This window comes from Gobius niger (assembly GCF_951799975.1).
Source record: "Gobius niger genome assembly, chromosome: 15".
Lineage (NCBI taxonomy): Eukaryota > Metazoa > Chordata > Actinopteri > Gobiiformes > Gobiidae > Gobius > Gobius niger.
Window position 1 is genome coordinate 6,793,988 of NC_136866.1, and position 107,202 is coordinate 6,901,189.

The 107,202-nt window shown below is 41.2% G+C and overlaps 3 protein-coding genes and 1 long non-coding RNA gene across 4 annotated transcripts; 3 read left to right on the plus strand and 1 right to left on the minus strand.

The window, feature by feature from the left end:
• Nucleotides 1-16,316: 16,316 nt before the first annotated feature.
• Nucleotides 16,317-23,605, plus strand: tmem63a (transmembrane protein 63A). Its single transcript, XM_079572239.1, has 22 exons — nt 16,317-16,464; nt 16,546-16,625; nt 16,709-16,787; nt 16,883-16,920; nt 17,001-17,143; nt 17,276-17,327; nt 18,508-18,616; nt 18,704-18,774; nt 18,862-18,942; nt 19,390-19,507; nt 19,636-19,769; nt 19,844-19,984; nt 20,162-20,315; nt 20,537-20,643; nt 20,718-20,804; nt 21,015-21,080; nt 21,158-21,320; nt 21,674-21,779; nt 21,939-22,109; nt 22,200-22,315; nt 22,396-22,446; nt 23,222-23,605. Exons 1-22 carry the CDS (start codon nt 16,324-16,326, stop codon nt 23,369-23,371), a joined length of 2,358 nt encoding a protein of 785 aa, XP_079428365.1. The 5' UTR covers nt 16,317-16,323; the 3' UTR covers nt 23,372-23,605.
• A 6,294-nt stretch (nt 23,606-29,899) lies between these two features.
• On the plus strand, nt 29,900-32,778 carry rsph9 (radial spoke head component 9). The gene is made up of 5 exons (XM_079571737.1): nt 29,900-30,372; nt 30,497-30,665; nt 30,732-30,861; nt 31,076-31,222; nt 32,565-32,778. The coding sequence occupies exons 1-5, from the start codon at nt 30,146-30,148 to the stop codon at nt 32,723-32,725; spliced, it is 834 nt and encodes a 277-aa protein (XP_079427863.1). The 5' UTR covers nt 29,900-30,145; the 3' UTR covers nt 32,726-32,778.
• Nucleotides 32,779-32,786: 8 nt separating this feature from the next.
• On the minus strand, nt 32,787-35,484 carry mrps18a (mitochondrial ribosomal protein S18A). The gene is made up of 6 exons (XM_079571738.1): nt 35,305-35,484; nt 35,178-35,209; nt 34,561-34,665; nt 34,274-34,397; nt 34,126-34,195; nt 32,787-33,324 (listed from the first exon to the last, which is right to left on the minus strand). The coding sequence occupies exons 1-6, from the start codon at nt 35,462-35,464 to the stop codon at nt 33,180-33,182; spliced, it is 636 nt and encodes a 211-aa protein (XP_079427864.1). The 5' UTR covers nt 35,465-35,484; the 3' UTR covers nt 32,787-33,179.
• An 11,849-nt stretch (nt 35,485-47,333) lies between these two features.
• Nucleotides 47,334-78,297, plus strand: LOC306974849. Its single transcript, XR_013793667.1, has 3 exons — nt 47,334-47,381; nt 55,608-55,746; nt 78,219-78,297. It is a non-coding gene; the product is annotated as an uncharacterized lncRNA (long non-coding RNA).
• Nucleotides 78,298-107,202: the final 28,905 nt, after the last annotated feature.

Here is a 107,202-nt window from a genome sequence, read left to right on the forward strand (position 1 = left end):
CACACACACACACGCACACGCACACGCACACGCATACACACACACACACACACACACACACACACACACACACACACACACATGTTCTCTGTCTTAAGTCTTAAGTATACTGCCGCAACTGTCCACAGAAAATAGAGCACATGTAATCCTAGAAGCGCCCTCACTGTTTGACCATGTCTTTGTCGCTCCTGTGGCCATTCTGGAAAAGTATTGCAATATTTCTGATGAGTATTGACGATGCGATTGGATTAGCGCTTTAAAATTAAGATTAAGTTCACAGTGCAAATCCAGGAAGTTAACATTTCAGAAAACATGCTTTTCAGAACATGTTGAAGAGGTTGCATGGGTTGCTATATTACCAGGATGAATCAATGTCTAAATCAACAGTAATCTATGGGAAAATGCAGTACTCCTGACAAATATAACAGATTCACCAAAATGTTTCATGAATCTGAATTATCCGAGGGTGATAATGGGTGCCCCTCCTGGAACCGCCACCTTAATGTGGTGGAGGGGTTTGAGCACCCGAATGATCCTGGGAGCTCTGTTGTCGGGGGGCGTTGTGCCCGGGTCTCCCAGGGCAAACAGGTCCTAGGTGACGGGTCAGACAAAGAGCGGTTCAGAAGCCCCTTATGAGAGACCAACAGGCCCGGTTTGAATCGTGAGGCCGTCCTCCTGTGGACCCACCACCTGCTGGAGGAGCCATAAGGAATGTGTGCAATGTGATTTGGGCAACTCCAACAGCTGCCCCCACGACCCGGAAACAGACAAGTGGAAGAAAATGGATGGATAATAATGGGTGTCAGTCTAAAGCAAGTTTAATACCTCATGGAAAGGGCAAGTTTTGTAGATGGCAGAGGTTCTTATATGCGCAAAATAACTCCAACCTTTGATGATTGCGACCATAAATACTCGATTCTTCTAACACACGCTGATGGACTCTCATTCCCCCCCCTCCCCTGGTAACAAGTGTTTCAAATGGCCACATAAATCCAAAGCTCATTTTTCCTCTGTCTGTCTTCTCTCTTTCTTTCTTTTTTTAAGAGAGAGGATCATATTCAACGGGGCCAAAGGGAGATGTATTATGTAAATAAAACAACACACCATCAGTAATACGCGGCTTGTAGCTGCCACCAGATCATAATGACTCAGTGGGAGACTTTTAGTGGAATATGTCAACAGTTCGATTAGCGTTTGTGTTTGTGTGCGTAAGTGGAAGGCCCCATGCCGACCGCACAGAAGATAATTTGATATTTCCACAAGGCACCATCGCAGTGTGGGGCTGAGCCTGACGTGGTCCAGTGAGCGGTAAGCAGAGTTACACCAAATACACAAAGAAAGGATAAGTGAGGAGAAGCACAGCTCAGTTTTGCTCTCAACTCCCCCTAGTGGCAAACGTGTAAAAGGAATCCTGTGCGAACAACTGGGCCTAAACTCTTCCCTGTATGACGAGAAATTACTCTGTCAGACGAGTTGACGAACAGTTACATATCACAGTCTGGTAATGATTTTAGAACGATCTATCAATATTTCACAATGGCCTCACCCCGGTAAAAGGTGAAGGATGGAATAGGCGCCAACGCTTGCATACAAATACTGCCCACACCGACACACACACCATCTGCTAACTCCTCTGGACTCACACCCGCGCTCGCTCGCTCAAACACACATGCCCTGGCGCGTCGCCCCGCTCCGACCCGTGATGGATTGGCTGCACTCCTGCTGTGACAGTCGAGCGATGGATGGAGAGCGGAGAAGATGAAGGAATATTGTGCGCGTGTTTTGTTGTTTGTGTGTGTGTGTGTGTGTGTGTGTGTGTGTGTGTGTGTGCGAGGGCGTATTGAGGGAGATGTGAAAAGAGCTGAGCGCAGTGGTCTCAATGCCAGGGAGGATCTTACAAAAGGGCCAAGCAGATCATTTCCTCCTCGAAAGCACGTGTCGCTTGCTCTAAACAAACAGCCCTTCTGTGGACAGCGCCGTGGCCCGGGACCTGCCCTGTCAATCTCGCCTCATCTCTCCTCGTCCTCTGTCCTTATCCGCTCAATATTATTGCGGGGTATTGAAGGAGGTGTGCGTTTTACAACCGCTGTGTGCAATAAAGTGAGAAGTGAGTCTTTACTGTAGTGTTACAGAAGAAGGCAAAGCAATAACTTGGAGATTGGACTTCTACGTTTAGTGAAGGACAAAGCAAATTTCATTTCACTACAAGATGAAAAAATCAGGTACAGGGCCTTTAAAGGAATAGGCCACCGTTTTTACATACTAAGATATGTTCTTACCTAACCTTAGTCGAGTTAATATGTACCCGTCTGGTCTTTGTCCGTGCGCTCTGTCACACAAACGGAGCACATACGCAGCCTCTCCCACATGTCATATAGCTCCAAAAAAGCTCACGATAGAAGCTACCAAGCTCTTCCAGGTGTTCCCTATTTAAATAAAGTTACGTGAAGTGTTTTCATGCGAAGTATATTTACACAGAAATGTAACATGTCGATTTTATAGGCAGATAAAAAGGGGTACTATATTGTGAGGCATAATGATACAGGAGCACAACGTCCGCGCAGTAACTCCTAAAGACTTCCCCCGCTCACTTCCGTCAATAGAAGCTGCGTGAAATGAACTTCTTCTTTACTGTAGCTAAGTTGGTTTTAACATGATTCCATATTGCAGCGTTCTATGAGCAACTTGGAAATACAGCGATAATAACAAGCCACAGCTGCCCTATAGATGGATGCGGCGAGACTGATAATCTGTGCCTTTACTGAGCACCAATCTGGACCTGCAGGATTCGGTTCTAATCTCATCTCCTAAGCCATTATCGCCTCATCGTGTTTACTTTAAGGCTTTAGTTGATACCGTTTTTTGTTTTTTTACTGGAATCAATGATGTTCCAATTTTTAACTCACCCCGTCTTCTTTAGGGAGGCAAGACAGAGACTGGTGGCATAAAAGGAGAGAAAATGTATGTATAAAAACATGTGGATCATCATTCTCTCTGTGCACCATCTGTTTTCTTCCCACCTGCCAAAGACATGCATCACTACGTATTGGTGAGTACATACTGTATCTAGTGACCCAGAGGTCCACCTGCCCACCTGTGTGAGGATATGAATGTCATTTGAACAGAGGTCTTTTTATACGATGGGGGACTGTGGGAAAGAAGGAATGCTCCTTCCCTACTATAATATTTTATAATCTTTAAATTTAAAGCCACATCCTGTAGCATTTTACCCAATGAATAAAACTGAAATACAAGCATTTATTTTAAGACAGATATTTTCATCAATGAAAATTACCTCATAAATATACAAAAAAACATGTGATTTTGCTGTGAGCGACTCAGCTCTCCTAAAACATGGCTGTAGCTTTACCAGGAGTGGGTACGTCTCCAGCTCGTCTCCATGAGAATTTGAGATTTAAGTAGGTTAGGTCCTTATCCAGATCCATTCTTTGATTACCCACTGCAGAAATATCATTTTCTATGTCGAGCTGCTCATTAGGAGCATGTTTTGTACTGATGGCAACAGTATAGTCCAAAATGTTACGCAGTGTTCCTTTAAATTGTGGCCATACCGCCTTTGCTCTGCCCGATCCCGCCAGACCTTGGAAGCTAGCAGGGAAGGGCCTGGTCGGTACTTGGATGGGAGACGGTTTGGGAACACCAGGAAGCCAAGGGGAATGTAGTGTGTGAGTGAGTGGTTGGTGGTGGTCGGAGGGGCCGATGGCGCAGACTGGTTGCCTCGCTTCCGTCAGTCTACCCCAGGGCAGCTGTGGCTACAATAGTAGATTACCACCACCGAGTATGAAGTGAAAGAATAGTGCAATGTAAAGCGTCTTTGAGTGTCCAGAAAAGCACTATATAAAACCAACGCAGTTATTATTAACTCACAACTCACATCCAGACCCTATCACAACAATGTTTCATCATAACACTACATTCAACTGGCTTCTTATACTCTTTTGCAGTCAATACACAGGAACATTTTGTTGTTTTTACTTAAAAGAAAAATGTTATGATGACAAATGAGGAGCCTGTCAGTAATCTGAGATGGAGCACAAGGGCTAGTATAACTAATGAATGATTCCCTGCTTTTGAAAGAGATATTCAAACAGAAAAGCCATTGAACTTTTGAACAGTTTTTGTTTCAGGTGGATAGGCCCAGTCATTACAGAGATATTAGCCATACTCAGAACAAAGTGCTTTGCCAGGAAACAAGCCTATTTTCCACCTTAAAATAAAACTACAGGCTCTCTACAATGCTGTGATGTGAACCAAACCTATCGCCTGCCTCAGTGCCTGGCCTACCCCATCGTGACTGCTCTGCGTATTGTGCGTAACATCCATCACAAATGTCACAGATGTGCTGCTGAGGTGAGAGCAGGGGGGGGGGAGGAAACCAATAGACTCTCCGAAAAGCAACGCCGTCCTCTCACTCGCGTTGACGTTGTGAATGTGACTGCACCTGTCCCGCCTGCGCTGTAGTAGCATGTCGGCCATAGTGTCAGACATGATTTGTGCCACCACCAGGAGTGTGCTGTGTGCAAACGACCAATTACATTTGCCGCTAATTACACACTTAAAGAAGTAATTAGGCCTGTCTGTTCAGTGCTACAGCGGGGCGCACGGAGTAGAGTTCATACTCCTGCATACTAATTAGCATATTAATAATGAGCACTTAACATATATGGAAAACAGCTAGGAACAAATAAAATGTTACAGTCTTTATGGAGCAGCTTAAACATCGGCAACATTAGTTTCTTTACACACAAATACTTATCAACGCAGCGCATAACGTGCAAGCTTAATTAAACAATTTGCCGAATATACAATACAATGGGACTGATTTGAAAGCGCACATGTAAATAAAACCTTGTGCAGCAAATAATGAAAATGCTACGACTGCTCTGAGTAACTTTTTGTGCAAATCTTTCACTTAAAATCCCTGGTAGTCGATTCAAATTCGGAAAGATAAGTGAGTCCGGTTGCTCATTGCTTTCAGAATATCGTTCACGTGGTTGCTCTGCTGTTTAAAGCTAAACATGCGTAAATTGAGCGGTAAAAAAAAGATCTGGCTCTTTTCACAGTCAAGATAGCGAGCCGTTCAAAAGGGACGGGCGTGAACGTCAGCTGAACTTGCCATTGAGCTGACAAAAACGCATGAATCTAACTCATTTGAAAGCCAAGAACCTCTGGGATTTAGTGTTTCTGCTTTCAGATTGGATAAATGAACCTCAGCAAAAAGATGTAAACATTCACCTAATGTAAAATGTTTTGGAATTGGTGAATGAATCAACAATTAAGTTAGAATCGGAGAAACCATTATTTGATTTCAACATGTTTACCTCATTTACGGGGACACAAATCATCCCCTTAGAATTATACGGTTCGGAGTAGTTTTGAGATATTCCGGTTTAAGAAAGAAAAAGAAAAAAACGACATACCCTACTTTTAAGAGGGAAAATGGGGACTAAATTGCCACAGCTGAAGGAAGGGTAAAATGTGTAAAATAACTGGTGCACTGCGCTCCAACAGTCTTCATGTGAACTGGAGACATGAGCTGTGTGCTTTGGAGCCGCTGCTTAAGAATCCAGTCACATCTGGAGCTGGCAGGCAGGCAGTAAGGCGCTTTCATGCTCACAGGTTTGCTTTGGTTCACTCTAATACCCCTTTCGCTCTCACACACACACACACACACTGAGGCGTGCATCCAGGGAGAGAAGCAGGAAGTAGCCTATGTGGATGTATAGCTTATGGCACTTCTTGTTTCTAAATTGCGCGTGGGGCAGTTGTGTGTGCGGTTTGATGTGTGCGTCGGCTCTCGGCGGCGATGATAAACCCACTCAGACTCTCCCCCCGATCTGCTCTGCCCCCTGCTTTGCCTGACACACTTTCACACTTGCGCTCAGCTAACTATCCATGCGAGGACAGATGCCGATGCATAAATGTGGCTTTGTGTTGTTTAGGTGGAAGACAAGTGTTGTGTGGATTGCTCATATAGGGCTGCGAGACTAATTGAAATTGCAGTCTGAATGTTACAATAATTGAACTAAATCTACTTTCGTCTACATTGGGTCTTGTTATTATGTAAAACATGCTCGATTAGAGAAACTTGTTCGGAAATACATGTGATTTCTCTCTTATAGTGACATCATGTTTTTATACCCTTTTTTCCCAAATAACATGTAATATAAGGTGCTAATGGTGCTAATACTCCGTGTTTTTGTAGATGCAAGACAAAAAAGAAGCACTGGATTATTAAACAGTACCTACAACAGTTACATATGCAGTTGCTTAAGTTTTTTATTGTTCATATGCTTATATAGCAAGCTAGCACCCCCATTGTCTCATTACTATACTGACAATAGACTGAACCCATATATTAGACATTAACATACTACGACAGGCTTTACACTGTTGTAGCTTTGTTGTTTTAGTATTAGAAAAGACAGCACAGGGTTAAAATGGGTGAAGAGTGGGCCACACATTCGGCAAATTGTCAAACACGACATTGTAGAGCGTCAGGGGACTATACGTCAATGGGAGAGACAAATCTACAAATGTTGAGCCGGATCATTAATTGGAAGTGACTTGATTCACAAACTTGTCACTTCATCTCTGGATGAAAGTCCTTTCATCTGAACAACATTAATTTGGAACATTATCTCTACTTTTAGACCCCTTTATGAGATAGTAATTAGACCGTATGTGCTGAGAGAAGACACTGAACTTGTGAAAATGTTTGAAATGAAATTCAGAGCCCCATCTTCATTCACTTCTTGTGAAAATGTTTGAAATGAAATTCAGAGCCCCATCTTCATTCACTTCTTGTGAAAATGTTTGAAATGAAATTCAGAGCCTCATCTTCATTCACTTCTTGTGAAAATATTTGTTTTATATGGATATGTCCAGCCATTACAGAGATATTAACCATAAGCCAAGTGGAAAATTCAGCATTTTGACACTTACTAGATAAAGCTGCCCACCAAAATGTTGTAATATCGACGCAACCTATTGGGCTGTCACATGCATGCTGTAGCTTTATATAGTATTGCTTTTAGGAGTTGACTAAATTATTTATTTTCCCGACTTTACTGATCGTTGAATTCACCGATCACTCACGATGACACGTGTCTCTGTTTGAGCACCGAGCTGCATTAAACAGAAATACACTTGAATCGCGATTCCGTTTTCCACTGCCTTATTGCCCCACCCCTTCAATCCAAACATGACCAAAACGTCCTCTAAAACTTACTGTCCACAAACTGTTACAAATCCATGCGATGTGCACACAGCCGGAGCCTTGTGCTTAGCTGCTAGGTGATCTGTGACGGCCTGCCACTCAAACACATGGCACAAAAGACTAGAGGATGCTGGGAAAGAAGCAGCAGAAGAAAAAAAAAAAGGGGGGGGGGGGGGGGGGAATTGTGGGGGTTGAGGGTATCAGTGTCTTTTCTTGCGGTGCCTGCGAGCTCTCACTCTCTCTAGCTGTCTCCTTATCGTCCCACTCCTCTCTCCCCTCCATCTGACTGGATTTGGCACCTGCTCCTCACCCCTCTTTCCTCTCTTCTCCTCTCCTCTCCTCCCCCCACCCCCAATCTCAATTTCACCCACTCTTTATTTTCCCTACCTGACCGTATGTCACTTCATCTAGTTCTCATTTACTTACTCAGACAGGAAGAGAGAGAGATGAAAAGGGAGACGCTACGCAAAGGTATTTTACTGCAGCGCCGCACAATAGCAGAGAAAAAAAAAAAAAAACGGAAACGCCGAAGTAGAAGGAAAAAAAAGAAAAGAAAAAAAAGGCTGGCTATTGTGCTGGATTTGTTTGTCAGAGCAGCTGGAATGAAACTAAAGCTTTAACCACTGGAACGTGCAACAGAATACAACAGAAACACGTTGTATATGGTCTAAAACGCAACCGTCACGAATGCAGCCATCACATAGCAGTACAACAGAACTGAACCGATTTCCATCAATAAAAAATGCCTCATGTCAAGCCCGTGCAGGAAACGAAAGGTTAATTTATGTAAAATAAAACAACAACAACTGTCCAACAAATACTGTGTAAATAAACCTATATATAAACATACTAATTACAGTATAAAGGCAGGAAGGTAACATTAGGCCAAATGTGCCAAATACGGCCCTTAGGCAAATATCCTGTGGTCCCTGAGACGATTTCTAGAAATAGGCGTACAGTATCTAAATACCTGTAAAAACACCTTATTACACCTGATTTGCAGTGGAATACAAATTGTTGCTCTAAAGTACAATATATGTAATGAAAAGGGCACAAATTGGAAGCTCTGGATGACTGTACGTTGGACTTGGTGGAGTGAAGTGAAAGTGTTGGAGTACTTTGTTGTTGAAGAGAGAATTGAGCATCGTCAGCATTATGGATCCATGGCCGTGGGTTAAAGAAGACACAGAAGTCCTCATCAGCACCTCCAGAGCTGCAGATATGGCTGACTCATCACCACCTCACGCACCACTCTTACCACTGCTACCGCCGCCGGTGTTAAAACCTGCTCCCCGTCACCCGGCATCACCGCGCTTGTTAACCCACTCAACATACATCGCCCCAGAGTGCTCCTGCTAGAGGTGCAATAGAACAAGTGTTAAGCAGATGGCGGCAAAACAAGCAGTGTAGTATCACCGCTTACATGTGTTGCCAATGGACGGGAAGTGAAAAGCTGAATGGTTTTCTTTTGACCGTATAGTCTCTTCACCACACAAAACATATTGGACATAAGGAATACACAGAACTCTAATACATGGGTGACTGCTGTGTGAAAGACAATTTTCAGTTTTTAAACAGACCAGTAAATCCTGGGAATGCTTTCTTTTCCTATTTTTTTACATAATGACTAACAAAGCCATATTTAGCCTGTGTTCTTTCTGAATTTAAACTCTAAGACTATGCTTAATCTGCCTTTGGTGTATCATTAGAGCAGCTAAACAAGGTGACAATGAAACATTACATCAAGCCAAAGGACCCTACAGGTTTGTTTAGAATCTTTAATTTACTAATCGTCCATGCTCAATGAATAATACAAATAAATAAATACAAAAAACTTTCCTTGTAGTGTTGGGCTCCCTATAAGAAATAAAGTTTGAGCCTCTTTCAAAAATGAATTCAACTGTTGGTGCAGCTCATCCCTTTAACTATTCTTTCTAAATCCTAGTGGGAGCAGCCTCCAGCTATTGGGCAGCTTTCCCAGTGCCAGCCTCACACCTGCCGCTGGCAAAAACAGAATAACTATGCAAAAGTCTCTTCGCTGGCTCCCTCTCTCCTTCCTCCTGTTTCCTTTTTCGCTTCTTTTGGCTTTTTAATTAAACACAAGCAAAGACCTGCCACTAATTACACAGCCACTGACTCTCTCTCTCTCCCTCGTATGTTTGCATTGACTCCTCTCTCGATCGTCCATTCTCCGCTCCGAGCTGGATGACAGCCAACAGCCTGTGGAATCACTTACCGGCTAACACAACAGGGGACTGCAGCTACACTTGTCTGGGAGAAAATCACTGAGACGCGCGCCTGTTTTGCAGGTACAAATGTGCAAAATGCCCAAACGATATATCTGGGCGTCCTCCTGCGTATTGCGTTAGCGTATGTGATCAGTGTCGGAGGGAGAGAGCCCCGACAACATTTCACAAAGACATAAACACAATGTGTCATGGGCAGACCTCTGTCCTCCCCCAGGACGTCCGTGGTGATATCTTTTAACGCAATCTATTCTGTAAATACTGCAGTCAAAATGCAGTTTTTAAAGGTCCATCTTCAAACTATCAGATTTAGTCAGTACTCAAGTCTTTTCACCTAGTATTAAGGTCACTACTTTTGTCTCAATGAATTTAAAGTAGCATTACTCTAACTTGAGTAAATATTTTGACTATAATCTACTCAATTTAGTGGACAATATGGTTCAATCATGAAACAGTACTACAAAATGTGTCACTTGCCATATTACTCCTGTTAAGTGACGAAGCCTGTGGTAAGTGTATGTATAGCCACCACGTTAGTAATATAAAAGTGCAGTTGACTAAGCCCATGTTTGTCCGGTATTAATTTCAAAAGCCTCTATTTTGTGCTCTTTCCTTCCAGCCTTGAGGATGCTTAGGCACAGCTCCATGTCACACATGAAATATCACGCACACAGTTGGCTTTCCGTCATCATGTCTATTTCTCCTTAATACAGCACATTCTTATATAAGCCCGCTCTTCAAGACACACACGGTAATTTGACAGCAGCTCGTCCAATCCATCACTCAGACAATAGACATCACTGACTCTGCAATGTGGGATCTGTGGCTGTAAATTATTGCAAACAGCAACATGAAAGAGAAGAAGAAGGTCTGGGAGAAAGATCAGAGCTACACATTATGTAGCTAAATGTATTCTTAAGGCAGTATCTGATGCAACAACCATGTTTCAAGAAAATGTGTGTTTGAAACAGTTTGGTTTCAGTCTGAAACTTTCAAATGTTTTTCCCTCAAAGCAAGAAGGTCCGTGGTTTGATTCCTGGACCATGTGGGCCTTTCTGTGTAGTTTGCATGTTTTTCTCTCTGTGTCTGGATGGGCTTCCTCCAGGTACTCCGGTTTCCCCATAAACCAAAAACATGTACAATAGGCTCCAGCCTGGCTCGACATCTAGAGATATAGCTCCTGACGTGTTGCCCCAGCGGCGTCAAAGAATGGGTCAAATGCAGAGGACAAAATTTCCCTGCGGGGACAATAAAGTACACCTTGCCTAACCTCCTCCCTGCTGGAGCGCATAGATACATTTAAAAACAACCCAGTACAGATGACAATTTATGAAGCACCTTTGGCTTCACGGAAAATTCTTGTACAACTAATTTCACCTCACCTTGATTTAGTCTTTACATTTATGTTTGGGTTTGGATAAATACGCAAATTGCTTTAGATTTTTGTTGGAATGTACTGAATCAAAATGTCCAAGCAACACAATATTCACAATATTCAATACTGCATTATTCAAGACTGTCATGGACCTTTTTTTTTCCATATCGTGCAGCCCTACTGTAAATCATTGCAAAACCACAACATAAAAGAGAAGCAGGTCTGGAGTTGAGACAGAAATTATGAGGAGGTAGATAGAGGAGCCCTGGACAGCCGGAGTGGGCGGGACACGCCAACAACCCCCTTTGCTGCAATCAAGCCCCTGTCACCATCTGGACGCCATTTTAAAACCATCAGCTCCGGCTCCCCATGTAAACAAGGCCGCGACCCCAAACATGCTCCCCTTTTACTAAATGGACTCGTGCTGGCAGCTGCAAAACCCAAAATGGCTGGCACTGGGAGAGGGGTATAGGGGACAGGAGCTGGAGTGGACAACATGAGTGTACATGAAAACTCGAGGTTTTATTGCTATTTTGAAAACACTGCAGAGGCCGGTTTTGAAAGTAGAGGTGGCAGCTTGTTGTGTTGCTGAGTGGACGCCATCCATGCGTCGCAAAAAATCTGGAGAATTGCCATATAATTCAAAATTCACAACAGAATATGGACAAAAGTTTTCTAAAATGACATCAATGAGAGAAAAAGCAATGTTAGTGAAGCCCATGAATGGCAAACATAGGCTAAAGTCTCTCTCTTCCGTAGAAATGTCATTTATTTGCCATAATCATGATGTCTTGTGTGTATATGTCTTTGATTACCCCTGTTTTGAAGATGATTCAGTGAGTTTTTCATTCGAGCAAAGGGTTTTGAAAAGAGTCATCATTTGGACTGAGTTGTTTAATTGGATGGGAGTGTCTTAAATGCACAACAAACCAGTCCAGACAACAACTTTTTAAAAAACCTTCTGCCAGGGAGTGGAGACTGAGCTTCCCAATGAATGTGTGAATGGCAGATCTCGATGGGACAGAATCACTGGTTTGAGAAACGGTAGAGGGCGCATGTACAGAGCCATGTGCGTCCTAAGGGAGTGTGTGTTTATGTGGAGCAGCACATGTGTAAAAAGAAAAAAAAAAAAAAAAAAAGTGACAGTGGAAGATCTGAAGTTTAGCCGCACTCACAAAAAGGCGCCGAGCACAGCGGTGAGATAATGACATGGAAATGATATGGTAATGATATGCTAATCTGGCAACATTATTCTGCCCACCCGAGACCCGGAGTGAGGGGAACCGCCACAAAAAACACGCGTGCACACACAAACAGTGCACAGAGAAGAGGTGAGGTCTGTGGGCCAACACTGCTTAAAAGAGTTACCACAAAATAATGTTGTTGGCTTCAGTTGATGTTCTGGCCTTTAATGATATCAAGAGATTTCCAATAACTTTCACTATTTACAATTATCTGTACATCGAATTACTTCTTGCCTTGGGTAAGACAGTAAACAATGCCCTGAGAAACAATACAACAGGAAAAAGTTCAGGAAAGCTTAGCTCAATTAGACCCTTTCACACACAACAAAACAGGGCAGTGAATGCAGTAGCGCCACCCTTTGGACAAGCACCTCCACTACAACATATTAGAGCACAATAGGTACAGACACAGGTTTAGGGGGAGACTGTATAGGCTATGTCAGGCAAGTATCCATAAAGGGGAAAACCAGAGCAAAAATGATAAAAATCTGTACTATACAGCACCTCTCAAGATACTAAAAGGGCTTAAGATCGTATTTATTCACTTCTCACACTTGGTGGTTCTAAGCTACTGTTGTAGTCACAGTTGCCCGTGACGGGGGACCAATCTGCACCCCTCCAGTCCACCCACCACACCATCTACTCACTGACAGACCACTTTCATACAAAGGCAGAGTGGGTGAACACTCTTGCCCAAGAACACAACGAGAGTCGAACAGCTGATGTTTGGATCCATAAACGAATGCACAAGCCACTGAGCCACTGAGCTACTGAGCCCCAATAATTGTTTCAATGCTTCCCTTTGGGTACCATAAATATATGATCAGTAACTAATCCAAAGCAGAGGTGTCCAAAGCACATTTGTCTGTGGACAGTCACTATTATCTTGATTTTTCTTTCCTTCCTCTCTCATGCCCTCACTTCTTGTCAGTGTTTCTCCTGCTTCTTCCCTTTAAGTGGCTGTGATTGACAGGTGGGCTATATCCATGCAATATCACCCAGCGCACGTTCCTATTCCCTCCTGGAGCCTTCATCCGCCGGTCAAATTAACCTTCGGTGCTGACGGGAGGGGGCCTGTGTGGGCCAATCAGCAGGTGATTAGGCCGGGGGTGGGAGGGGTGAGGGGTCACCGCGATGGGGCCATCGCAAGCCTGATTGGTTTCAATCAGTGGCCAGCCACCAGGACAGCTGGGAACTGAGCCGCAGCGACCACTAATCAACGCATCCCACAGTGAGGCATGAACAGTGGGCACACACAACACACTGTGTACACAACAGAGGAGGACACACGACAGGAAGCAAAATGAGCAGTCTAACCACAACAGATAAACACAAATCCATCACAGAACAGCAGAGGTAACAGTGACAGTGGCTCAAAGAGATGCACACACCGATGGCACAGAAAATGACTAATTGCTCTGGACTTGTTAATTTGACTGCTGGCGCATCTGATCTGATGTCCCCTAACATTGTAAGTCTACACACCACAACAACACAGCCGTGTCACATAGATGTGAAATATAGCTACAAATTATCCTTACCGTCAGATTTTATGCTGATCTAGAACTCTATTGACAGGAGTGGAATTAGTCTCTGATCACATGATGTAAAAGAAGTCCCACAGAGGATACAAAACTATTGCTTTTCCTTGACAGGTCGACTGTAGATTAGGTAATTTATGTGGAATGTTTAATTTTGCTAGTTTTCTGAAATTATGAATTCATCATGATTCATGATCATGATGGATTATAAAGATTTAATGTACATTCATTACAGTAGTTACTTATTTGTAACTACGCGACAGTGGCGCAGGTGGTAGAGCCTCTCATGATCGGAAGGTCAGGTGTTCGAATCCTGGCTCCCACAGGTGCCCAATGTTGTTGTGTCCTTGGGCAAGACACTTCACCCACCTTGCCTCCAGTGTCTGCTTACACTGGTGTATGAATGAGAGTGTGAATGGGTGACTGGTTCCTTGCTGTAAAACGCTTTGAGTGCCTCATGTGAGTGGAACAGCGATATATAAGTTGAGACCATGTACTATTAGGCGGCACAGTAGTACAGCGGTTAGGGGCCTTTATGTGTGGGTTTTGTATGTTCTGCCCGTGTCCATGTAGGTTTCCTCTGGGCACTCCGGTTTCCCCTACCACAAAAACATGTACAATAGGTGAATCCTCCAGCCTGGCTTCACATCATGGAGATGGGTCCCCGAGCGCTGGCCCACGCTGGCAGCTCACTGCTCCTACAGGTTGCCCCAGCAACATTGAGGATGGGTCAAATGCAGAGAATGAATTTCCCTACGGGGATTAATAAAGTAAACCTTACCCTTATTTAGTAGCCTACTTGTTAAATAAATCTATGAAGTCATCTGTGACAGAACATGAAGTCATGATAAATCCTAAGAAAATTAGTCATTAAGTCATAATGCATGAATACATCATGAAAGCATGCATTTATTCATGCACAAATGGTATATGAAATGCATGCATGATTTCATGTACCATTACTAAAACTGTTATCAAATATTCTGTTTACAGCAAAAATCGGGCATTAGAGATTGTTTAGGAAAAGCTGCTGGGCACAAAGCATGATCAGGGATCCTCGATCCTGTCACAATGATGCAAGGTTTGCAGAGACTTGGTGTAACTTATTGACAGTTGTGGCAGACTCAAAGGACAAAACGGTCTTTGAGTTCTGAACTACAATAGAGGTGAGAAGAAGTCAAGAGTTGAGAAGACATGGCAGATAGCTGTAGGCTTCTCATACCTGATCTGAAGGATGTAGGTCAGGAAGAGTTGCTCCTGGTCATCACAGACATCAACAGACATCTTCAAATGGTAACTGCAACTGAGAGCCGCACAGGTATGAAGGCTTTTCACTTTTTATCAACTGCAGAAAGGAAAGAACGTATTTAGATGTTCTGCACACACGCGCACACATACACAGAACATTATTTGTCTATAATTAGTATAATCAACAGCCAGAACCAAATTAATAAAAGACAATACAACTCATCCACAAATACTCAACCATCCTGTTTGTTCTTGTTCCAAAGGTCATTATCCTTGATCATTCATTTCACAACAGGAGGATGCCTAACTTCTGCCCATGATTCAGCAGTGAGCGGGGCGTGGAAACTGCGCATGCGCGGAACATGGAGCAGCGCGCAGCACAGTTCCGTCATCAGTTCCGTAAACAACAAGTACATTTCTACCGTAAAGAAGTCGCTATTTCACCAACCAGGCGCAAGTAAACAACCAGGTAGGATACATTTTCGCATATTTTACAGTATCGCGCTTTTTTGCTCTAAGCTGAACGACTGCTTTCCATTTAACGCGTGAACAGGAGCTGTGGTCAAAGTCATGAAGCATAAGCAACAGGAACCTTGCGGTTTAATAAGCGGCTTTTCTTTCTTTCTTTCTATAGTATACTGCGTTTTATAAAGCAATGGCAGATGGGGCTGGTGTTAAAGTTATACGAGGAACAGAACGGCTGTCATTCATATTTTCAAAACTCATACAAGCAACAACCACAGGCGTAACACAGCTTCTCCCTCACTCTTTTGTTTACTAAAGGGTCTTATTCTTTTTCCTTTCATAATCCACAAACGCCTTGCAATGAAGTGATTAAAAAACAGCGGTAACGGATGAGTTATCGGGTCTCGTGACTGTGGGGAAAGGTGTGGCCCCGAACTATGATCATAAGCGGATCACACTGCAATAAATGGTCGTATTATGAATGAGGGCTTGACTTTGAGAAGGTTTGGACTATAAAAAGAATCATCTCATGCTTTATATGTGTGGTGGTGTTATGCTTTTGCCAGTTTGTTCCATCTAAGAAAAGTACACCCTACTCAGAATCTATATATTCTTTATTATAAGCAATTTTGAGTCACTTATCTCTTTCAAGATGGTGGTCATGATTTGAAGTTCTGCAAAGTTCCCCCACAGCAGTCACGGTTGCAGGCTGTGGCTTGCATGCCATTTATCAGATTTCCACAGTTCTTCTTGCGAGTGGTTTCACAAAGGAGAAGTTTGTACTGAACTGTTCATTCCGCAGAAAGTGCAAGAGAGTGCAGTTGTACGTACTGTGCCGTGGGGTGTTTGGCGACATTTAACAGACTGGGCAAATTGATCAAATAACAAATCAGTAACAAGCATCGATATTAACTTGTGTTTGATTTTTCACAGAGGAGCTGCCGGCCCCCCCCCCCTTCCTGCCATGTCGTCTGAGTGGTGGCTGGTTTCCACAGGCAGCTCGAATTCAACCTTCTCGCAATGCTTCAACCAGAGCACTGTCCTGGACGGGAACAACTTCGGAGGGATACCAGTTGTGCTTCTTCTGGACTTCTGTGTCTTCATAGTAGGCCGAGTTCTCACGTAGCACTTTTTTTCGTTTCCCCCTTCTCCCCCCTAGAGTCATTTCATATTTCCCTTTCAACAGTTCCTTCTGATTGTCTTCTCTGTTATACGTAAAAAGTTCTGGGATTTTGGACGGTTGGCGCTGGTTGCCGAAAATGAGGGGTACGTCGACTCTTTTTTGCTGCTGCTTCTTCACATTGGTATTTGTTCGAAGCCAAGATCTTACCATTATATTTGGATGTTAGGTTTAACGATTTTGGACACCGTAAATATGGCCGCATGTCATCCCTTATTTCCAGCACGGATGAACATGACCACGAACTGGTATGTGTTGAAATGGTTTGCCTTTTTTTTCTGTTATTGTGCAGCCCTTGTCATTATCCATTTTTATTACTTACTATATTTACATTGATGTTTAGGGCTTTTGCTCATGGGTGCCTTACATCATCAGAATGGAGTGAGTGTCTCTGCTCTAACTCTTTATCTTAAATTTGCCTTATTAGTGGTGATATTCATTCGGTGTTCTTTGTTTTTCAGCGATGAGAAAATTAAAACTCGATGTGGCATAGACGCTACACATTATTTGTCCTTCCAACGCAATCTGATAATTTTACTCATCATCATTTCTATCACCTCCCTTGGAATTGTTTTGCCTGTGAACTTCACTGGGGACCTTTTAGGTGAGACTTACCCGAATAACATAAACATTCCCATTCATTCAATACTGTATGTGCAGTACAGTGTAAGGTTTTTACATTGCCGGTTGTATATGTGAAAAATTACTTAACATGTCTGTTTTTGCTCATACATAGATAACAACCCCTACAATTTTGGAAGGACAACAATAGCAAATCTTTCTCAAGGGTAAGATTCACCTACAGTGGCAAAAGTATCCGCTCTCCTTTCACTTTTGATATTTTGCCATAGTATGGACCATAAACATAAATGGAAATTTTATGTGAAAACTGAAATTTAGGATATGCTTAAGTATCAACCCTCTTTCCTTTTAGTGCAGCCAATTGCCCTCAGAAGTTGCCAGAAGATTTGTGACTGATCACATGTTGACCTAATGACTAAATAAAGTCTACCTGTGTGTAATCTAATCTCACTTAAAATACAGCTGATCTGTGATGGTGTCAGAGGTCTGTGAAGAGACTATTGGGGAGCAGACAGCATCATGGGATAAAGTTATTGAGAAGTATAAAGCTGGGTTAGGTAATAAAAAGATTTCCAAAGCTTTAAAATATCTCTAAGTGCAGTTAAATACACCATCCAGGAATGGAAAGAGTATGGCATCACTGCAAACCTGCCAAAACCCGGCCGTCCTCCTAAACTTCCTGACCGAACAAGGACAGCACTGGCCACGGCTGTTACCACGAAGCCTATGATGACCCTGGATGAACTGCAGAGAGCTACAGCTCAGGTGGGGGAAACTGGCCACAGAACAACTACTAATCATACACTGCACAAATCTGGCTTCATGGCAGGGTGGCATTTTTAGAAGAAAACCATAAGAAGTCCGTTTGCTGTTTGCCAGAAGCCACCATGTGCCTCAGTGGCTCCTGGCAAACTTCTGCTCTCCTTGTTTGGTCAGTAAGTTTAGTAAGTCTTGGTAGGTTTGCAGTGAGGCCAGACTCTTTCCATTCCTGGATGGTGTATTTAACTGTACCTTGAGAGATGTTCAAAGCTTTGGAAATCTGTTTATAACCTAAGCCAGCTTTATACTTCTCAATAACTTTATCCCGGACCTGTCTGCTCCACAATAGTCTCTGAACAGACCTCTGAGACCAGCGCAGATCAGCTGTATTTGAATGGCATTAGATTACACACAGGTAGACTCTATTTAGTCATTAGGTCAACATGTGATCATTCAGTAATCATCAGGAAGCTTCTCAAGGCACTTGGTTGCATGAAGAGGAAAGTTAAAGGAGGGCAGATACTTTTGCTGTAATTATTACAAACCTTTTGGGTTGTGACATTGTTTCATATAAATCCCTTTAATCTCTTTATAATGGACATTTAATTTAGCAACTCTTTTTGTTAGGAACCAGTTGCTATGGCTGCATACAGTGTTTGCAGTTGTGTACTTGATACTGACAGTTGTCTTTCTGCGACGCCACACTTCACAAATGAAAGACATGCAGAAAGAAATTGTAAGCCACGTTTTCTTGCTCCTTGTGACTTCAATGTGCAAGAGAAAGACTGTTAATAACACAGAACTCTCACATTTCCGTTTTCAGGCCAGAAATGCCTTGTTTTTGTCTTCGGTGCCCAAAACAGCCACGGAAGATGCAATCAGCGCTCATTTTGCGTACGTATCTTTGGATCCACCTTGTGGCACAGGTCTGAGTGAGTGTGACCTTGGAGTCCAATGTCCTTGTTGTTTGATCATTTTCAGAGAGGCGTACCCAAGCTGTCGCGTGTGCGATGTAACACTGGGCTTTGATGTGGCTAAACTCATGCACCTTGATAAAGAAAGGTAAGATAGAGTGTTTGGTAAATATATTGCTAGATAAGTTACCATTTTCCCAGTGTAGTGCTTTTTACAGTTATGTTGTGCTGTGCTTGCGCCACACTTGTTTTACACCTACGAATAAAAAAATAAAACATGCTTTTGCAAGGCAGTCAAATTCAAGCTGAACGAACTGTGACTGCCAGTATATATGGCTTATCTAATCACCACGAATCTTATAACCTCATCAACACCCGTACTCAGCATTTTAATGATGTTTCTTTCATGTATGATGTAACCTAAGCGATATCTGAATGTCAGCCATGACAGTAGGGTGAATTATTTCTGTCACTCCCCTAAAGTACACAGTTTTAAGTATTTAGATTGAAGGCGGCTGTTTGTTTTGATACTAAACCTGTCACTTGACTATGTTTGACTCTGTATGACTATGCTTGTTGTCCTTTTAATTGCAAGAATGCGTGCCGGGAAAAACCTGCGCTACTATGAGAAAATGTTGGACAACACCGGCAGCCGTCAAATGATCAGCCCCAAAGTCTGTGGTCAACTCTGCTGCTGTGCCTCATGTGCAAAAGTGAGTTGAAAGTGTAAACATAATGCTTTATTCCGTTATCTTTTCACTTTACTGTAGACAAATTATACAAAAGGGGCTTCACTTTATACCTTTTAAAAGTTAGAAAATTGCTTATGGTGCTTCCTTAGGTTGACGCCATAGAGTTTTACAGCAACAAAGAAAAGCTCTTGCTCGAAGATTTTAGAAAGCAGGCGGAGGAGGTGCCTAACCATCCTTTGGGAATTGCATTTGTGACACTGCAAACTGAGGGGATGGCCAAGTAGTAAGTCACACAATTATCAAAACAAAAGAGATTCTTGTATTATGTTTTTTGTTAACTTTTTTGCCTAATTTCAGCATATTAAAAGATTTCAACGCTGTGGATTGTAGCCAGAGCTGCTGCTGTGGAAAAGGGCCTCAGCCCTCACAATACAGCAACGTTCTGAAAGTGAAGAAGTGGACAGTAGGCTATGCACCACATCCCAAAAACGTGTTCTGGTAAGAGATCATTCGTCATGCATTTCAACACATTTAGTCATAAGGTCAAACTGTCGGTCAGCATCTTTGTTTCACTGTGCAAACACTTATAGTTGTAGAAGTTCTCCTTGTCATGAAAAGGAATGTCGAGATGATTGAGATTTTCCACCCATTTGTCATGTCGCTGTGTCCTGACAGGGAGAACCTCTCAGTGCGGGGCGTGCTGTGGTACTTGCGCTACATCCTACTCAACTTGGCTCTCTTCGTTCTGCTGACTTTTCTCACAACTCCCTCCATTATCATCACCGTCATTGACAAGTTCAATGTGACAAAACCCATTAAAGACCTCAATGTAAGTGTGTTGGTTGAGCTGATCAAATTGCAGTGAATCAAAGTATGACACAAAACTTAGCACTTGGCTAAGAATGGTGATTGAAACGAATGGTAAAAAAAAAAGTAGAAACCCAATGTCGCTCTCGGATCAAAAAGTTTTCCCGTACATGCCATGCCATATTGTGTATTTGTCTTAATTATATAATTACCATATTTTCTTTTTGTGTCCGGTTATTCCAGAGTCCTATAATCAGTCAGTTCTTCCCCACCCTCTTGCTCTGGTCCTTCTCCGCTCTACTTCCCACTTTAGTCTACTATTCCACACTTGGAGAGGCCCACTGGAGCAGGTTAGAAACATATAAAAGGCATTTGTTCGTTTGTTTTTTGTAGTTGATTTTGATTTTGTATTGTTCTCCCACAGGTCCAGTGAGCAGTTGAGTATGATGAGAAAGCTTTATTTTTTCCTGCTATTTATGGTGCTTCTACTGCCATCCCTTGGACTTACAAGGTAATTCGGATCAATATTTCATCCTGATGGTTAAGTAAATTTATACATTTACAATAAATGATTATCTTATAAACATGACTGCATTAAGGAAGCATTTCAAAATTGGTTAATTAATATATAACAAGCCATGATAATTCTACATTAAAATGACTGTCCCTGTCTGTCAAGTCGCTGATGAGTACTAAATTAGATTTTTTTTTTTTTGTCTAGCCTTGCTCTTTTCTTTAGATGGCTATTTGACAAAAGCTTTCTTATTGATGGAAAAGTGAAGTTTGAGTAAGTAATCTTGTCGTTCTTATATAAAAAGTTCCTTACTTTTTATGTTTGACAAACTCTATTTCCGCCTTTACCAGGTGTGTGTTTCTCCCAGACCAAGGAGCTTTCTTTGTGAACTACGTAATCGCAGCTGGCCTGATCGGCTCTGGGATGGAGCTGTTACGGTTGCCAGGGTTACTACTGTACACCATTCGTTTGGCCTTTGCCCGTTCTGCTGCTGAGAGAAAATATGTCAAACAGGTTTGTTTGGGTGTTACTAATTGGTCTCCCTATGTCTTAACATAGGGAGACTTGTCCTGCACAATGGATAAGCAAATAATTTTGATCACAATCTTGGGCTGTTAATATCCTAATCGTATCACTGAGGTTTTCCATCCAAAAGAGATTTACATATTTTTTGCTCACCGCCTCAAACAAAATCACATGGTAACTTCATAATGTGCAAAAGTAGTTTTACTACTACTTTTCAAATCATGAAAAGTAGTTTTGACCCTGAATAAAAATGTGATAGAACGTAATGTGTTGAAGTAGATCTTTTGTCTCATATTAATTCATGCTAAATAAAGAACAAATATTTAATTTTGTGTTTGCAGAATCAGGCCTATGAGTTTGAGTATGGGGCTATGTACGGCTGGAGCCTCTGTGTGTTCACTGTGATAATGGCCTACAGCATCGTATGTCCTATAATTGTACCTTTTGGTAAGAAAACACTGAATCTCAGCCAATCTTTTATATGTTGAAGTTACAACACTGTTTTATTTTTATTATTTACCATTTCGCAAAACATTAACTGGACATGCTTCTTTACTTATCACGATTTGCTATAATGTGTCCCTCTAACGATGTACCTTTTTTCAGGTCTGCTGTACATGTTACTTAAACACCTCGTGGACAAACACAATCTGTACTTTGCCTACCTGCCTGCTGCAAGCCTGGACAAGAGGGTGCATATGGGGGCTGTCAATCATGCAATGGCTGCCCCCATCATCTGCCTCATATGGCTGTACTTCTTCTCTGTTCTCAGGACCGGTCAGCAGGAACCTTTTACTTTTAAAATTACTCTTTGAACCAGTGTCTGCATTTACAATCTTACATTTTTTGTTTTTTTTGCGTGTTTAGGTTTTATGGCAGCTACGTCCCTTTTCACACTCGTGGTGTTATGTATCGCTATATTTATCTCCCTGAGCTACACCTGCTTTGGGGTTTTCAAGTATCTCAGCCCGCACAATTACAAGGTGAGCATTGGCCTACATGGACAGACAGGACATACTGTAATCTAATGGGTAAAATAAATGTTTATTATGCTCAATTGCAGATCACAGACGAGGATGAAGATGCAATCGATGGAGTGGAAGAAAATACTATGGTAATCCATTACAAATAATACCTGAACCATCTCTTTAGGCTCCAAGCACATCAGGAGAGTTTTACGGATGTACGAAGAGAGCAGATGTGGGTCTTTTTTTTCATTTGACAATTGAAATGTGTGAGGATTGCACTTCTTTGGTCCTCATGGCGAGCTGCTGACATTGCTGCAATACCACCTCCTAGTGGCTAGTGGCTAGGGACGAACTCTATAATAGGGAATCATATGCAGACTTTGTCTCCCAAATTATAGTATTTTGTCATGTTTATAACCATCGAGGTTTTTGTTATCTGGATTTTTAACCTCTTAAACCCCACCTGAACCGAGCACATATTCTCCAGTTTAGCTTTACCCAAATCTAAAAGCTTCTTGAAAAATGCGTCAAAATAGAGTTGAAAGTGAGGAGGAAAACGCAACAACAAAGTGACAAGAGAGCGACAAAAAAGTGGCAAAAACACAACTAAAAAGAGTGACACGATGAACATGAGAGAGTGAATGGGTGAGTGGTTCCTTACTGTAAAGCGCTTTGGGCCTGATAAAGGTAAAAAAGCACTATATAAGTTGAGTCCATTATCATATCCATATTCATCTTCTTTGAACTGTACCCTGGTGTGTACTTATACTTTCTAATAGAAAATAATGTTGAGTTGTGTTTGTTTATTTCAGTTTCAGTTTATATCAGTTTGCCTTGATGTGCTGGCCTTTTGAAATCATTGCGGTTGTAACTTTAGTATTGCAGGTTACCAGAGACATAACTGTATCTTCTGTTTCATAGGTTTATCTTCCCAGAGTGCTCAACACCAAATCTCCTGCCCAGCCACAGTCAGAAAAGGAGGAGTCTCCAAAAGTACATCTTTACGGTTCAACAGAGGGCAGTCCAGGCTTCGACACCAGTGCCGTGGAGGACAATGCTTCAGAGGCATGAGTCTCTTATTTTAATAGGAAATACGCATAGCCATGAAGGTGTTAAGATTCAGCTTAATATTGTTTACGGTAACATAATCTCCAAGCCATAAAAGCTCATGCCAAACTGGTGAGGGAGGGAAGTTTGTTTTCTATACTATTTAATGCCAGTGGACACCTGCCAAGGGAATTTCCTTTCTGCACTTTTATAGCAAGAGTCTAATTGTGACACATTTGTTCACTTGCTGTATTTGTATGTGATTTAATCTCCACACACACGTAAAATTATGGAAACGTATGAAAAAGTTACAATTAACAGTTAATATGCGTACCCCTTTCATTGCTATTAATCATCAATTGTGCGGTTTTTGAACCTTCCTAAAAGTTGGTTCCCTTGAAACAGAAAGGTAATATCTCTATGTAAACCAGAGTGCAGTTTTTTACAGTATCCAACCTACACATGATAATATAGGATTAAGCAGAGGAGTATGAATACTTGTTGAACCGACTGCTATTAATTATTACCGCAGTTGCCTCGTGTGCCACTGGAGGGCACTGTTATCTAACACATATGCCACTTGTAGTATGTCAAGCATGAATGTTTTACTTTGTAATATTACCAGTAGCTCCGCCCCCTCACCTGATGCTTTAATCTGACCGCCTTTTGTACAACTGTCCTTCCCTCTTGGTCACACCACTTTGCATCAGCTAAAAAAACGACTGCACAGTGGATACAGTTGTTAAATATGTGTAATGGAGTGCTACGCTTACTCCCATTGTTAACATTGTATACACAACTCCTGAGCTGGACAGACTGAACTCTTCAGTATTGACAAAATAAATGACAAAGTCCCTGTCTAAAAATGTAACTATTTTATATTTATTGATTTATGAATGTAAACCTTGAACTATAGGTTGAGATTAGTTACTTGTTTATATGTGTTAAGTTGCTTATTTGGCAAAGTTATCAGTATTATGGCTGATGTCTCAACCATGTGAAATAATAAAATAGGTCACAAGCGATACAAAAATAGTCCAGACCCACATTGAGATTAAATAAACTTGTGCAACAGAATATCATGAGAAAGCCATTGCTGGTGAGGATACAAAACCACTAATACGTTGCAGATACTGTAGTCTCATGTGGCCCAGGGTTGAGCTGGGAAGCAATGTTTTGCCTGTGATATCAAAACACCTAACAATGGCTTTGCATGTATTGTGTAATGGTCCTTCTCGCTCAGTAAAGCAGGCGTCTCGTGAATAGCATTAACTCCATTGTGGCCAAAGATGCACCCTTTACTGACCCAACATTTAGCCACAGGTCTGCGCTTGAAGTTTCCCCCTCATGTTCGCATTTCTGATTGTTTTATACAACATTGAAATCCATGCTTGCAGGCTGTAAATGTTTTTTCAGTAGGTGATTATGTTGGTGCTGTGTTTTATATTATATTTCTTAATAAAAACGGGGCAATGTTCTAAAATAAATATATTTTAGAAGCTCTTTCAGTGGTAGCTATTTTTTCTAATTCAACTGTATAGATACTGCTAATTCTGCTAATACTACTATTACTATGCATAACATCAGGGGCGGACTGGGACTGAAAAACAGCCCTGGACTCTGACCAGCCTGGCCCAAATTAGCGTAATTGTGACACTTCCACAAATACATATTTTAACCTCTAACCACCCGAGTGCATTTTCCCCAGGTCGACTTTTTATTTTTATTTATTTTTTTATTGGTATCATCAGCAAAAAGAACAGGAAAGGTGGTCATAGAAACAGAAGCAGAATCATTAATATAAATAATAAATAATAATGGTCCCAAAATTGAACCTTGTGGTACACCATACTCCACGGAATTCCTTTTAGATTCATATTTTTTTATACTGGGCTTTACCCAAATCTAAAAGCTTCTCGACTGGAGAGCAAAGGAAAGCTAAGACCTACAAAAGTGATGGTAACTTTTTGTCACGTCATTTTTGTCATATTTTTGTTGTGTTTTTCATTATTTTTTCTATTATTTGTTTGTGTTTTTCTCACGTTTTTTTTTTTTTGTCCGTGTTTTTCTCACGTTTTTGTTGCCTTTCATCACATTTTTTGTCACTTTTTGTTGCTTTTCCAGCACATTTTTGTTTTGTTTTCATCCTCTTTTTCTCGCTATTTTGATGCTTTTCTTTTTAGCTTTTAGATTTGGGTAAAGCTCGGTTGAGGCGGGACTGGTCGCTTCTGTGCTCTTCCAGAATGGACACATGGCCAGTCCGCCCCTGCATAACATCAAGGTCAGAAATCATGCAATTTGTGAAAGTTAAAACTATGAATGTGCTTTTCCCTATGTGTGGAATGACTGTGCGCCCCGGTGAACCTGCTGCCCCCCAGCCGCAGCACTGTTGCGTCTGTGCCTTTTGTAAAACACAGACACCATTATGCAGTCACTTCACTTCCTCTTCTCTCTCAGCATTCACTTAGTTGTACACTCCCAGGCCTGCGAGACCCAAGAAAGAGCTTATTTGTGTGTCCCCTATGTGTGTATCAAATAAGAATTAGGCCCATTTGCAGTTCTCGGGGTCTGGTCGTTTCGGGTCAAGTTTTCTTCACGTCACCCTCAAGATCGATGGATGTGACCCCCGGCTGCCCTGATTTGTATATAAACATTGCAGGGGCCAATCAAGATGCCGCGTGGGACGGTGCCAGCCAATCGGAGCGGTCCCGGCAGCGGCGTGTTCTGTAGCACTCCCATCTTTTGTCGGTCAGGATTAGTGCCGTGGTAACGCTGGTCTCTATAGAACTGAGGTTCCCAGAGCTGGAGGACTGGGACCACAAACATTACGGCTGCTGATGGGAGAAGTCCAAGTCCTACTTCTGTCTAAGGGCCAATTGGGTTTAAAAAGTAGCTACCTCTTCTGCTACCACTCCCCCTTTCAAACCATAATGAGGTGATATACAGAAGTGCTCAGAATATGTTGAAGAAACAAATAGTCGTAGTCTGTTGTCTAAAACGTAGGCTAGTATTCAACAGACAGATTAGGGCATATAATACATGGAGATACAGCAGACTTCTAGTTAGTCCAGTGAGAATGCATTTTAGTTCAAAATGTAATTAAAATTAACTTTAAAGTGGTAAGTGTTTGCATCTCTGTACCCTGGTTGGGAATCAATGGATTTGATGACAATATGATACGGTAACTACTGTACAGATTTACAAAGTAAAAATCGAACTCTACGGGGACATCTTGATCAAACAACTCCCCCATTCTAAACCGTAATGAGGTGCAATCCTGAGCAAACCCTCTCAGATGAACTGGTCCCAGTGTGACTGAGTGTGTGGGTTGGTGAAGGGGCTGTCCCTGCTCTGTTCCTCTGTGTGGGATACAGAGGGAGAGAAGTCACCCCACTCCCTAAAGGTGCGTACACACCAAAAGCGTCCGCGCCTCCAGCTTCCATGTTAACCCTATGTAGAGGCGCTTCAACGCGCTTCGAAATGCAAGCAAAGCTGTCCGCGCGTATTAAGCGTAGCAAACGCGAGCGGATGAGGAAGGACGCGCGTCAAAGCCAGGGAGAACAGCGCGGTGAGCGAACAGGGAGGCCACGCCCACTGCTTCATGCACTCAAGTAATCCAATCTACACGTGCGTTCATTTATGCCTTGTTAACCAATCAGGGACGCTGACTGGGCTCAGGCGTCACCTGTTACCTGCAACAAACCATGCCCGAGTCGGACTCGGTTCGACTTTGGCCGCTTGGAGGAGGGGGGCGGAGCGCGGCGGCTCGCGTTTGCTCGTGTATGCGCACACGCACGGATACAAGCGGCTGTTGTATGGGCGGGTGCATTTGTAACGTAAAACAGTGAGAAAAGGCTGTATTTATCAAACAGAGCAGCGGCTGCCTCGCTCTCGTCTCCCCGGCCCCCGACCGCTTCGCTCCCGGGCGGCTCCCCGGAGCCCCGGCCACATACCGCTCGTCTCCCCAACCGCTCACTCCCGACGCCCTGGCCGCTTCACGCACGTCTCGGGCTGACTTTACGGGAGCGGCTGCGCTTCTCCCGCCCTCTCTACTACTGTACCCGGTTTGGCCACAGGCTTTAGTGGGACAGATAAAACCTGCAGGTGCATTTAGATCGCTTGTGATTTTGGTGCGCGTTCGTGTTAAGTGCTTTGTTGTAACGTAAAGCGCAGACTTCAGGAGTTCACCAACATAAAGATGTTTAACCAGTGGCCGAAGCAGCAATGAATGACATAAACTGAGCGTCAGATCTTCTGTTCTCGTAGCCTTTTTTGAAGGCTGTATGTGACTCCAAAGAAAGGCTCAGAGCGGCAGGTGCTGCTCCCCCCCCCCCGCCTCAGCTGAGCGGGACAGAGGGACGCGCACTTCTCTATTTCTCTGCTTTATTAAAATCGACTGTTATATTCACCACAGCCCCTTTTGTTAAACTGTAGTAAAATGCAAAGAAAAGTGGAGTGAAGAGATTTGACAGGGCTCATAGTAGACATTATTTCACGCAGCTGTTTAGGTTTTTTTCTTCTTCCGCATTATGTTGCGCTGCTGCTGCTCACGTGCACTTGTAAACAACTCCTCGTGTTCGGCCACGGCTCGGTTCGTTTGTGTTAGTGTGAGCGCGGGCCGTTCGGGGCATCCAGGCCTTTCCTCAAATGAGCTGGAGAGTGGCAGGTTCGGATGTCAAGTGTGAGTGCGCCCTGAGTCAACAGACACGCCTCCTATGTTTGACGCTTGCAAAACTTCACGCGCCAGCAAACAGGCGTTTGTCGCGAGTGTGAAGTATGTGAAGCGGCGTTGTTTGGCGTCCAACGAGAGGCAGATGGGGCGTGGACGCGCGTTTGGTCTGTACGCACCTTTAGTGGGCCAACACGGCTCTGGGCCAGGCAGCTGAACTCACCACTGCTGACCAATCATGTGACGCCAAAAAAAAAAACGTAGTTTACGGCCAATTACAGCCAGCATTAAGAAATACAAGAAGTCATATGGAAAAAAAGAAACACAAACAAGATCACTGAAATAAATGTACTCTGTGTCATGATGTGAGATATGTTTATTCAAATGGGCTGTGAAATATGAGAGAAATGTTCATTTTTGTGATAACAATATTATTACAATATTAACCCTTTAAACCCAGGATGATCAATTTGAAAAAATTAAGCAAAAAAATAAAATAAAGACTGAAATTAAGCAAAATAAGGAAAATCAAACTTGTGATGACAATAAATGGGTGATATAGGCTGTTGCACATACAGATGATACTTTGTGTAACTTATAATACCAAAGAGGTGCACTAGTTGTACTCGCTTTAAAGCAGAGGTTCTCAACTGGTGGGTCGGGACCAAAAGGGGGTCACGGAACCATTTCTGTGGAAGACTATGCCTGGAACATTTCTTCCAGTTATTTTTAGTTAATTATCCACTGAAAAAGTCCCTGAGTCTGAGCAAATGTTGAACGCTGATTTCTTTTGACCGTGATTTTATCTTTAGGCTATATTTTATATATTTTATTCAGTGTTATCAGTGTTAAAATATGTATTTTAACAAATTCAAGCAGCAAAGTGTTTTATGGATTCAAATAAATTTTCTTATTTGGGTCGCAGCTTGACATTGGGTAATGATGGGTACCCATACCATACCAGTGGAGAACCACTGCTTTAAAGAACAGGTTGATAAAAATGTTGGCTTACAGGATATGATCAAACTGTAGGCCTAGCTTCAATTTCTGATTGTGTTATTTTTTGGTTATGTTCTGTTTACCCTTGGGACACAGAGGACAGCATCACTCAGGCACTGTGTATTCAGTATGGCATTAATGAGAGCAGTTCATGTAAGGTGAAGCACCAAGTTGCATCCTTCTAGTATAAAGCACAGGATCAGCCTCACTGTTTTACTGTTGAAAATGATTTTCTGGAAAGCAGCCAGATGTTTTAGACTAACCTCCACCAACTACACACTGTTTTCATTGGATGCTGGACATGAGCCAAGATAAACCAACAAGAGTTCATTTAATGTCCATTTATAAGAGGGGACAAGAGGGATTTAAACGCCACTCTGTCTGGACTCCAAACGAGAATAAGCATTCTTGTCAAATTACATTAAAAGGGATGATATAAACATCCAACTATAAATAACTCTATCATTTTTGTCTTCTTTGCATTGAAATGCCTAAAAGGTTGCACTTGTTAATGCCAAATGCCGACAAACACATAGCCTAAAGTTGTATTTTTCCCCCTGACTGACAAGGCAATAGGCTATAATGATAGTACGCAACACAAGTTTTCCTTAATGTTCATATTAGTTTTCTGGCACTTTTGCTTTACACTCACTTTTGCCAAGCACGCAAAGACATCAGTTAGATCCAAGCATACATCCTGCCAGCTGTGCACAGGGCTTAGCAAAATCTGCCTGCATGACACTTCATGAAAAACTGCCAGTCCACAATCCCACCCTAGGAGAAAAGGACTAAGCCAGTTTGACTAGGCTATGTAAAAAAAAGTAGTAGGCTATGTAGGAAAAAATAAATACTTTTTTATTTAATATACCTTGAATGTTAACATTAGCCATTATTCATATGGTTAGTAGCCTATTATTCAGACAAAATCAAGTAAAAAAGAAAAAGAAAAGACAAACATTAAGGAGTTGTTGCCATAACAACCCGTTTGTTGTCATTAGCAACCTAACTGGGTTGACTTCCATGCACTACGCTACCACCGTTAGCATCTGCGAAGTAGCCTAGCTTTAAAAACGTGATCGAAACGACTTAAAACTCGCGTATGTTGTTCATGGTTGTTTAGTTTTGGGGAAATGGACTCAAACTCTTTATCACACGCTTTGGACCTCATGGCCGGGAGCGGTCACACTTTGACTGTTGAGGAAAAGACCGTTCTGTGCACTTCCCTAGTGATTCTGAGGAAGAACTTTAAATTTAATAGAGTCTTATTTTGGGGTAAAATACATGGAATAAAAGACGACTATTATATTGCTCAAGGACGAGGAGAAGACGAGATGCAAGACCAAAAGTGTCTGTACAGGTAAAGAGATAAGATAAGATAATCCTTTATTGATCTCACAACGGAGAAATTCTCTGTAGCAATATAACCGACTTTAATTTGAACGTGATTTGAACCTGGAAATGTAACTTAAGTTTTTCCTCAGCATCAACTGCATGGACTGGTTCCTGCTCCCCCCAGCCACTGACTCTATGATCAAGGAGGTGTCCAAAGCAGCCAAAGGTCGCTTTGTGGGTGACCCCACATATGTTTATGAACATGTTGAAATTCTGAGAAAGGGGGAAGGTGAAGATATTCCAGTGGAGCAAGTGCTGGTAAGTGATGCTATCAAGATGTGACCCAAATGTATAGAGTAAATAAATTACAGTGTTTTGTTTCAGACTAAGGTGACGGAGGAAAACAGATTGGCAGTGACCGTTTTTCAGATTGACGAGGAAGTGTCTGTGGTTCCAAGGGGTGCGTTCATCATGACTCCACATGGGCTGGTGCAAAGAAATCGCAGCTTTGAGGGTAAATTGTTGGCTATTTTTACTCTGCTAGTGTTTCAACAAAGTTACTACTAAAAGTATTAATGGAATTCAGCATATTCAGCAAGTCCATTGACATCATTCTTTGAGCACCTACAACCAACCAACTGCAGCAAGCCTAGCTCATTTAAAACCAGGGGGCAACTTTTTATTTTGTTCCACGTGATAAAACAAAAAACACTATGTTCATTTTCTAGGCCTTTCCTATTCGGAAGCTGGGAAACTGGACAATTTCCTGCATTTCACTAAACAAAAGAATTTCAAGAAAAGGTCTATCCTGGAAAAGGCAGATCTGAACCCTGTAATGGACTTTATGGATCTACTCAGCGATGATATCCCCAAAGGTAAGCTGTGTCAAGCAAGAATAAATGGGCCAATCTCAATACACACTTTCAACTGTCAAGTCATGCCATGTTTCAAATGTTACCCCAAATTAAATACAAACGAATCATGGAAATTGAATTGAATGAAAGAAAGCACATTCAAAGACATTTTCCTCCAGTAATATTTGGTCTGGCAAAACTTTGATTGATATATGATTGACACCCATTATCTGTCCACAAAAGTAAAAATGCTTTTATAGTCTGAGAATTCTCATTAGTTTCCTAATCACGTTCTGATTAAAAATGGCAGCTTCTCTTTGTAGTCTTTCTAACCAAAAACCACTGGGAATTGAATGAAGATTTACTGGGTGGAAAAGACAGTACAGTATAAAACACTATGATGCCAAAATAGTGAAAGGATTACTCATATGGGAAGAAAGTTTCTGACAAACTGAAGCTGCAGTTTTTAAGTCATGAAAATTACCCACAGGATTGCAGGGTTAAGTAGAGCGTGATTATGTGAAAAGGAAGAAAATTGTAACTTAACCCCCCCCAAAAAACATGTGATTTTAGAAAAGTATTTTATTCCAGATTGTCCCAACACAAAGGGAGAAGAAGATATGTGAGATAGGAGTTATGTTCAGTGCCTATGGCTAAACTCACGCTGGCCTTTGATTTAGGACTGCTGCGTGTTCTGTTTGTGTGAGTTCTCCAGCGGCAGACATGACACAGCTGTCTCAAGGCCTAACTCCACGCAGCCTCCCATAGTGCTGCTCCCTGTATACTAAAATGTGGTTTGTTGCATGCATCTCTATCACAAGCCGTGGTCCCTTCTGAGAAAATCATTCAAGCATTTTATACACAAAGCCTTGCAAACTGTTACCACCCACTGATTTTATGTAAGTCCTTAAATCTTTAAACAACTGAAATCTGTTTTTTTGCTTGTTTTCACTTGCATGGCCGACTTGCTGCAGCATACCATTTTTTTTTTTTTTTCTTTTGCATTGTTGGCTCATGAATTTGTCACACCCGAACTGTGCAACAGGTTGAAGCTGTAAAAAGCACAAAGGCAATGATTTATTGAAGGATTTCCCTGGTGCGGCATGACGTGACTGCATCAAACATCCATACTTCCCGTCTTAAAAAGCAAAGCCAGCAGCAGACAGCTGTGTAAAGCAAGCAGGCCCTGAATATGAATGCAAAAAAAAAAAAAAATCTTAGAGGGTTGTTTCAAGGTCTTGCAGGTATTTTATTTTTTGTGATTGTTGATGCCTATTTTAACTGTATTTGCGCTGAATTACAGAAGGTTTGTTTATAACCTGAAAATCTAGTATATAAAACAAACATTTTTGCTTTTCTTTAGGCTCATGGCACTTGCGTTTTGAATGCGCCAACCACGTGTGTGTAATCCGGAGTCACCTGTGGCTCGGGCTGACCTTCTATCACATCCCCACGACTCCTCAGCACGGATACGTCTACATCGGAGATGGAATCAGGAATGTGGACCTTCCCTTTATGCTCTAAATAATCCTATGAGAAGTTTCTATTTCATTTCATTGCGAGTCAAATGTAAAACTGGTACAAATTGAATACTTGCCTAGTTCCAAACTTGGGAGGCAGAACATTTTTTTTGTATTTTATTTGCACATCTGAGTAAACACAAGATACCGCCTACTTTGAGCATGTAATGGTGAGCTACATTAACTTGTCAGTGTCCTCACTTCAAGGGCTTTCTGAGGGCCAGCACAGACTAAATAGATGGCTTTGGGTGGAGCTGGGCATGATCCATTATAAATAACACAGCTTTATACACATTCGGTCGGATAAATACAGATGGATAAAGGCTCCCAGAGAAGGATATTTAGTGAGGGTGAATCCAGTTGTAGCAAATAAGAAGGTCATAGTGGGCAAAAGTCCACCTGGTGTTTTTCCCAAAGGCCCCACCCACCATCCTCCAGATTGGTTGAATGTCCTTTCATCAATGTTTGAAGGACAGTCGTTTGAAACTATAGCGCACATTGTCCTTAAGCAACTGGCTTCCTACGGACATGAGCCTCTTATTCCACTTCAGTCCCTTTTTGTAGATGGGCTTCACCGAACCAACAGACCAGCGAGTTAGGTATCTGCAATAAAAACAAATATTACTATAGAACTTTATTTTATTTCTTCTATTTTTTTAATCTTGCTCTATAAATTGGGAAAAAAACATACACACAAACACACCCAAGCAACTGTTTGTTAGTAAACTCTGACTTGATGCTATCAGACCTGCATACACAAAATGTGCTTTCACGATTGTTATTTCATGGTGGATGAGAGGTTAGCTTTTTAAAGGGACTATACGGAGTTTAAAAATGTTAAAGCTAAGTATTTTCATCCCCCTACATGTTCCAGCCATGTCCTAATGTGTAGAATGAGCCCAGACCTGTTCACCACAACTGCCTCTAAAATCCTGCACTGTCACTCAAAAAGGTGTTAATTCGGTCCGAAGTGCTGTCATGCACGAGCTTAATATAGAAGCTGCAGTTACACATAAGACCTGAGGTGGCCGTAGTGAGCATAAAATGACTAACTTGCATCTAGCCCCTTTAAGCTTTGCTGCGGGTGAAAAAGGCTGAAAATCACAATTTCAGAAGACAAAATCTTGAATCCCATGCAAGCGGGGCTGCTTTTTGTTGTCCCCTTTTTTTTGGGGTCACTTTTCTATTGCTCTATTGCTTTTTTGTTGCGTTTTCATCACTATTTCATCACATTTTTGTCATTCTTTTGCTTCATTTTCATCCTCGTTTACATCTCATTTAATGTGTGTCAAACTTCGACACTTCAAGAAGCTTTTAAGGTTAAACAAATTGTCAAAGCCAGGACTCGAACAGTTGTGCAGCAGCCCCAACCACAAGACAATTGGCAGCACTAATGCCACATACCTGTTGAGTTTGGGTTTGTTCTTTGGGACATGTCCCTCTGGAAGTTCAGGCCTGTGGTCCGGAAGTAGACCTGAGCAGAACAATGTGACAGACATTAGGAAACACCACAGAGAAGGCTGAAGACAGGGTTGCATATAAACCCACACACCTGCTCTTTGCGCCATCTGCACACAAATGGCAATCTTACGATGTTCTTCAAAACACAGACCAGTGATCCTCCGGGGCAACATCCCTCCATCCGACCGAATGAACTGACGCAGCAACAACACGTCCTGACAGAGAAATCACACAAAAACATATTACATTGCATTATTGGATACCTGTACACTTGTGAGTTCAATGTTAATGAGTGTTACAAAAAAAAAAAATCATCATGTGAACTGTCAAAAATAAAAAGTAAATAAAAAAAAATAAGAATAAAAAAAAGGATCTTACTGTGTAGTTATATTTGTGCTGGAGATTCCATCTGTAGATGGGACACTTTGCCGTGGGATTTGGGGGCTCTGGTGCAGGTGGCTTGTCCAATATTTTACCTTCAATCTGTCACAGTAAATTACCATATATAAATATTATCACTGTACAAGAATAGCTCTGAAGTTGGAAAGAGTAATAAACCGCAACAGTAACAGAAGTACATTTTCCAAATATGAATACTTAAACTAACAGAGGTGCATCAATATGAATAACTTATATATTTTTTCTGACATGAATAGCAATCATTTTTGCGATTGGTTTTAAAATCTAGGATTCTTCTTGTGTGCAAAAACAATTATACAGCCAATTGCAGTCTTTCGCGACCATTTATATTGCCATTTTCGTGTCTTACTTTTGTTTCACAAGTAGTGCCATGTGTCATGCATGTGGAACTCTTTAAATTTTGCTTTCAAGAGTTTTTTAACGACCCACTTCAGAGATTAAACTGATAACAATTCAGAAGACTTTCAGTGTCGTTCATCATCAGCTCTCTGTGGTCAGCTAAGCATTAGGGTTCCTTTTGCACACAGCAAAGCAAAACTAATGGCCAATATCGTGTATATATATATTTTACTTACAGTTGTTAAGCTGCCCTCTTGCTCTTCAACAACTGAAAACAGAAACATCATAAATATGCAGCTGCAATGAAATAGTTTGACTATGTGCTACTAGTCTCCACAACAAGAGCCTGTAAGAGATCGTTACCTTGTCGAAGCCCTCTGCTCTGCACCGCCAACACAGAAACTAAAGGTACGTTTGTATTCTGAAGATGAGTCACGTTGAGCGTCTTATTACATAGATTTAAACCTGTAAAAGAAGTCCACACAGACCTCAGCCCAGACCTCAGCATGCTGCGAACCGCCATGTTTGTTTTCTGACCTTCACATCTCTTCCTGAATCTAGATCTCGCGAGAATAACGGGGGAGCGAGCCCTTCTCAGCTATAGCGACCACGCGGATCTGCATCATCTTACACAAGTTCAGGTATAAAAAATCAATAATCTCTACTAACTTTACAACTATCATAAAATATGATTTTTTAATTTATTTTTTCTTCACAAAGATTCCTATGAAGAAGCTTGTCATGTGCAGCCAGGGACAAAAAATGGTCACCTACACCGCTGCAGGAGAATAGAAAAAAAAAAAAAAATACATTTGTAGATATTATTTTTGAAACTTTTGCTGTAGATCACTGATATAAATACAAAATTACGAAAATATGTGTGTTTATTCAGAGTTTAAACTAACTAACTAACTGAATGACAAAAAACAAAACAAAAAAAACGCTTGCGGCTGATACAAAGTTTGTTTTACATGTAGTGCATAATCATAGGATAAGGATTTTTGGTAAGGCTATGTTTACATGTTTGCATTTGGTATGCAAATGAATTCATATAGATGTTGCACACGACATGTAAAGCGTCTTTGAGTGTCCAAATAAGCGCTATACAACTCTGATGTATTATTATTTATTATTAAGACACTTAAGCTGCTCTCTACTATACTATAACATAGCAAGCCAAATAAAAAAGGCATACTGGAATAATTTGTGGCTTTATTCCGCAAAAACAAACTGAAACTTGCATAAAATGGTTACTTAAAGTCCAGAAACCACTGTGGCTTTGGCACCACAAAAGATGCGCTCTTTGACAACTTGGAGAGCTGTTTCTGATCTCCATTCTTTGTTAGGCTTCACCCCCCCCTTTCAGCAACATCATTGACAGCTATCTTGGAACCATTGGCGCCATTTTGAGGAGGAATTCTTAAAAGTTTAGATTCAGAGTTTCTTTGAAATGCATCGTGCTGGTGGTGACAAAATCACTGATCTGGATTCCTTCACATGATGCGCTTGATTAAGAGTGTCATATATAATGCATTACCGCTTAACCTTTGTGAATTATCAGCTTCTTCTGTTCTTGTGTCACATTGGAGTAGAAGAATTCCAGGGCAATTTTTTCTTCACTCAAGTACCAAAGATGTCAGCCCAAAGCTGTTAAGGCTGCTTTTTGACATCTTCTGCAAATGATTTGGCTTCTTTAGAATCCCAAATAGTTTGTAGGAGCCTTTGCTGTTGATGGGACTTCATGTACCATATATCTATTTGAGCTTGTAAATTAGTAAAGAAATTATACAAATAACACATTTTACTATAAGAAACTGTTCAATAATTATTGTGGTAATACCGTAATCACAACTTTTTTGTCCAGGATGATCGTGAGTTGAAATTTCAATATCCGGAAAACTTTTCTATTTCTATTTTCTACTTCTTCCAAATTTCTTCCTAAATCATTCTGGATGCCAAAACCTAATGCAGGATTCTAATCTAAGTTATCTGAAACGATATTGTTTTCTACCATGCTTTGATGAACCACCCTTGTGTGTTAGAAACTGAGATGTATTGGCTTTTGTCTATTCTATCTATAGGTTACTTGGATGCAAAGATCTTTCCTGTGACCCGTCTCATGCATTGAGCAGTGAGGTCATTGACAAACAAAGCATTGCTGATCAGATTCCTTCATTAATGACACTCAGTACTTTAATGCATCCTACAAAATGGTGTCTAGAGTGTCTGGCCACCATCGCGGGCTTTGATATTTAAATGAAACATGGCCTTGCACAAACAGGCCCCTGAACCGAGGAAGAACAGAGAGAGTAAATCAGATAGGATTTCCCCCACATGAAAAGAACTTGTCTGACATTTTCACAGCGAGCGCCGGGGGACACTGAGGCAATGTTGCTTCGATGTCATGGTGGGGAAGTTATTGCTGTGTGGAAAAGGTTAGCGTCTTCACCCCTTGCTTTTTCCTAAATAAACTGCTTAAACGCAGCGTGGCGCGAGTGCCGCAGTGAGGATGAGTGTCCACGGTTGCGTTGCACAAAAACAAATCTCACTCAGGCCGTCTACATTCCGCTTTTATTGTCTGACGGCTCGGTTTGTTTTGTCTTTAATGTTTCGCTGCACACTGGAGGGCCCCTGCTGATTGCTCCTGCTCAAGGGTCCGCACACAAAAAGACCTGCTGGAGAAGCACAATAGAAAAAGCGTGGGATCCAAATAGTTGAAATCACAGCTACAATCATCATGTTTTGCAGCTAAACTTCTTAAAAAATACTTTGTACCATTTTATAATATTGTTTACTCTCACAAAACATATGCAGTTGTGTTTTGTTTCCCTCGTGTGTGAGTAATTAATGATCGAAGTGGTTCCAGAAACGTAGAGTTAACCTTAAAGGGATATTTCAGGATTTCTGACATAAAGCCTTATTTCCTTGCTATCCATAGTGTTGTTGATTTCTGGAGATTTGTTTTCATTTTTTTACTACACATGGAAATCACAAAGGAGCTTTCTATAAATCAGATATGGCAACGTTTAGAGGACTACCCGATGATTTTGAAGAGGTTTATAATGCAGGCTACTAGTTACCATAGACATGCGCTAGCTTAGCACTAGCCTAGCACCACTAAACTCTTCAAATATGCATGAATAAAAATAAAAAAATCTCCAGAAATCAACAACACTCAATCAATAACTAGGAAATGAGGCCCTATGTTAAAAATCCTGAAATATCCCTTTAAGTCCATCTCTGCAAGAGCTCAAAACAGGGGAGTGTTTTGCAGATATCATGAGGTAGCGCCCCCCTGCGCATAAAAAGACTAGACTAGCTCCTTCAACTACTTGTTTTGATCATTTCTGCCCTCAAATAACCGGATTCCTATATACTTAATTTAATTACAAACCATGGAGGACCAAAGGTGTCCAAAGCATCCATAATATTGGACATTGAACTGTTTGTCATGATGATGTCTGGCTTTTAAATTGGCTCGCTGAGATCCGTCTGAAGTTCCTTTGCGTCCCAAATTGATGGGTACAGCCTGGTATGCAATTAAGGCATATCTGTCACCATAAGAGGCTTTCCCCGGGTGATTAGCTCGTGAGGCCTGTTGCATCCAAGGAAGTCAACTGAACACATTTGGCCTATTTCGAGGGAGGGTGTTTGCTTAAAGCCCCCGGAACCCGTTGTGAATGTCTAAAGTCTGCAGAATCTGACAAGTCGGAAAGAGAGAAAGAGAGAGAGCGTCATTGACAAGCCAGGGAAGCCGGAATCCACCCCGTCACTTTAAAAAGCCTTTTCACTCAATGCATCCTCTCTACTCATTTTGGGGGTTTTGTGTGCGTACGTGCTAAATGACACTTGCTTCTTCAACAGATTCACCGCCCTTTGAAGAGGCTCTTATCCCGGTTTTCCCTCGGCTTGGCTGCCTAAGAGCGTGGGCTTCTCCCCCCCCCCCCAGATCCCCTCACGTATGCATACACTCCAATGAATCTGTCTGTCTCATATGCATGCTTAAGTGGGACAATCAGCCCTCTGAGCAAGTTCAATTTTCATGCAGGTTGCGTTGCCGCTGGGACAATAACTCCTAAGGCTCCTGAGTAGCCCTCTCCAAAATGTTTGAAAACAAGTTTGGACGCCAGTCGTGGTTTTTCTGCGCAGTAGGATGCCGTTTGTTTTAGTTTCGGGGCTATGGCTACCTCCTGGGGCTCAGTCTCCTCTAGCTGATGATTTTTGCCTGACCTCGTAAAGGGTCACCCCCAGTGGTTAGCAACAAGGAAGTGATCTAAGTTGCCCTAGAACAACAAAGCAATGTGCCAGTGGTTGTAAGTTTACTTTGATATCAATGTTTTTTCACACTCGAAGTTCGGAGGATGAAGAAAGAAGTCAAACAAAATACGCTTGTAAAACAGTAGGACGTAAAGTTCACCTATTCTGGCCTGTGCTCATTTAGACTGGTCATGTCATGCATTATTATGGTGTATAAACCTGCTCCTATTCCACATTTCATAATTCAGAGAGACGATTGAAGACCTTAAAGGAATAGGCCACTGTTTTTACATACTGAGATATGTTCGAGTTAATATATCCCCGTCTGGTCTTTGTCCGTGCGCTCTGCCAGGCAAACGGAGCACATACGCAGCCTCTCCCACATGTCACATAGCTCCAAAAAAGCTCACGATAGAAGCTACCAAGCTCTTCCACGTGTTCCCTATTTAAATAAAGTTACGTGAAGTGTTTTCATGCAAAGTATATTTACACAGAAATGTAACATGTCAATTTTCTAAGCAGATAAAAAGGGGTACTATATTGTGAGGCGTAATGATACGAGGAGCACAACGTCCGCGCAGTAACTCCTAAAGACTTCCCCCGCTCACTTCCGTCAATAACCTTTAGGGGTTACCTATGGACAGGTGTTAAGATTTTAAACAATGCAATTACGTTCGTCCAACGTAATTGCTATGTCCATATTAAATAAATAAATAAATGAAAATGAAATGACTGTGCGGACCAGACCAAAGACCAGACGGGGATATATTAACTCGTCTAAGGTTAGGTAAGAACATATCTCAGTATGTAAAATCGGTGGCCTATTCCTTTAAAGATTAATTCTTTCACGAATCTAAATCCTACATTTTTTATCACAACATTTTAGTTATGTTTGAAAAAAAGAGAGAAAGAGAGAGAGAGGGGGACGAAAGAATATTATTGCCACAACAAGGCAAGACAAGGCATATTTATATATACTGTGCATTTCAGACACAAGGTAGCTAGGCTTTGCAGATTTTTAGAATTGTAGAACTTGAAGTCCGTCCAGTATATAGTTTTTTTTTTTTTACCTACATAACTCATGAATATACTGTAGACCAGAGATTCCCTGAGGGCAAGTATTTCTGCCATCAGTGTGCATGTCCCAAGCATGGATAAAAAATGATCGCAGTCGGAAGGTGCTTGCATCTGTGTAATCCACAATGATTTAAATTTCTTGTCAAGTTAAGAAGTAAGGTCTGAGAAAAGGCCAACAGTATCCCCACGTTCGTTACCGTTCTTGACAGCTTATGAATGGCTGTAGCAAGACCCGTGTGTAAAGCCCAAGTCAAATGACAGCCGTTTGCACATTGGAGCTGACAACTAAATCAAACCCTCTTTTTCTTCTTTTACATTATAACTTTACTGCGCTGCGCTTCCCGGGAACTCCATCTGTTTCGTATAAAAGCTTCCAGTTTCACCTGCAGGAGCACACAGGCATAAAGCACGGCCAGTTGATTCATACATGCTACGCGGTTGTTAGAACTCGATACATTGAGCATGAGCCACGTCAGTTTGGCGCTGGGCTGATTTGTGAAGCTGCATCGGACAACTTCCATTCAACTCCCCGTTAGCGTCCCGAGTGCTGTGATTTCCAAGGAGACCAAAGGCATTCGCACGGATCAGATGGATTCCAACAACTTTTTAGTCTAAAAAAAAAAAAAACTTGTATATGTTTTCGTTTGCTATTATCAAATACATTACTGAACAGCTGGAACCGTAGAGATGGGTACCGTTATATATATTTTTCGATACTTTAAAGGAATATGCCACTGTTGTTCCATACTGAGATATGTTCTTACCTGAGCTTAGATGAGTTGATATGTACCTGTCTGGTCTGTGTGCGTGCCCGTGGAAGAGCTTGGTCGCTTCTAACTTCACCCCGTTTGAAGCTATAGGAATGTGTTTGGAGATGCCAAATGCTAACAACATCTTTGGTCGTTTTGCATGACTGAGCGCACACACAAAGACCAGACAAGTACGCATCAACTCGTCTAGCCTCAGGTAAGAACATATCTCAGTATGTAAAAATGGTGGCCTGTTCCTTTAACGATACTCGGTTTTCGATACCGACACCTGAACGATAATCTTTCCGATAGCGCAGCGGTTAGCGCCTCCGCTTCACAGCTAGAAGGTCCCGGGTTCAATTCCCACCAGGACGGGGCCTTTTTGTGTGGAGTTTGCATGTTCTCCCCGTGTCTGCGTAGGTTTCCTCCGGGCACTCCGGTTTCCCCTACCACTAAAAAAACATGTGCAATAGGTGAATCCTCCAGCCTGGTGATTCTGACCATCAGCCTGGCTCCACATCATGGAGATGGGTCCCCGGGCGCGGCACTGCCGTCGACCACTGCTCCTTATGGGTCGCCCCAGTGGCATCGATGGATGGGTTAAATGCAGAGGACAAATTTCCCTAAGGGGACAATAAAGTATACAAACAAACAAACAAATACTCAAAAAAATGGCGTCTAAAACCAGAAAAGATATGCAAATTAACAATATGGGGTGCATCTCCAATGTGAAAAAAATGTGAAAATGGGGAGTAATTTGGGGGAAAGGGGGAAAAATTGTGGTAATAATAAATGTTTTTTTGTTGCAAAAATAGAGGGAAAAAATTTGAATAAATTGGGGGAGAAATGGGGGAAATATTAGTAGTAAAAATTAGCAAAAACGGGAGAAACAAAGTTGGAAAACAAGAAAAATTGGGCAAGAATAAGAAAACATTTCTAACAAAAAAAACATGGGGCAAACATTGGCCAAAAAATAGGGACAGCATGAAAACTTGGATCTAAAGATACAATTGTTTCTTTTTTCAATACTTTACCTGTACCTACCCTTTTTCCCGATACCACACTGGTATTGTTTAACGGTACCCAGCCCTGCGTATTGAGGGCCGGGCACACTGACTTCTCATACATGGTCTCGTTCACCACTCTCTCAAACCACCACAAAGCACTGTGCGATTGGGACATTTTTGAAATTGATGTGCTTTATACTGTTCTCTCTAAGGGCTTTTTCCTATATCACTTTATGACTTTCTCTGTCTTGGCTACCACTTCCATGTGCTTGTCTGTAACCACTTTGCAGACTGTTATCTCTGCAAGTGCAACATCTGACCCCGCTTCATTTTATTCTTAGATGAAACGTCCTGAATGGCCATAACGTCTCTCTGATATCTGCCATATATTTCTTCACACACATCCTTATCTCCTCCCTAAAAATGTCAGAGGCGTTCAAGTCTGTTGTGAAACCAAACCGTTACTCTTTTTATCAGCAGGCCCGCATACGTCACGTAACCCAACATTGCGAGTGAATGTGAATAATTTTGAACCCGGCTCTCAAAGTTTGTTCAGGAAAGGTTGCTTCAGTTGCACTTTTATGCTGAAATCTCCAGTGGATAGTAGCATTTGGGTCGTTTAGAGTTCATCTGTCAGCTCTTGGAGACGGGAAAGTGAGCAGTGTGCATGTAGCGAGCCTATCTCATTCCCTTGTTCTTTACAGGAACCACACCTGCATTGTAAAAAGAAAAAAAAAAGAAGGTGTCACCAAGTTCACCCTGGCTTCCTCATTAGTCTGTCGCCTTCCTTCAAGCTCCAGCTGAGAGTGAGGAAAAAAGGTGAATGCACAGGCGGACATAGAGGGAGCACAGTCTGCTCACAGACAGGTGGAGCCCAGCAGGGGGCAGTGGTGGTTGTCAGGTGCATGTCCAATCACTGGATGTATACCACTGTGGGAAAGGAAATGGCGTGACATGTGAGATGGAGTGGAGTGATTATGCCGATATCAAGCAGCAGGAAATCTCAAATTGTTTTGGAAAGCAATCTGATATTAGGCTATTTTAGGTACGGTCTTTAGTTACGGAGTTTTTATTGAATAAGCCAGCCATCATCATGCATGTCCAGACTTTCTCGGAGGCCATGTTTCACTGAAGGGAGTCGGGCTGGTGCGTGAATGCAGATGGGAGCTGAGGGAAGAGATCATAGAAAGGGGAGGAGAGTTCAGCTTACAAATACAAAATTGTTCAAGTTTTACATTGAAATTTTCATGGGTTCTTGGGACCGATCTGCCCCATTGCCTCATGAGCCACCTTGAGACGATTCTTTACTCTCCCTTAAAGCAGTACTAAGTAACGTGTTTACCTTAATAAATCCTTTTCGTAGTCCCTGTGGGGGTAATACAAGTGTTTATGGGATGATTGGAGGGTCTTTCATCGCCCCCTGGTGTCTCTGGACAGAAAACCATGTTTGCAACTTGACTGCCACGGGACCGGAGCCACCAATACACACTAATAGAATCACGAAGAAGAAGCTAGCATGCTAACGGGCAAAGCTAAATGCGGGCTAGCGTCACTTTAAACAGTATTTACAGCCAAGTTTGAGTGAAAAAAAATATTTCCATTGTATAATCAGAAGCACAATATCCCTCTCTCCCTTCGCCTTTTATGTCAGCGTAGTATTTATTCTCCAAGACAATTAATAAGTTAAAGAATCGCAACTTGCTACGACACCTGCAGTTGCGCTTATGGCCTCTAGGGGCAAGAGTTACTTAGCACTGCTTCAAGTTTCTTAATATTGTGTTGTCAGGTAAGATACTAAAACTATCTGCCTCTTCTAAGAGTTCACACTTCAGTTTGATTGGTGAACAGGAGGTGTTTAACGCTTCGCATAACGAAGTCCTGACTACGGGTGGGTCATATTGTATCGCATATCGTCATCGCGATATAATTTTATTACATCGTTGTAATTTTTTTATATCGTTGTGCACACGATGTAATTGCGGAAATGAAGGATGTAAATCATATTCTCAAGAAAACTCGCATGCTGTTAAAATAAAAATCTTCCCAATAGGCGTAAGGCTGGGATTTTGAAGTCATTTCTCCGTTGTCAATTATATCATCAAATATATCGTTATCATGATATTTCTTTTTTATATCGTGATATCGATTTGGGGCCATATCGCCCTGCCCTAGCCCTGACTCACACTATGACCAGCTCTCCAGTGTTGATTTGGCATATTTTAGTAATACGTGTAACATGTTAAATCATCTCAGGAGATTTACCCTGAACCTTTAAATTAAAGTCCCATTTATCAACAGAGGGGCCTGTCTTGTTCGCATGTGCTTCGCCGTCTTTGTTTCGCAGCTGGGGGCAATCCCTAGGACCAGCTCTTTTTTTTTTCCTTCTCATTTTACTCCCTCCTTATTGTCGCATTTAACACCATGTCCAATACGTCTTAAGCTCTGAATGAGGTTGGAACAGGGGGGAAAAAAAGGTCTGTGTGTCCGGTCTGGCCATGAGAAGTACAGTGAACAGTCATCAGTCAAGAGGTCTTCCAAGTCTTTCCACATTGGCCTTAATTAGGAGACATTCGCGGGACACAAAGAAGACATGATGCAACAAAAGACAGGAGGCTGAAAAGAGGCAAACCTGAAGTCCTTCCATCTCCCATTCACTGGCTGTGTACAAAGAGCGGCCAGTCAAACACACAGGACTCTCCGGAAAATTCCAGCACTGGCAAACAGAGAGAAGAACTATTTCAACACGTGAAAGTCGGCTCGCGTTCAAACTACGGCTGCATTATATATCCCCAAATTACCGTTATCACAATTTTAGGTGATGCTCTGTCCATATTACAAGAAGCCACATTACAGCCAGATTAAATCAAATAAAATCCCCCATCTGACAGAGATTAACCCATTTTTTTGAGTTGTTGCAGTCATCAGAACACACCCCAACATCTCACTGGAATGTGAATCTTCTGAAGTCTTATTTATTTCCATCATTTGTTTCTGCTTTGCCAAATTTTTAACCAAAATCAAATGTTAGATCGCAGTCGCACATGACATGAAGGTTATGGTTTTATGAGATTCTCAAACCATTTCACAAGAGTTTCTGCTCAGATTTTGAACTTTATTTAACTTGGATTGAATATTGAGCAAAGTTTGACATTTCATTCTAGCTGATTAATTACATTAGTCTTTATTATTGATTTTCTTAAACAAATAGCCATTAGGTGCTGTTTATCCAATACGTCTTCCAGTTTGATTCATTTGGCGCACTTGAACTGTTGGCCTAAGTTTTACTGGCAGATGTTGTCGGGTTTGATGGCTGGGCCTATTGCCACTGTCTGTTGCCAGCAGCAAATAAAAATGAATGTAGTTGCATATAAAGGTGTCAAACGTGGCTCATTATGATGTAGGACAAGCATTAGGTTGTGCTCATTGGTGTGACTAGTACAGAATCTAGATCTAATCTTGTTTCTCTGTTGATACATGATTCAACTGTAGTTAAATAAAAAAGACAAATGGTGGCCTTCAGTATCATGCAGCCTTTAGTCGCACACATCTTCCTGTTAAAGGGATATTTCAGGATTTTTGACATAGGGCCTAATTTCCTAGTTATCCAGAGTGTTGCTGATTTCTGGAGATTTTTTTTTTGTAATTCATGCAGTTCTTATATTTGAAGAGTTACGTGGCGCTAGGCTAGTGCAAGGCTAGCACATTCCTATGGTATCAGCTAAACTGCATTATAAACAGTCTGACCCGCTCCACAGTGCACCTGAGGCAAATCACTTATAACACCAGACTAACCATATAAATGTTTGTGTCGATAGAATAATTTTTGGAGTATAACTGACCTTGCATCACATGAATGATCCCTCAATGATTTGAGGGACTATTTTCTAGCAGATCACTCCGCCGCCGCGTAGCTTATACAATCACGAAGCTGATGCTGCTCAATACAAGGTATTTTAAATGCAAAATGGTTAAAATTACTCTATCGACACAGACATTTATATGGTTAATCTGGCGTTATAAGTGATTTGCCTCAGGTGCTCTGTGGAGCGGGTCAGACTGTTTTTAATGCAGGCTAGCTGATATCGTAGAAATGCGCTAGCCTAGCATTAGCCTAGCGCCACGTAGCTCTCCAAACAGAAGAACTGCATAAATTACACACAAAAAATATCTCCAGAAATCAGCAACACTCTGGATAACTAAGAAATGAGGCCCTGAAATATCCCTTTAAGACTTTTATGAACCTCTCAACTCCCACCTGAACCGAGCACATTTTTCCCAGCTTGGTATTTTGCAAATCTCAAAGCTTCTGGAAGAAAGCGTCAAAATAACAAAAACGAGAATGAAAACGCAACAAAAATGGGACCAAAAAACGACGAAAACGTAACAAAAATTGAAACAAAAAACCAACAAAAGACCAGCAAAAACATGACAAAAAAACAAACTATAAAAACACACCAAAAACGCTTCGGAAATGTATCATGGCAACAAAAATTTTTGAATCAGTTTTGAAGGTCTTTGCGGTCATGCAGCTGAGCCTCCCAAAATGATATGCAAATAGTAGCGTTGTCCATAATATAAGTAGGGGGTTTCTAACTCCAGTAAAATTTAAACTTATGTAAAAAATAAATAAAAACAAGAATAAAAGAAAACATCTTGGGAGCCGCAGGATCAATGGGGTGGCACCACTCTAGTTCCGCCCCTGCTCTCCGGTCGAGATTTTAGATTTGGGTAAAACCGAACTGGAGAAAATGCACTTGATTAAGGTGGGAGGGTAAGAAGTTTAGTCAGGTGTGACGGTTCAATTTCCATCTTTTGGGGCAAGGGCAGAGAGGTGAGGGTATAACTGCACTACCTCATTCCATCATTTTACAAAGGCTAAAAACACTTACGTTTGGCGTCTTGTGCAATAACCCAATGGTAAACGGGAGTCATCACACACATCCCACATCCGTCTCATATAGTGTACATCGTATAACATTATTAACAATCCATATAGTACTGTTGCTGTGATACTAAAAAACTACATTTTGATACACTTGGTACAATGATGATGTAATAATGCAATTTTCCAATTGAATTGAAGTTTTAATGTCATCCTACTTCTGACAATCCATACATGCATGTGTCCCTGATTATAAAAAAAAATGATGCTATTCTTCACATCTTCTCGTTGTATCCACATCACCAAGGTTATGTTTTTTAAATAGTCTTTCCTTCATGGGCTTTTGTCACTCAAGTTAAGGGACAATACCATATGCTAAATTACTTCCCTCTGTCTTTGTAGATTTACAAGCAGACAAGACTTTGGAGAAAACACCGCGACATGGTGCCAGTCTGCCGGCCATACCAGGTGAGTCACTGAGATGTGCTCTGTGAAAGCTTAAACCCAGCTGTTTAATGAAGTCATTAGAAGCAATGCATTTTTGTATTACCTCAGATTCTCTGTAATAACAGTGTGACTGACAATCAGGGGCGGACTGGCCATGTGTCCATTCTGGAAGAGCACAGAAGGGCCACTGGCTCTAGGGCCACCGGTCTGGCCTCTCACTTTACCTTACCCTTACCCCCGGGCGTGACCGAGCTTTACCCAAATCTAAAAGCTTAAAAGAAAAGCATCCGAAAACAAAAATGTGCTGGAAAAGCAACAAAAAAGTGATAAAAAAGTGACAAAAACACAACAAAATGTGAGGAAAAAGTGACGCCAAAGCAATGAAAAAAGCGATGAAAGAACAACAATAACATGAAAAAAAAGTGACGAAAAAGTAACTAAAACACGCCAAAAAGCCACAAAAAAAAGTAATGGAAAATCAGCAAAAACATGACAAAAATGCAGCGACAACGTGACAAAAAAAGTTACCATCACTTTTCTAGATTTTATCTTTCAAATGAGGCGTTACAGTGTTGCTCTCCAGTCAAGAAGCCTTTTGGTTTGGGTAAAGCCGAACTGGAGAAAATGCTCTCGGTTAAGGCGGGGGGTAAGAGGTGAACATATGTATTTGTGGAAGTCTCACTTTTACGCTAATTTTGGCCAGGCTGGCCAGAGTCCAGGGCTGTTTTTCAGTCCCAGTCCGCCCCTGCTGACAATTATAAATATTTAAAGGAACAGGCCACCGTTTTTCCAAACTGAGATATGTTCTTACCTGACCTTAGACAAGTTGACCTGTCTGGTCTTTGTGCGTGCGCTCAGTCACGCAAAAAGACAGAAGACGCTGTTACCATTTAGCCTCTCCCAGCATATTCCTATAGCCCCAAACGGGGGTGAAGTTAGAAGCAACCAAGCTCTTCCACGTTTTCCCTATTTAAATGCAGTTATGTGAAAAGTTACATGATGAGTTAGATGAGTATAGTTACACAAAATTAAACATGTCGATTTTCTAAGTGGATAAAAAGGGGTACTATATTGTGAGGCGTAATAATACCTGAGGAGCACTTCGATGTCCGCCCAGCTATAGGAATATGCTGGGAGAGGCTAAATGCCAACAACATCTTTGGTCTATTTGCGTGGCTGAACGCACACACGAAGACCCGACAGTTGTCTAAGCTCAGGTACGAACATATCTCAGTATGTATAAACGGTGGCCTGTTCCTTTAAGTAAACCACCACCTGTGTCAGATACTCCTACATTATATGGATAGAAAGTACTCTTTTTCATGATTCAGTGTTTCACATTGCCGTTGTCCAGTGAGGTTTTAAGACAGATTCAGAGATAAGACGCTCTTTGTTCGGTCTTAAACATCTGGCCAAGTCTAAGTTAACACGCAATTCCCCATATAGAAACTAAGTCCAACTTGGAACACGCTCAGGTCAACGTTTCAGTGAATAAATCCCACAAAGCATTCAGTGATGATAAAAGAAATCGTCAGGATGTCACATAGTGAAGGGAGCTAAATTTCTGAAATGTTGTTAGAAGGTGATTGGCTTTGACTGGATCAAACGCTTTGGCCTGGGACCACTGGCTGCTGGGATTTCGGCGAGCAAACTTCCCTTTTCCACACTATAAAGCTTGTTTTAGAAATCCTGTCCAACTGGCTTCAAGCACTGAGGATAAATGTGGGATGTAACACTTTATTGTGGTTAATATAATGCATGCAGCAAACCGCAGGGGACCTTCATGGGCTGCAAATGTTGGCAGATGAAATCCAATATGCAACAGAAGAGCTCTCAGCTGATTTGAGTCTTTTTTAGTCTGATAAAACGGCCCGTTGTATCTATCTTTTTTTGTGTTCACTTAAGCGAAAATGTAGCTTCAAAGACGGGGGTCTCTCGTGTCCCAGACTTTTCATCAGGGCGTCATCTGGCCTTTTATGTTCGAGTCTCTGCAGCTGGTTACAAAATAAGCAAACCACCGCCTTTCTTTTGGGACGGGGGACAGGTGTAGCATTTCCCAAATAATAAAACGATGCTGGTGAATGGTGGCGGTCATAAAGTGACATCATTTGGCTTTGGAAAATCGGTGAAATGTTTATGTGAAAAATGATGGCTGTTCGGGACAGATGCTGATGATTAAATGCCTGTCTTTCAATTTAATGCTTTATGAAATAGGAGTAACTGTAGTAGTAAACGGGCACAGTCAATATTAGCCATTTGTTTCATATTATCGGTACCAGCGGTTCCCAAACCTGTGCTTCTTCTTCTTGAACGTAGTACTCAGGGTCATCTGCATTTTGAGAATCCGCTTTTTTCATTCATGCTGTAGTACCTTTTGTGTTCTTTACGTTGAATCAGTGTGGGAAAAAAATGTCAAACTAGAGGAAGACCAAGAAATGATCCTGTTGTGTGTCTGTTTTGAAGAGCCATCACACACACAGCCTGTCTGAGCTCATAATTAAAGTGGCAAAGCAGTGCATATAGAATAAACAGCCTTGTTCCTTTGAGCCGGTTGAGGAGGCCTGCTTCTGCCTGTTTTATGTTAAAGAGATCCATGTTCTTTGAATGCTTCATACGACTCAAGCTCATCCAGTGCTGATCCTCAGGAAATCTGCAGATATTCAATCTATGGACAATTTTCAAGTTCAAAGAGGCCTAAACTCACCGTGGATGCAACGTCCTTGGGGTATTTGCTAATTTTTTGTGTCAACAGTCGATGCCATGCAGTAATTCTCAAACTGTGGTATGTCGTGCTCTGGTGGTGCTTATAAGAGATAACTCCACATACATATGCTGTAGTAATGCGTTTAAGTTAGGTGTTTTTCATTCTTTTGTTTCGACATAATTGTGTCTGATTCGGTCTTGATTTGATCTTGATTTACTTGGAAGGTCAAATATTTAATGAGGTTGTACTTGGTGTGAAATGTTTGAGAACTACTGCTCTATGTCATATATTTGGGTTTTTGCATTTTTTTCTGCGTCCCAAATGACTGAAAGGCTGAAAAGATGTCATTTGCCAAAATTATTCTGATAGTTGCACAATACGGACTAAAATAGCAATACCTTTTTATGTTACCATATGTTTTTGTTTTAGGTGTGTACGATGTATGTGAGATGGAAGGTCCTCTGTCATTTTGAGATATTTTTTGGCTTTTTGCACATGGATAATGTGTAGCCTCCAGTAATATTATGACCATGATAATTTAACAATATACTGGGCAGAGCGGCTCTATTGCTGATATAAAAAGGGGACCCTTGCACATCTTTAAATGAACTGTATTTCGGTAAACACCAGGCGAACACATAGACAGCTGATGTGGTTTGACAGAAAGCTGGGAACGTTCCCTGCAGCACAAATGTGCGTCTGATTACGAACTCTGTTACAGGGTAAACCTTGGGAGGCATTGTAATGTGAAACAGATATTCTATATCTATAGCACAATAGGCCACACTTAGGAGCAAGACATACCTTTTGTCATCGTGCAGAAAATCATGTTAAAGTCCCGTGCTCGGGGCGGCTCATGGTACAGGCCTGAGACGGACAGCTCCCGGGACACGCTGTATGAGCGAGAAGTGAATGGGATTCTCGGCCCCGGGCAACAGAGCCACAGAGTTTGCATGCCACTCGTAATGGGATAGTCCTCTGGCATTACACTGCACTGTCAAAATATTTGGTCCAACGTATAGAGGACTCTGCAGGATATCTGCTGGATTAACTTTAATGTATGCTAAGATTTCATTTACAACATCACGCGGGACTGTGCACAATTACACAACATCTTGGCTGCCTTCCCACTTGTATTCAAAGCACTTTCTTCAATGGGAGTTTATATGACGCACAGCTTGTAATCTGTGTTTGCATAAAAGTATAAAGGTTTTGCTTATCATTGTTTGTGTTCCATGCTTGAGCTGCAAGATTATCTTGCCCTGGGTGGTCATTGATTCATTCATATCATTGTTGAATATAAGAATTGTTGCTCAGTGAATCGTGCATTTATTTCTGAACTAAGAGGAAAGCCATTTTTAAGAGCTGATCTGGTCAGTATTGCATAAAACCATACAGGGATCTGCGCTCTGACCCTACTATATACTAGACTGCTTTTACTTAATTTATCCTGGGACGCCAGCCAGATCACAATCACAGTGTCCACCAATCAAACACAAGATCCCACGAGACAGTTTTAGGAGTATTTCTGGTTACTTCAGCTATATCTTTAAATACACTTTCTCACACACAGTGAAATAAAACAGGTCTATTTTTCCCTCTTAAAAGTAATATTTAAAATAAATAGTTTTGTACTTGCGGTACATAAGTGCATACTTTTCCCTGTTGGGGGGACTCAATCTTAATCTATATATCACACATGGCTATTATTTTCTTACCTCATTCATCGCATATGGCTTAGTCCCAGTTGTGAACCAGGGGATAATGAGCATTACTATGACATATATCAACTCATCACATGGCGTGCTCAACAGTGTTTAGGTTAAGTCCGTAATATATGAATGTGGACATAATAAATGCTCCACCGAGTCCACGTATCAGCAGTAAGACCCTCAAAATCACACTTAACATCCAGGAATTTCAATCTTGCTTGTCATTTAGGCTCAATAAAGACAAATCGTGTTATTAGGGCGAGTACGTCTTGTGCCTGTGCGATCTTTACATACCAGCAGGAATCCCCTCCGAGCGTCTTTGGACCGAAGCCATTGTGGAAATGAAATTATGTCCGATTCCATATAGCGATGTGGTGGTCATGTACGTGTGCTACAAAAAAATAAGAATAACATTACTTTTGTGATTGCTAAAGATAACGTTGATAATTGGACACGCGCTCCCCTTGGCTGTGTTTTGTTAAGCGCCGTCTTGCGTTATACGTTACATATGGGAAAGGGCTGTTTTGTCTGAAATATATTTTTTAATTTCTCATGCTTGTTTAACAGCGCTGACCTATTGACATTGACAAATGCGAGACTTCTGTCCTTTACATAGTTTGCGATGAATGTTTGGTCATGGATCTGGTTTGTATCATTCGCCCCAATCTATTGATACGTTTCATTGACATCGCTTGAAGGTCACTAACCGTACAATCCAATAGGTTTAAAAAACAAAACAACTGGACTTGCGTTTTAGATAGATGCCAACATTTTACTCAAAGCTTCCATGGTGAACTAGAGTCACACTGTAAACATAACAGCTCCTTGAAGATATGTGTTTGAATGGTTTAACAACTACATAATGTAATAATCTACAAATAGTCTACACATCTTTCATGTCTATGTTGTTTTATAATATCAACATAAAAAGCTAAATGTGACTACATTTTTCAGTCAGTTCTTTTTTATGATAATATTTAAAAACAAAGCCCAGACTTTAAAGGGATATTTCATTTCATACATTTCCTAGTTATCCAGAGTTTTGTTGATTTCTGGAGATTTTTTTTTTTCTTAATTCATGCAGTCCTTATATTTGAAGAGTTTAGTGGTGCTAGGCTAATGCTAGGCTAGTGCATGTCTATGGTAACTAGTAGCCTGTATTAAAACACCTGAGGCAAATCCCTTGTAACACCAGACTACTGATATAAATGGCTGTGTTGACTGAATAATGTTTTAAATATAACCATTTTGCATTTAAATTAACTTATATTTGAGCTGCATCAGGTTGTAAGCTATGCAGCGGCGGAGTGATCTGCTCGGTTACCAGATCTACAGTAGTTTGTTTACCTGCGGCCGCATTACTACACAAGGAATTCACAAAGGAGCTTTCAACAAATCAGATATGGCAACGTTTCAAGGACTACCCGATGATTTTGAGGTTTTTAATACAGGCTACTAGTTACCATAGACATGCGCTAGCCTAGCACTAGCTTAGCACCCCGAAACTCCTCAAATATAAGGACTGCATGAATTTAAGCAAATATGTAAATCTCCAAAAATCAACAACACTCTGGATAACTAGGAAATTTAACCTCTTTTTTTCCAGTTCAGTTTAACCTAAATCTCAAAGCTTCTGGACTGGAGCTTATAGGCCAGTGCTACGCCTCATTTGAAAGCTAAGAACCACAAAACTGATGGTCATTTATTTGTCGCGTTTTTGTCACATTTTTGAAGCGTTTTATTTCCTTGATTTCACCTCCTTTTGTCACTGTTTTGTAGTGTTTTTGTATATTTTTCATCTCTCTCTTTTTTATTGTCTTATTGTCGCTTTTACAGCACGTTTTTGTTTCTATTTTGACTCTTTTTTCAAGAAGCTTTTAAATTTGGATAACGCCACACTGGAGAAAATGTGCTCGGCTCAGGTGGGGGTTAAGAGGTTTAAACTGTGCTTCAGACAGTGCAGGAACATTGACCTGCTCGCCTTCTTTTAAAGTCAAATGAAAACATATCTATCTGACGCTCTGTTATTACAGGAACGCCGATGTTTCTGTGTGGTATCAGACATTTGGACGTGACTTTGACTTGAACAAACAGTGGACGATCCAAAGGCTAAACACTGGAGCGATTTGGGCTCGAGTCGCATCCAAACATTTGTGTGGAAGGGAACTGACTCATATAAAGCAGAACACGGAAAAGCGAAATTGCAATCATCCCGTGTCTGTCATAGGGCTTTCGGTTTGCATCGTGCAGTAGCCAGGAAGCATTTCAAATTACCCTATGTGACTGATATCCTGTGCCATTCGCCAGGGAGCATTAGACAGCCATTTGCTCTCATTATTGCAGAGTCATTTGGAGAGGCCAAAACCACAACAAGGCAACTGCTAGATTTTAGATAGTTAGGGTGTAAAGGCTTATCTGCCAGTTTATCAAAGCACGAGTTAGGGATAAGATAATTATGTTGTGCTCTAGTTACAAAGGCAAACATTACTGCAGCATTTTGTCACGACTTGACAAAATAAGATGCAAAACAACAACAGAAAAGTTACATATCAAGATAAATGCCCAGGCTGCAAACCTGCTAAAAGGCTGCACTTACCGAGACAGTTTGCCTAACATTTTATTCAATAACTACACACTGTTAAAGATTTATTATTCCTCATCATTTCCTAACCTTGTGCCATCCCATAACCGGACACAGGTAGGGTGTGTAATTTTACTGCAGCACACAGTGTCAAGTGTAGCAATTTATTGGAACAGCCTTGTCAAAGTTTTATGAATGATGCATAAAACAAATGTGCTACTTATTATTAATAGTTACTTACAGTATAAAGAGGTTTTTTATGAGCAGTACTGCAGCTCTGCGGAACATTCTAGGTCATAAGTTGCTACGTCACAAGAACAAATAACATACAACTCTGAGAAGTAAATAAACACGTCAGCGATACCACACATGCTCCTAATTCTCCGCCAAACAATGCGACATTTTGCGATAGATTCTAAAATAAAGCATTTAGAGGCGGACAAACAGTTATTTTTGCACGGCGTATTCATTTGGTGAATTGTTACGCAGTGTCAGCACGTTTTCTCCAGTCTGCTATTACCCGTAATTTAAAAGCTTCTTCAAAAAAGTGTCTAAAAACGTGACAAAACTGTGACAACGTGACAACAAAGTGCAGAAAACGTGACATAAAAGCCACAAAAATGCGATGAAAACCTGAAAAAAAACACATAAAGCAACAAAAAAGTGATAAAAATTTGTCAAAAATGCGTTGAAAATGTGACAAAAAAGCGAAGAAAAAAAAAAGTGACGACAACACGGCAACCACGTGAAGACAAAGATCTGTTTCGATCCGATTCGTAGGTTGTAGTTTTCAAATGAGGCGTTACACTGGCCTATAGGCTCTTGTATAGAAGCTTTAAGATTTGAGTAATGCTGAACTGGAGAAATTCGCTCGGTTAAAGCGGGGGGTAGGAGGTTAAAAACCTACCTTGTTAAAAATTCAGGGTCGTGAGTGAGATAAGAATCTTCAAAGCTTCACAGGTAATCTATCACTTTGCACAGATCAATAAAAGGCAAATAACAATTGGGCCAACTGAAAGTGAGAGACTAAATAAACACTTCACCGAAAACAGAAAACAAAGTCCAGAATGTCAAAAATGCTTTGAATTTTGTATCTTTTTGTGATGGAGTGTTCCCCTTGTTTGTTTGTGTTGCTCTGGGCTCCAGTTTTGGCTGAAAACATCTCCTGACAGTGACATACTATATCTGAAGGAGCCTCAAAGTGGCCGCTCGCTCTTCTCATTCTTGAGCTCTAACTTGTCTTTCTGCAGATGACATGGAGGATGGATGGGCCTGAACCAGTGCGTATCCAGTTGTCTTCCTGCTCCATCAGTTAATCAACACATCGCAGCACAGTTAGACACAACACGATGGAGGATAAAGCCCACGGAGCAGCGTAAAGTACAGGAAGTGAGTGTCCAGACCTGTTCCGTTTGTTGTAAAGGGTTTACGATATTGCATAATTCATAAACTTATGATGGACCAATGATTGTTAAAAACACAAATAGTTTTTTTTATGATGGAAATGTTATTCCAAAGTCCAGTACAATATGTTCGGTCTTTCCAAAGGACATTATTATAGCCAGAATTGAAGAGCATGAAACTAACCTTCTGTTTTACAGGCTTGTTAAGTTGTGTGGCCTGCAAACCATAACTTGTTGACAGTGTTTGGGCATACAGTGGGAGGAAAAAGTAAGTACATCATTTGGAATTTCTCACATTTCTGCCTTAATTGGTCATAAAATGTGGTCTGATCTTTTATTAAAATCACTAGAATGAGTAAACAGTGTCTGCTTGAACTAATAACACCCAAACATTAACATTTTATTTTTATTGATGATCACTTATTTATTCCCCACTCCCCCCAGGTCTTTCTGCAGAATATCTTGATAAACTTCTGAATTATTTTTTCTATTGATGATAGTTATCCAGGCCCTGAGGCAACAAAACAGCCACAGCACTACTGGCAAAATATTCTATGGACTGATGAACCCAAAGTTGAATAGTTTGGGAGGAACGCATAACGTCATGTGTGGAGGAAAAGTGGAACAGCACATCAACATCAAAACTCTATTCCCACTGAAGTATGGCGCAGGAAGAATCATGGAGTGGGGCTGTTTTGTTGCCTCAGGGCCTGGACAACGTGCTGTCATCCAGACCCATCAATCAATCAATCAATCAATCAATCAATCAATCAATCAATCAATCAAACTTTATTTATAAAGCGCTTTTCATACCGAAAGGTATCACAAAGTGCTTTACAGATCAGATTATAACATTTAAAACAATGCGCCTGGGACAACCTCCCATATATATACATTTTATATATTAGGATTCAATAAATAGATTAGTCAGTTAAAGGCTAAGCTAAAAAGGTGGGTCTTGAGCCTGCTCTTAAAAACATGAACGTTCTCTGCAGCCCTGAGCTCCTCCGGCAGGTCGTTCCAGAGGCGAGGGCCGTAATATTGGATGCATAGGTGGAGGCGGAGGAGGCTTGAGCCCCTGCCCGTTTTGCGTCATATCACCGCCTCATCCTCGCAACGTATTTTTGCTCTATGTTCTCTTAGTACAATGTGAAACTCACGCCCAGACATTCTCAATTGTTGGTGTCCTTTTCAGCCACAGCCCAGTGCAGTGAGTGAAATGATGGAGACGGTTGTGAAAGTCAGTGTTTCTGTAGGGTTGCTGCTAAGGCACTTGAGGCCTGGGGCAGATGCTGCATGCAAGTACCCCACTCTGCATGGCCCTGCTATCATCAATAGAAAAATTAATTCATGGGTTTATGAAGATATTTTGTAGAAAAACCTGAAACATTCACAACACCGTGGAATAAGTAAGTCAACCCCCTGTATTAAATAGCTGGATCTTGGACCATTCCTCTGTGTACTTACTTATTCCTCCCTCTCCTGTGAATGTTTACATGTTATGGCCAACAAATAATATGATAAATGTAAATGTTTGGGTGGTATTCGTTTAAGCAGACACTGTTTACTCATTTGTATGATTTTAATAAAGATCAGACCACGTTTTATGATCAATTTAGACAGAAATGTGAGAAATTCCAAACTGTGTACTGATTTTTTTCCTCCCGCTGTTTAAGGAGTAGAGCTATCAATCATCTCCTCGCTGATATTGCAATAGCTGTTTGAAAGATATGCAGATTTACGATATCGACAATATCTCCAATGGGAGGGGGGATGGGGGAGTTAATAAAGAGATATTTGGGATGCTTCTGCCTCCATGTTGTAAATAGAGTTAAGGACTGACTATTCTAAATTACCATTGAAATCCGGGGCGTGGGACTTGCAAACCCTGTCCATAGATTAAGATGAACTACTATTAACTATTAACTCTATTTGACTTTTTATAGTCTGCTGTTGTCCTGAAATGTTTGGTTTTGAGGACACAATCCAGAGCTCTATTGAGCAAAGTGGGACTGCCAAAATAGCTTCTTTTCTCCGTCCAGTTTAACAATGAAGATTTGCATAAGAAGAACTCATCGACTACAGCTTTCCTTCTACTGTCTACGCACACGAATGTTTACTTTCAGTCTGAGCCGTGCGGTTTTTGTGACCCATATGTGACACGGTTTGTTGTACGTGTTTGCAGCGTCTAGCTCTGTGCCTCTGGGCCGTCCTGCCCACGCTCTTTATTTCCTGTCAGATGCTCCGTCCTAATAACGGAGCCGGTCCCTGTGGTCCCACCACCCAGACAGCTCAGACCTCCACCTCTGCCCCTGCTGTTACACCCAGAGGCGCTCATCTCAGCTCCCTTATGTCCCATCACTGCATTGTTATTCCCTGTCCCACTGCTGCACCCTCCGTCCACACCCTGCCGTCTCTGAGGCTCATCACATCTTTTACAGCTGAGATAATCACGCTTTCTAGATCTAAAACATATTTATACGTCTGCACTGCACTAGCGATGAGTGAGGCCTTTCTTGGTTTCGTAAAATCGACTTTTACACATATTTTCTGCAAACCTTTCTGTAAAAAATCAATAAATGATAGTACTAACTTGAAAAAAAGGTAATCTATGAACACAAGTGTTGTCATTAAGCGTTTGTCTTTCACCAGAAGGTAGCTGGATCAAAGTGCTCTACACTAATGTGTTTCCCAGACATTAAGGCCAAGAATTTATCCTTAAAATATGGACCGATGAACTCCTGATGTTTATTTATTTATAATTACAGACCTTTTCATTGTCTTTATGCAGCTGCAGACACTTGATCATTCTAAGTTTGCCTTCTTCATCTTCCAGAGCTAATAGAGTAAATGTTTTAAAAGAAAATGCTAATTTGTTGGTATAATTAAGTAGGGCTGCAACTAACCCCAAAAAATCTCACATATAGCTTAAATGCTTCTTGAAGATGTGTTGATGGAGTACACTAAAGAGACATGTTTGATAGAGGCTCTATTCATGAAATTTACAATGGAAAAAATTTACACAGACCCTGACAATATAAAAAAAGTAGGTTTTCATCAAAAATACTACATTTTTATATAATTTTTGCTCGATTTGAGTCTGTGTGAACCACAAAATGATGAATCGATTTCTAAAATAGTTGTTGACTATTTAAATAATCGATTAGTCGTTGATTAATTGATTAGTCGTTTCAGCCCTATAATTAAGATTAAGTTATGCTTTATTAATCCCCGTAGGGAAATCCGTTCTCTGCATTTGACCCAAACTCAATGCCGCTGGGATCACCTGTAGAGCGTATAGGCCGGCGCTCGGGGACCCATCGCCAGGCTAATGGTCAAAAACACCTGGATTGCGGGTTAACCTATTGCACATGTGTTTTTCATTTGTTTTATTTCCATATTTGAATTATTAAATGATGCAAAATTAGCACTGTCATTCACCATGTGTTCGCTGTGCTGCTGTAGCTAGAGATGGAGTTCTCGATTTAAGAACAAGCTAATGTTTGATAAATCGAATCACCAATTGTATTGAGTGAATTGAGTTTGTGGCATTTTCTTCCGTCTTTCTTTCTTACCGTCATTATTTTTAATCTATTTGATGCATTATATATTTTTAAGATGTTTACAGTTCAAAATGTTGATATTTTTTTCTCCAAGCATTACATTCCTTTACATCTTTCCTCTGCACGCAAGTTCAAAAGCTAGTATTACGTGGCTAAAACACTTTCTCTTTAGAGTTTTTAACTGATCTCTGTTGACATAAGCTTTGACTTAGATCGTAAACCTAATGCCAGGTTGTCAGCGTGGGCCCACTGATGGGAAAGCTAAAAGTACTTGAACGGGCGGGGCCAGTGCCTCCAGGTGAGTGCTACCTGTCTCACGATTACAGACCACCAGAGACGAAATGAAGACATTAAAGGTGCGCAGCATGTCCCGGGGCGGCTGCGCACATCTGGTACCTCTGCAACCCGTTAAATCCATTATCATCAGAGAGTGACTTGAATTACAGCCAGGGGCCTCAGAGGAACCAGCTGTAAGACTGATAACCTGTGAGAAAGTCCCGCTTAACGCACCCTGACACCGCTTTACAAGGTGACGGACACAGGCTACTAGTTGTAAAACACAACCGGGAGGGTATGTTATGTCAGGCACAGTGCTGTAAAGTCGCAATGTAACGAGATACGAGGCCGAACGGGGGCATTGTACTCATAAAAGTGTCATTTGAGTAGCTGTGTTTGCAGTAAAAGCACATACGATAGATGTGAGGAAATTGATAGAGAAACTGAGAGTTTGTTTACAAAATTTACTGGCACGCCCGAAAGCGCTCACCAAACCTACTCTGATTTAAATCGACACAGTTTCAAACACATGCAGAACTTTTTTTGAAGAGGCTTTGTCAGAGTATGTGACAAAGTGGGTTTGTCATTATGTATTTTGGTTATTTTGCTTCGTTTGTTTCATTTGCAATATACACCAGCTAACAATAACCCCTGATTCATTTTATTAAGTTAATAATTACGTCACGTTGTCTATTTAAAACTTTGTTTATTCATTCACTCAGTATATATTTACCTGTACCACCTGGTGGGAAGAAAGGAAGGGGCGTGGTCTGTGTCGGCCATTTTAAAAACTTCAGGCTGAAACATGTGGAAGGGGGGAAACTAGTTTAATCTTTGTTTTGAGTTTCCTTTGTGTTTGATTTTTGGCTTGTAGTGTCTTTATTCATTTGAGTTGAACACTGATCGTTTTGGACTCTTAACTCATCTATTTTTATGTAAAATGTTAAAGCTTACCAGCAGAACATTTGTTTCGAAGTTACCCATCAAGGAATGGTACCTACCGGTGTGAGGTCCTTTCCCATTAGGAGAGGTATAAAAGCTGACTGCTGTAGTCACTGGGGGCCATTTTGTATGTGACATGTGGGTCACTGAGAAGTTCTGCTTGTCTTGCAAAATAAATGTCTGGTAAGTAAGTATTTAGCAGAAATGCGTCCTTTAGTTTTGATCCACCCTTCATTCTCACTGGAGTTGCACCTATTTCCAGATTTAGAACCTGGTTACTTACCTATAGGAATAACCTATAGTGCATGGATCGTTGGGGAACCAGAGCATCAAAGGAAAACCACCCAGGCACGAGGAGAACATGCAAACTCCAATGTACAAGGCACAGTGTTTTCAAATACACTGTGCCTTCTCATTCTCAGTACATTTGCTCTTCCAAAACTGGAGCTTCTTACCTTCTCCTGTAAAACCAAGCCCTGTTTTCCCATTCCCTTTCACAAACTTGCAATTAGTACAATCTCCATCCATTTCTCTGTACGCCGGGTTTCCCCTGGCCACTCACAGGAAGCTGGTCAGTAGGCTCACTGCGAGTTTGCATTGACTTCAAATCCTTCCTTTGGGACACGCTTTCTGCTCTCCAGGAGTAATAGTGGAGCCTAACAGGGGGCCTTTGGCGGGACCGTCCTCTTAAAGGGGCCCTGTGGTATTTGAAGGATGGAGTGATGACAGTGGGACGTTTGTTTGTGTATAAAAAGGAAGCAAAGTGAAACGGCTCAGAACATGTCCGCTGCTCCCGCCTGTCACCTCACAGAGAAATGTGGCACAACTACGGGCATATGGTAACACCAAAACACTCATGGCTGTAGTCTGCTGCGTTCTGTCTGGAGTCCGCTCGTTCAAATTGTTTATTTACAATGAAAGGCTAAATGTGAAACAGGCCGGTTTTAAATTAAATCTAAAAACTTGTAAGCAAACACTAAAACAGCTCATTACGTCCCAAGAAACACACATTTATCAACAATATACAAATCAGTGCAATTTCAGAATATTTATTATCACTGTAGGAAAACAGACACATTGGGAGACAGAATTTGCAATGACTGCAGTTTCCTCTCTTTAACCTCTTAACCCCCGCCTGCACTGAGCACATTTTCTCCGGTTTGGCCCAAATCAAAAAGCTTCTTGAAAAAAAAGTGTCAAAAGAGCGAGGAAAAAGAGACAAAAATTAGACGAAAAAGTGACAAAAATATGACGAAAAGGCCATAAAAGAGCAACAGAAAAGTGGCAAAAATGCAACAAAGGAGTGACAAAAAAGCATAGAAAATGCAACAACAAAAAAGCCACAAAATATTAACAAAAAAGCATCAAAAAGCAACAAAAAGGTGATGAAAAGGTGACAAAATGAGTGACAAAAACGCAACAATAAAGCAATAAAAAGTTTAAAAAGAAAGTGATGACAACATGGCAACAATGCAAGGAAAGAGATTAGTTTAGATACATTTTGTAGGTCTTAGCTTTCAAATGAGTCGTTATGATTGGCATTTAGATTTTGGTAAAGCTGAACTGGAGAAAATGCGGCTCACAGCCTTCCGCCCGACTACGCCGCAGATTCAAGCGTGTGGTCCGTGTGATTTGCTGTCCCGTTGGATTTTCAAAACAAAAGCCAGTCATCTTAATAACACCACGCGCCTCACATGCCAGGGCTCATTAATGCGCCAATATGGATTTTATTTAGAGATGATGATGAGATTTGGTCATTTATCCCGGGAATTGAATAAAATCATCACTTTAAATGACAATCCATGCCATGTCTATTTATCGATCTATCAGGCTCCAGTAGGCTTTGAAATGACGGTTATGATCCAAGCACCGATTTAGACATTTATTTCTCATGAAAAGTATTGCCACAGACTGGAGATTATAGCGCGGCAGCGATGATTATTTTAAGTGTTCAAGGGAGAGGGAACGGGTTCTCAACAGGTGGGCAGCAGTGCAAACGAAGGGAAGTGTAATGTATTACTGTTTCCAAAGAAGTGTTGTTTAGGGTCATTTATAGGGTCATTAGGGTATTGCCATTCATCAAGAGAGGTGCAAAATAGTGAATGCAGACAGATACATATAAGGTTTTGTGGGTGTGCCGCACCTGATTTGACATTTGATTTGATGTGTGTTAAAGCGACAGGGCCACCAATCTATATATAAATAAGAAAATGCTATGTGAGCAAAAAATGTGCTACAGCTCCTTTGCACGTGCTATTCCTTCTGCACATGAGCGAATGTTTAGTAAATGACCTCTAACGCGGCGACTAGACGAGGCATCCACGCACGTGTACGTGCGCACCGGCAGAGGCTGCGAGATGGCGGCGAGTGAGCAGCGCGTCGAGGCAAGGGATGTCCCCCGGACAGGAGCGGCGGGGTCGAGCATGCGCTCCCCCAGGTGGACCGCTTCAGCGCCTCCTTGGGAGTCTCCCGTACCCGACTGGACCCCCCTTCCCGGAGACTGACGAAGCACCTTAACGTACCCACTACTTCTAGCCCTTTTATCCCCTTATTATTATTAATTATTATTATATTATGGGGCGACAGTGGCGTAGCAATTCGATATTTATTTTTAGTTTCTTACTGGTTTTCACTTTGTTTTTAAACTTTTTATCAATGTTTTTATACTGCTTCTTATATTTTTAGAATCTCCAGTGTTTCCTCTGAAGGAGCCCTCTGCCTCGGGAGCGGTGACTGGCTGTGGCTGTGTGGGTGCTGTCCTGTGGGTGCCCAGGTGGAGGTGTGGTGTCTCTGCCGCGCCTCCTATGGGGAACCTTGTGTCGGCGCCCGGGCAGCTGCAGCCGGTCTGCTGCTCCCGGGGAGGACGGCTCCTCTGATGGTGTTTCCTCACCTTGGTCATCTGTACCCAGCCTTGTGTACATGATTTTGATTCTGTGTGTGAGTGTAGAGTAAAGGGTAGGGTGTGTAGGTGTGTGTGTATTGTGATAACTGTATATATTGGGAGGGTGGGAGGGTTTAACGGGCGATAATGCTTTTAATGTCTTTTTAAATGTCAAGCACTTTGCAATGCACCCGTATGAAATGCGCTCTATAAATAAAGATTGATTGATTGATTGATTTACCATTTTCAGTCATTTATCATTTTACTTCCTGATTCAGGGAGTCAAATTCGAAGATTCCATACCTGTTGCCGTGCAACCAGACTGTACATAAGGGCCCTTGAGCTAGCCCCTGTTTTATACTTATATGGAATTCAAGAATAGAACAGTTGCCGTGACAACAGAATGTTTTCATGTCAGTATGTGGTGATGTCATAGATGTCATAGATGCCTCGGTGAGCTGTAGATTTGGAGGTCAGTTCATTGGAGGCTCGTGAGAGGCACAACCTGTTGTGAGGGTCAGTTTATTCGGAGGCCAGTGGGACACATAACCTGTTGTGAGAGGCTCACGTGAAGCCCTGTCTACTGCTGGCCCTTCCACGGGACTGGATATGTAGTCCTCACTGAATTTTAAAGTTGTTGCTGGGAAGGAGGGTCTGTTAATTCGGAAACGAGTGTGAGAGATAATCTGTTGTGAAACGGGGCTTTGTAAAGCAACTGAGTTTGGTGTTCACTTCTGGGTCCCTGAAGTGTGTGTATTTGTGTGTTGAGGTTAGCTGTTTTGTTTCCTTGCGATAAAGTACCACCCAAAGTTGGAAAAATGAAAGACCCGATAACAATTACGTTTGATGGAAGTGAGAACTGCGAGTTTATCCAGTTATTGAAACAACTGGCACAGAACCAGAGCTCAGGTCAAGTCGATGCAAATATACGACTTCTCAAAAGCAGTGATTCACTGCAGACTCTGCGGGATGAACTGGATAAGCAAAACAAAATCCAGATTCAGCTCAGAGAAGAGTGTGACAATCTCCAACCAGAGCATGAAAAAGTGTTGAAAATTCAGGATGCCTGCGAAAAACTGCAACAGGAAATGCAAGATCTTGTTAGCAAAAACGAGGCAGCGGAGAAGGAAATTCTCAAAATGAATAAAAGCATCAGTGAAAAAAAGACTCAAAAGAAATTGCAGGCAACTTTGAGCAAATCAGTGCAGTTGTTGGCCGCTAAAAGCAAAGCGCTTAAAAAGGAGAAGGAAAAAGTGTGCAAAGAGTATGACAAGGAGCTCTTAATAGCTTACGGAAATAAGTGGAGGGATACCGAGGCACAGGAACAAATTGAAAAAAATGAGAGTCTTTTAGAAAAGATCAAGAACATCCGAAGAAAAACGGAAGATGTACAAGTGATGAACGCCATCTCCGGCCATGTCGCCGAGCTGAAGGAGAAGACTGTGGCGGTCATCAATGATCTAAAGAACTCAAATAAGATCCAGAGGAATGTGTATGACAAGAAGGGTGACATTGAGAAGAAACTGCTACAGCTAGAGCAAAAGGCTTACAAGGAATGCAACAAGGATCTGAAGACGGTACAGGAAGAGTTGTTACGCAAAAAAATGAAACAACAGAAAGTAGAATTCGGGATCCTCCAGGAAAGAGCATGTGTGGACATCGTGATGAATAAAAATACTGAGCTGCAGCAACTGGTGGACAATATACAAGGCTCTCTGCAGAAAGGGGGCTTCATGGAGCTCACCTTCAACTCAGAGCTGTGCCTTGGTGAAGTCCTGAAACTGCAGAGAAGTCTAAGATCTGAGGTTGGGACTCAGACAACTTTGGTCAATTTGGAAATGCCTGATTTGATCAAAGCACAGATTGTACAGAAGTGTGAAATTGGGACTCAAACAGCGGAGGAAGAGTCTGTAAACAGAGAAGATGTGGAAAACAGGGATGACAAAGCAACTTCATCAACGCCTGAAAAAAAGGTGAAGGGCAAATGGTTCAGAAAGTAAAGCTAGTCTGTTGAAAAGGCGGCAGAGGGGTTTGGTGGTTGTTGGACTTTGGCGTTGGTTGTGTTGGCTTGGAGTTGGAAATGGTTATTAGGTAACTCATGGTCAGTTGTGACCATGAATTATCTGGTGGAGGGGAGGGTTTTTGCTGACAGCGTGTTAAGACTGTAAAATGTTTTAACCAGTTGTGTAGGCTTGGGGTTGGAAATGGTTATTAGGTAACTCATGGTCAGTTGTGGTGACCATGAGTTATCTGGTGGAGGGGAGGACTTTTGCTGACAGCGTGTTAAGACTGTAAAATGTTTTAACCAGTTGTGTAGGCTTGGAGTGGGAAATGGTGGAGTATTAGGTAACTCATGGTCAGTTGTGGTGACCATGAGTTATCTGGTGGAGGGGAGGGTTTTTGCTGACAGCGTGTTAAGACTGTAAAATGTTTTAACCAGTTGTGTTGGCTTGGAGTTGGAAATGGTGGAGTATTAGGTAACTCATGGTCAGTTGTGGTGACCATGAGTTATCTGGTGGAGGGGAGGGTTTTTGCTGACAGCGTGTTAAGACAGTAAAATGTTTTAACCAGTTGTGTTGGCTTGGGGTTGGAAATGGTGGAGTATTAGGTAATTCATGGTCAGTTGTGGTGACCATGAATTATCTGGTGGAGGGGAGGGTTTTTGCTGACAGCGTGTTAAGACTGTAAAAGGTTTTAACCAGTTGTGTTGGCTTGGAGTTGGAAATGGTTATTAGGTAACTCATGGTCAGTTGTGGTGATCATGAATTATCTGGTGGAGGGGAGGACTTTTGCTGACAGCGTGTTAAGACTGTAAAATGTTTTAACCAGTTGTGTTGGCTTGGAGTTGGAAATGGTGGTTAGGTAACTCATGGTCAGTTGTGGTGACCATGAGTTATCTGGTGGAGGGGAGGGTGTTTGCTGACAGCGTGTTAAGACAGTAAAATGTTTTAACCAGTTGTGTTGGCTTGGAGTTGGAAATGGTGGAGTATTAGGTAACTCATGGTCAGTTGTGGTGACCATGAGTTATCTGGTGGAGGGGAGGGTTTTTGCTGACAGCGTGTTAAGACTGTAAAATGTTTTAACCAGTTGTGTTGGCTTGGAGTTGGAAATGGTGGAGTATTAGGTAACTCATGGTCAGTTGTGGTGACCATGAGTTATCTGGTGGAGGGGAGGGTTTTTGCTGACAACGTGTTAAGACAGTAAGAGGTTTTAACCAGTTGTGTAGGCTTGGAGTTGGAAATGGTGATTAGGTAACTCATGGTCAGTTGTGGTGACCATGAGTTATCTGGTGGAGGGGAGGACTTTTGCTGACAGCGTGTTAAGACTGTAAAATGTTTTAACCAGTTGTGTTGGCTTGGAGTTGGAAATGGTTATTAGGTAACTCATGGTCAGTTGTGGTGATCATGAATTATCTAGTAGAGGGGAGGGTTTTTGCTGACAACGTGTTAAGACAGTAAGAGGTTTTAACCAGTTGTGTAGGCTTGGAGTTGGAAATGGTGATTAGGTAACTCATGGTCAGTTGTGGTGATCATGAATTATCTAGTAGAGGGGAGGGTTTTTGCTGACAACGTGTTAAGACTGTAAAATGTTTTAACCAGTTGTGTTGGCTTGGAGTTGGAAACGGTGGAGTATTAGATACACTGTAAGAAAAATTACTGTACATTTATGGTAAAGTACTGGCAACAAAATTTGCCTCAAGTCCTTAAAATAACAGCTTGGAACCGTATAAATATTACAGTATTCAACCATAAATATTTCGATTTTAACGGGGGGTTACCGTAAGATGTTCTGGCATAATTTGATGGTGAACCACTGTAATCATATTCAACGGTAAACTACAATATTAATTACCTACGGTATCATACTGATAAAAGTATCTGGGCTTTTCAAAATAAGACTTCAAATGCAATTCCAGGATCAGTGCTTTATTGAACCAACCATTGATCCAATGAACACAGATCTCTGAAAATCAAATAAAAAAATATTATCCAAAACATTTTAAATACAAATCTGCAATTTTAAACATGGTGAAAAACAATATGTCCCAATATTACCAAATGTGTGTTCATTAAAAGAAAGTTGGCCTATGCAGGTGAAACTCAGAAAATAAGAATATCATTCAAAAGTTTATTTATTTCTGTAATTCAAATAAAAAAGTGAAACTAATACATGATATAGACTCATTACTTTATTTGTGATGATTGTGGCTTACAGACCATTTACAAAATATTATAAAGGGATGTCAGGGCCCTGAGATATAATCAATCATTATGCGTTGAGCAAAATTCTGTGTAGCAACCATTGTGTTCAGTTCTTATAGTTAATTATGAGGAAACTTAGAAAGTACAATACAGAATGCTTTATCCAGCACTTTTGAGGGCCCTATGGAGGACCGTGGCTGCCAAAACAATAAATATATCTATAAATAAATATATAAATAAATAAATAAATAAAATAAAGATCACATTTGCAAAGAAATGCATGCATTTATTATAATAAGTGCATTTATTTATTTATGTATTTATATATTTATTTATTTATTTATTTTGTATTTATTTATGTATTTATTTATTTTATATTCATTTATTTATTTCTGTATTTATTTATGTATTTCTCTTAAGGAATGCAAATCAGGGGGCGGGTCTTGAGGCCGCTGCTGTGAGCTCATTGGTTAATCTTTCTTCATGCACACAGACTGATTTCAGACTTATCCTAGCCTTATCCAGCACAGACACTGCCAAACATGAGCTCTGCTTCAGTGGCACAGATAGTCGAGCGGGTCATCTTGTGACCAGCGGTTCGAATCCCGCAGGGGCACACTGTCGTTGTGTCCTTGGGCAAGACACTTCACCTGCCTTGCCCCCAGTGTCTGCGTACATTGGTGTATGAATGAGTGTGTGGATGGGTGAGCGGATCCTTGCTGGAAAGATCTTTGAGTGGAAGAAGGTGGAAAAAACACTAGACTAAAGCAGAGTTCATGAGGCAGGTGAAGTGTCTTGCATACATTAAGAGAAATACATAAATAAATACATAAATAAATAAATAAATAAATTGATACAGAAATAAATAAATGAATACAAAATAAATAAATACAAAAATAAATAAATACATACAGAAATACATACAGAAATACAGAAATAAATAAATACAAAAATAAATACATAAATAAATATATAAATAAATAAATGCATTTATTATAATAAATGCATGCATTTCTTTGCACATTTGATCTCTATTTTATTTATATATAGATATATTTATTGATTTGGCAGCCACGGTCCTCCATAGGCCCTTACCCTGCTCTGGGTCCTGGGTACTCAGTACCCAGTCCGACGCCCATGACCTCTATATGTGGCAGAAAGTCAGGGTTTCCGCATCACATTAAGCTCTTAACCCCCACCTGAACCGAGCATGTTTAGAGGTTAAAAAGAATCAATTCAGAGCAGAGGTGGATAGTACTCAGTTACATTTTTGGAATAAATTGTACTTTTTAGAGTAGGTTTATACACTACTTTTTACTCCTATTTGAGTTCAGTTATAATGAAGTATCTGTACTGTTACTTGTTACTTTTTCCCACTGTCAGTAAATATTTAATTGGCAAATGCTTCATTTTGATCGGTAGAAATATTTAATTTTTCTGCCATTTTGTTGGATCAGATTTCCACATGATTTTATGTTTTGCTTCACATAAGCACTGAAAATAAATCAGACTTTTTCACTCAGATACTCACTGTAACACATTTTGGATTCTCTAACCACCTCTGATTACGAGAAAACAAATAAACAGGCTTTAAAAGGGACTAGATGGAAGTTGTAATTTTTTTACTCGCCACTGCCACCTCAGGTCTTACACCTAAGTGAAATGTTAGCATGTTGCGATTTTTTACTTATTAATTGTCTGTGAGAGTATACTCGGTTAAGGGGAAATTGTAATTTCTTAAAAAAATTATTATTATTAATTATTATTATATTATGGGGCGACAGTGGCGTAGCAATTCAATGTTTATTTTTAGTTTCTTACTGGTTTTCACTTTGTTTTTAAACTTTTTATCAATGTTTTTATACTGCTTCTTATATTTTTAGAATCTCCAGTGTTTCCTCTGAAGGAGCCCTCTGCCTCGGGAGCGGTGACTGGCTGTGGCTGTGTGGGTGCTGTCCTGTGGGTGCCCAGGTGGAGGTGTGGTGTCTCTGCCGCGCCTCCTATGGGGAACCTTGTGTCGGCGCCCGGGTAGCTGCAGCCGGTCTGCTGCTCCCGGGGAGGATGCACCTTGGTCATCTGTACCCAGCCTTGTGTACATGATTTTGATTCTGTGTGTGAGTGTAGAGTAAAGGGTAGGGTGTGTAGGTGTGTGTGTATTGTGATAACTGTATATATTGGGAGGGTGGGAGGGTTTAACGGGCGATAATGCTTTTAATGTCTTTTTAAATGTCAAGCACTTTGCAATGCACCCGTATGAAATGCGCTCTATAAATAAAGATTGATTGATTGATTGATTTACCATTTTCAGTCATTTATCATTTTACTTCCTGATTCAGGGAGTCAAATTCGAAGATTCCATACCTGTTGCCGTGCAACCAGACTGTACATAAGGGCCCTTGAGCTAGCCCCTGTTTTATACTTATATGGAATTCAAGAATAGAACAGTTGCCGTGACAACAGAATGTTTTCATGTCAGTATGTGGTGATGTCATAGATGTCATAGATGCCTCGGTGAGCTGTAGATTTGGAGGTCAGTTCATTGGAGGCTCGTGAGAGGCACAACCTGTTGTGAGGGTCAGCTTATTCGGAGGCGAGTGGGACACATAACCTGTTGTGAGAGGCTCACGTGAAGCCCTGTCTACTGCTGGCCCTTCCACGGGACTGGATATGTAGTCCTCACTGAATTTTAAAGTTGTTGCTGGGAAGGAGGGTCTGTTAATTCGGAAACGAGTGTGAGAGATAATCTGTTGTGAAACGGGGCTTTGTAAAGCAACTGAGTTTGGTGTTCACTTCTGGGTCCCTGAAGTGTGTGTATTTGTGTGTTGAGGTTAGCTGTTTTGTTTCCTTGCGATAAAGTACCACCCAAAGTTGGAAAAATGAAAGACCCGATAACAATTACGTTTGATGGAAGTGAGAACTGCGAGTTTATCCAGTTATTGAAACAACTGGCACAGAACCAGAGCTCAGGTCAAGTCGATGCAAATATACGACTTCTCAAAAGCAGTGATTCACTGCAGACTCTGCGGGATGAACTGGATAAGCAAAACAAAATCCAGATTCAGCTCAGAGAAGAGTGTGACAATCTCCAACCAGAGCATGAAAAAGTGTTGAAAATTCAGGATGCCTGCGAAAAACTGCAACAGGAAATGCAAGATCTTGTTAGCAAAAACGAGGCAGCGGAGAAGGAAATTCTCAAAATGAATAAAAGCATCAGTGAAAAAAAGACTCAAAAGAAATTGCAGGCAACTTTGAGCAAATCAGTGCAGTTGTTGGCCGCTAAAAGCAAAGCGCTTAAAAAGGAGAAGGAAAAAGTGTGCAAAGAGTATGACAAGGAGCTCTTAATAGCTTACGGAAATAAGTGGAGGGATACCGGGGCACAGGAAGAAATTACAAAAAATGAGAGTCTTTTAGAAAAGATCAAGAACATCCGAAGAAAAACGGAAGATGTACAAGTGATGAACGCCATCTCCGGCCATGTCGCCGAGCTGAAGGAGAAGACTGTGGCGGTCATCAATGATCTAAAGAACTCAAATAAGATCCAGAGGAATGTGTATGACAAGAAGGGTGACATTGAGAAGAAACTGCTACAGCTAGAGCAAAAGGCTTACAAGGAATGCAACAAGGATCTGAAGACGGTACAGGAAGAGTTGTTACGCAAAAAAATGAAACAACAGAAAGTAGAATTCGGGATCCTCCAGGAAAGAGCATGTGTGGACATCGTGATGAATAAAAATACTGAGCTGCAGCAACTGGTGGACAATATACAAGGCTCTCTGCAGAAAGGGGGCTTCATGGAGCTCACCTTCAACTCAGAGCTGTGCCTTGGTGAAGTCCTGAAACTGCAGAGAAGTCTAAGATCTGATGTTGGGACTCAGACAACTTTGGTCAATTTGGAAGTGCCTGATTTGACCAAAGCTGTGGTGGAAGCAGTTGCACAGAAGTGTGAAATTGGGACTCAAACAGCGCAGGAAGACTTTGTAAACAGAGAAGATGTGGAAAACAGGGATGACAAAGCAACTTCATCAACGCCTGAAAAAAAGGTGAAGGGCAAATGGTTCAGAAAGTAAAGCTAGTCTGTTGAAAAGGCTGCAGAGGGGTTTGGTGGTTGTTGGACTTTGGCGTTGGTTGTGTTGGCTTGGAGTTGGAAATGGTTATTAGGTAACTCATGGTCAGTTGTGGTGACCATGAATTATCTGGTGGAGGGGAGGACTTTTGCTGACAGCGTGTTAAGACTGTAAAATGTTTTAACCAGTTGTGTAGGCTTGGAGTTGGAAATGGTGGAGTATTAGGTAACTCATGGTCAGTTGTGGTGACCATGAGTTATCTGGTGGAGGGGAGGGTTTTTGCTGACAGCGTGTTAAGACTGTAAAATGTTTTAACCAGTTGTGTAGGCTTGGAGTTGGAAATGGTGGAGTATTAGGTAACTCATGGTCAGTTGTGGTGACCATGAGTTATCTGGTGGAGGGGAGGTTTTTTGCTGACAGCGTGTTAAGACTGTAAAATGTTTTAACCAGTTGTGTTGGCTTGGAGTTGGAAATGGTGGAGTATTAGGTAACTCATGGTCAGTTGTGGTGACCATGAGTTATCTGGTGGAGGGGAGGACTTTTGCTGACAGCGTGTTAAGACTGTAAAAGGTTTTAACCAGTTGTGTTGGCTTGGGGTTGGAAATGGTGGAGTATTAGGTAACTCATGGTCAGTTGTGGTGACCATGAGTTATCTGGTGGAGGGGAGGGTTTTTGTTGACAACGTGTTAAGACAGTAAGAGGTTTTAACCAGTTGTGTTGGCTTGGAGTTGGAAATGGTTATTAGGTAATTCATGGTCAGTTGTGGTGACCATGAATTATCTGGTGGAGTGGAGGGTTTTTGCTGACAGCGTGTTAAGACTGTAAAATGTTTTAACCAGTTGTGTTGGCTTGGAGTTGGAAATGGTGGAGTATTAGGTAACTCATGGTCAGTTGTGGTGACCATGAATTATCTGGTGGAGTGGAGGGTTTTTGCTGACAACGTGTTAAGACAGTAAAATGTTTTAACCAGTTGTGTTGGCTTGGAGTTGGAAATGGTGGAGTATTAGGTAACTCATGGTCAGTTGTGGTGACCATGAATTATCTGGTGGAGTGGAGGGTTTTTGCTGACAACGTGTTAAGACAGTAAAATGTTTTAACCAGTTGTTTTGGCTTGGGGTTGGAAATGGTGGAGTATTAGGTAACTCATGGTCAGTTGTGGTGATCATGAATTATCTGGTGGAGGGGAGGACTTTTGCTGACAGCGTGTTAAACCCTTGTGTTGCCTTCACGGGTCATTTTGACCCGCTGCCATGTTCCGGCATTTGGATGCAAGGTGACACAAGGGGGCGCCCTTCCAACCTTGTCAGTTTAAATGTGAGTTGACTTTCTTCAGAGTGAGACTTTAAGTCAGACACCGTGAGTGACAGTAACATGACGCTAAATACAGTGAGCTCTTTGTTTCCAGTAAAAAGGCTGAGGCCTCATTGCTCTTCAGTCACAGACTGAGAAGGGAAGAAGGAAGTCATGGAGCTTCTGCTTTAGACAGAACTTTAGACTAGACAAGGTTGGAAGGGCGCCCCCTTGTGTCACCTTGCATCCAAATGCCTGGAACCTAACAGTGGGTCAAAATGACCGGAGAAGGCGACACAAGGGTTAAGACTGTAAAATGTTTTAACCAGTTGTGTTGGCTTGGGGTTGGAAATGGTGGAGTATTAGGTAACTCATGGTCAGTTGTGGTGACCATGAATTATCTACTGGAGGGGAGGACTTTTGCTGACAACGTGTTAAGACAGTAAAAGGTTTTAACCAGTTGTGTAGGCTTGGAGTTGGAAATGGTGGAGTATTAGGTAACTCATGGTCAGTTGTGGTGACCATGAATTATCTACTGGAGGGGAGGACTTTTGCTGACAACGTGTTAAGACAGTAAAATGTTTTAACCAGTTGTGTTGGCTTGGGGTTGGAAATTATGGAGTTTAAGGTACACTGTAAGAAAAATTTATGGTAAAGTACTGGCAACAAAATTTGCCTCAAGTCCTTAAAATAACAGCTTGGAACCGTATAAATATTACCCAACATTACCAAATGTGTGTTCATTAAAAGAAAGTTGGCCTGTAGGTGAAACTCAGAAAATAAGAATATCATTCAAATTTATTTCTGTAATTCAAATAAAAAAGTGAAACTAATACATGATATAGACTCATATATAGACTTATAGATATAGACGATATAGACTTTATTTGTTATAATTGTGATGATTGTGGCTTACAGACCATTTACAAAATATTATAAAGGGGTGTCAGGGCCCTGAGATATAATCAATCATTATGTGTTGAGCAAAATACTGTGTAGCAACCATTGTATTTTTGCCCAGTTGTGTTCAGTTCTTATAGTTAATTATGAGGAAACTTAGAAAGTACAATACAGAATACTTTTTCCAGCACTTTTGAGGGCATATGGAGGACCGTGGCTGCCAAAACAATAAATATATCTATAAATAAATATATAGATAAATAAATAAAATAAAGATCACATTTGCAAAGAAATGCATGCATTTATTATAATAAGTGCATTTATTTATTTATGTATTTATATATTTATATATTTATCTATTTATTTATTTTTGTATTTATTTCTGTATTTATTTATTTTATATTCATTTATTTATTTATGTATTTATGTATTTATTTCTGTATTTCTCTTAAGGAATGCAAATCAGGGGGCGGGTCTTGAGGCCGCTGCTGTGAGCTCATTGGTTAATCTTTCTTCATGCACACAGACTGATTTCAGACTTATCCTAGCCTTATCCAGCACAGACACTGCCAAACATGAGCTCTGCTTCAGTGGCACAGATAGTCGAGCGGGTCATCTTGTGACCAGCGGTTCGAATCCCGCAGGGGCACACTGTCGTTGTGTCCTTAGGCAAGACACTTCACCTGCCTTGCCCCCAGTGTCTGCGTACATTGGTGTATGAATGAGTGTGTGGATGGGTGAGCGGATCCTTGCTGGAAAGATCTTTGAGTGGAAGAAGGTGGAAAAAAACACTAGACTAAAGCAGAGTTCATGAGGCAGGTGAAGTGTCTTGCCCAAGGACACAACGACAGTGTGTAATAACGACAGGATTCGTCCCGCCGATCCTCCGGTCACAAGATGACCCGCTCTACTATCTGTGCCACTGTCAATAGACTGAAGCAGAGCTCATGTTTGGCAGCGTCTATGCTGGATAAGGCGTCTGAAATGATTTGCATACATTAAGAGAAATACAGAAATAAATAAATGAATACAAAATAAATAAATACAAAAATAAATAAATACATACAGAAATACAGAAATATAATAAAAAGATACAAAAATAAATACATAAATATATAAATAAATATATAAATAAATAAATAAATAAATGCACTTATTATAATAAATGCATGCATTTCTTTGCACATTTGATCTCTATTTTATTTATTTGTAGATATATTTATTGATTTGGCAGCCACGGTCCTCCATAGGCCCTTACTCTGCTCTGGGCCCTGGGTACTCAGTACCCAGTCCGACGCCCATGACCTCTATATGTGGCAGAAAGTCAGGGTTTCCGCAGGACATTAAGCTATTAACCCCCACCTGAACCGAGCATGTTTAGAGGTTAAAAAGAATCAATTCAGAGCAGAGGTGGATAGTACATTAGTACAGTAGTTACATTTTTGGAATAAATTGTACTTTTTAGAGTAGTTTTATACACTACTTTTTACTCCTATTTGAGTTCAGTTATAATGAAGTATCTGTACTGTTACTTGTTACTTTTTCCCACTGTCAGTAAATATTTAATTGGCAAATGCTTCGTTTTGATCGGTAGAAATATTTAATTTTTCTGCCATTTTGTTGGATCAGATTTCCACATGATTTTATGTTTTGCTTCACATAAGCACTGAAAATAAATCAGACTTTTTCACTCAGATACTCACTGTAACATATTTTGGATTCTCTAACCACCTCTGATTACAAGAAAATAAATGAACAAGTGATAAATCGGATTCAAACAGCCCTTAAAAGGGCTCGCCACTGCCACCTCAAGTCTTACACCTAAGTGAAATGTTAGCATGTTGCGATTTTTTACTTATTAATTGTCTGTGAGAGTACTCGGTTAAGGGGAAATTGTAATTTCTTAAAAAATGCATTTTTCTCCCACCTTGGAGACATTTCCACTTAAAGGTGCATTATGCAACTTCTTATGTGGGGGAAAAAAACTTGATATTGCGTATTTGACCTGGTAGTGAGTCAGTGACTGTATGAATGGTCAGCATGCTGCCTTTACTTTCCATCACGGTGGCCTCGACAACACTCAGGATCAATTGTTTGGAAGGTTTTCACAGTGGATGGACCCTCTCACCAGAAAACCAACAAAACAATTGATACGTAAAACATATCAAATATAGTACATAAAATTAATGAAAGTGGCTGCACATTTTACAACAGCATTTCAAGATTTGAGCATGGCTAACATAATAAAAACCGACCACCTTCGTGAATCACTAAATAAGGATTGTTCTGTCTAAATCAGAAAATGGACTTCAAAGACTTAACAACACTCATTTGTCTCATATTTGCTTCCATTTGATGTTGAAACCTTGATGGTTAGTTGCGTAGATTAGCATGTTATTCATCCTCAGACAGGATCAGCTGAATCCAAAGGTCATTGGGAGCAGACAGAAAGCAATTACGGCGGACCGAAGTGTTAAAACAACAGCAAGACGCACTTGTTAGCACTCACTCCGTACCGTAAACGAAAAACCATCTGGGATCTACGCTGATAAAATCTAACAACCCCACTGTGCTCTGTGTGAATGGTACTGCGTGTTCCTCTGACGAATCTGTCCTCTCTTACAACCGCCACGCTGTCCCCAATCAGAACCAGTTCTCGTCTGATACTGAGGCTTGTATTAGACTTTCTATCTCCATAATAACGGCGGAGTGTGAACCCACTGTAATTTATACAAGTCCCCGTGGCCCGACAAGGTTATAACAGTGTGACCCTGAGTGTTTTGGCACAAGTTCGGGACAAGCGGGGGCGCACAAATGTCACCCCGGCCCCATCAATGAGAAGTACCCATGGCATGTGTCGGCAGATTGTCATTCGGGGGAACAGTTTGGGCCGTTGATGGGAGTCACCTGTGGGCTTTTCTGGTCTTATCAAATCATCTGAGACCCGAAAATAGAAATGAATACAGTGTGTCATGTTCCCAAAGGTTCACATAGCGATATTAAAGATCACCTGATGTTCCTGTCCTCTCCTGACAAATGTTGATACACTGCTTCAAAGGGACACTATTATATTTTCACAAAGTTTCCATCTTAGAATTGTATATAAATCACTACATTATTCCTATGTCGTGCAAATATTCCCCTGACTCAGTGCAGACGCATTAGGGAGAAGGTTTTGTGATTCTCATGGAGTCTATCTATAACGTAAGTGACACATTCAATTCGTCTACATTGTCCAGCTCCAGGTATAGCATGAGTTGGACCCTTGCCCGGATTGCCAGACCTTTCACAGGGACCGAGGGACCCTGGGATGTTCTTTATGTACTTGTTCAACTCTGTAGAAGCCTTTCATGACCTGTCCTCTCTTAATGACAGGGAGTAGAGTTCACTTTAGCTTAAAAAAAGGCCACGTTCTGTGCAACTTAACTCAGAAAAAATAGGTATCTGGAGCTTGCTTTTCCCATTTTGCCATAGAGTTACATTATTTTAAGTTCTGAGCCCTGAAATACCAGTGGTAAAAGTGCCATTGCAAAGCTTGATTGAAGCCTATTTATTTATTTATTGCGGGCTTCCCTCAGTGAACCTTCCAATCATACCAGCAAGATAGCATGTGACGCCCTGTTTGAAATCGTATAGTCTTGCAGCTCGTCCAAAAAAGTTGTTGGTATGCGTGTTTTGCCCACCTGCGCTGACATCGGCCTGTTGCTGGGTGGGCAACTGAGGCCGGGCCAGAGCTGCATTTTGTTGCCTGTTAATCCTCCCTGTGAGATGGCTTTTATAGCAGAGGCAACTTTGATCCCCCACAGATGAAGATCATTTAAGCTGCTTACCCTCCTTTTTCTTTGGCTTCTTTCTTGGTCTGTTGGTTCACCGCTCGCCTGGCTGCCTTGGTTGTCTCTCTTGTTAGCGGAATGGGAGATTCCCCAAGCCACGATCCCCTACACTGTCTAACATGTCACCCAATATACAGAATGAAATACAATCAATTATTTAACTACTGGTTGTTGGTGTCAATGGTGTCTGTTTTGTTTATGGATTGAGTTAATTTGCTCTCATTACATATTATCAACCTGGAATGTTTCGCGGCGTGGCTTCAAGCACTGCCTTCAAATAATATGAGAGTTTAAAAAATCCTGCGTATTTCTACTTGGGCCCCGGTGCAGTAGTCCGATGTGTTTTGTTTAGCTAATGATCCTTAAACCAAATAACAGCAGCTGTGTTGAGATTACTGTCAACAGTTGCATCTGTGCGGGCCTCGGGTCACCGCACTTTGATTGAACATTGTTTACTGTCTGGACGTGCGTTAAACGTTTTCTTCCACTTTCCGCTGTGCCTTTCAGGGACCGCCACAGCCAGCCATGTGCCGTACAGTTGTAACCCATCGCAGACTCAAAACCAACACCGGGGTTGCCAAGAAAGCGCTCCTGCACAAGGTAAAAGGACCTCAAGAAGGAGTGGAATGAGGGGTTAGTCTTACACCAAAGATGAAAGCTTTCACAGAAAATAGTTGGTTGGTGCATTATGAAGTTGGCTGTTATGATAATTCAAAAAGTAGAGTTACAAACAGTAGTATTTCCTCTTAAAATTGCTTTCGGATTTTTCCTCTTATTCACTTCTTTAACTGTCTGTAGCTTTCTTGAGTTTGCTTTTCAAAAAATGTCATGAAATTACATCTTGTTTAGTCTTGTTTAGCAGCTACAACAAACACTTTCTGAATTTCAATCTAGAGCTGCGGCTTCGTCCTTTATTGGAAGGTCAATTATTTTATGGCGTAGTGCTTGATGTGAAATGTTTGCTGAAATGCTTTATTGATCTAGCAACTGAGTAAAGCTGTTTTCTTCCAATTTGTTGCTGTTTAAAATGTGCGCTGTGAACTGGATCCTGATGGCAAATCTACCATATTTTCCGGACTATTATCGCACTTTTTTTTCATAATTTGGCTGGGGGTGCGATTTATACTCAGGTGCGACTTATATATCAAAATATATAATCCCACAATGTTTGTTATGTTCACACTGACAGCCGCTAGAGGGCGCTCTAGGCTTGTGTACCAGTATCTGCTACTCCTGTACCACTGAAGATTTCAAAAACGGTGATCAAACAGCAGAAAGAAAGTTTGGAGTGAGTGAGAAACTTGTGTGGTGATGGCGAAAAGCCGAGGTTGCTCGTACTGCAATGAAGAAAACAAAACAAAGCTAATGGTGGTAAAATCTAGATGGCCACAACTAGAGGACGAAGTTTAGAAATGGGTGCTTGAACTACGTGCTGCCGGAAGAGGCTTGTAAACAGTGCAGTTACCTCCATGCCCAGGTCGCTGCCAAGGCTGGTGCGACTTATACTCCAGAGCGACTTACAGTCCGGAAAATATGGTAATTGTAAGTTATGGTCAGAAAAAAAAAATCGCTGTGTCATGCTTGCTTTTTCCAATCAATCAATCAATCAATCAAACTTTATTTATAAAGCGCTTTTCATACCGAAAGGTGCTTTACAGATTACAACATTTAAAACAACACGGCTGGCACAACCTCCCATATATATACATTTTATATATTAGGATTAAATAAATAGATGAGTCAGTTAAAGGCTAAGCTAAAAAGGTGGGTCTTGAGCTGCTCTTAAAAACATGAACATTCTCTGCAGCCCTGAGCTCCTCCTCAGGTCGTTCCAGAGGCGAGGGCCGTAATACTGGAAAGATGCCTCACCATGAGTCTTTTTGTTGACTTTAGGAATAACTAGGAGACCCCTGCCGGAGGAGCGAAGGGGCCGTGAAGGTTCGTAAGGTAAAAGCAGTTCTGAAAGATAAGAAGGACCAAGACCATTAAGACATTTAAAAACCATTAAAAGAACTTTAAAATCGATCCTGAAACACACGGGGAGCCAATGCAGCGATTCTAAAACCGGTGTAATGTGGTCCCGCCTCCTGGTCTTTGTCAGGACACGAGCTGCTGAGTTTTGTAAAAGTTGTAAACCTGAGATCCTCTTTTTGGGAAGAGCAGAAAGCAGGGCATTACAGTAGTGGATACGACTGGTGATAAAAGCATGCATTAGCGTCTCCGTGTTGGACCGAGAGAGAATGGGGCGACTCTGGCTATGTTCTTTAGATGGTAAAAACCTATCTTTGTGATATTCTTAATGTGTGGAATAAACGCCAGCTCAGAGTCAACAGGTTCTTCACCTGTGAGGAAGGATTAATAGACAGTGACTGTAGTTTGGGTAGAAGTCTCTCTCTCAGGGCCGATGATTAACATTTCAGTTTTGTCCTGGTGAAGCTGGAGAAAGTTTTCTGCCATCTAGAATTTGAAATCTAAAATGCAGTTAAAAAGTGCATCTATTGGCCTGGTGTCATCTGGAGACATGGAGATGTATAACTGTGTATCATCAGCATAACTGTGAAAATTGACTCCATGTCTCCTGATGACACCACCAAGAGGGAGCATATACAGATTAAAAAGCACTGGGCCTAAAATTGAATATACTAGTATGGCTCAGGCCTCCAGAACTACTACTGCTAACATAACGCCTGCGGCTCTGTGTACGTGTGTTTGTTTTCAAGTCGCAGAAACATGACGACCTTTGCGGCGACCCCTGAAGTGTAGAGTATACCAATACAGACAACCTAAACACTCATTCAAACTCCAGGTGTCCGGCTCGAGCATAATTTCTTTCAAAAAAACGAAGCAATGCCCCCGATTACATCTTTCCTGTTTGATTTATTGTACCTAATTCCCAGTCTAAAGCAAACCTGATACAATCTGTAATTCCCGTTGGCCGACTTCCTTTCCCGCCCTATCAGATCCCATAAAGCGTGCGTGAGGGTTAAGGAGTCTTAGCGCGAGCCCCCCTCTGAGTCGCTCTCCGTAATCAGTCTGTCAGTGGGCTAATTAACCTGCAGAGTAAAGTAAGCATGACTACTGCGCTGGCCCACGCTGCCCTGCATTTTTGTCCTCCTCCCACACACACCACGCTCCCCCCTTCGTGAGCGGTGGCTCGGACAGGCCCGGGACAGGCTCGACGCAGGCTGGGGGCTCTCGTCTGCTGATTTTTGAGGAGATGGGAAGTCTGGAAATGGAGGGAGTCGTTCACTTGGTGTTTTTATAATGCTATGTCAAGATAAGGATGTAAAATAATATGAGAGTGATTTTTGATGGTTTGGTCACCGAGGCTAAAACCTGGTCTCTAAAAGTCATAAATTGTAATGTATACTTTGTAGCCCACAGACAATTATATATTAGTGGTCACCTAGAGTTAAGGCTATTCTTCTGTTGGAGAACGTATATGAGATATGTATAAAAAATAAAAAATGCTTCATATCATATTGTTCTAACATGGAACAAACAAAATAACCAAGAAACAATCATGAAAAATTGGAAATGTAAACCGAGTGTGCTAATTCACTACTATTTTTCTTTTAGGAACATAAATAATAATTAATTAATATAATACCCAACAGCTTTGTCTCATATACTTAAAGGAATAGGCCACCGTTTTTACATACTGAGATATGTTCTTACCTTAGCTTTGACGGGTTTTTTAGGACCTGTCTGGTCTTCACCCGTGCCTTCAGTCACGTAAACACAGCGCAGACGGCGTTAGCATTTAGCCTCTCCCTCTCTCCACTATAGCTCCAAAACAGGTCAAGATAGAAGCTACCAAGCTCTTCCACGTTTTCCCTATTTAAATATGGTTACGTGAAGTGTTACACTACAAAGTATAATTACACAAAATTAAACAATGTGGATTTTCTAAGCGGATGAAAGGGGGAACTATATTGTAAGGCGTAATAATACCAGGAGTAGTTTGGCATCCGCACAGTAAAGTGAAGATTACTGCGCAGTAAAGTGAAGATTACTGCGCAGTAAAGTGAAGATTACTGCGCGGATTTCGAACTACTCCTGGTATTACTACGCCTTACAATATAGTTCCCCCTTTTATCCGCTTAGAAAATCCACATTGTTTAATTTTGTGTACTTATACTTTGTAGTGGAACACTTCACGTAACCATATTTAAATAGGGAAAACGTGGAAGAGCTTGGTAGCTTCTATCTTGACCTGTTTTGGAGCTATAGAGGAGAGAGGGAGAGGCTAAATGCTAACGCCGTCTGTGCTGTGTTTACGTGACTGAAGGCACGGGTGAAGACCAGACAGGTCCTAAAGAACTCGTCAAAGCTAATGTAAGAACATATCTCAGTATGTAAAAACGGTCGCCTATTCCTTTAATGTTTTATTTGATCCCATTACCATTGCAACAGTTTTAGTTGTTTGCCAACTGGTTGTTATTTATCAAATGTTTTACTTAATTTGTGTAAATATTATAAAATAAGGGTCCAGGCAGCTGCCCTGCGGGCCACAGATGTTACAGACTTTGCCATGCATGGAGTAGTAGCTGCTAAGGAATACAGACTAGATTGTATTGTTTAAATAACTAGCCATGTTACGGACGACTTCTCCTCCAAACCATAGCTCTCCCACTTTTCCAAGAGTAGTTTTAGTTGAGTACATCAAATGCCGCAAAGTAATCCAACATTATTGTTCCCACATTTTTTCCCCTCAATTTCCTTTAACCAGTCAGTAATTTCAGTTAAAAGTTACAGATGTTTACCCACCAATAAATCAGTCCCATTTCAAAACTAATATGAACAATTTCAGATCAAACAGGGGTGATCCCGGACACTGAGGGAAAATGGGAACACACGGGAAAACAATAAGAGATTGTTTTTGGATTTGAGACTGAGGTTTAAATGGAACTGGTCCATGTTGACCACACACAAACTTCAGGAGTCTGCTCTCTTTCATCTGTTAGACGGCACTGGCACTTCTATTTTTGGAAATAATCTACCCCATACGGTATGTTTAATAAATCACTGACTGATAGAGTCTTGGTTGTAATAAATCATGTTGGTCTAACTCAATGTAGTATTTTGTAGTAGAAGAAGAAGAAGTAGAAGAAGAAATAGAAGAAGAACTAGAAGTAGAAGTAGAAGAAGAAGAAGCAGAAGAAAGAATTAGAAGAAGAAGAAGCAGAAGAATTAGAAGAAAAAGAAGCAGAAGAATTAGAAGAAGAAGCAGAAGAAGAATTAGAAGAAGAAGCAGAAGAAGAATTAGAAGACCTAGAAGAAGAAGTAGAACACGTAGAAGGAGAATACGTAGAAATAGAAGAAGAAGAAATAGAAGAAGTAGAAGAAGAAGAAGTAGAAGAAGTAGTAGAAGAAGTAGCAGAAGAAGAAGAAGTAGATGAAGTGGAGGTTGTATAAGAAGAAGACGTAGAAGACGTAGGAGAAGAAGTAGAAGAAGAAGAAGTAGAAGAAGAAGAAGAAGCAGAGTTCGCATTTTGGCCTCTGTGGTCGCACAGTTTAACCACAACATTTTTGTGTTTTAGCAGAAATTTTACAGATCCTTTCAAATGAAATGCTTTGTGCCAGAACAAAATACTTTATTAAAAATATGTTTTGGGCACAGAATGATGAAAGTGAGTGGCTCCAGTTTAATTTTACAACATGTGTTTTTTCCATTAACATGTCCAAGATCCCATATAGGATTCTGTTGTGGTCTATGCTCTGGGAAGCAGCACTTGGTATTGGTGCCATATTGGTACATGAGAAGGATGTTGACAAGACTTCCTGAGGTGTTGGCTTTGCGTCGTCTGCACATTTAAGTTTAAGAGCTTAAGCATTTGCACCTGCAGGGGAATACTGTTTTTAAGTTTACCATGGCAACAACTTTAACTTATATTTAAAGCTGGGGTACCTGTTTTTCCCCCCATTTTCAAACAATGAACTGAGGAGATAGTTGAGTTTAGACTGCACACCGCTGTGCTAAACTCATTTCTAGCTCTCACAATGCCTCCCACACATCGTGTCTGTTCAAGTAAATGAATTAACCTATACTCCAAAGCAGGTAGCGGTAACTACAACAAGAAGAAGAAAACAGTCTGTGAGTTTTTAAAATGCACAAATTGTTTACAATACTATATGATGACAGAAAGAAAAGAAGTCAGATACCCCACCTTTAATCTGAAAATATTTGTTTTTACTTACGAAAAAGGTAATTGTGTGTGTTTAGGTTAGTTAGTTCTCTTCCCCCTCCCACGGTTTCTAAAGAATTAATAATCTTGCCTCCTGCAGCCTTCTGAAACAAGAGGACGCCTTTGAACTTTCTTTATGATCCAACCCCACAGAATAGATCCCGGAGAAGGCTTAAGCAAACTTCAAAACTGATCCAAAAACTCTCTATAGTTCAAGAAGTGCCAGAATTCTACAAAAAGAAAACCACATGAATGATACAAATAGTGTCTGCCGGCTGTTCTGTCAGAAATGAAGCCCTTGAGGTTTTTGTTGCAGAAAATTAGAAAGTACCTAGTTTCTTCTCGGACACTTGTTTCCCATTTACACACTGGCTAAAGCTAAATGATGATAGCGCTTTATAAAGCACTTGTGTAGAAGATACTCCTTTTTGCGGACGTCACATTGCTGTTTGTTGATACTGTAGAATACACACAATACTTTTGCACATTCCTCTCCCACACGGACGGTGCACCTGGATGGCCCCGCGACGTCAAGTCTGGAATGATGCTAGAAGAAGAAACATGTCAGATTATTTAATCTATGTACTAGATTTTCAAAAGAGGCTTTGTCAGTATTGGTTTGGAGCCTGTCTTTGTAGAGCAAAATACAAGACAAATAGTTATAGTTCATCATCAAGCAGTTGTTCTCAACTAGTGGGTTGGGACAAGAAAATGGGTTGCACTTTTTTAATGGTCAGACTCTTCAATGCTTCAATCAAGTGAGCTGAAGGAAATACAGTATATTTATAATAGACTAAAATAGCTTTTCATGATGCGAGAATTTTTTTTATAACTGACTGTCTTAGTATAAAATTATGTTCAAATATGTTACTTAACAATTTCAATTCAAATCAAAAAAGCAAAGTCTTAAAGTAGTACTAAGTCACTCATGCCTCTAGAGGCCATAAGCACCACTGCAGGTGATGTAGCATGTTGCGGTTTTTTTTGTCCATGAGAGTAAATACTACGCTGACAGAAAAGACAAAGGGAGAGAGGGATATTGTTCATCCAATTACACAATATAGATCTTTTTGTCACTCAAACTTGGCTGTAAATACTGTTTAAGTGGCGCTAGCCCGCAGTTAGCTTTGCCCATTAGCCTGTTAGCTTCTTCGTGATTCCATTAGTGTGTATTGGTGACTCCGACCCAGTGCAGGAAAGTTGCAATTGTGGTTTTCTGGCCAGAGACACCAGGGGGAGATGAAGGAGCCCCCAATCATCCCATTAACACTTGTATTACCCCCAGAGGGACTATGGAAAGGTTTTCTTAAGGTAAACAAGTTACTTAGTACTGCTTTTAAGTGAAATAGAATCATACATACATAACATTTTAGACCAAAACAGAAATTTCTGACAAAAATCTCTGTGATTTTGTAATATACTGTAATGTAAATCTCTTGTGAATATAACCATAATAATTATTTGGAACTTGGTGTATAGCTAAAGCCCTAGACTAGAACATGGCCAAAGTGCAAAATGTTTTACTAAATATATACAGTTGTGCTCAATAGTTTGCATACCCTGGCAGAGTTTTTGACGATTTTTTAAAACATTTTTCAAAGAATATGAAAGATAACACAGAAGGTTGTGTGAAGCCATTTGTGGTGAAAAAAAAAATGGAGTTTGCTCTTTTTAAATCATAATGAAAAAAGAAACCCTGATCCAAAGTTTACATACCCCCGCTCTGTGTATTGCCCCCTTTAACATCAATGACAGCTTTGAGTCTTTTGTGGTAGTTGTGGTAAAATAATCTAATACAAAAGCGGCCCATTCCTCTTGATCATAAACTTTTGATCAGGGTCATTTTTGGTACTTTCTTTTTACATTATGATCTAAAAAGAGCAAACACACACACAACCACTAACTATGAGTGGAGAAAAAAAGTGTGTTATCTTTCATATTCTTTGGAAAAAAGTCCGTAACTTTTGAGCACAACGTGTATGTATATTTCATTTGGGGTCACTGCTCGTCATAATGAGTAGAAGGTGGGTCATTAAACCAGACCACTGACGTAGATGACTCCTGTGAAAGATCTGGTTGTTCCCGACAAAAGGGCATCCAGACCTGCTCTCATTAACACGAACGCATGACTTGAATTCTGAGAAAACCATTTCATACAATGCTGGTTGATCTCCAAATTGGCCGCGTGGCGCAATATGGAAAGCTCATATATCATAAGTATATGCCTATAATCACTACAATGTTTTGAATTGCTTAATCGCTATGGAAACGGTCCTAATTTAACATCACGTGAAATCTATGGATCGACATAAAACACACACGTTGCGAAAAATTACTCCACAAAGCGGGAGGTATCACGTTTCCAGAGGTTTTACGGCTACAACAGACAGGCATTTATTGTTCTGTATAAACATGGCCAACGCTTGCTCATGTTTGACACTTAAAAGTTATGGGCAGAATGTATTATATAGGTTGTACATATTAAGCAGTAACTCCATGCTGTTTATTGCTTGGTACTGTGTCAGGATACATATGCCAGCTGTCACAACGAATCTCTCCCGCGCTTTTATATGGTGTTCGCCCGTTGACTTTGAGAATGAAATGAAAACAACGGCGGTCACACGAGGCGAAACTCCCACCGACGCCATGTTGAGAGCAAGCCGTACCGGTCATTCTCAATTTATTTTACCGTATACCGCTGTAACGTAATGGGATTATTTGCGGGGAAACTATTTTACAGGTTCATTTTGGCCTCCGTTCAGTCGACTTCCACTTTCTACTAAAAAAAAAGAAAAAGAAAAAGAGAAGGAACAGGTCCAAGACGGTGTCACGCTCTCGCTACTGTTCACAGGGACCGTCCAAGCCAAGCGCGGAGAGACGTATGGGAGTAACTCTAGCCTGGTGTTTGCATTAGTGCGTAATTGTCCCCCTTTTGGATGTTGTTCTTGAAGACTTTGTCACTGCTACGTTATTTGTCTTTCATATTTACAACTTATGCAAACAGTGGTGTGATATTTTGCGCGGTCAGTGTAACCAAACATACAGTATCGGGTTGGGGGGAGAGGTGGCAGAGGGCGAGAGGCGCTTCCCGGGGAATAAAAACATAACTTTGTCAGGGGAAGTATGGGCTGCTAAGTGAAGCGCTGACAGTCAGGAGTGATTAGGCTCCATGCAGAATCGTTTCAGTGCAGAGCAGTGTGGGAGGACAGTGTGGGAGGCCCAGTGGCCATATGCACTCCGTCAATGATAATAGTTTTACTGTGCAACGAGCTGTCTGCACACCTCTGCCACTCAGATCGGGTGGAGATTGGAAGAGTGGTTGCTGTATGCTAGATATCATCTCAATGGGCTATCACCTGTGTTTAGCTTTTGTGTGTGTGTGTTTGTGTGTGTAAATTGTAAAGGCCATACAAGCTTTAGTCAGTTCACGCATTGACTACAAGTGGCACTATATTTTGGTCTCACACAGTCCTCACTCCACGGCCTAATGTTGGTGCAAAACACAGCAACCCGCCTATTAACAAATTCATCCTGACATAACCGCATCATTTTAATCCTTGCCCCCCCCCCTCCTATCTGTCTGAGCTTGTGAGTATCCTCAGATGGTTTTGGATGTGCCCAGGTCCATGGGCGGACTGGCCATATGTCCATTCTGGAAGAGCACAGAAGGGCCACTGGCTCTAGGGCCACCAGTCCCGCCTCAACCGAGCTTTACCCAAATCTAAAAGCTGAAAAGAAAAGCATCAAAATAGCGAGAAAAAGAGGATGAAAAGTCAACAAAAACACGGACAAAAAAAAAACAAAAACGTGAGAAAAACACAACAAAAAATGATGGATAAAATGATAAAAAAAAAAAAAAAAAAAATGACAAAAATATGGCGACGTGACGAAAAGTTTCCGTCACTTTTGTAGGTCTTAGCTTTCAAATGAGGCGTTACATTGTTGATCTCTAGCCGAGAAGATTTGGGTAAAGCCCAGTATAAAAAATAAAAAAATCTAAAAGGAATTCCGTGGAGTATGGTGTACCTCAAGGTTAAATTTTGGGACCATTATTATTTATTATTTATTATATTAATGATTTTGCTTCTGCTTCTATGACCCCCTTTCCCGTTCTTTTTGCTGATGATACCGATCAAAATAATAATAATAAAAAGCCGAACTGGGGAAAATGCACTCGTTAATGTTAAGGCGGGTGGTAAAAGGTTAAAATATGTATTTGTGGAAGTGCACAATTACGCTAATTTGGGCCAGGCTGGTCAGAGTCCAGGGCTGTTTTTCAGTCCCAGTCCGCCCCTGCCCAGGTCTTACAACTGTTTTTTTTTTTTGGGCCATAGCAGGGCCTAAACTGTGGAACTCCCACTCAAGCTACTAGTCCTCAATGACCTCTGTCTCTAGACTAAACACTCATTCTGGCTTTTCACACCTGGTGCTGTTCCATATTGTTTTTGTGTGGGTTAAAAATAAAGTGTTGCCTTTTTATTCATTCACTAAATTAGTTTGATACTGTCACTTGGTTATCAAACGATGATGAAAGAGATAATTAAGTACTAGTAATACAATTTGAATCTCTTTGCGTTGTCTTATTGTTGATGTTTACAGAGGTATGAGACTTGTCCCCAAATTATAAATATTTGCTCTATCTATGGCCTATGATAAAAACCCAAATGTCTAAAACATAAACATGTAAGACAGGCACAAAGAGGGACATAGACCTCTACATTTCCGTCTCTTTGATGTGCTTAATGGGACACTGGCTCCAGGTGGAACATGTTGCCTGGGCCAACGGGGCAAGAGGAGGCTGATAAGACGCTCGTGCTCCGGGCTGTAGAGCAGTCAGACAAAACACACTCCACGGGACATCCCAGTACAGTGTGAGCGAGTAGTGTGTGAGTGAGGAGCAGCATTGATTCCAGAGATACAGCGGATAGACACACACACACAGCAAAGTAGACAAAGTTCAGCACGTTTGGCCCCTACATCATTTGGAGAAAAAAAAAATGTATGTACTTGGCGATTGACTTATAACATAAAATGCATATCCTCAGACCAACAACCAAAAACTGTTAAATGCAGAGGTGGAAGTAAAAACTTGGTTTGCTTTTTGGTTTGCCTTGATAAACGGAGGGTGGACGGGCGTAATACAAGGATAATGAAAGTCTTATTAGTTTTTATTATTAATTTTACACTTGAACTTTCTGTATACCTCCCTCTCCTTCTTAATTCTTCTGTTTGTCCCTCGACACTTCCTCCACCCTTCTCAGGAGCCTTTCTACATTTGTGTAAGATTAAGTACTCACTCAATCACATAGTCATCCTTTTATAGAGCTAGCCCTTTGGGACTGATGTAGAGTTGACTTCAGTATGATATGAATTAATTGTTAATTGTCTGACACTTTTAGTGGATTTCGGTTACATGTTTTGACTGCTTTGTGACAATCACACCTAACGCTTGGAAAACAGTCCATGTCCTTATTAATAACAGGTTTCAAATTGTTCACACTATTGTTGCAAGACACCTCACTCAACTTCCTTTTTACATATATGAACAAAAGAGCTGTGGCAGCTGTGGCCTGCTGCAGTTTCCCAACCAGTTGTACAGGTACCCCTGGGGGCACTTGGCAGGGGGTACTTGGAATTAACTCACATTAATATACGAAGGTGAAACTCAGTCGAATTGCAATATTACTTTCAAAGAAAAGTTAGTTTCAGTAAAAGGTTGAAGTATTTTAGCAACATTAATTATAACATTGCACTAAATACTGAATAATCTAAGTGTAGTTGCTCACTTTTTAAACATTTAGCAAGAACTTCAAGCAAGTTAGGGGATACTTGGAGTACAGTATAAATGAATGCCTCAAGGGGTACATGGGACAAAAAACATTGGGAACGACTGGCCTACTGTACCACCACTGAGTATTACTGAGGGGTGAATATGTGTCTTTAAATGGGCTATTCAACACTAATGTTTTATTTGCAAAAAAAAGTCATTAAAGGACATTTAACCAGGTATTGGAGTGCCTCCGATTTTTCCCTTTTTTTGCCTATACTCATGTTTTGATCCTGAAGAGCACCTGACCTCCTTACAGACTATTCTACCCACTGTCGCGATCACTCTGTTTCCTCTCTAAACTAATGTTTTATATTTGTATCTAATTTACGTTTATACTGTATTTTCGTCCTGGATTAGCACTTAAAGTTTGTTAATTGTTATAAAAACCTCAGGCTCCAGAGGTTGTGCTGCTGTTAGTATAGTTTGTTTATTTATTTAAGTTATATCAATTTGTCATCCATTAGGAAAGGTATATTACTGTGAATTAACACTACATTCCATTACATTCATGCAATAGATTTGTTATTTACATCCTGTCATAAATATGTCAGGATGTCGATGTATATATGATGAATGTTTGTTGTATTTGTTTTGCTTCAGTTAGTGTTAAGTTTCTGCACATGAGCCTGTCTTTATGATCCTTTAAACACTGGTAAAAACACATTCTCTTTTTCACTCTCAATTACCATCACTGTCACTAAAGTGTTATTTCTCCATGTACTGATTATTATTTTGGGTTCTTTGGGTTTCCGTTCTGTGCTGTAAAATAGGTTGGAGGGGCAGGTTAATGGGGCACTTAGTGAAAGTCACGGGGAGTGCATGGGCGGCTCACCAGGAGGTTTTCCTCACTCTGATGGAGTAGAGGACCAGAGGAAGTTCAGGGTAGTTCTCGTCCTCATGAGCTACAAACACACTCTAAATGTTCAAAACTTTGAATTACTGCTGTGCCGGATTTGGTTGTAAGAGGCTGAAATATATGGCTGCCATGTCTCTGTCCATCTGACTCCGGGCGGCTGTGGCGTCAGTGTTACCAGTGTGGTGGTCGTCTGTAATATTCCCCGCCAGGCATGTGCTTAAACCGCTTTTATGATCAACGCTAAACACTATCACCTAGCCTTAAGCACCTCCTTTTTATCATCCTTTAAGCCTCCTCATCTCACTAATAACCTGCACATCTGCTCCCTGGGCTTCCCTTCATTTAATGTAAGTTTCCATAGACCTTCACGTAACCCCTGTGTTTGGACGGCGCTCCCCCTCACATTGCTCGGCTTTAACTGTATGCAGTAAATTACATTAGATCTGAAGCCCTGCTTCCTGACTTAAGGTCAATATTGACTTTCAACAGACTCAAGGTGGGAGCGGGATGCAGTGTCAGTTGTTTGTGTGTTCTTGTGGCCTCAGAGCTTACTTTGTGTTAGTGGACCCTTGGACTAAAGTTATTTCTCTTCGCATCTGCACAAAGTTAACAAAGCAAGAGATTTTCCCGTCTTCAAAGGAAGGTTTTCATGCTATTGCTTTATGTACCATCGGCGTTAACCGCAGTGTAATGCATACGCAACTACAATAAACCCAGGGTTAAACAAAATAACACAGTGTGACTCTCTTTTACAGTCCTTCTCAGGTTGGAAGGACTTCAGAAGCACAAATTGATCAACCATATCAATAGAAAAGCAGTGAATGTCAGTTTTATTTTTCCAGTGTAGCAACTGGTCTGACAAATGAACAGCAGCCTTACAGTTCAGCTCGCAATTGTGTTAGGTAGAATATTGTCTGGAGACATTCTACTTTCACAGAATACTGAATTACTTATTGTGTACATTATTATTAGTGTCTTAATAGAATGTAATTGTTTATAGATCTTTCAATTTAGTGGCGCACAGACTCCGGTTGTCAGGCTTGTCTCCTGTCTACATCACTTTACGAGTTTTGGCACGCTGCCCTTTTCCAGGTGACACCTTGTCTTTGTGCGTCGACAGCTCTCGCCCCCCTGTCAGGCCCCAGCCTTTCTGTTTAGAGGTGCAGGCAAGCAAAACCATACACATAACACGGGTCCAAGAGGAGGTTTCTGCTGCTTTGTGTTCAGTACTTCCTCTCCCCTGGAAACCCATCAACTGTTCGTCTGGTTTGTCCCATGGTTTACTCGCTATGACATTTACCCCCCAAATATTATGAAGTAATTCCGTACATGTAGAATAACCTTTATCTTGCAACAGCAGGATGAATCCCACACACTGAATCAAACTCGGGCCCTTTTAGTTCAGGAGTTTACACGACCGGCTTTGAGCTACTAGCTGTTTAATTGTATGTACTTTTCTTTGAATCCACAAATACCCGTTTTCCAGCAATAACATTGATCTCATGATGACGACGGTGGGAGGGGTTGCTTCATCCACTGCGCGACGAGCATTACACACTGAATTTTTGCCTCGTTTGACATTGAAAAAATGAACAAAGCTTTGGTCTGGAGTCTCTCAGGATGTGTGTGTCACTTCTGTGGCCAATTGGCAAAGGGAACTGATATTTGACTGTAGCCGGCTGTATGTCACTGTGTGTGGAGCACTCCTCATGCTTTTCTCAATATTTAACATGAAGGAAGGACTCGGATGTCCCGCCAGGCGCTCCTGCAGAGAGGTCAGAGGAGAAGCACCTCTTAGATCAAGCAGCAAGATACAACATCCCAATGAATTTAACTCAAGTGACTGGCTGTACAGCTTCAGCATGAATTTAAAGTAATACGAATTGGAATGAACTTGGAATTAAAGAATGGCAAAGGCAACATCCTCTGAGATTTTCTTTTTCATTTGACATTGACTTTTCAACTCATTTGCCTCTTTTCAAACGTCCGTCTGCATCGTTTCCCTGCCCTTCAGACAATCATCTCCCAACAGGAATAATTAAAGTATTCCAACTATGTCACAACAGTTGGATGAGCTTCCTCTGGGCTGTTTGCAGTGAATTCTTTTATAAAGTCCTTCCCCAGTCACATATGAAAGCCGCTCGCTGATTGGCCGGCGCTGATTGACAGTTGAATGGTCAGTGTTTTGGCGGAAGGTGCCCAGTCCCCCTGTCACTGCGGCACGGGGGTCACGGCGGGGTCAGGTAAAGTGCAGGGTCAGAAAGTAGCCCCGGCTCCCGCTGTGTCCGCAGTCATGTGCAGAATGTGGGGCATCTTCAAAGGCCCTCAACCACCAGCAGCGCTCGGTCACAGTCCACAGAGGCGCTAATCTGCACCCCAGCTCTGCGGGCCGGAACGTGGCAAAGACAAAGAAGAAAATCAAACTTATTTACTTTAACAAAACCAAAAAAAACATATTGTGCAGCCGATAGTCAAGTGGATAAAGCTGCTGTACATTATGACCAGGATGCTGTGTCACATTGCCATATAATAAATAAGAGCATTATTTCCAGTGATAGAAGATAACTGGTAGCTGTTATTGCTCTAATATCGAGGTTAAATGCCCTATATCTGATTTTCTGATTACAAACAATGAAAGAGGAAGCCACCAAATTAAAATGTTAGCTTTGGTCTGAACGCATTCTTACTTTAAAAACATATTTGTAGGATCCCATCTCTTCACAAGGACGAGTTAATAGTCACATTTCACAACTGGCAGGGTCGCTTTTTCAGGGTCGCTTTTCAGGGTCACTTTCACAAAAAATGCTACAAAACTAGCCTGCAAGTTCATGAAATGGCTAAAAAATGTGTTTTCCCACAATTTCCCCAAGCTTACACGATACTGACAGAAGGCAAATCAAAAAATCAATTATAGTGCCTTTAAGAACTGCCTGACCCTGTATATTTCAGCTGCAAGATTGCTTCATGCACTCTATGAGACCCCACAACATGGAAATTACACATACAAAACATGCTGGTACACAGAATAAGGTCATATAATGCATGTCTTGATAATACCATCGAAAGTACTCTTTGTTGCAACAACTTTTTATAAATTTTTTTTATATTGATATATTATTACTGTTTCCAGAATGTTGGAAACATGTCACCATATAGCAACCACAGAAGCCAATATTATTATTATAAAGATCCAAATTCTACAGTTGAAAATGAGGAATTAATGTACCACTGAAGTATTATTATTTTGACTGTTGTACATAATTGATTCCACAAATTCCCCACTTGGCCTGAATGGACTTATAAATTAAAAGAGATCGCCCGAGCTCGTTTAAACTGGCCTGACCACAGTAACACACAGATAAGGCTGTTAGCAGCTTCAGCTTCAGATTTATAGATGTTTTGTCAGAAAAGCAAGAAGATGAGGTCTGAGATAAAGCACAAAAGCAGTAGTGATGTAAATGTGTTTAGAGATTAAGGTCAGAGGTCACTCAGCACTTAAATTAGATATAAAGATAAGATAAGCCTGTAGTGATCTCACAATGGGGAAATTCACTTGTTACATTCAGCTCTCAGAAACACTCAGGGTGTACAAATGTGCAAACAATTAAATAGTAAATAGAGGTGTCTTATATACAATGACTACCAAAAACTTGAAGGGGGCAAAAAGAGTAAAAACAGTAAAAAACAAAACAAACAAAAAAACAGATTATAATAAAAAATGTCAGTATTAGCAGTGCAGGTTCACAGCCATAGTGCAAGTGGTTGATAAAGTGATGCAGATAAGTGACGTAGCTACAGAGATTATTGCACGTAGGTTATTGCACACGTTACTTTACAGTAGTGTTGTTCAGTCTGACAGCAGTGGGGATGAAGGACCTGCTCCTTCTTGAACTGAGGGGGCCTCAGTCTGCCACTGAAAGAGTTGCTTCGTTCCTCTAGAGTCCCGTACAGTGGGTGGGAGGTGTTGTCCATGACGGAGTAAGACATGGAAGGAATTGGCTGAGACCATGTTTCTCAGTGTATCTGGTAAGACATTGAAATAGTAGTTCTTAAGAAATAAAGCCAGTAGTTCTTCAGAAATTTAATTAGTGCCTTGCTGAGATGACTAATGATGATCTTTTAATTTACAGTCAATTGTGGCAGAAATTCCCATGAAATGCTCATGACCAACTTACAGTAATGGTACTAGTCATTTCAGCGATTTGGAGAAAACTGCACTCTTGACAACTCAATGTTCAGTAAAAGTTCCAGTTTCCCAGATGTCTCATCTTCCAAGGAAGTCAGAGACCAGAGACAAAGCCAGTACACATCAATTCAAGTCCAAATGATCTGATGGGAAGTGTGAGCTGTTCAGTTAAATAAAATGATTATGGATAATGGTTTTGTTCAACTGTTACATCAAAAATAATATTAATGACTTCTTGGTCCCATAAGCTCAAAGTGAATCACAAATATGTACTAAGTAGTCCAAAAGATGAAGACAAACAATGAGAAAAGTACATGATAGAGATTTTTTTATCAGAGACATTGCTATAAATTATGGACTATACAAAATATGATAAAACTAAATAAATGCATTTGGCAAAAAATTGCATATTGACTTAAAGGGGCTATATCATGCTATTTTAGCCATTCCAAAGTTAAGTATAGGCATTTATATGAAATATTGTACCTCTACCATTATGGAGCACTCATTTTTGTGATAAATATACGTGTTTTCTGGAGGTATTTTTCAAACCCGGAAGACACAACGCTTCGATTCAGTTAACTCCGCCCCCTCTTTCCGCACATACAACTTTACCGTAATATAAATAAACAACAATAAGTGAAGTCACTTCACGATGCAGTTATACGGAGTTGACATCTGCAACACAGCTTCATAACACACATGCTAATATGCTAACACACAAGCTAATATGCTAACCCGCGTTTGGACTGACTCACTGCTCTGGTCCATCGCTGTTCACATTATGGGACTCGCGTTGGTTATAAAAGTGAATCCACTTTGATTCTGGTGAAGGTTCACCAAACATCCATCAGAGACAGTCACAGAAAAACAATATTTTGGCTGATAGTCGCTGAATCCTGGAGAAAAAAACAGCTGAGTGGCCTCTTCCTGAAAAGGGTGGAATATAAACTCCTCGTCCTCGTAGCCAAACGCGCTTCTTTTTCTCCGTCCGTGACATTATCGTTAGTTAAGAATGAAGAACAGATGTGTCAAGAGTAGGTAACGAGCTCCATCTTCAGCTGCAGCGCAAACATGACTGATCTGTTCAGACGCGATGTGTTTGTTTTGGCCTCAGCTGACCTGGAAGCACCTCTGGCACATCCTTTTTTCTTTTTTTTTCTTTTCTTAATTTTTTACTCTTTGTTTCTCTCTTACGACAGAAATAATGAAAAAGCTGTTTTACAAATTAAAATCAGGCCGTAAGCATAGAATTAAGACATTACATTACAGACGTCGAGCACTTCCGTTCCGCTGTTACGACACAACTGAACACTCAGTCGTTCACCAGGAGAGGGGGGAGCAGCTGCTCAGAGAGCAGGATTCAGGAGGATTACTGAGAGCTGCGTGAATGAAGCCACAAACCACTCTGGGGGTGTTTTTGATAAGGAAATAGCATAACAACATGGCTAAAAGCTCCAAAAAGTCGATTTTGCATGATATAGGACCTTTAAGACTAAAATTGTAATATAAACACCAGCTCATACAGGAAGAGAGAGATGCCACTTGTAGAGATGAATATAAAGAATTACAGAACTACTCTCCCGACTGAATTAAAAACTGTAAGAAAATGTATTGTTTACTCGGCTCAGTATGCACTGTCACACCTTTAAAGATATTAGCACATAGTTAATATCTTGAGACAAAATGAGAGACTTGAGACTTTACTGTCAACACCAGGACTCAGCCTCAAGTCACCCCAACTTGATCCTTCACCTTTCCCCATAAATATCCTCCTCTGAAGAACAAGGGTCACCTTTGTCCGCCGCGCTCCACTCTCTCCTCTCGCCTACACGTTCTCTCACTTTGATTTACACGTCGAGCTGTAAAACCCACTTTGTACAAACACTGCGCTTTAATTTCTCCAAGTAAATTTTAAGCGGCCTCCGGCTCGTTTGTCCCGCTCACTGCCGGCTTTCGCAGACTTCTCAGTGCGCAAGGGCCCACCTAGAGTGACACTGCGCCTCGTAAAGAAATCAAGTCGGAGTTTTGGGAAGGGATTTGCGCCCCGGGAGAGTGTTGAGTTTCACTAGCAAGTCTGTGGACTCAGCCATAGCGAAACAAGCCGTGTTAACAAAGGAGCGGCAATTTAGCCACCTGAAAGAGGATACACGCCGCTGCATACCTTCAATCGCACATAACCCCGGTGTTTTCTTTAGATTAACATGCAATCATCAAACACGCTCGGCCAGTTTAAGCCCTTAAGAGGTCACTATAGTTTCATAGTTCACATAAAAGTGCTCATTTCCTTTTACATGTGACGCCGTGTACGGTAGAAGTTCAGCTGGTGTTGCTTGTTTTTAATATCGGTCAGGACCAATTTCATTTCAATATGCGACACCTCCACATAATTCCCATTGAGCTTTGCATGTGATGATGTAGAAAGTGGTAGCTGCCCTTTCTGTTAGATTTCTCGCCAAATTATGAAATATATTCCATTTCATTTCAGTAATAGATGACCGACAGACAAACTAAGCACATCTTTTCATTATTGCTGCTGCCCAAAATGTTTTCACTCAAAGTTAGTGGTTGTGTGAAGCCATTTATGGTCAGACAACTGAGTTTGCTATTTTAAAATCATAATGAAAAAAGAAAGTGCCAAAATGACCCTGATCGAAAGTTTGCATACCCCATATTACTGTGTATTGCCCCCTTTAACATCAATGACAGCTTGGAGTCTTTTGTGGTAGTTGTGGATTAGGTTCTGTATATAATCTAATGGTAAAGCGGCTCATTCTTCTTGACAAAAAGCCTCCAGTTCCTGTAAGTTCCTGGGCTGTGTTGCATTAACTGCACGTTTGTATGATGCACTTTTCATCATAGGCCTTGTTGACAGCAAAAAAGTGAACTATACCTACTGTGAAACATGGAGGTGTTTCGCTGATGCCAGTGGCTCCAGTAGAATAAAGTGAAGGTCCTGTTAGTGCCATCTCAGTCTCCTGACCTCGATATCATAGAACCACTGTGGGGAGAGCTCAAACGTGCAGTTCATGCAACATAGCACAGGAATTTACAGGAACTGGAGGCTTCTTGTCAAGAAGAATTGGCCACTTTAACATTAGATTATATACAGAACCTCATCAACAACTACCACAAAAGACTCCAAGTTATCATTGATGTTAAAGGGGGCAATACACACTATTAAAAACTGGGGTGTGTAAACTTTTGATCAGAGTCATTTTGGTACTTTCTCTCCAGTTCCAGTGGCAAAATAACATATTTTTGTATATATAGAGAGAGAATTTATTACACAATTCTGGCAGGATATGTACAATTTTGAGCACAACTGTATCTCTTCTGAGCTAAATAAAAAAATATGGATGTGGATGTGCTGTGCTAGTCAGTCAGTCAGTCAGTCAGTCAGTCAGTCAGTCAGTCAGTCAGAGTTGTAGATTTCACTAGATGTACCTGTATACTATGTTAGCCAAATGAATTGCTTGTCTTATCATTAGACTTGATTATAACGTTTGCCTATTCAGTGGCTCACAAGCTTTTTTCCCCACCGGCCCTTATTTTACCAGTGGATATGTCTGTGACCAGAACACTCTACTGTACTGTACTACTACTGTATTTTCAAAGAAAATAAATTTGTTAATAAAGATATTTCAGAATAATCAATATTGAAAATACATTCTAAAGCAGTTCCCTTCATTCTATTTGTAACACTGTACTTTGACCTCTTTTCTCACATTGTGAGGTTTTCTCGACCCCCAGAGGTTGGGAATCACTGGCCTACATTATGTTTGACAATACACCTTTTTGTAAAGCTGCTTACATAGGTGTTCATAATCGACTCATTCGTGTCAAAATGTGCCAGACCGTTGACGCTGGCTCACCTTGTGTGTCCTGTCCCGGGGCAGCAGCACCTGAGGAGCGTCTTGGGTCTTGGGTTTCTCCTCTCAGCGGGCACCGGCTCCACACCAAAGGCTCAGAGCAACAGATAGAATCTCCTCAGACTCCAGACAAGCTGACAGTGATCCTGACCCATGACCTGATCCGGGCCCCACGGAGAAACACGCATCCAAAAGCACTCAATAAATTCTGTTTCAGTAGACATGCTTCTCCTGACCAGTTTGGGCATTACTTAGTTGAATATCTTATCACTCGGGGGAAATCAGCATCTTGTAGGCAATTAAATCTCTCTTGTATCTGTTGTACATTTTTTGCCTCCGTTGTCATGGATGAAATTACTATTTATTGTAATTGCTTAGAAACTGAATTATAGTCATTTGCAAATGTCATGAAACTATTAGTTATTCATAATCAGTATCAGGTGAGGAGGATTGTTTTTACCATAAAAAAAAAACATTGCTCAATTAGCAACAACACATTTGTTTACAATCTTTCCCTGTTTCTTTTCTGGTTGTGGCGTTGCATCCGTGCCAGCCTGGGAATGCCCGATCTCGTCTGACATCAGAAGCTGAGCAGGATTGGGCCTGACCTTCTGTCTATTCCAGAGAAGTCAGGGCTGCATTTTTGGTTTACCACTAGGGTTGCAAAATTCGGTAATTTTCGGGAATATATGGTAATTCATGGGAATAAATCCGGAATTAGGGGTGGGCATGTCTGGTCTGCTTTTCTTCATTGTAAAAAGACCAAGGGCCAACAGTACCACTTTCTACAAATGCCAGAGTCAAACATAATACAGCATATGACCTAAATAAATGTTCTGCTTGGAAATTTGAAGTAATTGACAGTATTTCTCATCTGATTTAATAGTAATACACTTAAAAGTATCAAGCATGAGCATCAAGGTTTATAGTGGACAATGTATAAGGGGCATAGCCGATACAAAGAAGCCATTTGTAAAGAGAGATTAACCCTATATCCCCCCGCCTGAACCGAGTGCAGTTTTTTTTTCCCAGTTTGGTTTTACCCAAATCTAAAAGCGTCTCAACTGGAGAGCAACAGTGTCATGCCTCATTTGAAAGCCCTGCATACGTGATCGTAGCTTTGTTGTCACCCTGTCGCCATGTTTCTGGCGGTTATTGTTACTTTTTATTGTTGTTGTTTTGTTTTTGTTACGTTTTCGTCACGTTTCTCTGTCACTTTCTTGTCCAGTTTTTGTGATTTTTTTGTTGCTATTTCATCGCTATTATGATGCTTTTTTTTTTTAAGCTTTTGGGTGAGAAGATGTACATTTCTGCCCAAATCTAAAAGTTTCTTGAAAAAGTGGCGAAATACCTGTAGCGACGAAGACAAGACGTAAAACAAGGATGAAAATGCAACAAAATGCACCAAAGCGTGAAGTCGACACTGCGACAACGCAAGGAAAAATCTTAGATCAGTTTTGTAGGTCTTTCAAATGAGGCGTTACAATGGCCAATCGGCTGTAAACTCTCCAGTCGAAGCTTTTAGATTTGGGTAAAGTATGAACATTGGGCTTTATGAAACCTAAGGTCAGAACTACTTTCTAATGTTACAGTATAGCCATAAAAAGTTGGATAGGCAAGTTGCAACCCAATCTCTGCGTGCCCAATCACCGATTTCAGTGGGGCATGTAGCAACACTCAATTCTTTGGCAGTGTTTTGAATGTGCACTATTGCCAAACACAGTGCAGATGTGTCAACTTGCAGACAGACTTTCTTCCCAATAAAAGCGTGGGAAGTTTGATATTGTACGAGACTAAACGCTAAAACAACAGAGTATATCTTGCGAGAGGGAGGATCTGTTGACCTGCAGCCGACAAACTTGTTAATTATGAGCCAGCAGAGAGGGGCGGCCTTTTGAAAACGGATTCACTCTTTTTTTCACTGTGTCTATGTGCGTCCTCCCATGACCGCAAAGCTACTGCCGCCGAGAAAATCACTGACCTCTATTTATCAAGAGCACTTCTTTTTTTTTTTCTTTTTTTTTTTACACCAACAAACTCAAACCCACTTTCTCTGTGTGACTTCATCCCGGCGAACCGTGGAGGTCATCCTTTCTCCCGGACACGCCCCTGTAATGCCGGCGGTGGGAGAAAGCTGGGCGAACTACAAACTGCGGTCGGGTTGCACGCTCATCGCTAATTGCAGGGTGCTCAGTCAGTGGGAAAGTGGGAGAGGATTCAAAAAGCAGGATGTATTCGTGGCGGTGTGATCATGGTTCGCAGCTACAGCCCTGAAAAGCGATATATCATTATGGGATAATTGGCCATGTTGGGGAGCAGAAAGTGGGGGCAGTCACATGCTCATAAAATATTTAAAAAGTCATGTAAAAATTCATGATTGTGCAGCATGTCGGCCAAGAGATTTTTTCATTCTTTTTTCCTAAATGCAGGGTTTTCACGGGGCATTAAAAGCCTTGGAATGAATTGTGCCAAAAATCAAGGCGTGAATGTCATTAAAACGCAGGAAAATAGATTCAAACTGATTCAAACATTATGACATTTCTCAACAATTTTTACAGTAAAAGTCAAGTGAAAATACCAAAATTCTAGTCTAGATTCATGTTCAGCTGCAGTTTTGGCTGAAATTTACCACATTTTCTTGCCCCTTTTGTCCAATTCTCTTTCTTCTTTTTATAAATATTTGTCAATCTTAAGGAATAAATCTGTTCTATTCTATTCTATATATTCTTCATGCCTTATTGTGGTGTCTAATAAAATTTATTGCACCACAAACTGTAGATTGGTGTCACAACTACCCAAATAGACCACACCAACGATTCAGTAGGTCATCCATCCATTTTCTTCCGCTTTATCCGGGGCCGGGTCGCGGGGGCAGCAGTTTCATGCCTGGAACACCTCCCAAGGAAGGCGGTCATTAGGCATCCGAAACAGATGCCCGAGCCACCTCAGCTGCTCCTTTTGATGTGAATGAGCTACTCTACTCCGAGCTCCTCCCGGGTAACTGGGCTCCTCACCCAATCTCGAAGGGTGCGCCCAGCCACCCTGCGAAGGAAGCTCATTTTGGCTGTTTGTATCCGCCATCTGGTCAAATCTCATAACCATAGGTGAGGGTGGGAACGTAGATTGATCAAGAGCTTTGCCCCGTCTCAGCTCCCTCGTCATCACAACAGTCCGATACAGCGACTGCATCACTGCTGACGCCGCACCGATCCGTCTGTCGATCTCACGCTCCATCTGTCTCTCACTCGTGACCCGAGATAGTTGACCTCGCCCACTTGAGGCAAGGACTCTCCACCAACCTGTAGAGGGCATGCCATCTTCTTCCAGTGGAGAACCATGGCCTGGGATTTGGAGGTGCTGATCCTCATTTAAAAATTTCCGACCCCCATCTGGGTCCCACAACCCTCCAAGGGGTCCCCACTTTGGGAACCTCTGGTCCAGATGAAAAACGAAAATATTGTTTTGACTATAGTTGCCAAAATTACATTTTATTTTTAACTTCAAAACATACTAATGAAACACAATGAACAAAGACAATTAACAGAATTACCGACTACACAGGACAAAGAAGCATTCACTCAACACAGCAGAGGGTTAAACCATCCCAGCCTCGTTGCTGGGAGTTTGACAATATTTGTATTGTCAGTAATACTTAATGTCATCTGCAAGCCTAAAATATCTGAAAAATACCTGACAAGAGCCAGACGGATAGTTCAGAACCAGTAACATTAGCCCAGATTTTAAATCGGAGGACAAACTTCTGGCGCTGCATTTGCTGCTGATTTGATCAAGCGCAGCTCGTTTAAGCCAATCACAGCCAAGTCTCAAATCAACAAACCACAAATACTTTAAATAGTTATTTGTGGAAACATGTTCTTTTTTGTTTTTTCAAAACAACTAGTGTCTTATTGTCAGCTCTGTGTTTGTGTCAGCTCTCACTCATCCAGTTGTTTTACAATTCCAAAGCGTCTGGGAAAAGAAGCAAAACGTCCTCAACTAACAATCTTCTCCATTTGACGACTTTACAATGACTTTAGAGATAATTTTCAATCAAGTATAGACATGTCGCGCTCAATCTGAAAGGTCTTCCTAAAACAATAATTGCACAATAAACTAAATAGTTTAGGTATGATTGATTTAGATGTTATTTATTCAGTCAACACGAGTCAATGCTTTCTTTATTTGTCATATTTGCCAAGTACTTAAACCAGTGACCTGCTATAAACCAGCATATTAATGAAAACACCTTTGAACTGGCTTTTGGACTAATGCCAGAGCATGTTTATAGTGAATGTCTGTGTGTGTTTCCATTGTATTGTATGCATTTCTCTCCAGAGCACAGAGGAATGCAGCGTGCACAGAGGAGGGGGAGGAGTGGGGTGGCGGTGCATTGTACTGCACCTTTCAGGTTAATTTCCACGCTTTTGATTGCCTGCTATTCTGTTCCGTTTTGTACAGCACAGTCACAGGTACATACAAGGGCCACACACAACATGCATATTACAAATTCATCATCCACAATAGCGCTATGGGTGGGGCATAATAACTCTGGAAGTTTACAGAAAGAGTTTGTGCATCAAGAGGTTTATGATGCAATTCATTTTTATAGGTAGGTACAGAGCTTTAGATGTCGAAACTGCAATAGGTGTGAATGACTTTATCCAGGGCAGAGGTGAGAGAAAGAAAATCGAAAATATTGAGAAGAAATCACTGCTGGATACCCTTTGTGATCCCCGTTTAGCCACGCTTGTTATTTGCTTGCACAGAAATTGCATGCTACTTTTCCACATGTCATGATCGCTTAGCAATGTTTGGAGGCGGGTAGAGCAGCGAAATAATGACTCAAGTTACAGTAAGTTGTATGGTTACTCATGAAGAATTAAAAAGTGCTGTGATAAAACGACTCCAAGAAGGGCAGTTACTTCAAAAAGTTACTCAAGGTGTGCTTAAAGCTTAAATATTTCGTCCACTCTACCCACCGAGTATTACCGTGAATGTTTTATGCTGCAGAAGTGGCATTTACAGTACATCTCTTCAATTTCCCCACGGTTTATAGTTTCATTAGTGCTTTTTACAGTCAGAAACAGGATCTCGGGAGGCGTGGGAGCTGGGGCTTTCAGGTGGTACAGATTCCTGTTGAATCAGCTGGCTTTACGCGGCACTTAACCTGAGCTTAGAGCTAAGTGTTTGTTAAACGCTGCATTCTTATAACGGAGGGCGAAGAAGACACCTGTGTGGTCGCTAAACATACCACCAGGAGAGAAAGACGTTAGTGACAGCTCCAACAATGGGAGACGGACATAGATAAGACGATGTGTGTGCGCTAAGGACACACCTGAAGATGCACTGACTCGAGATAAGAGGAATGCAAAGGCTATCCATTAGTGGGCTTGACAACAGTCCTACGTGAAATGCCTGTTTTTGGCAAAAGTGATGGATGATGCTCTAATCCCTATAAAGCAGTACTAAGTAACTTGTTTACCTTAATAAATTATTTTCGTAGTCCCTCTGGGGGTAATACTAGTGTTAATGGGATGATTGGGGGGTCTTTCATCTCCCCCTGGTGTCTCTGTGCCAGAAAACCACACTTGCAGCTTTCCCTGCGCCGACCCGGAGCACCAATACACACTAATGGAATGACGAAGAAGAAGCTAACAGGCTAACGGGCAAAGCTAACTGAGGGCTAGCGCCACTTAAACAGTATTTACAGCCCAAAAAAATATCTCCATTGTGTAATTGGATGTACAATATCCCTCTCTCCCTTTGTATTTTCTGTCAGTGCAGTATTTACTTTCATGGACAATTAATTAATAAAAAAACGCAACATCCTGCGACACCTGCAGTGGTGCTTATGGCCTCTAGGGGCAAGAGTCACTTAGTACTGCTTTAATGCCAAATTTGCTTTCATTACTCAAGCACTGTTATCCAGATATGAGACACAAAAAGTGCATCAACAGTTATTAATGCAACAAGGCTCATCATTGTGCTCTTCAAATTTAATTGGTAAAACTACATTTCGAAGTGAATGAAAAAAGTGCACTAAATCTGCCCATCTAAATATACACTGCCCCCCTGAAAAGTCAAGATTTAACTATATGTTGAGATCTGGGGTTGCTGCAGTTGGTCAGGAAACACTATGTGCCCAAAGAATGAGATCAGCTGACGACCTCGACCTCCTCAACGACCAGGTTATTCCATCAATGGATTTCTTCTTCCCTCATGGCACTGGCTTATTCAAAGATGCCAGGATTCATCGGGCTCTCATTGCTAAATAGTGGTTCAGGGAGCACGAGACATCATTTTCACACATGGATTGGCCATCATTGAGAATCTATGGGATGTGCTGGAGGAGGGTATACGCAGCGGTCGCACTCTCCCCATCATCTATGCAAGATCTTAGTGAAAAACGAACGCAACACTGGATCTTTTGACATTGCAGAAGCTTATTGAAACAATGCCACGGCGAATGCGTGCTGTAATCACAGCTAAAGACGATTATAGAGCAGTGAATTTCCGTAACTGTTTAACCACTGCCTAACGTTTGCTGTTTTATTTTTGGAAAGTACAGCCCTTAACATTTCTTTTACTTGTTTAAGCTCACATTTCCTCAGAAGCTTGGTCAGTCTGTTAGAGTTTGGTTACGTATTACCCAAGGTCAAAAACTAAATTATGATTGTTAAAGACCTACATTACATCTGTTCGTTTCAGCACTACACAACTACCTATGATGCATTGCTGGGAACCACCACATGTCTGCAGGTTTGAGACCACTAAATTAGAGTAACGTGAAAAATGACCGCATGCTCTGAACCAGGCCCCCCATTCCCGACCGGTTCCTGTTTTTTTTTTTCATTACCGTCCACAACGTATAGAAATATGATCGATGTTGACAGGCTAACCTTGGGTCGGGTTAAAGTACAGTATTCTCCTCTCGCTGGATTTTTCCTGTCATTTTTCTTCCTCCGCTGACCAAATAAGTCTGTGAACTCTTTGAACCGCCTTGACACGACGGCTCACAAAAACTTGCGGGAAGTGAAACGGAAGAGAAAGTGAAATACATCGGTGGAACATCCCAAAGGCAGGACATTTTTTTTTCTCTGCGCTTACTTTGATTAACGGACTTGAACTTTTGCTTTTTCGCTGATAGTAAATTGTCCTCTCTGCTCATCTTCATTAACAAAGCCGTACGGAGGAGGGACAGTGTGGTGATGTGCGGCACGCTCTCACAGCTGCTCGGGTCAGCGGTTTGTACTATCAGGGCGGAGGGATGTCATCTGTGCCGCATCAAATGAGACAGATATGTTTGCTGATGGATGGAGGGATATTTGGATAACTATACTTGACTAAAGGGAGTTACTTTGCCTCTGACTAAATAGAAGTTACTGTTTGGAGCAGAAAAGGTCAAGCTGGCAAAGATTGATCATATTGATTGGTGTTGATTTTTTTTATACTATGATATTAAGTATTAAACACCAATGAATAATGGCTTTTACCAATATGCTTTATGACAACCGCAGCTTAACAAGAAATAAATGCTTTCCTGTCATTTGCAAAAGTCCAAACTCTTGCCCAAACAATAAAAGACTACAGCCACGGGACTGTCTAATCACCCATGGATTTAATCACGATTTGATGAGAATTACATTAATTTCCTTAATCTTGTTTACTGTTACACGTTTGTATTTTTAGTGCTGTATTTTATAATATTCCCTTTGATAGTGTCTACAGAGTTTATTAAAAGAGAATGTCCATAGTATGACCACAATCACATAACCACAGGGAACCTCGCGTGCTGCCAAGATCGTGTGAATGACCACAATGCATTATGAGATATAGTCTGTTAAAGACACACATCTCACGTTGCATACTGTGAAACTGCTCTGTAAATCATGTCAGGTTTTCAGCTCTTGTGTGAAACTTCACACTGTCATAATTTTGCGCTTTTTCTCCAGGACATGCATCAGCAGGAATAAATCTAAGGTGTCAAAGAGTAAGAAAAACATGTTTTACATTATACACAATGTCATCGTCTTGTTAAATGACTTTATTATTATATGGTACTGATCTTCTTGTAGTTGTAGGATTTTGCCAGGTGTGGCCAGCTGTACACTGCCAAGAAGATAAATATTGGAAATAAAAATAAACTTTGAAGCATCCGGCTTTAAAGTGTAGTTTAATAAGCACATACACCGTGTGCCACTCAGTCACATGATGCTGCAGTGAATGTTATCGAGCTTCATTATCGGCTGAAGCACTGAAGGTTAATTCACACTTAACTAAAGTCAGATTAGGTCAGGAGCGATAAATGGGGTCTGTATTATCAGAAGCACCTTGCAGTCAAAGCCCTCTCCCTCGGTTCGCTGTGAAGAAACCTGAAGGGAGTGAACAGCGGATGGAGCAGAGGAATGTGTAATTCGGCGCCAGGTGATAAAAGAGAATGGCACAGCGCCATTGGGCTTTGGTAATGCCCTGCTTTGGTTACATTATACTGTAAAACAATGTCACTTTCACCCCTGCATGCGCCTGCACGCACGTAGGCTTCCACTGCCTCCACTATGG

Coding starts and splice junctions, on each gene's coding strand:
- tmem63a (XM_079572239.1), top strand. CDS start 16,324: ATGTCGTCTGAGTGGTGGCTGGTTTCCACAGGCAGCTCGAATTCAACC. Junction 16,788..16,882: donor ATGAACATGACCACGAACTG/GTATGTGTTGAA, acceptor ATTGATGTTTAG/GGCTTTTGCTCATGGGTGCC. Junction 19,508..19,635: donor GCTGTGCCTCATGTGCAAAA/GTGAGTTGAAAG, acceptor GTGCTTCCTTAG/GTTGACGCCATAGAGTTTTA.
- rsph9 (XM_079571737.1), top strand. CDS start 30,146: ATGGACTCAAACTCTTTATCACACGCTTTGGACCTCATGGCCGGGAGC. Junction 30,862..31,075: donor AAGAAATCGCAGCTTTGAGG/GTAAATTGTTGG, acceptor TTCATTTTCTAG/GCCTTTCCTATTCGGAAGCT. Junction 31,223..32,564: donor CAGCGATGATATCCCCAAAG/GTAAGCTGTGTC, acceptor GCTTTTCTTTAG/GCTCATGGCACTTGCGTTTT.
- mrps18a (XM_079571738.1), bottom strand. CDS start 35,464: ATGGCGGTTCGCAGCATGCTGAGGTCTGGGCTGAGGTCTGTGTGGACT. Junction 34,398..34,560: donor AGCACAAATATAACTACACA/GTAAGATCCTTT, acceptor TTTCTCTGTCAG/GACGTGTTGTTGCTGCGTCA. Junction 33,325..34,125: donor AACAAACCCAAACTCAACAG/GTATGTGGCATT, acceptor TTTTTATTGCAG/ATACCTAACTCGCTGGTCTG.